This window comes from Peromyscus eremicus, chromosome 8a, assembly GCF_949786415.1.
Source record: "Peromyscus eremicus chromosome 8a, PerEre_H2_v1, whole genome shotgun sequence".
NCBI classification, from domain to species: domain Eukaryota; kingdom Metazoa; phylum Chordata; class Mammalia; order Rodentia; family Cricetidae; genus Peromyscus; species Peromyscus eremicus.
In genome coordinates this window covers 69,842,795-69,986,388 of record NC_081423.1, presented here as the reverse complement: position 1 = coordinate 69,986,388, position 143,594 = coordinate 69,842,795, and the positions used below count along the sequence as shown (strand labels likewise).

Below are 143,594 nucleotides of genomic sequence, written 5' to 3'. Positions count from 1 at the left end.
TGACATTTGAATCCCCATTACATCAAATCCAATGGCCAGAAAGCTCAAAGATAAATTCTGAGCTCTCGAGGCCGCAATAGTAATAGTGGAGCTGTAACCAAGATGCACAGAACACAGTAAACTCATACACTGAGGACCAGTCAGACGCAAACATGCAGTGGACACATTCACACATTCAAAACAGACAGACAAAACTTTCATTACTTCCTCCAGTTGTAATTTCAAGAGCGTGGTGGGGGGCCATGCCAGATTATCCCACCAGAGGGAACCAGACATCCTGCTATTCTATCAGCTGGGCCCAAGAGGCAGCTGAGGCATTATCCCTGGGAAGACCATATCTCACAATGTAGAAAACTTTTCTTTGAAAATCTTTGAAGCCCTGTAGGGTAAGATCTAGGGTGTAAGAGAAGTTGAGGTAGTTTGCCCCATAATCTCAAAGTACAAAACAAGACAGAGACCAGCACAGAAAAGCAACATCAAAAAACAAAGCTGACAGTTATAAGAACAACGAGAAAGAGAAACCAGAAGTAGTGTCGGGAAAACAACAAAGCGGATGGATATCCAAACAACCAACCAAGATAATGCTAAAACAGACAAAATAAGACAACGGACAAGACAGACAAATAAGATGGACGAGGCTTCAGCTGACAAGGACACCATCCCCTGTCTCATGACCTGGGATTCTGGGTCCTAGCCCGGGAAGCCGCTGGATCCTGCCCCACTTGGGACACCGATCTCATCTCATATAACCGGAAACATTTGGGTCCACCAAACTGGGAACCCCCTGTGTAAGAGAGGAGCATCTCTCCTCCTTCCTGGACTCAAGGAGTTCTGCCATGTCCGGCCTCCTTATTGAGTCCAAACCTTTGGCACTAAAACCTTACTAGCCTCTGGAGGACTCATGGATTCCCCCTATGGGGTATCTGGATCTGGTTCCTCAATGGGGCACTTCGGGGGAACCTCCAAATGTTACACCCAGTCCATTGTGTACCAAGAGGAAGAAGAGAGATAATACCATGGATTCTGAAGACCACATAAGCCAGGTCACTGATTGATCAGGCCTGCAGGACAAGAACTTGGGAGCCTTGACTTTCCTGACAGCCCCAGACAGGGGCAGAAGCCAGGTTTATAAGCACAAAAATCACAAACATCTGTTGCCAAGTTATAGTTACAATTTTCACCAATCAGAAGTTAAAGATTAAGGACTTTCCTTGTGTGTTCCATTGTAGACAGAATTTTCTCCAGTCCTGCCTTGCCCAACAATCAGGATGAATCTCTCCCACCTGTGGTCTCATAGCCACTTATAAAATAATTACTCAGAGACTTATATTAATTACAAACTGTATGGCCTATGGCTTCAGCTTCTTGCTATCTAGCTCTTTTATCTTAAATTAACCCATTTCTTTTAATCTATATGTTGCCACGCGTGGCTGTGGCATTACCGGTCTGCTGGCATCTTGTTGCTCCTTGGGCAGCAGCCGGCGTCTCCCTCAATTCTGCCCTTCTTGTCTCTGTATCCCTGCTTGGATTTCCCACCTGGCTGTAAGCTTTCTTGCCATAGGCCAAACCAGCTTTATTTATTATCCAGTGGGAGCCACACATATTCACAGCATACAGAAAGAAATCCCGCAGCATTCCATCATTGTCAACTGAACCCAAAATGGGAGCTTTTCGGGCCAACCAATCAGATTCATTTGTTCTTTCTGTTGTTAGGAACAGCCATAATGTTATAGAGAACTGAGGGGCGTAGCAGAATATTTCCATTGTCTAAGGAGGAGGTTGGTCAGACATTGGAAAGTTCTCCCCTGGGGCTTGGGAACATCAACTTTATTTCACCGTACAGGTAAAACGGAGTCTGAAGTCAAAATGGCAGTACTCAGGACAAGGTGGTTTTGCCTGGTCTCTTCAATAGCTCCCCTACCTGAAGCCCCACCTACGCAACCAGGAAATGTGCTGATGCATAACCTTTTGTTCTGTGACCATAAAGTTAATGTGATCTTTCCTACAGGGAAACACATCACTCGAGGGAATGAAGCAGCATCCCTGGGTCACACTCAGAATAAACTGTTCACTTGTTTCTTTCAAAACAGCGTGATGCTTTCACAGCAATCATATTTAGATTTTATTCACTTTTACATGTATTCTCATGTGTTTTGTAAAATCACCTGGCAGAATAGTTGACCTTGTCACATTCCTATTTGTTTTTAACATAGTAATTGAATGTTAGATGAAACTTTAAAAGGTGATTTACAAGGTCACCTTGCTCGAAGTGGTGGCTTCGTCGAGGTCCTCCTCCTCTTCTTAGATTTTCATTTACTTTTTTATGTGTATAAATGTTTGCATGCATGTGTGTATGTGCACCACATGCATGCCTGGTGCTTGAGAAGGCCAGAAGAGGGCATTGGAGCTCTTGAAATTGGAGTTACAGGCCTTGTAGGTGTTGGGAACTCAGGTCCTCTGCAAGAGCAGCAAGTGCTCTGAAAGACCAAGTCATTTCTCCAGCCTCGTGCTTGGATCTTCTTAAACTTTTTATCTACTGTGATTTTTTCTGATTTATCTTCAGTTAACTCTTCAAAGATGACAGGTAGAGAACATGGTTTCAATATGGGTTTTTGGGGGGCTGGGTGGTGGTGGCACATGCCTTTAATCCCAGTACTCAGGAGGCAGAGGCAGGAGCGTCTCTGTGAGTTTGAGGCCAGCCTGGTCTACAAAGCAAGCTCCAGGACAGCTAGAACTGTTACACAGAGAAACCCTGTCTTGAAAGACGAAAACCAAAACCAAAAATGGTTCTTTTGTTCTGTTATTGTTGTTTGTTTTGGTGAGGGGGGGGGGGGAAGAGGCGGGGTCTCACTCTGTAGCTCTGGCTGGCCGGCACTTACTCTGTAGCCTAGGCTATCCTTGAATTTGAAGCATTGGTGGGATTATAGGTGTATGCTACCACATCTAACTTGAATACTGTCTTATAACAAGTGAACGTTCCCAATATGAGTTACAAAAGGGAACCACCACTGCCTGGCTCTCTGACCCTTCTTAAAGAATGTTGACAACCCTGGAGTGAGAGAAAGCCGGTCAATATTCCCTCAGTGACCAAAAATATTATTTGTGAGGAAAGACAGTAAATTGAAACAACATTGTTTTCCAAATAAAGAGATTAAGAGCCGGGCGGTGGCGGCACATGCCTTTAATCCCAGCACTCGGGAGGCAGAGGCAGGTGGATCTCTATGAGTTTGAGGCCAGCCTGGACTACAGAGTGAGTTCCAGGACAGCCAGGGCTACACAGAGAAACTCTTAAGGAATGTCTGTGGGGCTGGAGAGATGGCTCAGTGGTTAAGAGCACTTGCTGTTCTTCCAGCGAACCCACGTCAGGTGATTCACAACCACCTCTAACTCCAGCCCCTTCCTCTGGCCTCTGCAGGCACCCTCATATACATGACACACATATACAGATCCATATTCACACATGCACATAAATAAAAATAAATCTTGAAAAGAAAAAGGAAAGACATGAAGGGCTAGTGAGACCGAGAGGGTAAAGGCTCCCGCTACCCAGTCCGATGCCCTGAATTCAATCTCTAGGACCCACAGGGTGGAAAGAGAAAAATGACGTTCACAAGTTGTCCTACACAAGGTGACATTCCCATACTGCACACACAAACACTGCAGTTGTGGACAATTGCGAGCCATCTTGTGGGTGTGGGAACTGAACCCAGATCCTCTGCAAGAACAAGTGCTCCTCACCCCCCAGGCCATCTCTCCAGCCCCATTTTGGTTCTTTGAGACAGGCTTACTCTATGGCTCAAGTTGGCCTCCATCTTGAGATCTTTCTGTCCCTACCCTTCTGGTGCTGGGCGTGCACATCTACAACCCACACCTGGCTGCCTGAGTTAGTCTAGGCTTCTCTCTCATTCCTCTTGTTCTTCATAGAGGAGCCACAGTGATCTCTTCCAAGGATAGACCAGGGGCTGGAGAGGTGGCTCAGTGGTTAGGACTATTCTTTGCTCTTCCAGAGGACCTGAGTGCCTGTAGCTGCTCCCAGGGAGATCCAACATCCCCATCTGGCTTCTGAGGGACACCGACACACATGGCATCCATACACACACACACACACACACACACACACACACACACACACACACATGCTCACGCGCTCGAGTGCTTCATCAAGCTTGTCCGGTCTGCAATCCCAGCACTCTAAAAGCTGAAGCAGGAAGACTGCCATGAGATCAAGGCTAACCTGAGCTATCTAGTGAGTTCTAGGCTAGCCTGGGCTACAAAGTGAGACCCTGTCCCTCATCCCCACCCTAGAAAGAGCAATCTTAAGATAAAAAAATAGGGGCAGGTGGATCTCTGTGAGTTCGAGGCCAGCTTGGGCTACAGAGTGAGTTCCAGGAAAGGCTCCAAAGCTACATGGAGAAACCCTGTCTCGAAAAACAAAACAAACGAACAAAACAAAAACAAAAACAAACAAACAAAAAAAACCCCCAAAGATCAAAAAACAAAGCCAGGAATGTTGGCTCACACCCACAATCCCAATATTGGGACACTGGGGCAGAAGAATTACCAGGGGTTTAAAGGCAGCCTGGGCTACACAGTGAGTATCAGACTAGCCATGGCTACATAATAAGATCCTCTGTGTGCTTATGTGTAAAACCCAAAACATTAAACATCTGTGCACCTAACACCTATGTGTATGAGTGTTTTGCCTGTATGTGCCTGGTGCCCTCGGAGTCAGCAGAGAGCACCAGATCCTCTGGAACTAGTGTTACAGACAGTTATGAGCCACCATGGGTGCTGGCAATGGAAACTGGGTCCTCTGCAAGAGCAGATAGTGCTCTAACCACTGAACCACCTCTCCAGCCCCATCCTAGTTTTTTTCTATTGAAACACCTTTATAGATGGAGACAAAGGGCACTTTGAGTCATATCCCACCATTTGGAACCCTACAATGAGACCTGAGACAGGGAGGTTAAAGTTTATTCTCTCAGGTCTCTCTCGGATCACCTTGGGCTAAAATCCCGTGGCGGGAGGACAAGCCTATTGGGAGGCTGCTTCATCCCTGGGAAGCTTTCCCCTTGGTTTGAGTGACAAGCAACCTTTCTCCAGTCTGCACTGTGTGAGAGCTGCCCTTCCGGCCTTACTCTCCCGGAGGTTCCTCCACACCCCTGTAATCGACCTCCTGTTAAACAACAGCAGTTACTTCCATTTGCCTGGGCCTTTACTTCCTGCTTGTCCTCTGGCCAATTCTTCTGGGAAGTTAGCCACGAGAAATTTCCCTGGACAGTTTCTTCCTCTTTCCCTCCCCTCCTCCTCCCCTCCCCTCTCTCCTCCCCTCTCCCCTCCCCTCCTCCCTCCCCCTCTCTTTCTTCTCTCTTTCTTTCTTTCTTGAACACATCTCTTGTACCCAAGCCTGGCCTTCAACTCCAGATCCTCTGCTTCTGTTTCCCAAGAAATAGGCTTACAGGCGTGCTCTGCCATGCCTGATGTTTATAAGGAGCTGGGAATCCAACACAGGGCACGGTGTGGTTCAGAGGTAGAATGCCAGTCCAGCATGTGGGAGGCCCGGAATTCAATCCCCAGCACTGCAGAACAATAAGATGGGTGCCAGGCTTGACGAATCCCCGAGCAGGTAAAACCAGTTAGTCTTCAGGCCTCACAAGTGACCTCATCCATTTTCAATGTGCAAACACAGGCATCTCTTATTAATGCTTTACTAAAGGAAGGTAGAAGTTGCCAGATGTGGTGGCACACACCTTTAGTCCCAGCATTCAGGAGGAGGCAGAGGCAGGCAGATCTTGTCTACAAAGGGCAGCTAAGGCTACACAGAGAAACCTTGTCTCAAAAAAACAAAAAATGAAACAAAACAAAAACAAAAAAAAGAGGGGCAGAAACTGAGAGTGTGGCTCACACACATAACCCTGGCATTCCGGAAGTCTGAAGCAGGAAGATTGCTATGAGTTTGAGACCAGTCTGGGTTAGACGGTGAGTCTGAAACCACCACGGTCAACATAGCAAGTTCCAGGTCAATCTGAGATACACAGTGATATTCTTTCTTGAACAAACAAATAAATAAATAAAATAAGATGGGTGTAAGTATATTTTAAATAAAAATTATAATTAAAAATAATAAAATAGCCGGGCGGTGGTGGCGCACGCCTTTAATCCCAGCACTTGGGAGGCTGAGCCAGGCGAATCTCTGTGAGTTCGAGGCCAGCCTGGTCTCCAAAGCGAGTTCCAGGAAAGGCGCAAAGCTACACAGAGAAACCCTGTCTCGAAACCCCCCCAAAAAACAAATAAATAAATAAAATAAAATAATAATAATAATAATAATAATAATAATAATAATATAAAGTTTACCAGTAATGGAGCTATAATTCTTAGTGCTAACACATGATGTTCTCGGGTGTACTGCAAATGTTCTTCCCAACCCTCCTCCTCCCTAGTGGATCCACTTCCCTTTTAGTTGGGTGCATGACGATTATCATTTTTTTTTTTAGGTCTTACGATTCTGAAATAAACATTTAGAAACTGTACTTGGTGGTACACCCTTGTAATGCCAGTACTTGGGAAAATGAGGCAGGATAATGACGAATTCAAAGCCAGCTTTAGAAGTATAGCTAATTCAAAGTCACACTGGGCTATTTGAGACCCTGCTCCCAAAAAGGCCAAAACAGGAGCTTGGGAGACAGTTCAATCAGTAGTGTATTTGACAATCATGAGGATCTGAGTTCAATCCCCAGAACCCGTGTGAAAAAGTCAGGAATGTTGGTTCACCCGTATAGCCCTAGTATCTGGGAGGTTGAGATGGGAGGATCCTGTTACTAGCTGGCCAGTCAGTCTAGCCTAATTGGTGAGCTCCAGGCCAATGAGAGATTGTCTCAAAAAACAAGGTGGGGCTGGGGAGAAAGCTCAACAGTTATTTATCCATTCTTCTGTGTGTGTGTGTGTGTGTGTGTGTGTGTGTGTGTGTGTGTGTGCCTAAATATAGCTTCCAAGCCTAGAACACTTCTGAATCTTTCAGGGTCTCATATACCCCATGCTGGTCTCTGAACTCCTATGGTGTTTTTTTTTTTTCTTTTTTTCTTTCTTTTTTTTTTCTGGAGCTGAGGACCAAACCCAGGGCCTTGCACCTGCTAGGCAAGCGCTCTACCACTGAGCTAAATCCCCAACCCCTGGTGATATTTTATTTGTGCTGAAATGTGATTTTATTTGTATGTTAATAAATAAAGTTGACTGGGGGTCAGAGCTAATAGCGAGTCATTTAGCAGAAGTCTGGCAGTGATAGCACATGCCCTTAACCCGATCACTTGGCAGGCAAAGTCTCTGTGTGTTCATGCCAGCATGGAGACACATGCCTTTAATCCCAGAACCAACCACAGAGACCTGGAGGTTTGCATAGACAGGCAGTGATGAGGAAGTCATGTGGTTGGGTTTAGAACCAATGAGAAGGGGGGGGTCACACAGGAGAAGGTCTCTTGCTCAGGGGAAGGATGACAGCGGCAGCGGGTGGTAAGAAGGTGGTCTCAGCTCTTGACTACTGCTCTCTGGTCTCTGGGCTTTAACTCTGCATTTGGCTCTGTGTTTCTTATTTAATAAACTGTTTAGAATCTCCAAACTCCTGACCCTCCTGCCGGGACCACCCTGTAAAGTGACAGGACAACAGGAGTGTGCCACCGTGCCCACTGATCTGAATTTCTGCTTTCTTCTTTTCTTCTCCAGGGCCTCTAACCCAACCTGAAACATTAGCCTGTTAGTGTTCTAGTTGCCTGATATCTTTGCCATTTTGTAGTCTTGTCAGTGTGATTAACTAATTGGAACCCAGAGTTAAGGAGGTGCCACTATGATTCTGAGTTCGTCGCTGAACCTTGGCCATCTTCCCTGACATGTGTGATATAGTCACATATTGTACTGCTTTTAACAATTTTAAATGCATCAGCATTGAGCACATGCTTGTAGTTCCAGTGTTTAGGAGGCAGGTGCAGGAAGGTTGCAAGTTCAAGGCCAGCATGAGCTCTATAGAGAAATCACACACACACACACACACACATACACACACACACACACTTTTTTTTTTTAAATTTAGAAATAACTGTGCTGGTTACTTTCTGTAGCAAAAACCAACACAACAAAACAAAACCTGATAGGGGCCTGTCTGGTGGCTCAGCAATTAAAGGCACCTGCCTGTCGCCAAGCTGACAATATGAGTTCAATCTTGGAGACCTACAAGGTGGGAGGAGAAACCAAATCCCCCGGGTTGTGCTCTGACCTCCATGCACAGACAAAATTAATAAATGTAATAAAATGTTCTTAAAAGTATCTGGTAAAAGTAACAGGAAAGAAGGGCTTGTGTGGGCTCTCAGTTTGAGGGAACGTTGCTAGGGGTGTCATGGCAGCTGGAGTGGAGGTCACATTACGTCACAGTCAGCAAACAGTCTGGGGAATTCTTGTGCCTGACTCACTTGCTGCGTTTTATTCAGTCCAGGACACCAGCTCATGGACTGGACCACCACGTTTAAGGTGAATTTTCCCGCCCCAGTAATCGGAATCTAGGTAACCCCCACGCATACCCGGCAGCTAATCTCTTGAGGATCCTGTCAAGACACCAGCTTTACCCATCACACCAGCCAAAGCAGCAGCTTTCAGGACCCGATTCTCTTCTTCCACTGTGGTTCAGAGGTCACCTCAGGTTATCTGGCTTGGCATCAAGCACCTTTATCTGCCGAGCCACCTTGCCACCCCAAGGTTCCTACATTGTGGACTTTCCTGTACCTGCAGGAGGAAGTCTGTATTGTCTTGACCCAAACCTGGCAGAGGTCTCCTTCTAGAGAAATACAGACAGACGTGATCTGGGTACCTTTGGAGCAGAAGTTTGAGAGGGACTGCTCATGGGATTCTCTCTCCTTTCTAGCTGTTTTTTCTGTGCCAAGAAACTAGATAGACCAGGTAGGGGCTGTTCTGCCACGTCAGAGCCAATGCCCCATAAAGTTGGAGGCTACAAAGGCACACTGTCTGAGGCCGAGAGAGCATAGTACACTCATAACCGGGAGGATCTGAAATGCTGGTATCTGTGGTTTGTGGGTGTAGCAGTGCAAAGGACACAGATCTGGAGATAGGTGGAGAGAGGCCCATGGGAAGGAAGGAGGAACTTGCTTACCTTCTTCCAGAGGAATGCCCCTGGAGCCTGCACCAGCTCAGTCATCTGAAAACTCTCAGACACTTTAATCTTTGTTTAAAAACATTTAAAAAATGTTATAAACTATAAATAACTTAATTTTTAAAGGTTCCTTCAGTAGGAACTTCTTTTAGGGACCCACTAGTCTGGTGGTAAGACAAAATTTCACACACACACACACACACACACACACACACACACACACACGCACCACTTTTATTATACTGATCTTTTGAGGAAGCTGATCTTACCAAGTCTACATTTCTTTTTTCCCTCAACTAAATGCATATCAAATATGTGATAGATGCTCCTTAAAATTTCAGTGGGAGGAGGGTCAAGCGGTGGTGGTGGTGCACGCCTTTGATCCCAGCACTCGGGAGGCAGAGGCCGGCAGATCTCCGTGAGTTCGAGGCCAGCCTGGGCCACAGAGTGAGTTCCAGGACAGCCAGGACTGTTACACAGAGAAAAATCATGTGCCTGGTGCTGGGATTATTAGCATGTGCTACAATGCCAGGCAGTCACTAGGTTCTCATCCTTAGACGAAACAGAGACATCAAATATGGCTGCTTCAGCCTTCCTAAAGTAGAGACCAAGAACAAAACGGTCCTGTGTCACCACACATTGAAGAAAATGTGAAGATCGTTGAAATGGCTCAATGGGAAAAGATACTCACTGAACAAATTTGGCAACCCCTGCTTGATTCCTGAAACTCACATAAAGGTAGAAGGAGAGAAGTAACTCCATAAAATCGTTTTCTAATCTACACACACACACACTCACCAGACATACACACAAATGATGATTTTAAGAAATGAGAACACAGCAATTTTCTTCAAAAGTGCTTGCAGAGCCCATTATCATTGAATTTGGTCCCTAGTTTCCCATTTACAATGTATCATGTTCTAGGGACACAGAGGTGAAAATGCAAGCAAGGCCCCTCTTCCGAACGTCCACGATGAATAGTTGTCAGTCAAGCCCATGCAGTTTAGCTGAACTAAGATTGTGTGTGTTGTTGGACCTAGCTGTAAGTGCCTCCCTCTCCTTGGCTGAGTCCCATGACACGGACAGTCTGCAAGCAGAAGGCCCAAGTGCAGACCCTGCCTGGCTGGTCCTTTGGGGAAAGCAGTCCTTTCCTCTCTTGCCCCCGGAGACTGAGTGCCAAGTGCTTCAGGTAAAGCTGCCTGTGCACAGCACTAACCAGTTCTGCGTCTGTGTTTTGTCCCATTGTTAGGCTCTGTCCTCACATTTTTGAAATATGAGATATTTCTGTCTTTATTTATTTATTTATTTATTTATTTATTTATTTATTTATTTTGAGATAGATCTCATGAAGCCCAGGACCTATTAGGCACAGTAGGCCAGTTCTCTACCAGTGAATTATATCTACAACACCTGATACCTCTACCCCAACCCTCCAGACACAGGGTTTCTTCTCTCTGTGTAGCCCTGGCTGTCCTGGAACTCACTTTGTAGACCAGGCTGGCCTCGAACTCATAGAAATCTACCTGCCTCTGCCTCCTGAGTGCTGGGATTAACGGGATGCACCACCACTGCCTGGCTACCTCTACTTTTAAAAAGAAGAGGTATTATTATTATTATTATTATTATTATTATTATTTTAGTGTGTGTGTGTGTGTGTGTGTGTGTGTGTGTGTGTGTGTGTGTATGCCTGAGGAGGTCAGAAGAAGATATCAGATTCAGATCCTTTGCAGCTGGAGTTACAGTGTGCTGGGAACTGAACTCGGGTCCTCTGGAAAAGCAGGAAGTGGTTGTAACCACTGAGCCATCCCTCTAGCCCTGAGACAGGTCCTGATAGACAGGGTCTTGATATGTAGTCACCTAATGTTTTTAGGAGTTTCCTGCCTCTGCCTCCTGAGCACCAGGATTACAGTCCTGGGACCACAGCCTGTGTTGAGTACTGCTCTCATTTCCATATGAAGACAATCAAGGTAGAAGGGCAAGGGGTTTTGTTGTTGTTGTTGTTGCTGTTTTTTTTTTTTTTTTTAGGACCTCTGTTGGTCTTTTCTGTGTCGAACACACAGATTGCAAGCCCAGTGCCACTTTGAGATCTTTGGCAGCAGTTAACTCTGCAGCTCACACACGATTGAGCCTGTATGATAATGAGTATTCAGAGATGGGTAATGCCTGGGGGGCACTCACCAACCTAAGACAGAGCACCTGTGTGGCCTGGGCAGGCGTCTCCATGATGGGTAAGGTGACCTGCTGACGTCCCACGTAACCCAAGTCAGAAGCTCATTTTTTAGTAAAAGGGGGACCTGTAGGGCCCTGGCCCACGTTTTGGGTAACTATTGCCTTGCTTGCTGACCTTGATCTTGATATCCTCCCTATGCTAATTCCCTGCCGGGTTCCACTCTCCTGAATGCTTAAGGGAAGTTCCTTGTCTGTGTATCCTGCATAATGGGTATTAACAGCTTAGATGCAAGATTGTAAAACATCTGTAGCGAACTTCTGCCCTCCGGGGCTCTCCCATTGTGCTGTAAACCTGTATTTAAGACCTCTTCCCTCCTTCAATGAACAGCATTCGACATTAAAAAAAAAAAAAAAAGAGTCTCAAACTGAGTGTGGTGACACATGTCTTTTAATTCCAGCACCTGAGAGGCAGAGGCAGGCAGATCTCTGATTTCGAGGCCAGCCTGGTCTACCAACCAGTTCAAAAAAACAAACAAAAAAAGCTCTCACTGGAACTGGCTATGCAGACCAGCCTGACCTTAAACTCACAGAGATCCACCTGCTTCTTTCTGTCTCCAGAGTGCTGGGACAAAAGGTATGCACCATCACACCTGGCTGAAAAGCATGGGTTATGCTAGCTGTGATCTAGGAAGCTGACTCAGACATGGCAGAGAATTCTCTAAGTAAAGCATCTGTGTTGTACATACTTGGTTTTAATCTTGAACTCTTTGTTGACCAGGGCATTTCATTTTGTGAATGCCCTAAGCAATTCCAGATGGTCTGTCCTTGCGTTTCTCAGCACTCAGAGCACTCGGCTGGCCTCACTAAGCATTGCAGGTAGCTTTGAGCTCTTTCTGTATGGAAGGCTTTAGCTTTCCTGACCCAGATTCTTGACCTCTTTCACACTTCTTCATTCTCTGCTTCTGAAACGGCTTTGTTATAAGGATGACGCAATTCTCCGGGTGGATTTGTGACTTGTGCAGAACCGCTGGGTAAGACTGGTAAAGAAGCGATTATTGTAAAATGGCATTCATCCAGTTTAAATGACTGTGTGTGTGTACGTGCACATACACATGTGTGTGTATGTTCTTCAGTGTGTGTGTGTAGAGGTCAGAAGATGACCTCACATGCCTTCCATCTGGTTTGAGACAAAGTCTCCTCCTTATTCACCACTACGTACCTCAGACTCGCTGGCTGGTGATCTTGGGGGATTCTCCAGACACGGTGTCTTATCTGACTCTCGGAGCACCGGGGTCACCACTGTGTGCTACTGCCCTGACTTCACAAACACAAGTTTTCACACTCGTACAACAAACGCTTTACCCACTGAACTGTTTCCCCAGTCCCACCCAACTCCATTTCTTTGGAAACTGGGTCTCACTGAGTTGTGCTCACTGGCCTGGCACTTCCTATGCTGATCAGCTGCCCTTGAATTGGACGGCAATCCTGGCCCCGCCTCGTCAATTCTCTGATTACAGGCAAATCCCAGCATATATGGCTTAAATGACTTTTATGGGAGGCAGTAGTGAGGATTAAATCTACAGCCTATCACATGCTAGGCAAGGACTCCACCACTGACCCAGAATGCCAGTTGTTCTTTTTTTAAAAAAGTAAAACGCAGGTGGAGGGATGTCTTAGTTGTTGAGAGCACCTTTTGCTCTTGCGGAGGACCCAGCTTCCATTCCCAGCACCCACATGATGGCTCACAACCATCAGCAACTCCAGCTAGCCAAATACTCATCTATACAAAATAAAATAAATAAATCTAAAAAAAAAAATTAAACAAACAAAACTAACTTCTTACCCAGCCAGGGCTTTGCTAAATTGTACAGGTTGGCCTTGAACTTATGAACCTTTTGCCTCAGACATCCATGTGGCTGGAATTACAGGCCTAAACCGCCAGGCCCAGCAAATCAGATCATTCATTTCCTTCGATGTCATAGCCTTACCGTCACCCCAAACCATTTCCTTCCTGTATTACTGCAGAATCACCCCAGCTTGTCCCCCTCTGCAGTCTGTTATTAAGGCAGCCACCAAAGCAGTCCAGTCCAGTTGGCTTAGTGGCTTAGGAGCTCTTGTCTTCTCTTGCAGTGGACCTGGGTCCAGCACCCACACGGCAGCTCACAATCACCACTGAGGGAGTGAAGGCATCAGCCGCTCATGTACACACAGACATACATGTGGACAAAACACTCACACACACAAATGAACAAATCTAAAAACAATATTTTTTAAAAATCCAGAAACAAGCCGGGCGGTGGTGGTGCACACCTTCAATCCCAGCACTTGGGAGACAGAGGCAGGCGGATCTTTGTGAGTTTGAGGCCAGCCTGGTCTACAGAGTTCTAGGACAGCCAGGGCTACACAGAGAAACCCTGTCTCAATAATAATAATAATAATAATAATAATAATAATAATAATAATAATAAAATCCAAAAGTGTAAGTTGGGATTGGTGAGATGGCTCAGTGGGTAAGGCACTAGAACCATGCCAGACTTTAATCCCCAGAGCCCGCCTGGTGGAAGTGACTGCTTGGGATGATCCTCTGACCGCCACATGAGTGGTACCTCACACACCTACAAATACTCCTACAAACAAACAAACAGTTAAAGAAAAACAAAAAAGAATGGCCAAGGGGCTGGAGAGAGGGCTCAGCAGCTAAGAACACTTGGTGCTCTTCTAGAGGACCAGGCTTAGTTCTGAGCACCTACATGGAAGCTCACAAACAAGCATCTGTAACTCAAGTTCCTCGGCATCCAGTGCCCTCTTCTGGCCTCTGTAGATATTGCATGCACTTGGTGCACATGGAGGCAAATGCTCAAACACAGAAAAACAAATAAATCTTTAAAAAAAAATCAACAAGGAAGAGCTAGGTTGGCAGTGCACAACCTCAGCACTTTAGATGGAGTGGTTAGTGGTTCTCTGTGAGTTCAAGGCCAGTCTGGTCTTTTTTTTTTTTTCTTTTCTTTTTTTTTTTTTCTTTTTTTTTCGAGACAGGGTTTCTCTGTGTAGCTTTGTGCCTGTCCTGGAACTCACTCTGTAGACCAGGCTGGCCTCGAGCTCACAGAGATCCGCCTGGCTCTTGCCTCCCGAGTGCTGGGATTAAAGGCATGTGCCACCACTGCCTGGCCAGCCTGGTCTTTGTAGAGACTCTAAGAGAAAAGAAACAAAGGAAGAAGGGAGTCATCTGGATGTGCCCATAATCCCAGCACTGGGAGACTAAGGCAGAAGGATTGTGAGTTCCAGACCAGTCTGGGCTATATAATGAGACCTGTCTCACAAAAACAAAATGGAGAGAGACACACATACAAACACAAACACACACACACACACACACACACACACACACACACACACACAAAGAAGCAATATCAAATCAAAACCGAGCAATATCAACAAAGTCATACCTTGTGTCTTCTCTAACCAAAATCTAACCAAAATCCTCCAAGAGGTGGCTGAGGACAACCTTTATCTCCAGCTTCAGGGAATCCAGTGCCTTCTTCTGGCCCATCCGGGTCCCTCAATACATATTTATTTTTTAGTTTTTTGAGACAGGGACTACCCATGTAGCCCTGGCTGTCCTGGAACTCACTTTGTAAACCAGGCTGGCCTCAAATCCACAGAGATCCACCTGCCTCTCCTTCTGGGTGCTGGAACTAAAGGCATGCGCCACCACCATCTGGCATAAATAAAATTTTTAAATATAGTAATCCCTCCTTTGATTTCCTCTTTTTTCAACAGAAAGCCAAGGGCCTTCTGGAGTGGCGTCTCTTCCTTTCCCTTGGCTTTCACCGCTCCGCCCCATCTCTCACTCTTTCCACTACTCAGTGAGTTCTCACCACACGGGCTCCTCGATCCTTCTCCACACACTCTGTCCACACTTTAGACATCTCTCCCATGGATAAAATGTCCTGGAAGTTCCTTCCTTCCTTCCTTCTTTCCTTTCTTCCTTCCTTTCTCTCTCCCCGATTCCCTGCCTCTGAGACAAGGTTTCTCTGTTGCCTTGGCTGTCCTGGTATTCATTCTATAGACCAGGCTGGCCTTGAACTCAGATCCAACTGCGTCTGCCTCCCAAGTGTTAGGATTAAAGGCATGTACCACCAACACTCAGCTAGGAAATCTTTTTCTTTTTTAAGACGGTGTCTTCATTGGTAGCGAACTTCTGCCCTCCGGGGTTCTCCCATTGTGCTGTAAGCCTGTACTTAAGACCTCCTCCCTCCTTCAATAAATGGTATTCGGCAAAAAAAAAAAAAAAGCCAAGTTACAACACAGTAACCAGACGTCATGGTAGAATCCATGACAGCCACCCAGACCTCCTCCAAGAATATAGAAAGCATTCAACAGTATGTAAAACCCTGTAACAATGCAGGATTTTTTCTTTTTGTTTTGTTCTTTCTCTGTTGTAGAATATTATTTTAAGGTGTGTTACTTTTGTTTATATTGCATTTGTTTAACTCTGTAAAGCTGTGATACTGTGTTTGTGTAAAACACCTCATGGTCTAATAAAGAACTGAATGGTGAAAAAAATTAACTTAAAAAAAAATGTCCTGGAAGAACACGATCATCAGTCCCCTGCTTGAAAGTTATCTTGTGGGGCTGGAGAGATGGCTCAGTTGATATGGTGCTTGGGAGGCAAGTATGAGAACCTGGGTCTGAACTCCAGCACCCAAATTAATTAGAAGGCCTGAGGAATGGTCCCCAGCACCCACATTAAAAAAAAAAAAAAAAAAAAAAAAAAAAAGCTTCAGGGGTAGATAATGCTGCTCCCACAAGCGACAGGTTATTAAACAAACATTCCCATTCCAGGTGTTTTTTCATGGAGGCACCAGAGGCCTAATACAGACTATTGCCCATGCTCCCTTGCTGGGGACTGGACCTAGGGCCTCATGTATGCTAGGCAGCTGCAGTCACAGTCCATGGAGGCCCACCAAGGTTTCCTAGTGAGATCTGAGCTTTCTTTACCCAGCAGAGCTGCATTAGAGGATTGCTTGACCATGTGTGTGGTTTCTAGGTAACTGAAAGGTCTACACTTGGCTGAGTTAGGGGGAGATCTTTTGCTCCACCCCTTGGCATTTCTATAAATAGCCCTTTAGAAGAGGCAGAAGGGGCCAGTGGATAAAGATCCGGCCCTCCCAAGGCTCTCCTGTGTTTCTATCTGTTTCTCTCCCCTCTATCCCTCTATCTAAATCTCTTATCCCTCTCTCCTCAAGAGTGCCCTGGGGTAAAATGTGGGAGCGGATCTCCCAGCTGGTCTCTCACAAGGGTCTCAGAACTGTTTCCAGTTTTCTCTCCGTGTCTTACAGAGAAAGTGCTCTCAAGGTGATGCTTTGCCTACAGCTTTGCCCTTTTAGGAGTATCTTTCATCCGTGAAAGCAGCATAAGCTAATAAAAACCTAACCCTAATAATTAGATGAATGTTAAAACATTTTATGAGGTTGCAGTAAAAAGTGGCCAGGCTTTGCGTAGCCTGTGGCATTGAATATTGGTGTAATCTTTCAGAAGAGCGAAGGCTTGACTCTTGAGGAAAAGATAAAGGAGGACTGAAGGCGTAGCTTGGTCTGTGTTGTGCTCGTCTCACATGTACAAGATTCTGGGTGCTCTACCCTGTGTGTGTGTGCACTCGCTCGCTCGCTTGCTCGCACACACACACACACACACACACACACACACACACACGTTAAATAAAACAAGAAAAATAAAAGGAGCCGAGGATGTGGTCCGTGGTTCAGTACTTACTCAGCTTGGAGGAATCCCTGGGTTTGACATTCAGAACTCACACACACACACACACACACACACACACACACACACAAAGACAACTCAGTGTGTTGGTTAGTTTGTGCTTGACACAAACTAGGGTCATTTGGGAAGAGGGAAACATAATGAAAATATATTGCATGAAAAAAATTTGTTGGGTGGTGAATGTTGTGGCAGCGGTGGCTGTGGGGGGGGCACGCCTATAATCCCAGCACTCAGGAACTCAGGAGGCAGACCCCTGTGAGTTTGAGACCAGTCTGGTACACAGTTAAGTCCCTATCCAACCAGAGCTACATAGTGAGACCTTGTCTCACAAACAAGACAAAATAAGCAAAACCTGTTTTTAAAATCCTAAATAAAGCTGGGTGGATCTCTGTGAATTCGAGGCCAGCCTGGTCTACAGAGTGAGATTCAGGACAGGCACCAAAACTACACAGAGAAACCCTGTCTCAAAAAACAAAAAGAAAACAAAAAAAATCTAAATAAAACAATGTATCTCCCAGCTCCCCAAACCAGAATTTCTTTGTCCTCCCCATTATATTCTTTGTTTAACTATAACCTTTTCACAGTTCTTGGCCTCAGATTTTTAAACCTCAGCGATATTGATAGTCGGGGATCTCTCGTTGTTCTAAACATGGCAAGAAGCTCTGCAGTGTCTCTGCCCTCTATTACTAGATGACAGTAGTGGTACTCCCAGAAGGTCTTTAGACTTTGACAAAGTTTCCTGAGGACTTATGGGTGAGAGAGAACTCATGGACTAATTAGGAATGACCTGGCTTCGAGAGGGGGGCGCTGGCTGGCTATACCCAAATTCCACCACAAGAGGTCTCCCTAGACCCCATAATGATTTGAATTAGTCCTACATTGGACTGTGGGAACCACCAAATACTTTATCATTTGGTGGCAAGTGACGAAAGGTTTAACTAAAGTATCTGATTAATTGCTGGTTCAAACAAATTCCAATAAATAATGCACATATTCTAAAGAAGTACGACAACTATTTTTTTTCTTTTTAAAGGCTGTGTGTGTGTGTGTGTGTGTGTGTGTGTGTGTGCTGTAAACAAACTGTGGAGAAAGCTGACTGACAAACTATATAGCCTGATCTCTTGGGTGGGATGCCAGTCAAGAACAGAGAAAAAAGTGTAAAAATCTCAGGAAATAGGAAGAGGAGGATTTAAAATGTACTTACTGGTGTCCTCACTATAACAAATGTTAATAAAACTGGGAAATTGGGGAGCGGGAGGATGGTGCCTGCCTTTAATCCCGGCAGAGGTAGGTGGGTTTCTGTGTAGTGAGTCTTTCTCTGTTCTGCCAGCTCCCAAATAACGACATGGAGACTTCTTATTAATTATGAAAGCTTGGACTTATCTTAGGCTTATTTCTAGCTAGCTTTATAGCTTAAATTAACCCGTTTCTGTGAATCTATGTTTGTCTCGTGGCCTCATCTCTCTTCCATCTTGTACCTCCTGTTTCCTCTCTGTCCTCTGGTGTCTCTCCCCCTTCTAAGCTGATCTCTTTTCTCTCTGCCTGGAAGTTCTGCCTAACCTCTTCCTGCCTATCTAGTGACCATTCAGCTCTTTACTAAACCAATCAGAAGACACCTTGGCAAAGACACATCTTCACAGGGTACAAAAAGTTTATTGCACAACATTGCTGAGAATTGGAGGTCAGCTTGGTCTACATACTGAGTTCCAGGCTAGCCAGGGCTACATAGTGAGACCTAGTTTCCAAATTAAAACAAACAAACAAACAAACAAAAAAACCCAAAGCTGGAAACATGGATCCTCACTGGGCTCAAGAGGTTAATTTCCTCACTAGAGATTTCCTTACTGTGGCTAATAGTCCATGTCACATGTCACACTAACCCTACTGGGTTATTCTGAGGGTCAGATGAAAGTGTATGAGATGTCCTGTGACCCACGAAGGGCACCATTGCCTGGGACATGCAGTTTGTTCTTGCAGCTCCTTGCAAATCTTCCTGTGAATTGTCGCATGGAGTGTATGGAGACAGATGGGGAAGGTTCAGACCAGAGATCTGAAGAGAGTCTTGCTGGCTTCTGATTCCTCTGCTGAACAGAAGGTCTTGGGTTAATGTTGTAGAATATTAATTTCAGGTGTGTTACTTTTGTTCATGTTGCATTTGTTGAACTCTGTGAAGCTGTTACTGTGCTGTGTAAAATACCTGATGATCTAATAAAGAACTGAACAGTCGATAATAAGGCAAAAGAAAGGAAAAGTGGGGCTGGCAGGCAGAAAGAGGAGAAAACTGGGAGGAGAAAAGAAGTAGCCAGAGAAGGAGGAGACTCCAGGGGCCAGCCACCCAGCTACACAGCAAGCCATGGAGTAAGAGAACGGGAAAGCCCAGAGGCCAAAGTAGGTTAATTTAAGTTAAGGAAAACTAGCAAGAAACAAGCCAAGGCCGGGCATTTATAATTAAGACTAAGCCTCTGTGTGTGATTTACTTGGGAGCTGGGTGGCAGGACCCCCAAAAGGACAAACAACAACAGGTTAAGCTGGGCATAGTGGCTCATGTCTCTAACCCCAGTGTCTTAGTGTTTCTATGTGAGGAGACATCATGACCACAACAACTCTTGTAAAGGAAAATATCTAACTGGGGCTGGCTTACAGTTCAGAGGTTCAGTCCATTATCGTGGTGTGACATGGTGGCATGCAGGCAGACATGGTGCTGAAGGAGCTGAGAGACCTACATCTTGATCCTTAGGCAGCAGAAGGAGTCTGTGGGGCATGGCTTGAGCATATATGAGACCTCAAAGCCCACCTCCACAGTGACACGCTTCCTCCAACAAGTCCACACCTTCTAATAGTGCTACTCCCTGGGGGTCAATCATTCAAACACATGAGTCTATGTGGGCCGATCCTATTCAAACTACCACACACAGTATTTGGAAAGCCAAGTTAGAGGAAATTACCTCAAGTTTGAGGCCTGCCTGAGCTGTATATAGTAGGTTCTAAGCCAGCATGGGTGTCTTAGGATTTCTATTGCTGCTACAAAACACCATGTCCAAAGAGCAAGTTGGGGAGGAAAGGGTTTATTTGGCTTACACAGCATTGCTGTTCATCACTGAAGGAAGTCAGGACAGGAACTCAAAACAAGGCAGGATCCCGGAAGCAGGAGCTGATGCACAGGTCATGGAGGGGAGCTGCTTACTGGCTTGTCTCCCCTGGCTTGCTCAGCCCACCTTCTTATAAAACCCAGGACCAGCAGCCTAGGGATGGCACCACCCACCATGGGCTGGACCCTCCCCCATTGATCACTAAATGAAAAAAATGCTTTACAGCTGGATCTCATAGAGGCATTTCCTCAGCTGAGGCTCCTTCCTCTGATGACTCTAGCTTGTGTCAAGTTGACACACACAACCAGCCAGGACACTGGGATATAGTGTGAGACCCTATATCAAAACAACAACCAAACTGGCCGGAGGGCCCAAGCTGGAATCCCTAGCACAGTGTCAAGCTGGGCCTCCAGCTTCAGCACTGGGGGAGGGGATGAGGAGAGGGAGAGGGGGATTGCTGGAGCTCATTAGCCAGCCACTCCAACTGCATCAGTGAGCTCTGGGTTAGTGAGAGACCCTGTCTGAAAAAATAAAACGGAAAGGAAAGACATCAAACATTGACCTCTGGCCTCTACATGCATGCACACATCCATGCACCTGTACCCAAACACACACACAACAGCAAATTGAGATCTTCAGGCTGGAATATAGATAGCTTAGGGACAGTGTGAGTGTACACAAGGCTCTCGGTTTAATCTCCAGCACTGGCCAGGGTTGAGGGGGAGAGAGAGAGAGAGAGAGAGAGAGAGAGAGAGAGAGAGAGAGGGTGGGGGTGGGGGAGCACTCTGTGGTATACTACTTGCCTAGCACATCAGAGAGCCTAGGTTCAGTTCTCAATATGAGGGTCTGGTAAAGGAGTTAAATGCAGAGACGATCCCAAGTCCATAGCCACACCAGTGGCTGCACCTGACACCTATGTAGCTTTCTTTGTTATTATTTAAAACATTTTTATATTGTATTTGTTGTATTTTAAGAATGGCAGGAAGGAGTCACACCATATAACAGGGCCCACGTGGGAGGTTTATTGAGGGAAGGGGAGAAAGGGGGGCAGAGAAGTGGGCAGAGACCGGTCCCTGGGGACTAGAGTGAAGGAAGAGAAAGAAAGAGATGGGATGTGGGCCAAGTGGCTGCAGTGCAGGATGTATCCTGTCAGGACTCTAAGGGCAGGCCAGAACAGGTGCCTAGATGCTAACAGTATCTATCTATCCATCCATCTATCCATCTATCCATCTATCCATCTATCTATCTATCTATCTATCTATCTATCCATCTATCTATCTATCTACCTACCTACCTATCTAATTAATTAATTTAGTGTATATAGATGTGTGCATTCAAGGACCATGGCCTACATGTGGAGGTCAGAGGACAACTTGTGGGAGTGGGTTCTTTCCTTCTACCATGTGGGTCGTGGGATCGAACTCGGGTTGTTAGGCTTGATAGCAAGCACCCTGCCCCACTGATCCATCTTGATGCCCCATCACTTGGGGAGCTTTTAAAGCCATCTATGCCTTGGCTCCATCTCAAACCAATTAAATCAGAATTTATATATTTCAAAACATCTCCAGGTGATTCTACTCTATAAGCAAATCTGAATTCTGGTCCTAATTTATCTAAAGTCAGCTGGGCCAGGCTTGGTGATAAATGCCCGAAACTCCAGCACTCTGTGAGTTCCGGGTCAGTGAGGCCCATATAGAGTCTCTGTTTCAAAGAACAAACAATATTCCAGGTCTGCTGACACACACCTTTAATCCGGAGGCAGAGGCAGACAGGACTCTGTGAGTTCGAGACCAGCCTGCACTACATGATACATTCTAGCTATCGAGAACTACATAGTGAGACCCTATCTCAATAAATATTAAATTAAAAAGTCAGCCCAATTTCATATAGGAAGGCTGACCTTGAACTCACAGGGATTCACCTGCATGTGCCTTCAGAGTGTTGCGATTAAAGGCATGTGTTCCCATCCCTGGCCAATGTAGGTTGTCCTTTAACCCCAAGAAATTGCTGGAATTGGAATACTGCCATCAGCTGAGATTAAAATAGAAGTCTGGCTAGTCAAGTTGCTAGGCACCAGATGATATTGTCTTTTGACGAATGGAAATGGATCCATTTCAGTGTTATTTGAAGAACTACCCATAAAGGATGGGTAGTTGGCTACAGAATTGTTTACCACTCTATGCTCTGGTAGTGTTCCAGCATGTTGGAAGCTCCTCTGGCCTTTGTAAGCTCAGCTCAGTGTATCAGTTCACCTCGGCTGTCATATTCTTTAGTGAGCCTTTATTGGGAAGCTAGACTTCGGCGTCTAGATAACCAAATCATCAGTTAACATATATGTTAATGAATTAACACTGTTCAAAAAATGACATTGCTTGCATTGGTAGCACACCTCTGCAATTCCAGCAGTTGGAAGGTGGAGGCAGGAGGATCAGAATTTAAAGTTAGCCAGCCACGGTGGTGCACACCTTTAATCCTGGAACTCTGTGAGTTCGAGGCCAGCCTAGTCTACATAATGAGTTCCAGGACAGCCAGGCTACACAAAGAGACCTTATCTCAAAAACAATAACAATAACAATAACAACAACAAAACCAACCAAACAAACAACAAAAACTTTAAGGTTGGAACTGGGGAGATGGCTTAGTATTTGCCACGAAAGAGAGAAGACTGGAGTCCAGATCCCCAGCACCCATGTGACAGGTAGGCAAGACTGCCTGTCTATATTCCCAGTGCTTGGGAAGCAGAAACAGGGGATCCCCAAAACAAGCTGGATAGCTACACAATCCAAATCAGTGAGCTCTGGGGTCAAGCGAAAGATCCTGCCTAAACTTTTAAGGCAGAGAGCGTCAGAAGACATCCAGGGTCTAACTCTGACCCCCACAGGCATGTACACACACACACACACACACACACACACAAGCAAAATAACACTTACATTCACACACACCCAGGACAAGAACAAAGTGCAAGGTCATGCTCACATACATAGTAAGTTTGAGTCCAGCCTGGGTTACAAGAAACCTTATCTTAAAAGACACACCCAAACCAGGTGGTGGTGGCACACACCTTTAATCCCAGCACTTGGGAGGCAGAGCCAGGCGGATCTCTGTGAGTTCGAGGCCAGCCTGGGCTACCGAGTGAGTTCCAGGAAAAGGTGCAAAGCTACACAGAGAAACCCTGTCTAGAAAAACCAAAAAAAAAAAAGACACACCCAAGCCCCGGGCGGTGGTGGCACACGCCTTTAATCCCAGCACTCGGGAGGCAGAGGCAGATGGATCTCTATGAGTTTGAGGCCAGCCTGGGCTACAGAGTGAGTTCCAGGACAGGCTCCAAAGCTACACAGAGAAACCCTGTCTCGAAAAACCAAAGGGGGAGACAAACCCAGCAGACCAGGTGAGGTCACAAGCCTTTAATCCCAATTGGGAGGGAGAGGCAGGTAGATCTCCTGAGTTCCAGGCTAGCCTGGTATCTACTTAGGGAGTTCCAGGCCAGCCAGGGCTACTTTTAAGACTGTCTCAAAACAAACAAAACAAGACTAGAAGCCTAGTGGTGGTGTTGGAGGTGTTGGTGCACACCTTTTTAGCCTTTAATCCCAGCACTCGGGAGGCAGAGGCAGGCAGATCTCTGTGAGTTCGAAGCCAGCCTGGTCTACAGTGAGTTCCAGGACAGCCAGGGCTACACAGAGAAACCCTGTCTCAAAAAAATAAACAAACAAACAAAAATTAAAAACCAGGACTAGATAGATGGCCCCGTAGTTAAAACTGTGTATTGCTCCTGTAGAGGACCAGAGGAGATTAGTTCCCAGAAGCAACATCAGGCTTCCAATGACACATGCACTTATAGGTACATATTCACACACACACACACACACACACACACACACACACACACACACACGTACTTTTTAAAAATAGCAGTCTTGTTAAATCGTTGTCTATTTTGTGAGGTTTAAATGGTGGCTACAGTGCAGGGCTGTCGATTCGGTTTAGTGAGTGTAGACCCATGCCACAAAACCTGATGTCCTGAGTTCCATCCCCGGGACCCACGTGGTGGAAGAGGAAAACTAACTCCCTAAAGTTGTCCTCTGACCTCCACATGAGTGCCCCCCTAAAATAAATACATGTATGGTAGGGAGTAGTTTTTAAAATGTTATTACAGGACGAAGTAAAATGTAAAGGGCCACACACTGAAAAGGAAACAGGAAGTGTTTGTATCAACCTCTCCAGGGTGGAATTTGCATTTTCCCCTGACACGCCTCAGTGAAAATGGGGCTATACATCATAAATCGATCAACGCAATGGATTCACTCAGAAAATATCACACTTGACAGCTTTGGATACAGTAGGATTACGCAATTGTTCTTTTTCTGAAAACGAAGCCCCAAGCACTAATTGGTCGCGTGTGGTCTCGAGTTTCCAGCTGCCATTTGCTGATGGGCTGAGAGTTTTGCAGATGTCTAGCTGTCTTCCATCCCATTTTGGTTCTATTTATTATGACTGAAGGGATCTTTACCTGAAGTTTGGGGAGCACCTAGCGATGACACTGTCTACACAGGACCACAGAGTGACGTCCGAGGGAGCTAGAGTTAGCACCGGCTTCTATTATTACAAGAAACATCTTAGAGCCAGGCAGTCCCAGGGCTTGGGAACCTGAGGAAAGAGGACCAGGCATTCAAAGTTATTCTCAGCTACATAGTCCAGCCTGGGCTACATGAGGCCCTGACTCACAAAAACAAGAAAGACAACGAGCAAACAACCTCATAAGGCAACCGTGTTGAAACAGCTGTTCTGGTTGAAGTGGTCAGGACAAATTAAGTTACTCTGGCCTGTGTGGCTTCACCTGTGGGCTACCCAGGACTGGGGAAACTTCCAGGGAGTTTGAACTGTACTGAACTGGGGGCAGGACTCAGTGGTAGAGCATTTGTCTTACATGTTAGAGGCCCCAGGTTTGATTGCCAGCATTAATAATAAAGTAAATAAAAAAATTACAAAGTGCCGTTTAAAACATTTGAAAACTCACGAATGAGCCGGGCAGTGGTGGCACACACCTTTAATCCCAGCACTCGGGAGGCAGAGGCAGGCAGATCTCTGTGAGTTCGAGGCCAGCCTGGGCTACCAAGTGAGTTCCAGGAAAGGCTCCAAAGCTACACAGAGAAACCTTGTCTCAAAAACAAACAAACAAACAAACAAACAAACAAAAAACTCACTAACATGAAACTACTGATGTGTTGTGTTCTGAGAGACTCTGGAGTGAGTCCCTGCACAACTACTATAAGAACAAAAGGGACAGTCACCTGACCAGCAGCTGCCACCAGCCTTTTTTTTTTTTTTTTTTTTTGTTTTTGTTTTGTTTTGTTTTGTTTTTCGAGACAGGGTTTCTCTATGTAGCTTTGCGCCTTTCCTGGGACTCACTTGGTAGCCCAGGCTGGCCTCGAACTCACAGAGATCCGCCTGGCTCTGCCTCCCGAGTGCTGGGATTAAAGGCGTGCGCCACCACCGCCCGGCTCAGCCTTTTTTTTTAAAGATTTGTTTTTGTTATTTTTATTTACGTGTATGTATGTATATAATGCCACCCACATATGTGCATGCTCCTGAAGGTCAGAAGAGGGCATTGGGTTCCCCGAGAGCTGGAGTTACAGGTAGTTGTGAGCTGCCTTGTGGGTGGGTGCTGGGACCTAACAGAGGTCCTCTGGAAGAGCAGCAAGTGCTCTGAACCACTGAGACGTCTCTCCAGCCACCACCACCCTTTTTTAGGAAGAAAATATCTATCTTGCCAGGCGGTGGTGGCACATGCCTTTAATCCCAGCACTTGGGAGGCAGAAGCAGGTGGATCTCTGTGAGTTCGAGGCCAGCCTGATCTACGGAGTGAGATCCAAGACAGGCTCCAAAGCTGCAGAGAAACCTTGTTTCAAAAAGCCAAAATAAATAAATAAATAAAATAAAATAAAAATTTAAAAAAATCTATTTTGCAGGTTGCCTTAAGAATGGATCAGGGGGCTGGAGAGATGGCTCAGAGGTTAAGAGCACTGACTGCTCTTCCAGAGGTCCTGAGTTCAATTCCCAGCAACCACATGGTGGCTCACAACCATCTGTAATGAGATCTGGTGCCCTCTTCTGGCCGGCAGTCACATATGCTGTACATATAATAAATAAATAAATCTTTAAAAAAAAAAAAAAAAAGAATGGATCAGATGCCTATCAGTGGTTGTGCCTGCTTTTAATCCCAGCACTCAGGAGGCAGAGGCAGCAAATCTCTGAGTTTGAGGCCAGCCTGGTCTACAAAGTAAGTTTTAGGACAGCCAGGGCTACTCTAGGAAACTCTGTCTTGAAAAACCATAAACAAACAAACAAACAAACAAACAAAAGAATGAATCAGACACCACTCTGTATGTGAGGTACTCTGGATCAATGGAAACAGCTATTTTATTAAAACAAGTGTATGCCCAGAAAGGTCCAAGGTACTTAGCAACAGTCTGCAAGGCACATCTTCAGCTACATTCATGCCTGAAAACAGTGACATGGCCAGAGCTGAAAGCAGCTATTGTACATAAAGAAACAAAGCACAGTTACAGTGTCTGTCCACACAGAACGATGGCACCAGGCCCTCCTCTGTGATGTAATGCCACGGGACTTTACTGATGGGTGTGGGGGGCAGAGCATTCAGTCAGCTTGTGAAGGGCCCTTCCCCCTCCCAACAGAGCCAGAGTTGGAAGTTTTCCCAGGTGGGATGGCAGTGTGAGAGCGTGGAGCCTTTACCCTTCAGGAAGTTTCCATTGTACTGTGATTTTTTTTTTTTTTTTTAATGCAGCCTGCCCCTTTTATTACAGAACATCCTGAAGTTTCAGGTTCAGCGTGTTCATACTTGAAAGCAGGACTGCTACCCTCACATCAGCACACTGAGAACAGACCCCAGCCATCCCTGCCTGATTCCCACTGGGTGCAACTCAGCCGGGAACCAGTCAGGAGGAGTGACCAGGTGCCAGGTGCTGAAAATGCACTGTTGATCTGATAAGTTCTCGACAGCGGGGCCTGGCAGAGGAGACAGATATCTGATAATTCTTCCTAGGGAGTGTGGAGGGCTGGGTGATGTAATGGAGCTATGAATAAAGTGCTATTCAGGGCACTGGGGAGAGAAACATTAATTTCGTTAGGGAGAGTAAAGGAAGATCCTTTAAAGAGACATTTGATCTGCTCTTTGGACTGAGTCACCAGGCAAATAGCTTTTTTCTTTTCCAGTACCAGAGATCAAACCCAGAACCTTGAACATTCTAGGTGAGCACTGTACCACTGAGCTGTTCCTACTTATTTACTGGTAGTATCAATATTCTTGATTTGTTTTAAATATTAAAGATTCTTTCCAGGTTTGGTGGATAGATGTGCTGAGACAGATTTCAGGTGACTGGGTCCTTTTTTTTTTTTTTTTGGAGCTGAGGATCGAACCCAGGGCCTTGCGCTTGCTAGGCAAGTGCTCTACCACTGAGCTAAATCCCCAACCCCGATTGGGTCCTTTAAAAACACTGGCCACCCCCAGCTGGGGAAGCTGGGATATGGTGGTGATCCAGTAGCAACTGACATTACAAAGGAAATTCTCTAGGTTTATAAACAGACTTTATAAAGGGTAGGGGGTCTCTGAGCTTAAAGTGGATGGATTTCTGAGATCAGCAGGTCAGTGGAGACCATTAGAAAGGATAATAGGAAGCTGATCCGACTGTCCCCACCTACCTTGAGGCCGTTACATGTTAGGAACGTCAAAGCCTAGGAAAGGTATAGATGGGACGTAATGTATGACTGATCTCCTCTACAATACCAGACTGACCTGAAGCTTACGCTGTAACCCAAGCTGGCTTTGAACTCACAGAGATGTTCCTACCTCAGCCTCCCAAGCGCTGGGATTACAGGTGTAACCCACCATACTCTGCTTGTTTTAATTTTTTTTTTAAATATGGGATTTTTTTGTTTGTCTGAGATAGGTTTTTCTATATAGTCTTAGCTGTCCTGGAACTCATTATGCACCCCAGGCTGGCCTTGAACTCAAAGAGATCTGCCTGCCTCAGATACTTCACTCCCACCCCTAAAGGTGGGATTAAAGACATGCAACACTACTCCAGGCTTATTTTGATTTTTGAGACAGGATCTCACTCTCTAGACCAGGCCAGCCTTGAAAGTGCAGCCACCCTAATGCCTCAGACTTCTAGGTTGCTAGGATAGAAGGTGGGTGCCATGTCTCAGATTCTTGACATTAAAGAATAAGGGAAGCTGGGTGTGGTGGTGTACACCTTTAATCCAGCACCCAGGAGGCAGAGGCAGGCAGATATCTAAATTCAAAGCCAGCCTGATCTACAGAGCGAGTTCCAGGACAGTCAGGGCTACATAGAGAACCCTGTCTTGAAAAATCAAAACCAAACAAAAAGAAAACAGTAAGCGGTTGGGGTTAGGACTGCGTTGGCAGAGTATTTGCCCAGCATACACAAAGCCCGAGGTTCGCCAGTGCCATATAAACCTGGGCATGATGGCATTACCTGTCGAAATTGGGAGGTAGAGGCAGGAGGATCAGGAGTTCAAGAACAGTCTGGGCTACATGAGGTCCTGTCGAAGGAAGGAGGGAGGGAGGAAGAGGACAGCACTGTCATGGAATTTATACTTTAGAGCTAGATGGGACAGAAAACAAACCAAATAAGAGAACGAGATGACTTCAGGGAATCTTTTGGTATAAAGCAAATAAGTTGGGTATGGCAGTGCTTGACGGTCAGGAGAGGAGTAAGACAGAGTGGTCATGGAGAGCCCTCTTGAGGAAGCATTTGACCTGAGATCCAAATGTTAAGGAGGCAAAGTGTTCTGGGAAGAGGAACAAATATACTGATTTAACAGACTACAGTCTGAATATATCTCAGAAAAAGAATCGTGACCTTGCAGGCGGTGGTGGCTCAAGCCTTTAATCCCAGCACTTGGAGGCAGAGCCAGGCAGATCTCTGTGAGTTCAAGGCCAGCCTGGACTACAAAGTGAGTTCCAGGAAAGTCGCAAAGCTACACAGAGAAACCCTGTCTCGAAAAACCAAAAAAAAAACAAAAAAGAATCGTGACCTCTAGTAAACAGCTAAAGACTTTTTCTTTTCACTCATTCTCTAAACAATAGTCCGGCAACCGTTTACATATGGTTGGATGTGAACTAGACATATTTAAAGTACGTGAGAGGATGTGCCCAGGGATGTGAGCATCTGCATCTACAGGGCTTGGAACCAACACGAGGGGCGCTGGAGCCAGTCTCCAGTGGGTTTCAAGGAACGACCTCCTCAATGTCGTACAACAACACCAGGCCTGGGGTACTGGAGAATGGGAAGGCGGCCAGCCTGACTTGATCAGTGTGAGGAGAGGACAGATCCTGGAGAGCCAGAGGGTTTGGCAAGCCTAGTGAGTGGGCCCTAGACTGCCAGAAGGACTTTGTTTTGAAGAAGTACCATCTGGCTAAATAGAGAATGAATTAGAAGCAGGGAGAGGTACTGGAGGGCTGTAACTTCCTCAAAGCAAGAGGCTCAGATCATGGCGGCCTCAGTAAAGACAGGCATACTGAGAACAAACTTTTTTTTTTTTTTTAGTTTTTTTCGAGCCAGGGTTTCTCTATGTAGCCCTGGGATTATTTCAAATGCTAGGCAAGGTCAAAAAGGGCCAGCTGTGCTGCTCATGGCCTGTAATCCTAGCACTCAGGAGGCAGAAGCAGGAGGATCATCCACAGTTCAAGGTCATCCTCAGCTATATAGAGAGTTTTGGCTTACAAGAGACCCTGTATCAAAAAAGCAAATCCAAACAAAACCCAAATGGGGCCTGGTGGGGAGTGGACAGATGAGAACAAAACATAATGACACATTTGTATAAAAAAACCATGGGGGTGGGGATTCAGTTCAGTGGTAAAGCGCTTGCCTAGCAAGTGCAAGGCCCTGGGTTCAGTCCTCAGCTCCAGAAAAAAAAAAAATACCATAATGTAGCCGGGATGCAGTGGAGCAAGCCTTTAATCCCAGCACTCAGGAGGCAGAGGCATGAAGATCTCTGTGAGTTCGAGACCAGCCTGGTCTACAGAGTGAGTTCCAGGACAGCCAGAGCTGTTACACAAAGAAACCCTGTCTCGAAAAACAAAAACAAAAACCAACCAAACAAACAAACAAACAAAAAGCCCCACAATGTAACCCACTGCTTTATATGATAATTTTGGAGTTAATAAAAATAAAAAAGAGGGTTTGGGATGTGACTTACTTTGTAGAATTCTTGCCTAGTATACACCAAATCCTGGATTTGATGCCCAGCACTACATAAAACAAGGTATGGTGGGTAAATGCTTAGAATCTCAGCACTTCAAAGTAGGGGGAATCTTTGGCTACATAGGGAGTTCAAAGCCAGTCTGAGCTACAGATGGTCTCAACACAGATGCGTTGAGAGCATACACACACACACACACACACACACACACACACACACAGAGAGAGAGAGAGAGAGAGAGAGAGAGAAAGAGAGAGAGAGAGAGAAAAACAGAGAGAGACACACACATAGAGAGACAGAGATACACAGACAGACACACAGAACTTGGTAGTACACACCTATAATCCCAGCATTTAGGAGGTTAAGGCAGAAGGATTGCTGTGACTGTGAGGCCAGCCTGGGCTATAGATTTTGCCTTTGTCTTAAACAATAAAACAAAATGAGGGCAGATAAAAGTAGTCTTGAGGCTGGAACTATTGCTCCGAAGGTAAATGGGCTTGTGCAAACCTAAGTATTAGGTTTTCTGCCCCCATAATAGGTTTCTCCACCAATGCAGTAAGCTAGATCAAGCTGAATTGAAAAAGTATAAACAACAGGTTTATGTGAGCAAAGCAACTCCCTGGTGGGTTCTTCAGTCCCAGAGATGGAGGCGGGAGAAGCCACACGCCCGAACTAAAGCAGGGAGATTATATAGGTTGTAGATGAGGGGTGATGATGTGTCTGCCACAAGCTGGGTTTGTGCCCAAATATGGTCAAAAGTTGAATGCTTTAGGAGGGGACTTTGGAGGTTAGTAACTGCAGGGGAGTCTGTAGTAGCCACCAAGAGTGTGGAACTGGGCTTTTTGTGCCTTCCCTTTGGAGACTCTGAGGGGGTAGGGTTTGGAGAGAGAGAGAGGAGGTGGAGGGAGGAGAAGGTAGAGAGGACTGGGGCTTCCCTGATCATGTAGGGGTAAGCTGGAGGTTCCAACTGAAGACTAAGGACCTGAGTTTGACCCCTGGAGTTTAGGGGGCAACTTAGCCGGAAGTTCTCAGGACAGGTAGCCTGAAATATGCAGTGAAAAGAAATAAGAAGAGTGACCCTACTCAGCAAGGTGGCAGTTGGTCCGTGAGGCTTCTCCTTTAGCTGTCAAGTTTACAGTGCCCTCTCTAACCTGTAATCTCCCTTTGCTCTGAATGAAGTTATCTTGAAGGGCTGAAAGGGTGGCTGAATAACTAAGAGTACTTGCTGTTCTTCCAGAGGATCAGGGTTCCACTCCCTGCATCCACATCAGGTGGCTCACAAACTGCCTGTAGCTCCAACTACAGGGAATGGAACACAATCTTTTGACCTCCGTAAGCACCACATGCACGTGGTACATATGCACACAGATACACACATTAAAAAAATATTTTATAGACGCTTCATCATCAACCATGTGGACAAATGATTTGTCTGCAGAAGTCATCGATTTTACACAATCACGGAGGGCTCTGTCTGACTTGGACAGCTGGCTAAGACCGATCATTCCCCTCCTACGCAACTTTTTGAATTGCCACTCTATTATATTATTTTCCTTATTATTTTGTTCAGTATCTTTGCAGATTAAGTGTATATTATACACTTAATTATAGATTATAGATTATAGACAGCAAACAAAACAACAAAAAATAAGGAAGAAAGAAAAGCAAGTAAAGTTAGTTCTCCAACTCCCTCCCCATTTCTCTTTCTACCTTTGTAAAACAAACACCAAAAACAAAGTGGAAGCAGAGAACTGACCCCACAAGTTGTTCTTTCCTGACTTCCACATGTACACAAAGACACACGCAAAATAAATATACTTTAAAAATCGACCTTGAAAAATGAAAGGAGAAGCCAGTCACGGTGGCGCAGGCCTTTAATCCCAGCACTTTGGAGGCAGAGGCAGGCGGATCTCTGTGAGTTCAAGGCTAGTCTGATCTACATACTAAGTTCTGGGACAGCCGGGCTACATAATAGAGACTCTGTCTCCAAAAACAAAATAAACCAACTAATATAAATAAATATAGAAAGAGAAAACAAAAACAAGAAGCCAAATGTAACTTTGTTCACAGCAATGGTAGGACTTACGTGGCCAAAGTTGGGAACACCGAACACGGGACTGATAATCTAAGCTAATGGAAAAGCATGATTGTGAAGGCTTTGGGAATGAATAGACTCGGCTTGGCATCACAGAGGAGTAAAACTTCCTGAGACAGCCGGGCTGATAATGCGCCTGTGAGACCAGGAACTTTTATTGCCACAGTTCTTCTTTTTTTTTTTAACTGGGTCTTTTGACTCTGAGTACATTTGTCGCTGTCTTCCTACACACTACTTCATTTCTGTTGTTGTCCTCGGCATAAATATCTGTCTATCCTCAACTGTCCGTTGGCCGGCGCTTATTTCCTCTCAATAGGCTCTCAGAGTAAGACCTAGTCAAGCAGGAAATGGCGCTCAAGATGGGCACTGACTAAAAGTGTGCTGAGGGCCAGTGAAGGTGTTTGGGTTTAGAGAGAAAGAGAGCAGGTTCTAGCACTTAAGTCCCTCGTCCTCCCGCCTCCCCCACCTCCACACACACACACACACACACACACACACACACACACACACACACTTCTTTGTCTCAGTTCTCCTTTCTTCCCTGTCAACTCACAGAGCTTGGCTCCTTTGCCTGGGAGGATGCATGATCTGGCTTAATCTTTTTTTTTTTTTTTTTTTTTGCTGGCGGGCTGATTCTATTGTTTTCCAGCCCCGTGGTTCTGTGGCCTCTTCCAATCGCCTGCAATCACACGGCAGGCCTGCAGGGGTCCTCAGAGCACCCCACACCAGGCAAGCTTCTTCAGCTAATGTTATCTTTTATTTAAAGAGAAAACAGTAGCCTCCAATCTTGTTACATAACATACCAGTCTCCTAGGGTGAACAGAATCTACTGATAGGGAGCACGGAACCTGTAGATACAAATATACTCAGGAACACAATATTGCAGAAATGTAACAAGTTTGATTTTTCTGGCTTATTTGAAACTTTAGAGATGGCAGGGACTTCATTCAGGAACCATCTTAGTTCAGCTCTCCTTCCTTGTGTTTGCAGTAATAGGAATTGAATCCAGAGCCCCAAGCACAAGGTCTCTACTGGGAGCTCCATCTCCAGCCCCTAGCCCTTCCTTATTTTAAGTTGTGGGAATTAAGGCCTAAGGCCACAAAGGAACTTACCCAGGAGGCAGCCCTGGGCTGGTAATCAAATCTAAAGAATTTAATATATATTCTCTTGTTTTGTTTTTCGAGACAGAGTTTCTGTATAGCTTTGGTGCCTGTCCTGGAACTCGCTCTGTAGACCAGGCTGGCCTCGAACTCACAGAGATCGGCCTGCCTCTGCCTCCCAAGTGCTGGGATTGAAGGCGTGCACCACGACTGCCTGGCCAATGTATATTCTTAAAGATTAAACCTTAAACCTTTCAAGTTTGTGATTAATTAGCGGAAGGCTTTTTGCCCTCAGGATTTAGACTCTCAAAGTAGTCAATTGTAAACCATGACAGCGCCCTTCCACTGAAACTGATACCTTCTATAGACTAGGAGGCGGTTTTTACTAATTGAATTCATACCTAACCATGTGATGTACATTAACTGAAGACAACTTGGTTGATTGCATGTACATTAAAAACAGCTGGGTGGAGTTATAGATGACGTTTTGAGTTACCCGGGGATCTACCCAAACACCACACTGGGTTTATGTGTAAATTACTGAGTAGGAGGCAGAAGTTACCTGGACCTCCTGCAGCACCTCACATCCAGAAACTTTTTTTTTTTTTTTTTTGGTTTTTCGAGACAGGGTTTCTCTGTGTAGCTTTGCGCCTTTCCTGGAACTCACTTGGTAGCCCAGGCTGGCCTTGAACTCACAGAGATCCGCCTGCCTCTGCCTCCCAAGTGCTGGGATTAAAGGCGTGTGCCGCCACCGCCCCCGGCTTCTTTTCTTTTTTTTTACATAACCGAGGCTGGCTTGGAACTGGCTATGCAGTTGAGGATGGCCTTGAACTTCTGATCTTCTGGTTCCACTTCCCAAGCCCTTGGGTTGTAAGGCATGAACCACCCTGCCCAACTACCACGCGTTTTCTTTTTATTTTCTCCTTTCTAAACTGTCAATGAAAACATGTTTTTGCCCCCACGTCATGCAGAACCCCAGTGGTTCAGTGAAAAGGCTGGACTTGCTCTGTCCTCTGGCAGGAATTCTTTATCAAATTGACCTGCTTTCCTTCTGGAAGACTCTGCCCCACTCCACCCACCTGGTACCTCCCTGGATTTCCCGACTGTCATGAGTTTATTTTTTAACCTTCTCTTCCTTGAAAAGCACCACCCCACTGACCCAGAATGCCGGCTCCTCCTCTTCGGTCATGTTGACCATCCCTAGTCTACTTTCTGGACCTAAGCGACCTCATTAACTTCTGAAGACCCTGGAAAACCATCAACAACAGGGCACCCTAATTCCTCTTAAAGTCCTTCATGCATGCTCTCCCACCCACCCCCACTACTGGGGACTGAACCCAGGGCCTCTCACACACCAGGCAACCCTTTTCTAGTTTTAACTGGTCGAAATTACTATCAGGCAAGAGAGAAGAGAGAATTGTCTCTGTTTCGGAGCAGGACATGGGCGGGCCTGGTGAGACTGGTACTTTCTTATTAAATCCACCTGCCTTGAAGTCTGGGGGCCACTTCTGGTAACTTAGGCTCTGGGGTCAGGAATCACAAGCGAAGGGAGGAATTACTCTCTAGATTCTCCAAGCAGAAGCACTATAAACCCCACTTCCCAACATAGCCCCGGGTCCTGGGAATCCCAGTAAACCCAAACAAACAGCCTCCTATCTCAGAGAGCTCACCCATCCCAATCATCTCTCCTCCTAGCCCCGCCCGCTAGCTGCCCGGACTGGCGGGACCCGGACCTCGCCACACTCCTCGCACGCGCGCCCCGCCAGGGCGGAGGGGCGGGTGGGGGTGGGGGGCGGGAGGCAGGGGAAGCAGGGGCGGAGTTCCGTCCTCCGTTGATTGGCTCCTCGCTGATGGGCTGCGGCCGTGCCGGACCAACCAGTGGCGTGTTGCTATGTGCTGAGCCGATGGGATAGGCGCGGGGGCGCGTCTATCACCCGGCAAGCCCCCGGCCCGGACTCCGGAGGGATGCGGAGCGGCAGTGGCGGCGGCGGTAGCGGAGACTGTGGCTTTAAGAGCGCGCAGGGAGCGCTGGAGTCAGCCGTGCAGTCCTTCGTCGCCAGGCACTCCGGAGCAGCCGAGCCTGGCGCTGGCGGGACCGGGCAGCCTGCCGCCAGGTAAGGGGATCGCTGGCCGGTCGCGCGTGGGCGTGGGGCGCTGTCCGCGCGGGTTCGGGCTGTGTGCCCTGGAGGCGGTCGGGCTCCCGTACAGCCTGCAGTCCAGCTCGGCTGGGGCGATGCTGGCGAGGTCCCGCGGGGGCTCCCCGAGGGTTCCCGGGGCGCCAGGGGCGGGGAGCAGGCTGCCGCGGCCACGTGACCGGTTTGTTTACAAACACTAGCGCGCGCTCCGAGTTCGGGGCTCGGGGACGACGGCGAGCGGATGGGCGATGGTGGGGACCCGCAGATGTGGGCGCTGCCGCTTCCCTTGTTTGGCGTGGTGCCCCCGCGGATGGCAAACGGTGACACCGGGCTGTGTGGTCTGTGTCTCCACCGAGACACTTGGGTCTGGGGCACACCGCCCTCAAAAGTCCCCAGAGTGCTTCGCCAGCCCCAGGCCGAGGGAACTGCAACGAGTTCCTGCCTGGACGCTTCCCGGCGCCTCCCCAGCGGCCTTGCCAAGGGGTGGGCGCGAACTCTGCTGCCAGACCCGCTGCGGGGGCCTCTGCGGAGGGTCCCTCCCCGGAGCTGGCTCCAGTCTCTCCTTGCTTCAAGTTTCACCTACCTGGTTGCTGACTCCCTTCGGGTGATTTTCCTGAAACAGTGGGGGCATTACTCGCGTCTCGCGGCTGGCACTTAGGAGGGGGAGCACGCCTGCTCCTTTGGACCCCTTGTGCAAAGAACTGCCTGCCACCTCTGACTTCACTTTTACCCACCGCTTTTTAAAAAGCTGAGTGGACATCCTCCGGTTTATCCAGCCTTCCGCAGCCCGACCTCTGGAAGTGGCAAATGGGTCTGCCCAGGAGCTCTGCCTGGGGTTTTTGTTTTTGGCCTCCTGGTTGATTTGTTTTTGCCACGTTGGAGGCTTTGAGCTACTGACTTGGAGAGTCTAGGGCTAACAAGGGCCCTCTCTACCAGTCTTTTGTCCTCTTCGTTATAGCAAGGTGGGCTGTGTCCAGAGCACTGGGCAAGACTAGGGATGATTGCTTTTTCTGTACCTCATTTACAGAAACATTAGGGGCACAAGGGAATTACAGCAAATCTCATACTTGTAGCTTTGCGATAGTCTGGTGTGGGGGTTCACAGAATCTGATCAGTAAGATGGGGCTCACACTTCTCCACCTCTTTTGCCACACACTGCCATAGGCTTTACCTGAATTCAGCCTACCAGTCTTCCGCTTTCTTAGCATTTAATGCATAGAGTCTTACTTTCGAGGAAGTTTCATTCTTTATAAATAATTTTTTTAAAATCCTGTAGCTTACAAAATAATGGCTTTATTATGACTTTTCCATGCGTATGTATCACTGTGCCCGGTTCGTACTCGACTATGACTGTCCGCCCCGTTTTTGTCCTGATCTGTGATATGAGTGGATGTGAATTCTTTACACTGATAACAAGGCCAGCCTGAGGAGAGCTGGGTAAACTTCCCTTTGGCACTATGATTTGCTCCCTACTTCATGACAGGGTCAAATGGGGTGGAGTGGGGTGCCTGGGCTCATGCCCTGCCTCAGTTGGACTCTGCCTTAGCAGTTTAGAATCCAATAACACCTTTTCTCGGATCTCTCTGCTTGAATTGAGGTAGGGGTGGAAAATGAGAAATAACATAAGAATACAGTTTTCCTGGCTCGGAGTAGTGGTATATGACCAACCAGGCAGGGGGATTACTGTAAGTTTGAGGCCAGCCTGGTCAGTATAAAGGGATTCCAGGTGGAGGTTGGAGAGATGGCTCAATGGTTAAGAGCATGGGCTGCTCTTCCAGAGGACCTTGGTTCGATTCTCCCAGCACCCACATGGCAGCTCACAACTGTATATAACTCTAGTTCCAGGGGATCCAACATCCTCACACAGATGTACATACAGGCAAAACACCAATGCACATAAAAATTAAAATAAATAAACCACACACACACACACACACACACACACACACACACAAAGCTACTTGTGTGGACTTAATCAGTAGAGCATGGGACTCTTAATCTCAGGGTCATGGATTCTAGCCCCACGTTGGGCACCAGTAAAGAAATTAAAAAAAAAAAAAAAGATTCCAGGCTAGATAGGGCTATGTAGGGAGACACTTTTTTTTTTTCCCCCCTTCGGTTTTTTGAAACAGGGTTTCTCTGTGTGTAGCCCTAGCTGTCCTGGAACCCAATCTGTAGACCATGCTGGCCTTGAACTCACAGAGAATGTGAGATACTTGTCTAAGAAAATAAACAAAAACCTTTCAGTTCTTTAGAACCATGATTTTCAAGCTTTTGTGGGATCCACAGTAAGGAATACATTATAGCAATGTGCACTGGCCTGCCTGCCACTGAAAGAAGTTCTGGGAAGCAATAACTATTACCCGTAATACCTGCAGTATTCTGTTTTTTTTTTTTTTTTCCTGCTTCATTAGAAAAAAAATCAGCTGGTGGTCATGACTCATTAATTTGATTTCCTAACCAAATGGGTCATGACCTTCAGTTTGAGAAACATTGGTTTAGGGCGGAGGTCCTCAAGCCTGACTGCATGCTGGCCAGAGCAGTGTTTAGAAGTACAGTGGTTAAAAGAAATAGATATGTGTTTTACGTACACATTAAACATATATATGCATATGTACAGTGTGTTAATTACTCCAGAGATAGTTACTTTCACTCTGTCTCATTCTGAGATAGGGTCTCGTACGACAGCCCAGGCTGGCCTGGAACACACTATGTAGCTCCAGGCTGGCTTTGAACATTTCTACAATACTCCAGCCTCAGCCTCCATAGTGTAGAGATTGCAGGCATTAGGCACCACACACCTGTTTAGAGTTGCTAGTTGGGGCTGCAACTTTTGTAGTCGGTGACCCCTTAGATGACGGTGCAGGTAGCTGGTTAGAAACACGGGTCTACTGGGAGTTGATGGCAGTGAACAGGGAGAACAGATGTGAAGTGTCAAGGCAGGTAGCTGTCCCACACTCGGGTGCAAGCTTTCAGATCACTCAGCTACTAGCCAGTCACCCTTTGGGGCCTGGCATGGTGGTGGACACCTTTGGTCCCACCCCTCAGGAGGCAGAGGCAGTCAGATCTCGTTCTGCCTAGTAACAGGTGGGGCTGCCGAGTGGGAGCCTAGCTCAGAAGCTTAGGCAAAGAGGCAGCTCTTGCACCCGCCTTCACTCCAGCTCATGTGAGGCTGCTGCTCACTGCTGTAGCCCTGGATGCTTCTGAGTGCGTGGGGGGTTGGAGATGTGAGCAGTGCTGACGAGCTGCTGTGCTGTTCACAGATTATGTGCATTTTCATTGTCCTAATGATGTTAATGGTTCTGAGGCAGTCACTGTGCCTAGGGGATTAACAATTGGCCAGCAGAAGAAAGGATTGATTTTGTTTAATGTCTGGCTGGTATTCCAGACTGTGTAGCCTGAGGGAAAGGCAGGCTGTGACTTTATTTTGATTTGGGGGTTGGGGGTGGGAATCAGGGGCTTGTCTATCATCTGATGTTAATAAGAGACTCAAGTTCCCACATCTCTTGCCTAGTCAGCTGGTTCTTTCCACTGCATGGGCACAGTGTGTGCAGGTGGGTCTTCTTAGTCATCCAGTTCCTGATGCTTTTACCTCTGCCTTCAAGCACAGATATACATAAACACACCGGTGGTGGAGCTGCACATTCAATTTCCCCTCTCTTATTTTGTCCAAACAGGTTGGTGGAAGAGATTTCTTTGAATTAAAGCTGCAGTTGAGCCTTACAAAGGATACTTAATTATCCAAATTCAGATTCTACTATGGTCCTTCTTGGCAAAGAAGTGCCTTGTAGGAGAGCATTCACTGTGAGATTGTTTAAATTAACTTTAATAACGCTCCATTTGATCTAGCTGCTCACATTCAGTGTATCCAGTTTTGAGCACATAGGAAAAAAATGGAAGCAACCAGAGTGGCAAGGGACAAGAAGTCTTAGGAAAAGAGGGGAAAGGTTTGGAAAGGAGATCAGGCACTGTTCCCTTTGTAAACAATCTCAGCATTTCTCTGGGTCTATCAACCAAACCACTGGGAACTTTTGACAGGCACAAAGCATCATTTTGAATTCTAGCCCACAGTGACAGAGAGCTAGCCAGCACCCTCCTGCCTGCCTGCCTGCCTGCCAGCTAAAGGTATTTTGTTAGGGCTGACAAGTTTTGGGTGATGTTATCCATAACAAAAGGTGCTGTCTGCTTGGGTCTGTAAAAGATTGATTGCATCTGCCTGATTTCCCGTGGGCTGTGGCGGGCTCTTCCTCGTGTACTTCAGTCTGGTGCAACTTCATTCTCTGTGCCCTCCCTGGTTGGCCCCACCTTCTCACCTGCCTTTCTGCTGTTGTTTCTGCTGCAACCTGGGCCTTTGGGAAGTTTCTGTTTTTGAGAGTCTCTTAACGGCGCTCACAGGCTGTCTTCAGGCTCGCTGTGTGCCCAGGCTGGCTTTGACCTACTGGTCCTCTTGACTCTACCGCATGACTGCTGGGATTACAGGTGTGCATCACCACACCCAATTTAAGCCTTTTTCCCCCCCTTCTGGGTCACAGCTTTATCTTTTTAAAGATTTATTTTACATGTGTGAGCATGTATTTATGGTGCCAGATTAGAAGAGAGTATCAGGATCCCGTAGAACTGGAGTTCTGGTGGTTATGAACCAGCATAGAGTCCTCTACAGGAGCAGCGAGAGACGTAATCTCTAATCCGGCTTGTTTTTGTTTGTTTGCTACTGTTCCTTTCCTTTTCCAGATGAAAGCCAGCCCCTCCCAGACTAGGTATCAACAGCTCCTCACCTCTTTGTCCACAGACTTTTTTAACCCCTTAACTTTGTTTTGACAGTGTCTCTGGTATCAGAGGCTGGTCTTGAGATTTATTATGTCCAGCCTCTATCTCCCTAATGGTGGGTTTAATTACAGGCTGAGTTCTGTGTCTGGCTGGTCTTTCAACGTCATGCATGATAAACAAGCAATCTATCAACAGCTACATCCCCAGCCCCCAACTTTATTGTTATTTTGTAAATTCTGTTTACGATCATCTGGAAATATATTGTCTACTTGTTTGTTGGAATGGAGTATTGAGAGCATCCTTTCCATTCTGACACTTGGCATTTAGCAGGTGCTAGAGAAATACCTGTTGGTTAAAAGTGTAAATGACCAAAGGAGCCAAGCTTTAGTCTCTAGAGGAGGAAGCCTTTTGTTTTTTTTTCTTCCACCTTTGGCTTTTTTGAGGCAGGTTTTTTTTCTTCTTTGTTGACTTCCTTGGCCTCCAACTTACAGAGATCCACCAGCCTTTGCTTCCTGAGTGCTGGGATTAAAGGTATGAAACAATTTTTTCTTTCTCTGAGACAGAGTTTCTCTGTGTAACAGCCCTGGCTGTCCTGGAACTGTTTTGTATACCAGGCTGGCTTTGAACTCACGGAGAACATCCTGCCTCTGCCTCCCAAGCACTGGGATTAAAGGCATGTGCCAGCACACCTGTCTATGCATCAATATTTTTTTTTTTTTTTGGTTTTTCGAGACAGGGTTTCTCTGTGTAGCTTTGCGCCTTTTCCTGGAACTCACTTGGTAGCCCAGGCTGGCCTCGAACTCACAGAGATCCGCCTGGCTCTGCCTCCGAGTGCTGGGATTAAAGGCGTGCGCCACCACTGCCCAGCAATATTTTTAAGAGGATACAAGAATAAGAGAATTTTTCTCTTTCTTGGAATGAAGATAGTATTTTCACAATTTCTTCTGCAGCTTGCATTTTTCAGTTTTTATTCCTTTAGTCCATTTATAGGTTGCCAGTCTCCAAAAGCTCCATGGTCGCTTATTGTTAATAAACATCTCTTGGCCCTTCCACTGACCTCACTCTGGGCCTCACTGTTGGTTTTTTTTTTTTTTCTTGACATGCATTAGCATTTCTATCAGTAATCACACATTTTATTAATACCAGCAGGCCCTACAGTGGAGCTGAGGGCCTGGCTTTGGAATCAGAAAGAACCAATAATTAGCTCTGTGACCTTGGGCAATCTACAATTCTCTAAATCTTTGGTCCTTATTTGTAAAATGGGACTAATAATAGTTGCTATCACTCAGGATTTATGAGAGGATTAAGTGAGAGAATGCAGGGGAAACCAGGCCTAGAGCTTGGCACCTAGGAAGCACTCAGTGCCTGCTGTTAATAACAGCATTAATGGTATGAGGTGGATTCTAATTCCTAGCTGGCAGGAGTCCATTCCCAATCAATTGATTTGGCAGTGAGTGGTGGGCAACTACCAAGTCTTAATTTATTTATATTAAGTAAACAAAGATCAGAAACACATTCAAATCTGACAGAACTGGAATGGAAATTATTTTAGTGCTTTCTCTTTTTTTTTTTTTTTTTTTTTTTTTTTTGGTTTTTTGAGACAAGGTTTCTCTGTGTAGCTTTGAAGCCTTTCCTGGAACTCACTCGTAGACCGACCAGGCTGGCCTCGAACTCACAGAGATCCGCCTGGCTCTGCCTCCTGAGTGCTGGGATTAAAGGCGTGTGCCACCACCGCCCAGAAATTATTTTAGAGATAAGGTCTCACTGTGTAGCACTGGCCTCAAGCTCACAGACATCCACCTGCCTCTGCCTTCTGAGTGCTGAGATTAAAGGTGTGTGTACCACCACGCCTGGCTGGAATGGAATTTAGAGATCATCAAATTGCTTACAGACTGTTGTCCAACTCTTTTTTTCTTTTGAATCTTAAGATGGGGTCTCCCTGCAGCTCAGGCTGTTCCAGAGCTCACTAGCTCCAGCTGGCTCCTCTTATATTAGTTTCCTATTTAAGACTTAGTGTCTTTGGAAGAAGTAATATTTGTGGAAGTTTTAGAAAAGGCATGCTGTTAACTAAGTGGTGGTGGGAGGTGGGAATAAGTGGATCCCTGAGTTTGAGACCAGCCTGGTCTACAGAGTGAGTTCCAGGACAGCCAGGGCTACACAGAGAAACCCTGTCTTCAAACAAACAAACATGCTGTTTTAGCCTTGATTAATCAGGCTGGACTGCCTGGAAGCTGCCTGCTGAGGCCCTCTTTTCTCACCTCCAGAATGCTTTCACCGAGTGTCCCTGCTTTAACTGGGAACCCCGGAGAAGGAGCTTTATATAACTCATTCTGCAGTTCTCAGGATTTAGGTTGTTGAAGACAACTACAGCCTTCTATGTCTTCTTTAAGGAGTTCGAGGGAGAAATTCTTTTAGAGCATAGTGCCAGGAAAAGCTTTGGCCCTCTAAGGAACTGGGTTTGTTTGTTTGTTTGTTTGTTTGTTTGTTTGTTTTCTGAGAATTGGAAATTTATAACTGCACATTTCTCTTCGCTTTGGCTGTCAGGAAGTACAGAGCCAAAACTGGGCTTGATTTAACTAACTCCATAGGGGCCTGCACCCTAATATTTTTTCAGTGTTAACCTTATAATTTTTGTTTTTGTTTTTGTTTTTTTCTCTAATTTCACATGAATGACTTGTAGCTTTAGATACAAACTAGATATATGCTTTGGGAATTGAATCTAGTTAGATGATTTTGTTTTAGAAACCTAAACACGGAGGCTTACGCAGACAAAAAGGACTTGCTTAAGACACAGCTCTAACTAGGTAAAGCACAGCTCATGGGTGCCAGGGAGGTGGAGGCAGAAGCCCCGGAAACTTGAGATAGCTAGAACTACATGAAACAGGGCTTCTATTGTTAGCACTGTATAAACTAGGCAGGGTGGTGCACATCTGTAATTCCAGTCTTGGGAAGTGGAAGCGGGTAGATCCGCAAGTTCACCGTCAGCCTAGGATGTGAGAAACAAAAGCTCCAAGTATAGATCATACATTCTGTGTCTCAGGTCCGAGGTTCTTTCTGTTCCTGCATATGTTAGAGGAGTACCCACTTCTCACCTAACCCTACATTGCTTATCAATTTCAATCCTAAGCAAAACATGCTTCCTCCAAGATGGGTAAAGGAGCCTTTTTCCATGCTGGCGCATCTCTCCAATGTGGTGCAATGTTGCTGTTTGCATTTTGTTTTTTTGGAGACAGGGTTTCTCTGTGTAGCTTTGGAGCCTGTCCAGGAACTCACTCTGTAGACCAGGCTGGCCTCGAACTCACAGAGCTCCACCTGTCTCTGCTTCCTGAATGCCAGGATTAAAGACATGCACCACCACTGCCCAGCTTGCTACCTGCATTTCTGCTGCATGGCTGCTCTGTCTCCCCAGCTGTAGGGCAGCCCTTCCTTGTGGTCTTGAGAATGGGGCATGTCCAGACAAGATTGCCAGCTCAGAAAGAAACAGGCCTAGAGTTCTCTTGCATGTTTCTCACTGGGGAAAAAAAAGGTTGATGGGAAATGGGTACCACTGGGCTCAGACAGGGTCTCTGGCTGAATGGTAGCTGGACTTTGTTCTGTCAAGTTGGCTTTATTTTGTTTTGGTTGATGGAAATTTAACCCTGGGGGACAATGACCTTCCCAATCATTTGCAGTGTTTTGTTTTTCCAGTTCCTTTTGGGAATATAATAGCTGGGGTCTGGGAGCTTAAGAGTGGCCACAACTGCCAGTGGAGAATAACTGGGACCAGTAGAAGAACTTCTAACTTAGGGCTAAAATTCATCTTGTTTTTTTGTAATGGTAATAACCGTCCCTCAGATAGTAAGACCTTTGGGGGATAAAGATGAGTTAAGACATAGATCTGCCCCCTACAAGCACACTCTCCAACCAGTGATGAAGGCACATGTATAAGTAACCAGGGTGCAAACCAGAAGGAGCTCAGTCTGGAGACAGGGAAAGAAGGGTGAGGCTTGGAGGTGGGCCGGAATAAAGAGGGTCTACGTTGGGGGCCAGTGTATACTCCAGGGTGCAGAGTGGAGAGGACGGGGGTGCTGCTTGGGTGCCAGTGCTGTAGCAAGGGGCAGCTTGGTGGGAGTGAACCATGAATGAAGTGGAAAAGCTTGGAGCAGTGGCTCACTGGCCCCATTTCAATGTCCTTGGTGGAAAACTTCCTAGAGATTCTTTCTCATTTTCTCATCCCTACCCCTACCTCGTGTGAACTCCTGAATCTCCTGCCTTCACCTCCAAAGGCTGGGATTTGAACATTTGTGCTTTCTTCAGGATTTGAGGAAATGGTTATCCCCATGCTAATTAAAGCCTCAGACTGAAGACTCCATTAATAAGAACCAAAGCTAGATTAAGCTAGTGTCAAATCTCTCATCTTCTCTTTTGGTTCAGACTGTCTCCTCCCCCCGCCCCAGTCCCTTCCCTCCTGTTTTTCCTCAATTTTGCAATTATTATTTTATGTATGTGGATGTTCTGCCTGTGTGTGTGTCCGTGTTCCATGTGTGCACCTGGTGCCTGAAGAGGCCGGAAGAGGGCGTTGGATCCCCTGAGACTGCAGTTACAGATGGTTGTGAAGCTACCATGTGGGTGCTGGGAATTGAACCCTGGTCTTTGGAAGAGCAGCCAGTGCTCTTAACTGCGGAGCCATCTCTCCATTTCTGCTATTTATTGTTGAAGTATTGAATCTAATAGTATTCCAGTGACATCTCAGATACACATTATTTTATATGTATTATAGATAATGTGGTACATACCTATAATCCAAGCATTTGGAGGTCAGAAGATTGTTTTGATTCTGAACAGGCCAGCCTCAGCTATGTGATTGTCTTGGTCACATGTACACACCCTACCCCAACAAAACCAGTAATTTGTGTGTGTATATAAATTTTATTTTTGTGGTGCTGGGAATTGAACCCAAGGCCTTATGCCTGGCAGTCAAGCAGCATCCTGCCACTGAGCTATACTTCTCAGTCCAAGAAATAGACTCTGAAAGCTTCCCTTTGCATTTGGAGCATTCCACCATCCCTGTATCTGTATTATTCTGTATCTATACATCTCTAACCCTATATTTTGTTTTTGTATTTTGAGACAGCGTCTTAGCAAGCCTCCCAGACTGTCCTTGGCCATGCTGTCCTACTGCATAACATATAGATTCTTCCACTTAGCATAAGCTCTGGAGGACACAGGGACCAAGAATACATTTCCCCAGACCTCTTCCTGTTTGTCTTGGTAGAAAGGATCCATTCTAGTACTAGGGAAGTAGGAGCAGAAGGTGCATGAAGTCAAGGTCAGCTTTAGTTACTTCACCCGTTTAAGCCCTCTGCTCAGGCTGGCCTTGACCTCTCAGCCTCTTGCTTCGGCCTCCCAAACACTAGGGTTTCAGGCGTGCACCCCCACACCCAGCCCAGCCGAACTTCCCAGGGCTGGACTTCAGGTCCAGCTTTTGGGACGCCCCATAAACCAGCTCTGCCGAAGCTTCTTAAATGGAAAGGCTGACTTGGCAAAGTGCGTGTAAATCTATCCTCCATGCGCTAGGCCTGAAAGGAACAAGGCTTTATTTGTGAATAAGGTCTATCTGCTGCTCCCAGGTAGAGAAGCCCAGAAAGTCACCATGGAGACAGTCAGTCTTCCCTGGCAGGGGAGCGCATCGTTGACTTTATGCATCCTTTCAATGCTGTTTCTCTCTCCCTTTTTCACTCACAGTTTAAAAAAATTTCATTTTCCAGATTTCAGTTGTTGAAAGGCAGGGAGCTCAGGCACAGACAGTCTGTATCTAGAACGTGGGATTTATGTGAACCCGGGATAAAAGCGAGAAAGCCAGAGGCGTGCTCATGGCTGAACAGTAGAACTGTATTGGAAGGTCTGGGATGGATAGCTTGTAGTTAATTGGAGCCCCGGCTGTGCCCTGGAGACCCATCAGTGAGAGAAATCAAGGTCATGGCGGTGCCCAAAGTCCAAAAGACATTCATTAATTCAGCAGATAGTTGAGTTTGGGAGCACAGACGCAACAACTATTCACTTCTGGAACGGCAAAGATGGAGCTGGATAGACGGAGCGGATGAGTTTTGAGGGGAGGGGACCAGACTGGAGCTTGAAGGCAAGGGGGGATTTCTGGGTGACATGGGCTTGGAGAAGCCGTATTATTTCCTTTGGGGAGTGAGTGAGTAAGTTCGGGGTCACACTGGGTCTCCCTATTTAGCTAAGGCTGGCCTGGAACTCACTTGCCTTGACTAGCCTCAAGTGTACATACAGCAGAATTCTTGCCTCCACCTCCCAAGTTCTGGGATTCCAGACAAGACCACTCCTAGCTCAAGTCTCTTATTTTCTAAAGCTGTGTTCTCAATAGAGCTTCTAAGTGGCTGTTTTTCATGATATAGTTCAAGTATAGCCCTGTCTAGGGACAGAAGAATGGAATAGCACTCCGGGTCACAGACCATAGACTGCCAGGATTGTCATCTGTGAGCATGATCAAATACAAAAGGCTGGGACTAAAGGGTGGCAGAATTGGCCTGGAAGAAAAAAGGGTGGATTGGGCCCTCTCCTGCATTCAGCAGAGGCAAAGTTGAGAGGTCCTATGCTTGGCCTGACCCAACTCCAAGATCTATAGTTTAGACGGTGTGTTTTGTAGGGCACCCTGGGAGAGGATGCCTAGGTTGGGAGTCTGAGAGCTTCTCTAGGGTCCAGAAGGCACATACAGCCTGGGTAGGGTCACGTGGGAAGCTCTCCTGGGGTATAGTGGAATATGAAGGTTCAGGAAGGCAGAACAGAGAGTATCATCACAGCAGCCAGGTCTAAACCAGGTTCATGCCGCGTGGCTCATCGGGGCTATGACCTCACAGTGCGGAGTCTCAGATACCATCTACCAGCCCTGGTGACTTGGCCCCTCAAGAGTTAATTGCCTTTGTGGGGTGTTAATGGTGAGTGCCATTAATGGAGGAATGCCCAGAATCAGGTATGAGACTTGAGCGGGTGTGTGCGTACAGGAGAGAGCAGGTAAGCAGAGAATAAGGTTTAAACCACCAGTGTGGTCCCACTCACTGCTCATCTTCCCCGGTTAACCAGTTTTCAGGGCTCCCTAGTGGGCTGAGTGTAGAGTCCTGTGAAGCCACTGTGAAGGATGCGTCAGAAAACTGGACCTTTTCAGGCACTTCCTTGTTTTGGATAAATTCTATCTTCGAGAAAGATACTCATTGTGTGCTGGGACGAGGGGCCACCCGCTCTGCTCAGGGTTTGGTTTGTGCTAGGTAGTAAGGGATGAGCAGCCATTTACGGGGCACGGGAGGTAGATTAAAATACGGCAGGTCACTGGAATAATTTGAAACAGCATAGTAACTAACCTGGTCTGTTAGACAGGTTTGGAGTGGAGTGCGGAGGCTGGCCTCAGGCTCTTGGTACCCCAGAGGGGTTTGGACTGTGCCCTGTAGTCTGGTAGGGAACTATAGGTTTTGAAACATGAGAGAGATGTGCTCAAATTGTCTTTTAGAAATAGAGTTCTAGAATGAGCTGGAGAAAGAAGAGCTGAGTCAGCGAGTCAGGAAGCTGGGGCAGTGCAGTAGCCCATGGTGAAAGGGCTGGGCTTGTGAGGGGCTGCTGCTGAGGACTGCCATGGATGATAGAGTTAGGCACCACTCGGCCTGGGGTGTAGCTCAGTGGTAGAGTGCTTGCCAGGCATGTCTGTGGCTCTGGGTTTGACCCCAGCTTTATAAAAAAAATCCAGTCAATTAGCCAAACCATACAAAAAGCAAAAAACAAAAAAACCTAGAGTCAACTGATTAGGGGACCTGAACTATAAAAAGGAAGGGAAAGGAGTTGCCTGCTTGGTCAGTGGGGTCTTTCAGGATGGAGTGGAACTGAGGCTCTAGTGACCGAGCACCTGCCCCACGGCTAAGGTTCTGGATTCAGTCCTCAGCACCTACCCGGTGGTTCACGATCATCTGTAACTCCAGTTCTAGGGGATCCAGTGTCCTCGGAGCTCCAGGCACCAGGAAACACTCAATACACATAAACAAATCTAAACAAACGACTTACAAGGACTGGTGAGATGACTCTGTGGGTGTAAGCCTGGAGAACTGGGTTCAAGTCACCGCTGAAGGTTGTCCCGATACCCACCCAGGTGCCGGAGTAAGCGTGTACAAGCATACATACACACATCCACGTATACATACACATTCACACCATATGAAAGTTATACTTTAAAGATGCAGTACCTGCAGGGAGTTGAACCCAGGGCCTCATGGGTAAGTAGGTAAGTGCTTGTGGTAGTTTGAAAGAAAATGGTGCCCAGAGAGAGTGGCACTATTAGAACACGTGGCCTTGTTGGAGGAAGTGTGTCACTGTGGGGGCGGACTTTGAGGTCTTTTGCTCAAGTTTCCCTCAGTGTGACTTTCAATTGACTTCCTGTTGCCTGCAGGATATAGCACTCTCAGCTCCAGAATCAGGTCTGCCTGCACGCCGCCGTGCCCCCTGACGTGATGCTAATGGACTGAACCTCTGAAACTGTAAGTGAGTCGCCCCATAAAATATTCTCCTTTATAAGAGTTGCCCTGGTCATGGTGGCTCTTCACAGCAATAGAGACCTAAGTAAGAGAGTGCTCTACCACTGATGTCGCCCATGATGTCCACTTTGGTAAGCCTAGTTTGATGTGTCTTCTTTTTTTTTTTTTTTTGGTTTTTCGAGACAGGGTTTCTCTGTGTAGCTTTGCGCCTTTCCTAGAACTCACTTGGTAGCCCAGGCTGGCCTCGAACTCAGAGAGATCCGCCTGCCTCTGCCTCCCGAGTGCTGGGATTAAAGGCGTGTGCCACCACCGCCCGGCTGATGTGTCTTCTTAGGAGTTTACTAGAAGTGCCCTTTAGGAAGGGGTCAAAGGTGCAGAAGCAGCATGCACAAGCTGAGTGTTTGTAGAGGAGCAGGCATTCGAGGGAGAAGACCGGGAGAACATCATGGAGGAAGTGAAGCCTATGGATCTTTGTTTTCAAGATACAGGGTCTTGCTACGTAGCTCAGGCTGTTCTTACACTAGCAGTCCTCCTGAGTGCTAAGATTATAGGCATGCACCACCTTGCCCAACTCTCCTCCATACAGCTTAGAGAGAGGAGCTGAATGCCTCACCAAGGCTGAACAGTGTGAGCAGTAAATAATAAATAACTTATTAGTGCTTGCACCTCGCCTCTTCCACCGAGGCCCATATTTTTGCTACTCAATCTTGATTGTGATTGATGGTAATCGTGAAGCCTTGCCAGGAGCTTCTGTAGCTCTTCATTTTTCTTGAGTCAGCATCAAGCATATGATCCAGCAAGACCATCGGTAATCCATATTCTTGGCCTGCTCTCTCCCTTGACCCCCTCCTCTTGAGCTGTAGTTCGGGGTTTGTTGGAGGGATGCGCCAAGCAACGTGCAAGGTGGTCACATGATATAAACTCTTGTGATAGTCTTGTTTCTGAGACAGGGTCTCACTGTAGCCCAGGGTGGCCTAGAACTCACTGTGTAGGTTAGGCTAGCCCTGAACTATGGCAGTCAGTCCTCTTGTCTCAGCCTGAGTGTTGACACTACAGGTATGAGCCACCATGCCTGGTTTTTTCTGGGGTTTTGTATATTAGATTTCTCATTGTCTTCCCTGTCCTCAACAGGAAAATTCCAAAAATCTGTATACTCAATTCCAGGATGCTTTTATAAACCTTGCAGGTCAGAAACTTTGCAGGGGAAACTTTGCTTCCCCTGATTATGAGTTCAAAGCCAAATTTGCATTTGAACTCCAGTAGTATTTTAGCAGTTTTAAGAGCATTCATTTCAAGCTGGACTTGACCTCCTTAAAATACATGTACACATGTGGTGTGTATACACTCATACATATTTTAAGATTGTATGTGTGTGAGTAAGTGTGCATGTGTACGCACCAAGTAATGTGTGTGCCCTTGAACACCAGAAGAGGTTTTTGGAATCCCTGGAGCTGGAGTTAGAGGCAGTTGAGATCCTTCTTCCATGGGTTCTGGAAACATAGATCCTCTGCAAAGAGCAACAGGGCTCTTACTGAGCCATTTGTCCGGCCTGTCTCAGTCACTGTTGTATTGCTGGGAAGAGACACCTTGACCAAGGCAACTCTTATAAAAGGAAGCATTTAATTAGGGGCTTGCTTACAGTTTCAGAGGTTAGTCCATTACCATCATGATGGGGAGCATGGTGGCATGCAAGCATAGTGATGGAGAAGTAGCTCAGAGTTCTACATCCTGATCCACCAGCAGAGAGTAGGACCCTGGGCGTGTCCTGGGCTTTTGGGACCTCAAGCAAGTCTACCTCCATTGATACACTTCCTCCAACAAGGCCACACCTCCTAATCCTTCTCAAATAATGCCACTCCTTGGTGACTTAAGCATTCAAATATAAGCCCATGGCAGCCATTCTTTTTCAAACTACCACAAAGCCCTAATTTTGCTATTTTGGAAAAAAAATAGATTTATTTTATGTGTATGAATGCTTTGCCTGTGTGTATGTCTGTGCACTATATGTATGCCTGGTGTGTGCCAGAGGTTACAAGGCATCAAATCCTCTGGACCAAGAGTTAGAGATGGTGTGAGTCACTATGTGGTTGCTGGGAATTGAATGAACCCAGGTCCTCTGTAAGGGCACCAAGTATTCTTCATCTCTAGTGCAGTTCATAGGGGTTTTGTTGTTGTTGTTGTTTTTAATATATTTAAAAGCTAGATTTCCTCCCATCACCCTTCTTCCCCCTCTTCCTTTCCTTTAGAATTCTCCCCTAGGCAGGCGCACGCCTTTAATCCCAGCACTTGGGAGGCAGAGGCAGGCCAGTCTCTGAGTTCGAGGCCAGCCTGGTCGACACAGTGAGTTCCAGGATAGCCAGAGCTACACAGAGAAACCCTGTCTCAGAAAAACAAAACAAAAGAAAGAACTCTTCCCCCCTTCTCAGTTCCTCTTTTACTTTCATGGTCTGTATATATTTTCAAATTTAATTCTAGATTCCACATATGAGAGAAGTAACTTTTTTTTTTTTCATAATTTTACTACCTGCTCCTAATTTTGTAATGGATTTTAAATCTTAATGCATAATAAATACATTTTTGTTTTCTGTTAGTTTTGTTGTGTTTTTGTTTCTGTTTTTGAGACACGATCTTGTTATGTAGACAAGGCTGTCCTGGAACTGCCTGCTCCTGCCCGAGTACAGGGACTAAAGGCATGCACCACCATAATTGGCCCTGTATACACATTCTGTAAGTTATCTGAAATCCATTGTGGAACTGGGATTTGAAAGGAAGCCATCAAAATTTCAGCCAAGTGGCCCTAAGTGTCTTCAGAAACTTTGTATTATTTTCTATTTTGCAGTTGTAGATGGAACTTGTAATATTTTGATCTTCTTGATAACCAGCTGCGGCTACTTCTGCCCAACACCTAGTATGCTGTGTGAGTTGGAGGGTGCTCAAGGGAACTGTTTCTTTTTCCACACAGATGTGCTAGCAGATGTGAGCTTCCCCAGGTAAAGTGCTGCGCTAAGAGCCATGCCGTACATTGCTCTGCTAACAGATGTGGCAGGGGCACCATTCAGCAGCCACTTCTGAATGGACTTTCTAAGACCAGCATGTTGTGTGACCTTGCTGAATTGAAGGCCTTAAGAAAATGAAGGTTGGTGGATAGAAGATGCTTCACTGTAGGACAAGATTCTACTTAAACATTAAAACATGGAATCAGAGGGCTGGAGAGATGGCTCAGTGGTTAAGGACACTTGGTCTCTTCAGAAGACCCAGATTTGATTCCCAGCACCCACATGGTGACTCACAGCCAGCTGTAACTCCTGCCCAAGGGCTCTCACACCCTCCTCTGGCCTCTGGGGGAACTGCACACACGTGTACCATAAAGACACATGCAGACAAAACACTCATGCATTAAAAAAAATTTTTTTTGAGACAGAGTTTCTTTGTGTAGCCCTGGCTGTCATGATGGAACTAACTGTAGACCAGATTGGCCTCAAACTCACAGAGATCCTCCTGCCTCTGCCTCCCAGTTGTATACCACCACTACCTGCAAAAAAATTTTTTTTACGTTCCCTCTCCCCCGCCCCCCCACATTTTTTCAAAATCAAAATCAGGCTGGGAATGGCCATGCAAGCCTTTAATCCCAGCATTCAAATACAACAACAAAGTATTGAGTCGGGATTTTAAGGAGAAAAGGAGCAGGGGTGGCACATGCCTTTAATCCCAGAGGCAGAAGCAGGTGGATCTCTGAGTTCAAGGCCACCCTGGTCTACAGTAGTTTCAGGATTACCAAGGCTAGACAGAGAAACCCTGTCTCAGAGAGAGATAAGGAGTCCCAGAGATCATGTAAGATTGTCATGAGACAGATACTTGCTCAAGTGAAGACTAGACCCTGTATTATTCAAGGTGGAGATGAGTACTGGCTTTGTTTCTGAAGGAGCATGGCTCCTTGCTGTCCAAGATGGATTTTGTTACCTGTGGTCCAGGGCTATTAAGAGATATTTGTAAAATGATAACAGATTTTTTTCCTGTTGAGATTTTTGGTTGGTTGGTTTTTTCGTTTGTTTTGTTTCGGGTTTTGAGATTTGAGGCAAGGACTCATTGTGTAGCCCTGGCTGGCCTGAGTTTGCAATATAGACCAACCTGACTCAAACTTGGAGCAACCTTCCTGGAGTGCTGGAGTTGTAGGCCTGCGCCATCATCACACTCAACTCATGACTCCTTTTGTTGTTGTTTTTGAGACAGGGTCTCACTCTGTAGCCCTGGCTGGCCTGGAACTCTGTATGAAACCTACTAACCACTATCAATCAGCCGGGGCACAAGAACACTGGTACCTTTGGTCTTGGGAGTGGGAACAATAATTCCTGTGCCCTTTCCCCCTTGTTGGTAAGAATGATTGCAGCTAATCAGGGCAGTAGAGAACCCAGTGCCAGGTGCTGTTAGAATATTTCACCCTTTATCATTTGATTCATCTCCCCTGGGATGAGGGCACTGTTATCTGTCTTCAGGCATTCTGCCCAGTGTTAATGCAACTGGTGAGAAGAAACCAGACTGAATCCAAGTTTACCTGGCCTCCAGGGCCTATGTTTTTTGCTATGTAGCCCAGGCTTTCCTCAAACTCATGGCATCTTCCTGCCTCAGTTTCCCAAATGCCAGCTTTACAGTACCGCCACTCGTACCAGAGTTGGCTGAAGTCTGAATGGACAGGTGAGGGTTTGGTGAAGGGAGAGGATAAAGTTGGACCAGACTGTAGCAACAGTAGGGATCACGTTGTCTCATCCAAAGCGGCGTCATTTTATTTTCACTGACCACTAAGAATGAGGGAGAGCTGGGTCATCTCATTTAGCACTTAGTTGGAGAGGGGACACCAGGGTCTGCAAGTTGAGGAACTTGCCAGCAGCTGTCACCCAGCTAGGAGGGAACAGAACTCACTTGTGAGATTCTAGAGCCCACCTCTGGTCACTTTCTGCCTGCTCTACTGAGACAGCGCAGGCACACGTTAGGGATAGCCCTGTCTTCCCTGCGGCAGGTCTGTTACTGGCCAGCTTCCGAGGCTGTTGTGGGATGCTGCTGCCTGGGTTCCAGGTCACCTCTCAGGTTCCTTACGGCGTAACTAAAGAAAGAGTGCATGCCACTCTTTCCTCCCAGTGACACCTGGGAGGTACAGCTCTGAATCTCAGTGGCTACTGTGACTCCCCGTGGGAATGGCCTGTCAGAAGCCCCTGACAGGCTCAGCGTGTGTTCCCTATGCCTTTGGCTCTGGAGATGGTATATCTGAGATCTTTGTTTTTAATCATAATATTTCACATTTTTCTTTCCATGGGGATCATCGTGAGCCAGCTGGTGGTGGTAGACAGTCTTTCTTTAATTTCCACTGTGGATTATTAGTTCGCCTTAAGTGCTGTTTAAATTGTACACAAGCCCTGAGGCTTTTGATTATGTTGGAAATCAATTGGACTTTGCAAAAATGCTCAACAAGTTGGACTTTTATATCCATGCACACTGTGGCACCATTAACAGGGGCCAAAGTTCAGAAATTAAAATGTGCCAAGTCCTGTGGCCCCGCATGCGTGATTCGTTTCTCTCCAGGAAAATCAATGCACTTCTTTATTGAGGATTAAATCAAGCAAAAATTTTTTAAAATCTCCTGTAAATGGTATGATGGCTATTCTTGGTTGTCAACTTGACTGCATTTGGAATTAACTAAAAACCTAAGTGCCTAGGTATACATGTGAGGGATTTTTCTTTCCTTTCCTTTTCCTTTCTTTTCTTTTATGGTTTTTCCAGACAGAATTTCTCTGTAACCTTGGGTATTCTGGAACTCCCTCTCCTCTGTAGACCAGGCTGGCCTTTAACTCACAGTTCTATATCCACACGTGCTCTCGCACATACATACATACATGCACACACGCATGCATACACAACACGCACACCTCCACCTACAGGTTTCCCCCATCATACACACACATGCTGGGATCAAAGGTGTGCACCACCACCACCCAGAGATATTTTTTTCCTTAATTCATTCGAAATAGGAAGACCCACTTTAATCAGTATCTTTGAGTAGAGAGAGTCACCTTTAATCTGGGCCACACCTTCTGCTGGAAGCCCATGTAAGGACATGGAAAAAGGAAGCTTTTATTCTTTGCCTTCTTGTTCTCACTGGCAAATCCACTGGTGCTAGAGACTCCTTCAGGATTCAGGCATATGCGGGAGACCAGCAGAGACATCCAGCCAATGAACAACTCCTGGGTTCTTAGACTTTCTGCTGGTAGACAGCCATTAGACTAGCTGGACCACAGCCTGTACCACTATTTGAACCAATGTAATAAATTGCGTGCGTGCGTGAGAGAGAGAGAGAGAGAGAGAGAGAGAGAGAGAGAGAGAGAGTTCTGTTCCTTTAGAACCCTGACTCCAAGTGGGAAGAACACTAGGTGATTAGGTGGGTTTTTTGTTTGGTTGGTTTCTTTGTTGTTGTTTTAGGGCCTGGTGTTCATCTTTGTTTTCCTACTTGGCCTGTGTTCTTTCTTACTCGATATAGAATGCCTCCTGCCACTGCTTCACCATTTCTTTATTCCAGGATTTTGTATTTTAAAGAGAGTGTGTGGGTGCTGGTGCCTGTGAGTACAGGTGTGGCACCGGGGTCAGAGGCATTGGATCCTCCCAGGCTGGCTTACAGGCTGCTGTGAGTTATCTGATGTGGGCGCTGGAAACTGACGTGCTCTTAACCGCCCAGCCATCATCTCTCCAGCCCTCTTGTTTCACTACTACCATTCTCTGCCCCTTCTTCCTTCTAGGTCTTTCTAGCTTGTCCTGGACCAATTGAACATGGTAACATTTCTAATACTTTCTGTCCGTCTGCCTTGCCCTATCTGCAACCCCCCCCTCCACCCTGGAGAAAGTCCCTTCTTTAGGATACTTCTGAAATTACTAAAGAGCAATAACGCAGGACATGGTGGTACACATCTTTAATGCCAGTGCTCTGGAGGCAGAGGCTTTTGGATCTCTGAGTTCAAGGCCAACCTGATTTACATGGCAAGTCCCAGGACAGCCAAGGTTACATAGTGAGACCCTGTCTCAATAACCCCCACCCAGAGGACAATGAGTCTGCCATAGACAAGGCAAATGACCATGGCCCAGTCTTTCCACGGTTTTCCAGCACCATACAGCCTAGGCCAGTGCATGGTAGCATTTTTTGTGAGTCATGGTGAGGTATATTGCATGGGTCCATGTTTGTGACCTACTCAACATTTAATACGTGCTGCAAATGCTTATTCTGTGGAAGAAGCTGTGAATGTGTTTTTGGATTCAGGGCATAACAAGGAACCTCTGCCTGTGTACTTTTTTTAGGCTTCCTACAGAGGAGAAGTGAGAAAAGAAATAATTCTACTCCAGGGAAGTGCATAATTGAGACTCTGTCTGCGTGCATAAGGAAACACTCTGTGGCCCCTGTAAAGCTCTCCGCCCGCCAGGCCATTGTTTTCCTTTCTTTCCTTGGTGTTTGTGGAAGACCCGGGGGTTCATGCTGCCCGTGGCCCTGGGCAGCCACGGCTGTGGACTTGAACTTAGACAGCTGGGCACGGTGGTGCACACTTCTAGGGACAGTTCTAGGGAGGAGCTGAGGCAAGAGGTTCCAGGCCTTCCTAGGCTGTGAGAAAAACAAAAACATAACCCAGACCCAACAAAAAGAACCCCTATGCTCCCACCCTGCTAATACAACAGAGGCACTCAGCATGGACTGGGACTGGGTACTGCCTCCTGCCTCCGTTTTCCTCTGCCTCTTCTGGAATTTTTATCCTTGCTAACATAACAGCAGAACAGGAATATTGGAAATATTGAGGATAGGTCAGGAAACCCAGTGGAAGGGGTGGGGAAAGAGTAACCTAGCCCTGTTAGCCTTTAGTCCTCACAGGCTAGCATGGGATCCCAGGCATCTGTGTATCTGTTGTGGCTAAGCCTGAGGCGCGGTCTAGGGTATCATTTACACCTCTGTCTACCGCCATTATTTCTGTGTTACAGACGTGTAACCCAGTTCTTCATCTTGAACCTGTGGGAGACTGAGCGGGGAAGACAGGCCCTGGCCCCTGTGGGTCTGGATCTGAATCAGACAGGTCACACAAGGGATGTGTGTTGGGCATGGAGCCCACGTGGCTCAAGGACGCTGTGAAGAGAATTGTTCACACTGTCTTCATTGTAGTGCTGGGCAGTGGTATTGTCCACTGAGAAAGGTGTAGCCCAGATGTGACAGCTGTGGTGGGGAGAATTAAAGGCAGGTAGGATGGATGGGAGCAGCCTCCTAATGAGAGACTTGGTTCTACTAGTTAGTGGATTTCGAGGAAAAAGAACACTATGATTTGCAGGTTTCCTCCTAAGTCCAGATGGATCCCATACAGTCCAGAGAGGGAGAGCTTATTTTATTTGTCTCCCTCCCCCATTTCTCTAAATAATTTAATCTTCAAAGCATGTTGCAGGTGTTAATTAACACTCATGGCTCTCCTGGGAAGGTAGGCAAGGGGGAACACCTCCCCCATTAGTGAAGTCCAGGGAATAGACAGGTGCAGAGCCTCAGGTAAGCAAAGGTTTAGAGTCCTTCATTCATGTTGATCCAGTGGGAGCTCCGTTCCTCTCCCCCATTCTTAGTGTCCTATGTTCCCAGGACAGTGAGAAAGCTGAGGCTAGGTAGTGGAGTCTTCTACAGGAAGTAAAGGGAGAACTGGGAAGCATTGTACAATTCACGGTCATTACGATTTTTCAAATGTTATGCCTTTGATTTAATTCATTTATTTGCCTTTTAAAATACACATATAAATACATACACTGGGCATCTTGTCGGAGCAAGGTGTTGCAAAGGGAATCACTTCTCACAGACAGGCTAGCTACCACCCTTCGGGGGCATCACTAAATGAGAACTTGGTCTTTTGAGTCCCACACTTAATCCAGCAGAAGCTGTCGTGTGGTTTGCTCCCCTGTAGGTGGTGGCTTCCAGGGTTGGCATGCTCCTGGTGTCTGAAAATGGATGAGATACAAACAGGACTATTGGATTATTGGATGTTGTGAGTAGCTGAAGAGCTACCGAGTCCCGGGGTGAGGATTTCCAGGAGGTCCACCCTGGGGGCTACGAATAGCCCATCTGCAGTCCTGGTCTGTGTCCAGGGATGGTGATGATGCCAGTTTGTTGTAACTCTTGTCAGTACGGTGTTAGTACTGAATAATCTCCAACTATCTAACAAAGCCAGCGAGACTGGAGTGGGTGCAGTGTGAGGGAACAGAGAAGAGGATCTTTTATGTGGCCAGTGTCCTCTGCTCCCTCTGAGGGCGGCACTTGGGCTCATCTTGTAAAAGCTTTGCTCCAGCTGCTGATGGTGTTTCCCTTTTGCTGCCGCAGGCTCTGAGAAGCAGCTGTAGACCTCTACCAGAGAGTCCTTCCTCTGAAGACGTCACCAGTGTGTGGAGCCTGCCGCACACCCACCCCCCGCCAAACCACGGCCTTTACCTGTGTCTTTCGGTGTTTCCCGTGCGACCCGTCCTGTGGGAGTGCCTCGTGGGCTGCCCCAGAGTTCGCCCCACGCTCAGCCGCCCCAATGGTGAAGATGACAAGATCCAAGACTTTTCAGGCATACCTGCCCTCATGCCACCGGACCTACAGCTGCATTCACTGCAGGGCTCACTTGGCCAATCACGATGAACTCATTTCCAAGGTACTGGTTTCCCAGAAGGCCTTTCTTGCCTCCCAGTCAGGGGGCATTTCCTGTTCCTGGGGTCACAGACTTCTAAACTCTCTCGCGTACAGTCTGGAATATTTGCATGCTGTCTTTTATAAGGGGAGGGCTGACCCACAGGCTGTCCTTTCTTTGTTATTTTGTCTTTTTTTTTTTCCTGGAGCTGAAGACCGAACCCAGGGCCTTGTGCTTGCTAGGCAAGCGCTCTACCACTGAGTAAATCCCCAGCCGAGGCTGTCCTTTCCGTGGAGAATTAACTCTGAATTGCAGGGACAGAGTAGCGGATCAGTTTATTTTAGAACTTAGATGTCAACCCTGTTGGTGGCTTGGGGGCCTGGCGGCTCACACAGTTTTGGAGTCCATCAGGCCTCTGCATGTTAGGCTAGAACTCTGCCACAGAGCCACCCTCCATCTCCACTGTAGCAGCTTCATTGGCTGAGATGGGGGAGCCTCTAGCAAGTCCCCGGGGGAAGGTGCGAGGCTTTATGAAAACTTGTCCTTTGGAGAGGAACAAAAGTGGCCTGTTAAAGCTGAGCCACTGGCCTGTAGGGACCTTTATACACGAAGTCATACAGGGTGACATTTGATCATACCTGAAAAATGAGTCCCTGTTTTCCCAGAGGTGCCTTGACAGCTGCTTCTGAAGTTGGGGCTGGGGGTTACTAATGAGTAAACCCAGGTTCTCGATTGTGTAATACAGGAACTGAATTCTTCAGGCAGTATTCTCAGGGGAGCCGTCTCCCTCCCAGTCCTGGATTCCCAGGGGAGGAGAAACAGGTTTTACTAGGCTAGATGACAAAGAAAAATCGTGGGAGAATTTCCCCCTTAATAGTATCTTTCCTGAGAAGCTAGCCTCCACACAACTAAGGGACAAACAAATACTTACGCAGACCCAGACTAAGAATACATTAGCGATCCCGAACTGTTTATAAGAACTGGCGAAGGCACTCTTGCTTGCTTGCTTCTCCCTGGGTTTGGTAGTCTCAGCCCAACATGGGTGACAGCTCCAGCCAGCAGTTACAGAACATTCCTCTTCAGCTGGCTGGCCTGACTGGCACATGAAGGCTGCCCAGACATCCAAGTCTGTGGTCACAGATTCTGAAATGAGGCCCCAGAACAGAATCTGTTGTTGTGGGTCTATTCCAGGCTGCTTAGTAACTTACAAGCTCCATACCTCCAGCCCCCAGGGCCCTGGCTGAACAGTCACCCATTCTACCCTCTTCTGTATTCCTGAACTGTGCTATTTACACTTAAGCCAGCCTTTAGCTATCTACTATGTCATCTTGTTGCAGATTTCTTGAGTTTTAGGGTAAACCCTTGACTGGAAATTTGGATGTGGGAGGCCATGTCCATGGGAGAACTAGCCAGTCTCCTGGCACGGAATGTGAGCCAAAAACCTTGTATTTGAGTTGGCGCTGTCTCCTTTCCACAACCTTTTTCTGTAGTCGTTTCCAAAATAAGTGTTTCTATCTAGAGAAGCATCTATGGCATCCTTTTAACACAAGGAAGAAGTGTTTGTGGTGTAAGAAGCCAGGGCTTCCATGCACTTGAGTGTCCTGTGTACTGCAACCTGACACTAAAAATGCTATTCCACCAACCCTGGGACTCTTTCTGGTGAGTGGATAGTCATGTTGTTCCAGTGGGGAAGCTATTTCTGTCTGGGGGTACTCAGTAGGATTTCTTGACGAGGAGGTCTTTATTGGAGCTGGGCCTAAAAAGATGGATGGAAGTTGGACATGCAGAGAGATGGTAATGGTTTTCGAGGTTACGTCTGCTGTATTGAGTCAAGTGTTCGGGGCCTTTGATGGCCTGCCACATCCTTGTTTTTTTTAGTTAGCTGCAGGACACATGCAGCCGTCCATGGATATGAAGGTGGGGGTCTCTCAAGCCTCTGCCGAGAACAGCCCCCCTTTACCCCCTCTCATGTACCCTTCTGCTTCCTTCTGTTGTGTCCCTAGATCAGAATTTGACCCATGGCAAAAACTCAGTGAATGATCAAATAAATGGACAGATGGGCCTTTGGGAGAAGATGAGGTGGGGGGGCGGGGGGGGGGAAGCTTCGTTGGCTTCATGTCCTCCTTCCTACCCACCCCTTCTGGGGCAGGAAGGCTCACAAGTCCAGGCCAAAGTCAGCACAGGCTTGATTTCATTGGCTCCAGCCAGTGCACAGATGGGGTGCATTAGGGCTGGATGATTCAAAGAGTTGGGTGAAATGCCTGGCTGGGGAAAGAGTGAAGAAACTGTGCTGGGACTGTACAAAAGACTCCTTTATTTCCCTCTGCAGCCGCCCCAGCATTAAATAATCTATACATTCTTATGCACGTCTGCCTAATGGAAAGATCATTGCCTCGGCCCCCTCCTTGGAAAAATGAGCCTTTTCTTTTCATGCCCCCCCTCCTCCATTTAAGAAAGTTCAAGGAGATAATGTGGCTCCTGTTCTCCCTCTTGACTTAATCTCCTGTACGGTTTTAGAGTGCCCAGTAGGAGTTGAGAGCTGGGCAGCAGATAGCAGGCGTGGGGGGTGGGGGGTGCAGTGGAGCAATTAAATGAGGCTTTGTACTTGAAATGGGGTCTTTAGTCAGAGATCTGGACCTTTGGGGGGGGGGCATGAAAATAAAGTGAGTCTGCCTTTGTTGTGGCTCAAGAGATGCAAAGGTCTAGAGAATGGAGTGTGTGCCTAAGAAGAACAGGGACTTCAGGCACCCTTCCTGTCGGCGTGGCTAAGCCGTCAGGGACATGCAGCATTGTAAAGTTTAAATAGCTAGAGTGCATTGATTCTGGTGGTGGAAAGCTCTTCCTTCCCAGATCACTTTCCATATACAGGAGGTAAGTCGCCAGCAACCAGCTGTCCAACCTCTGAGTCTCCTTTCTTACTCACAAAACGGGCAAAGGGATATTCGCCGTGTTAGTGGAGTCTGAAGTCTGTGAAGGATGGTATAACAATGGACCGTCCACAGAAGTGGCTCCTGAATAAACAAATTTACTTCTCACACTTCTGGAGGCCGGAAAACCCCAGATTTGGAAATTTGGCAAACTCAAGTGTCACAAGGTTTACTTTTCAGTTCACAGATGGCTTTCTTGTTGCTGTGTGGCCTTCCATAGTGGGAGGGGCAAAGGATCTTTCTCCGGCCTGTTTCTTCGTTCTCGTATTTTGTATATGTGTTTGGAGGAAGTCTTACTGAGCCATTGCCCGGCATGGTCTTTTAACTGCTGGGCTGAAGAAGTCTTGCTTTGGCCTCCCGGGTATACAGGGCATGAGCCACCGTGCTTGGCTTGTTCTGGCCCCTTTATACTGACAATAATCTTTATACTGACAATAATATTTATACTGACAATAATCTCACTCATGAGGGTTCCGCCCTCGTGGCCTAGTGATTTCCTAAAGGCCATATATCCCAATACATGTATTTCAGTATGATGGGGTGGGGAGTGGACATTCAGACCATACCAAGGGGCAGGTAACCAGCACTTAGTGCCTCCGTGCACCGACTCCAGAGCAAAGCCTACCTCACTGGGTTGCCACACAGCTCAGATGAGATCAGGGATGCATGGGTGGATTGTAAATGACAAAGATCTTTGCAGTATAAAGTTGCTTCATTTCTTCTCTTGGCCTTACCATCCTAAATGTAAAGCGGGGAGTAGGTTGGAGGGGTATTCTGCTTCATAGCCATGAGTTTTCCATTGAGACTTGGTGCATAGGCCTTGGATGGATGGAAGGGACAGTTGATAGCCTAATGTGTCTATAGGAAGTCACACAGCCCTTGGTCTGTGGGAGGGGAGAACTTTGAATTGATAATAGAACTATCTAGGGAATGTGCTGAGGCGTCCTACAGTCTTCTCCTTAGAGGGTGTTGTGGTCTGCATGCTGGGGTGTTTGTCTGCAGAGGTATTTTGAGTTGGCATCAGGAATTGCTCGCACTGTTGGTTCTTAATGTTGTCAGCCCTAGCATAAAAATACTTTGGTTCTCAAATAACAATGGCTTCCACCAGATCAGTGAGTCCGTCTGCCTTAACTTCCCAAGCAGTCGAGATCTACAGGCCCCTGCCACCAAGTCCAGCTTCACAAAGCTTTTGTGCAGAGGCCTTCCCTTGCTCTCTTCTTCCTGCCAACCCTCAAATGAACAGTAGGGCGTTTGAGAACTTGGGACTTCATTCCAAGACTTGATCCTTATCGGAAGGGCATTGTGGGAGGCTGTTGGGTGGGTGTCCTGGGCAGGTGGGCGGAAGAAGTATTTTGCTCACCACCCAACCTGCTTGTTACTATTTGGTCAGATCTGTGGGTCTGGTTATTTTCTGGAGACAGGTGCTCCAGGACTGCAGAGTGTCTAGTCTTGGTGAGGAAACAATTCAGGGTGTGGCAGCGGCCAGCCTTAGGTCACAGCGCTCTGAACCAGCGATCTCTGTCTGAGCCTGGACCATGTTCTGTGCAAGGAGCCCTGAGCTGACTGGTCTTCTGGCTCCTGACAATCCTGAGGCTGAGAACTCAGGAGGCAGGTTTTGTTCCTTGTGGGGTTCCTTGGGCTGGCTCTGGTGGCATTTGGACACTCTGTTCCTGCTAGGAGATTAGAGGTAGTACTGCTTTGAGAAGAGCAGGGGGGCCATATGTGCAGAAGCTGTATTGATCTGGTGGGCTCTAAAGGGCTAAGCTGGCCTTAGTGTCCCACCTGTGCCTTTGAGGCCTAGGATTCTACACCTGGGGTTCCCAGCAAGACTTCTTTACCTCTCACTCCAATGCAGTGGCTTAAAGGTTGCGGACATGGTGGGGTGCTGATGTGGTGGTACAAAGATCTCTCTCATCCTGCTGACAGTCCTGTCAGGCAGAACTTTTTTCTCCTAGTTTCTGCTGCCCACCATCTTGTGCTTGTGCTGGTAGTGGTGGGGGCGCCACGGGCCCGCACGCCTTTAATCCCAGCACTTGGAAAGCAGAGGCAGGCGGAGTCCAAGGCCAGCCTGGTCTATGGAGCGAGTTCTAGGACAGCCAGGGCTACACAGAGAAACCCTGTCTCGAAAAAAAAAAAAAAACAAAAAAACAAATACCCCGAAACAGTGGTTCTCAACCTCCCTAATGCTGTGACCCTTTAATACAGTTCCTCATGTTGTGGTGACCCCAACCATAAAATTATTTCATTGCTACTTCATAACTAATTTTGCCACTGTTATGAATCATAAATATCTATTTGATATCTGACCCCCATGAAAGGGTTGTTTGACCCCACAAAGGGGTAAAGTATTAATTAGGTCCTGGGCTGAGGATGCAGCTCAGTTGGTAGAGCGCTTGCCTAGCATATAGCAAGCCCTAAGTTGGATCCCCAGAACCACAGAAATATGGCAGTCTGTGCATGTAATTCCAGCATTGGGGGTTGGGGACAGAAGGGTCAGCAAGTTCAGGAATCATCTTTGGCTACATCGCAGGTTGAAACCAGCCTGAACTACATGAAATCCTGTCTCAAAAGGGGGGAAAAAATCACACAAAGAATATAGGAGTAGACAAAATGCCTGCATTTCCTTTTCTTTAGGTAAAGAAGCAAAGTAAACACTGGGGTGTGAGAGCAGCACTCATGCATGCTTTCCCGTGAGACTCAGGAACTCACAAGGAACAGGTCCATATGTCAGGGCTCTCACTAACCAGCCCATGAGCTTCTCTGGCTTGCAAATTGTGTTGAACTCTCAATTTGAGGGTGTGTGTTTGCCTGAATGTATGTGCATCACGTGTGTCTGGTGCTCGAGGAAGGTGCTTGGAACTGGGCTCTGGTCCTTTGCGAGGCTAACCAATGCTCTTAACGGCTAAGCCAGCACTCTTGCCTCTTGCAATTTTTTTTTAATCCAATGGATGTATGCTCTTGTTTTTTTTAATTGAAATAAAATTAGTATTTTCTATTTTGACAATGGGGAGAAAACAGGATTGAAGCTTAATCTATAAATATCTATCATAGAAGTTTTTAGCATACTGGGGCTCTGGTTCTACCTGGTAATTAGAGGGCTCTTAGAATCAGGAGGTTGAACCATCACTGTGCAGCCTAGTTGGGAGTCTTGTGCCTGAGTCTTTTTCTTTTTAAGTTCTCTCTCCCTTCCTCCCTTCCTCTCCCCCTCCCTCCCTTTCCTTCTCTCTCTGTATGTGTGTATGTGTCTGTCTGTATGTATATATATATAATCTGTGCATCTGTGCCTGTGATTTTGTGTGGGGCCAGCAGTCAGCCAGTCTCCATTGTTGCCCCTCAGCTGCTGCCCACCTTGTCTCTTTACTGGCCTTGATCTCAATAATTAGGCTTGGCTGGCTGGCTGACTGACTGGCTGGTTGGCTGGCTGACCAACCGACCCAGGAACCCCAGGAATCTCCCTGTCTCTGTCTCCCAGTGCTGGAATTACAAGTGCGTACCACCACACCTAGCTTTTTTTTCTCTCTCACACCCAGCTTTTTACATGTATTGTGAGATTTAAACTCAGGTCCCCATGCTTAGGCTATCTAGGTCCATATCTCCTTAGCAGCAACATTTGTGAGCTATACACAAAGCTTATTCCAAAGTAGTTTTAACCAGTTGTAATGGGAATTACATTTCCAACCTGAAATTATTTCCTTCATCATTTCAAGTGTTTGCTCTGCAAAAGCCCTGTCTCCTCCGAATGAAGTATTAGCTCATTCATACTTCTCCAGAGCTGTCTGCTGACCACCTAAGAAGATGTGTGTGTGTGTGTGTGTGTGTGTGTGTGTGTGTGTGTCTGTGTGTGTGTGTGTGTGAGAGAGAGAGAGAGAGGTAAAAGTGAGCTGAGTAGGAAAATCTCTGAACCAAGTGACTTGGTTGGATTTCAGCATTTGGTAGAAGCTAGTTTGTACTTTATGGTGAGTTCAGGGTGAGATGAGCCCACGGAAGAGGCTGATCCTGTCATGACAGTGGGGACTGAGACAGTTATCACCAGTATTGTGACACCTGTGTCCCATTAGCCCATGTGTTACTTGAGATGATTATGATGTCATGTTATCTCTAGCATAGTTCTTCAAGATGACAGATTTCCTATTAGTAAAATATTAGCACCATAAGGCAGGCTTTCACTAGGGAGTCCCAATCTAGGGTCTGTGGACTGACTAAAAGAATCCCTGAAGGGCTGGAGAGATGGCTCAGTGGTTAAGAGCACTGGCTGCTCTTCCAGAGGACCCAGGTCAATTCCCAGCAACCATATGGCAGCTCACAACTGTGTGTAACTCCAGTTCCAGGGGATCCAACACCCTCACACAGATATATATGCAGGCAAAACACCAATTCACATAAAATAAATATTAAAAAAACAGAATCCCTGAAATTATGTGTGTAATCATATACATGTGGGTATTTCTAAGGTAGATAAAACTTCCATCAGGTATTTGAAGTTGTTGATTGAACAAGAAACTGGCTAAACCCCTACCTGCATAGAGAGTGAGGTTCTGTGCATACTTGAAAGACGTGCCCGTGAACCAGGTTTAGTGGCACTAGCCTGGCAATCCCCAGCACTTAGGAAACCAAGGCAGGAGAATGCCACACACTGTGCTTAGAAGCATGTGGAAATGGGCAGGAGGGGCAGCATGAACAAGGGCCGTGGAGAGAGCATGCAGGGAGAAGCCATTCTTCTGGGTTAGTAAGTGTGTGAAAACAGATTGAAGGAATAGGTTGAAGCCAGATTGTTGGACGTTCAGGCTTCATGCTGTTGGCAGTGTGATGTTCCTGAAGACTAGCTATGTCATGCTGTGGCCAGCTTTGGTGATGCCTGTTGCTGTCATGTGGAAGATGAGCTGCTGAGGCGTGTGGGGGGCTGAAGTGGCCACTTGATTATGTCCTCTGCTGCACTGCTGTGGTCTGAATGTTCTGGAAACTGCTTGGTAATTGAGGACCCACTATGGACTGTTGCTTGGCCGAAAATGTACAGTCAGTGGTTGAAACAATGAACCCCTGCACTTTTTGGCATGAACAGGGGAATCAGTTCCAGTTCTTAAGTCTTCAGCTGAGCGTCATGGTTGCTCCCTGGGAAAGTGTGAATGGCCTGGCATGTGTCCTGCTGCTCACTGGTCTGTTATCCAGGGAGTTTCTGGGGACCAGGACTGATAATCGTCTTTGTGTGTCTCGCTGCAGACTACAGGGAGCTGGAACACAAATCTGCTCAAATGGGATCCTTTCTGTGCGGGTATTTTAAATAAACACCAAAAAGAGATGTTGACTTGACCGAATGAGGCATGTCCTGCAAGCCTGCTTGCTCTGTGAATTACAAATAAATGCCTGCCAGATTTTACCCCAAAGACATTTGGACACTTAGTGAGGTCTCAGGTACTTATAAGCTAGTGTCTTCACTCAAAATACACAGGGATGTGTGTGTGTGTGTGTGTGTGTGTGTGTGTGTGTGTGTGTGTGTGTGTGTGTATGTATATTTTTTGAGACAGGGTCTTGCTCTGTAGCCCAGGCTAGCTTAGAAATCCCTATATAGTGTAGAAACCAGCATGATTCCTGTAGTGAGAGCCAGAGATCTTAGTAGGTGAGATGTGGAATGTAAGAATCTCTGCAGAGGGCAGAAGAATGTTGCAGAGGAGACTGGTTTGGGCACCATTTTTTAAAAAAGGACTGAAAATCCCCATCGCCGCCACCACTTACTCTCTGTTGTGTGTGTCAGACTCTCCAGATATGTCGTCCCTCCCTTAATTTACGACACCTCTTCTAGGTCGGCACCCCTCCTAGGTGTAGGCATGGAGTGGCTTTTCCAAGGCCAAGGTTACAGAGAAGTCAGATAGGCCAATCTGGATCTGCCCAGTTCTTTTCACCACAGCCTGTCTCTGTGGCCTGGGCTGCTCCTCTGGCATTGGCTGACCTATGATTGTATAGAAGTATTGGTGGTAGATACTTCCTCTGCTGCTGACATAGCCCATGCCTGGGGAGTCTCTCTTGTTTCTCCACTTAATTGCCACACATTGGAGTGGTGGGGGTGGACCCTGGAATGGAACCGTGGGCCTCACCCATGCTAGGCAGGCATCTTGCTACTACTTGGAATCTCTGGGACTCTACCCATTCTAAGCACCTAAGGAGCTTTCCTAGGAGCTGTGCCCTGCCTGTAAGATTCTGTCCCTACTTTGTCCCTGCTTTGAATTGTTATAGACCTGCCTGGGTTTTACATCACACCCCAACCTCAGATTCTCACTATGGCCCCGGCAGGCTGGATCCTCCCGTCTCAGCCTCAGTTGCTGGGATAAAGGGTCCGCACCACCACACCCAGCAGGTACGCCTTTTATTTTATATAGAATTACCTTGTTTCCTAATGAGTTCTAAACGCCCTCAGAATTTTAGAACCAAATGCCTCTGAACCTGAGCCTTCTCATTTTATGGATTGAGAAGCCAAGACCCAGAGAGAAATGGAGGACCTTTGGATTTTATTCCCTGCCCACCACTTACTGCCTTGCACATAAGGAGTGCTTATAAGTGCTGGGTGTAGCCCCTGCAGCCAGGAAATGAAGGTGTCAGCCTGTGATCTTCCAAGACTGCTCCGCTCCGGCCCTCCTTTTTCTACATGTGTCTAAACAAGTGCAGTTACGTTTCCTCCGACCTCCCCCACCAAGGCTGCAGTGGGGTGTGAACCGGTCCACCAGCGTTCAGATCTTGGCTGTTCACTTGGTAGTTGTGCAAATTAGGTGACTTTGGTGTAAGCGACAGAAGAAGAGGAATATGACTGGAGATGTGTGGTTGAAGTTTTAGGGAAATTAAATGGGGTAGCTGGTGGAAAGTAGTGTTTATTTACAGTGTGTGAGATAAAGTCCGTGCTCAATAGAAGGCAGCTTCTGCTGTCCCGTCAAGATTTGCTGAGTAAAATCAGATGGAATGGGACATTCGGATATAACCAGGGGCTGGTACTCTGTATTTTCTTTCTTTTCTGCCGGGAGGCTTAGCCACTGCATGGTCTGCCGAGGTCTTTGCAGTCAAGGGCTCTTTCTTTTTACAGCTCTAAGGTAATTAGATGCTAGCAGCACCCAGCATCCGGGCTCCTCTGAGGCCTTGCCTCTAGGCAGCAGAGAGGCTCCCACCTGCCCTGCTAATCTATCTGTCCAGTGAGTTCGGGTCTTTGTTTTTGTTTTGACCCACTTTTCAACCAGTTGCAGAGACTCCAATCCGCTGTGACAACCGCTGCTCCAGCATCTGGAAGAGGGTTTCCAGGCTGCTGTTCCTCCCGAGCTGTGAATTGCTTGTCAGTTTGCCTCATTCTGTGAGACTGCAGGGTGGGGGTTCTTTGGAAAAGAGGCGCTTTTTTTATCTTAAAAAAACAAAGCAAAACAAAAACTGCTATCTTTGTTCTCAAAGTTCAGCAAAACTCCGGAGGGAGGGTCTGACCTGGTGATCCTAAGTATTATCTTTGAGGTCAGGGCTGCCAAACCCTTTCTCTGCCCTCCCTGGCCTATGGCTGGTGTCTGGGCACTGAGTCAGAGGAGGAGGGGGAGGGGGGTGGAGATAGCTCCACCAGCTGCTGCTAAAAACAGCAGCATCCACTCGTCCACAAACACCCTCTCTAGACCACAGGAGTGTCAGGGGCCATGTAGCAGATGGTGTTGGTCTGACTTTCCCTATGGCTCCTCTCCCTTTGGATCTTTTTTTGGGGGGGTGGGGGGTGGGAGGGTAACCTATAACCATCAGAAGGAAAATTGCCTAACTTTGAGAAGTTAGGATCCCCTTTTCCTTCCTTTTACAGTTGGCCCCATTAAGAGCACTTTTCATTTTCCTTTTTCTTTCTCTTTTTTTTAGCATCAGTTTCTCAACAGATGGATGGAGAGAGATGTATGTGAGACAGGAGCAGCAGGAGACCTGCTGCTTGCTGTGAGCTCTGTCCCTTAGCTGTTAGACTCTGGGCATGCGCAGCAGACAGAGAGAAAAGCCTTAGCCTCACTGAGTGGTCCACAGGACCCTTTGGCAGCCAGAGTGGGAGTCTTCACCCTGGGCTTGATCCCAGACTTGATCTGGGGTACCGAGAAGCCAATGTTTCCATACTGTTTTCAGTTCGGATTGTCTTTACACGACATGTCCCAGTGCGTTCAGCTCCCTCCCGACTGTCCTGTACTGCCAGCCTCAATCTGTGCTAGCTCAGTCTAGCGAAAGTGCCTGCCTGCTGTTGCTTCAGTTAGGGTAGACTGTCCGTGCTCAGGGCCAGGCCTCTCCCTGTTGGCTAGTGGCTGCTTTGTGTATAACTCTGGACCTTCTCAAACTTGCCCACGTTTACTCCTCATGGTCGCCTCTTCCCTCTCCATACTGAAAGCTCCAAATGACAGGTAGGGCACTGAGGAGGTTTATTTATTCCAGACAGATTCACCCAGGAACCCTAAGGGGAGGAAGCAAATGAAATCCTATTTCTCCATCCTCCCCTTAGCAGGAGAAAGAAGCACCTCAGACTGTATCTGTGGGCGAGGAAAGCTCCTCCCTGCCTGTCTGCTTCTCCGTGAAAACAACAGGCCGACCTGCCCTGGGCACTCAGAGGAGGGGTGCTGGGGAAGTACACGAGGAAGAAGGAAAGCCGATAAGATAAGCCCTGGCACATCTAGGTCACCAGGCTGCTGCCAGCCACCTGTGTGATTGGTCACCTTGAAACTGACAGGGGGGTGGACTTTGGCTCAGGGCTAGACTGGCTGCCTTCCATGCCTCGGTTTTTTTCAATAAACATTTATTGAGCGCCATTAGGTGCCAGGTCATGTGCTAGGCATTTCAGGCTCCCGTGTGTCTCCAACAGGCTTGTGTGGATCCCAGACTTGCAACCAGTGCTAAAAAAAGAAATGACTTCATTCAAAAACAAAAAAAAACAAAACAAAAAAAAAAACAACACAGCCTGTGAAGGGGAGTTGGGGGTGAGAGTGAGGAGCCTGTCCCCAGGAGTTGGGGGGGGGGGCTTTCTCTGGAGTCTTGATCCTTTCTTCTTTGGGTTAAAGCCAAGGGTCTGCAAGACTTTATAGAGAGACCAGATAGTAAACATTAGGCTTTGCTGAGCCCCTAGTCTTAATGGCCAACCTCGGTGGTACTGGAGAAAACATCAACAAAGAGGCAGAGGTCCACTGAAACTTTCTTTACAAACAGCAGGGGTGGCCCTGGGCTTCCAGGCCTTGCTAATGCCTGGGGTAGATGTTTGAAATGACTATGGTGAAGTGAATGTTGGGGCAAGTGGCCCCAAGGGACTTGCATCTCCGGTTGACGCTGCATGGCTTGTGCAGAAATTGAGGCAACTATGGAAATTCCCACTCCACTGGCTCTACTTCATTTTTAGCCATTCAGCACCCACAAGTTCCCGCCATAGGTTAAGTTGGTAACTAAGCCGGAGAGTGTACCTAGTCTCCTCATTCTAACTGGAAAACAACATCATGTAGTCCTATTGGGTCAAGAGTCAGTGGTACCGTTTTCAAACTCCTGAATGGAAGGGTCAAGTCACTTCTGCTTGAGGCCTAGACTAAATTTCAGTGTTGTATCGGACAAACGTCTTAACCTCCGTGATGGTTGAACGCACAGTGAACACTGCTGTGTGAAGCTCTGGGCTATAGAGGTGGCCAGGATATAATTAATGCCTGGGAACAGCTTAGGTTCTAGTGCAAAAGACAAGCAACTAAGCTGTTACAGAGTGGGTTGAAACACAGGCTTTTTGGAGTACCTGATTGTTCTGTTTACTGTTCTTTGTACGTTATAGCTGCACGCATATGACGAGATGCCGTTCTGAGCTGAGATAGTGTCTCAGAGGAAATCAAGCCCGGAGAACCACAGGGAAGCCAGAAGGGCAGAGCGTGTTTCAGGGGAGCAAGAGGTCAACAGGTGGGGGTCTCAGGGTGCACAAGGCCGTGCTGCGGAGTTTAGACTCAACTCCGTGTGCTGTAGGGAACCACTAAAGGGCCTGAAGGGAGGGAGCAATGGGATTTGATGAGAACCGGAGAATATGACAGCATGGCCTGAAGGTCAGCTTCCCTTCAGCTTCTGTAAACTTGGAGCCTAGAGCAGCGAGTGACTAGTGTTGTTGATAGTGTATAGCAGTTGGTAAAGCATTGATAATGTGCCGTGGCTGCGTATAATTAATAATAATCAGGCCCCACCCCTCTCTGATGATGCCTCCAGCTAAGCAGCAGTCAGGAAAATCCTTTGCAAACTACAGGAAGCCAAGGACTGAGTGGCAGCCTTGTAGTGACCCAGAGGCTCACAGGCCTGGGCACTGTTGTCTAGCATGATGTCCCTAACTTCTTGAGTGAGGGCGCCTGAATGATGAAAAGCTGGCAATTGTAGCCCCAAAGTTGGAAGCCTTTTTTTTTTTTTAAACATAAAGATTTTCAAGACAGGGTTTCTCTGTGTAGCTTCGTGCCTCTCCTGGATCTCTCTCTGTAGACCAGGCTGTCCTCGAACTCACAGAGATCAACCTGCCTCTGCCTCCTAAGTGCTAGGATTAAAGGCGTGCGCCGCGCACCGCACCCCACCCCACCCTACTCCACCCCACCCCTGGGCTGGAAGCTTTTTCTATTAAATTATATCACGTTTGTGTGTGTGCATGCAGTGAATTTGCCTGTGTGAGAATATGTAGAAAGGCCAGAGGCCTGGAGCTCGGTAATTTGGCTAGGCTGGCCAGCTGTGAGTCCCCTGAATCTGCCTGTCTCCCAGCCATATCCTCCCTTCCCCCCCCCCCCCCCCCATCATTCTTTGACTCCTCGTCACCGCTGGGGCAGGGGTGCGTGCTGCCATACCTGGCTGTTCTGTGGATGCTGCCCCTTCCTGCTTGCACAGCAATCACTTTACCACAGAACCAGCTCCTTAGCCCATATTTGGCTTTTTAAAGAGGAGGACTTACCATACAGCCTAGACAGGCCTTGAACTCAAGATCATTCTGTCTCTACCTCCAGGTGTGGACCAGCAGGCCTGGCTCTGTTTATTTCTCTTATAACCTTTATTTTTCTGCGTGTGTGAGGGCTGAAGCATATATTTGAGTGTATCCGCTGCATCTCATGTGTGGACAGCTCGAAGGTGTCAGTTCTCTCCTATCTACCGTGTGGGTTTTGGAAGTCAGGATGTCAGACTTCATGGTGAGCGCCTTTCTCACCAGCCCCTATTTTTTTTTTTTTTTTAAATAGTGTTTTCTGGCTCATTTCCACGGCACAGGAGAGGACGGAGAGGGAGCACGTGGTCCTCAGCAGGGGTAGAGAGTAACCTTTCTTAAGTTGTTTGGTGATTAACTCTCTTCTTTCCTGAAACTAGATGAGAAGAGGAAACCGGGAGTCAGCAGGGCTTGGGAGCCTTAATTAACTGTGGTCCAACTAGGTCAGAGGAGTGTGACCTTTGGAGTGCTCCCCCCACCCCCCAGACATGTATGCCCCAGCTCACTGGAGCAGAGTTCCCGCACCACTGGGGGGTTGGGATTCCAGCACCCAGCCAAGGGCATCATCTGTGCTTCTGTGAAGCGCGGCCCTGCCTGTTCATTCCCTTCCTCCCTGGCACTCTGGCCCTGCTGGAGCTGGTGTCGAGTTGCCCCGATACCCAGTCTCCTGTTTCACATCCTTAGGCTGAGATCCTGCAGCCGAGTGCTCTTCCAGCTTCCCTTTCTACTTGCCTCTCACTGATAGATAAGCTCCTTTGGGGAGGGGTGAAGCGTGGAGAGGTAGTACCCCCCCCCCCCCCATAGGCCCCTTCGTCAGTGGGCACAGTGCCCTGAAGTCCCCAGTGCTGTGTTGGGTAGGGTGGCCGTGACTCGCTGCCTAGCTCCAGGCCTTTGCTGGCAGATGGAGTCCGGCTTGGCTGCCACTCAGTTGTGCATGTGCTGAGGCTTTACCTTTGGGTGGAAACGGGAGGCTGAAGTTGGAGTCAAGAGACAAGGGAACTCTGTTTGAGGTGTGAGCCTCGAACACAAGGGCTCCCTGAACCAGGCTCTTTCTGCATAATGTACCCTGGTCATGCCAGATCCCCTGTCCTGTCCCCTGGGCTGGGCTGAACTGAGACCCAAGTGTGGCTGAAACAAGGGGGAGAAGAAGCCAGTGGACAGAGTGTTCCTGCTTTTGGAGGCCTGGGTCCTTGGGGACCGAGATGAAGCATCTCCCCTTTCCATAGACTGAGTAAGGAATGAGGTTTCTACCCAGCTGCACTGGTTTCATTTCACCCCATGAGACAAATGGGAGTGAAGAAAGATGGCAGCAGGGAGGAAGTCCGCACACCCCCTCCAGGCCTGCTTTGGAGAATACCCACATACTCCCAGGCCAAGATTTCCTCCCGCTACCCAGTACCTGGAAGCCGGCTGTAGAGATCACCAAGTTACCTAATTCGTAATGACCTAGTCAGTCTCAAGCTACTTTCCCATGGCTATCAAAGATGACTTGTGGGTCTGGTCCAGAATGACAGAAGCCAACAGCCGGGCCTCCATGTCTACACTGGTCTTGAGTATCCAGTGTTTTCACATGGGTATAGAAAGGTGGCAATTAGATGTTTGTCTCGGAATAACCCCAGCTTCTGCGTCCTCCCAGGAGCCCTATCCCAGGGAAGATGATTAAAAATAGATCTGAGTAGTAAGTACTTCCTGCCTGGCAGATGCTGACAGCAAATGCTAGGCCTTGTGGCTGACCTTTCTTCTGAAATCTGCTCTGTTTCCATGATGCTAATTGAGTCCCTTGCTAGACCTCATCAGAGACTGACTGACTGCAGAACACCAGGGCTTGCTGTCCTGGCCCCACTCAGGGAGCATTGTGAAAGCAAGCGCTGTAGTGTATGAATCACCCACTCCTTGGTCCAACTGGCTGGTCCTTGTTGAAAAACTAACAGGTTCTGCTTTCAGGGGTACCGCCCTTCTGTTAGCTATGGCATACCTCCACCCTCGTCAGTGATGTTGAGGGGTAAGGGAGCCATAAGAATGCCCAGTGTTTGGAAGTATACACAGTAGACAAAATGTGGATGGCTGAAAGGGGTCAGGGCTTCTCTTTGGGGTCTAAGAGTGGCCCAGACCCCATCCACTACTGCCTTTCCTCATCCGTGACGCGCAGATAACACTACCTAAGTAGTCTCTGGGTTATATCTCTGGCCATTTAGACATCCTTAGTTCTTTACTTTCATAGACTACTTTAGATTGGCACCTTTTCTTTTGACTAGGAAATGATTTTTCAGTGCCTGATCATTCACAGTGAGCCCTATACTTTTTCTTTCTTTCTTTCTTTCTTTCTTTCTTTCTTTCTTTCTTTCTTTCTTTCTTTCTTTCCTTCTTTCTGTCTGTCTGTCTTTCCTTCCTCTTCTTTTTTTTTTTTCCCCTGAGACAGATCTTTTCTGTGTAACTTTGGAGCCTGTCCTGGAACTCACTCTGTTGACCAGGCTGGCCTTGAACTCACAGAGATCCACCTGCCTCTGCCTCCCGAGTACTGGGATTAAAAGCGTGCACCACCACCACCTGGCGCGCCCAATACTTTCATGTTGGCCCAAGAAGAAAGATGAACACCAGATTATATGGCAGGAGTTTCAATTTCTTCACCTGAATTTGAGCCCTAAGCCAGGGGATCATCAGAGAGGCCAGCCAGTGGGCAACAAAGACACATAAAGAGGAGGTTTACCAACATGAGCAAAGAGGTCTAACTCTGAGTCAGAACTGTTCAGTGTGGCAGGTTGCTGATTGTTCTCTAGAGAATATAGACCCAGGGGGATTGCTCTTTAAGAGACCTTGCTCAGCTCCCTCAGTTCACAGATGAGCATTAGGCACACCATCCTCGGGAGAGGCAGGCTGTGGAGTTTTTCCTGGCTGTAGGAGCCAACAGGCTGGTTATTCCGATCCGGTTATGTTCTATTTCTGGGGAGCCAGAAATACCAGGAGTCATCATTGTGTGTAGCTTTGGCCTTTCAGCAGCGCCTTCTGCGTTCTACCCGATTTCTGCGGTACACACTGGGACTTTTACACCCCCGCCATGTCCTTCCCCTGCTCCTGAAACAGGGTCTCTCTATGTAGCTCTGGCTGCCCTTGCTCACTGTGTAGACAACATCTGAGCTCACAGAGATCGGCCCGTCTCTGCTCCCTCAGTGCCCCGCTACATCTGGCTCCTTTTTGAGCTCAGGCTCCCCCCCTACCCCCCTGGAGTTCACGCTGGTCTGGAGTTCACTGCATTGCCAAGTTAGTCTCAATTTGTGGTATTGCTTCTGCTTCTGCTTCCCCTCTCCAATGCTGATCATGACTTTTTAAATAATGTATCTGACTTCATAAGTGCATCATACAACTCTGCTGTGTCCTCGAAGGCATGGGAACGGAGAGGCTGGAGATGGGAATATGCTAACATGGTAGAAGCTGGACAGCTGCCAGGGCAGGAAAGAACACATTCATCAGCCTCCTTTAGTTCATACAACCAACCTGAAGCACAGTTAATTGTTGTAAGTCCTTGTACGTGGATTAGCATTTCCGGGGGGAGGAGGTATTTAGCGTTTAGGGCTGAAAATGAGGTACAGAAGCATAGAGCACAGGCAGGGAGATGTAGAGCCAAGCTGGGCAGAGAAAATGGAAAGGGGATTGAAGGAAAGTGATGCTGTCGTTCCATTGCACAGAGGAGGAACTTGGGACCAGAGACGTGAAGCCAGGGCCACGTGCTCAAACCAGGAATTAAGTCTCGCTTACCCAAGCACGGTCATGGGTCAGCAGAGTATTTCCGAGAAATTTGTCCCTAGGTTTCAGCCTTGTACAGACATCACAGGGCTCTTACACAAACCTAGATGCCTGTTAGCTCACCAGGCATTCCACTCTTAGGGGACTGCTATTTACACACACACACACACACACACACACACACACACACACACTCACACTAGCCATGGATGGCCTGGAAGTAACCATGTAGACCACAGTAGCCTAGAACTCAGATCTAGCTGTGTCTGTCTTCCAGGTGCTGGGATTAAAGGTATGTGCCAGCCGGCCTAGCTATACTTCTTTTATTACACCAAACTGCTGAATGTTTAGTCCATAGGTGCTTGATGTATGCACGAAGAACTTCAGATAGACAACCCAAAGGATGTAAGGCCAGAAAATAAATCTAGGCAGCTCCGAGGTGAAAGGGCTCCCCTAGCTCATTGAAGGAATTTGGCGGTGTAGGACCAGTTGGCTGTAGAAGGGGCTTACTCAGAAGGTGGAGAGTTTGCTCTAAACCATATTGTTTGGGAGATTTGGTTGCAATGAGGGCAAGAGCCATGTGGGTCTAGGAAATAAACACGAAGAAGTTCTGTGTGTTTGGAGGACTTCCAGTACCCTCAAAGCACAGCCCACTATGGGGGCTTTCAAGGGACTGTGGTTACTGGAGCATTTGCTGTACAAGTCCCAAGCAGCCTTCTAATCCTTCTTTGCCAGAGAAAGGATTTTTACGGAGCTAAGAAGCTAAAAACTAACTTCTTAGCTTTGAATTATTTATTTCAAGTGTTGTGAAATAATCTTTCAGTAGTGAGCTGGAAAAGCTGTTTTTAGTCTAGGGCGGAGAACATTCCCTGGGTGGTCCTCAGTCAGCCTTACACATGGTAGGTCCATAAATCAAGTTTTTTTTGTTTTCTTTTTTTCATTTACTCGAGAGTGATCAAACCCAGAAGCGGTTTGCCGTAAGCAACTCATAGGGAGCTGACTGGTAAGCCAGAATTCGAATTCATTAATTTTCAGTGCTTAATCCTGAAAGCTTGAACTGTGTGTTATCTTCCTGGAAGGTAAACCCACTTGAGCGAGAGAATTAAATTTAGACCATTAAGTAAATATGGCATCAGAGCAGAGGCATTTGAATAGCCTATGAGATTTCATCGGTTCTGACAGATTGACCCACCCTTCTCTCGTTAAAGAAGAGACAGCTTTCCCCAGTGAACACCTGCTAGGGAGATCTTGGGACACAAACTCAGAAGCCTTCCATAATGACCTTGACTTAAGGAGTGAGTGAGGCTGGGAGGTTCCTAAAGTGGCTCTGGGCGTTCCTTGTTCTTCTTTGGAGGTGAAATTCATCATGTGCACCAACCACCCTGGTACCCAGTATACATTTGAGACTAATTCCCTTCTTGGTAGGAGGCTATGTGTACCATACCCTTGTCACCCACTCCTTGTGCTCCCCCAGATTTTTAGAGCCGATGGCCTGAGTCCCTGGTGGTGGTGTTTGACCCTAGACATATTTCTTAAGCACTCTGTGTTTTCTACATCTGTAAAGTGGGGGTGATTTAACCTTTCCTCATTGTATTGCTTAGAGGACTGTGTTTGGATCACAGTTTGAATCATGCCTGGCACATGGTAAGTGCCATGTCAGTGTGATCCATAACTGTTATTTCTAACCTTTTTTTTTTTTTTCTTCAGGATTTTACTACATTTTAACTTACTATGTGTGGTTCTCTCCACCACGTGTTGGTCCTAGGGAATGAACTCAAGGTCATCAGACTTAGCAAGTCCCTTAACCTGGTGAGCCATCTGGCTGCTCCTTCAGTCCTTGTCATGAACCACTTCAATATCATGTATTATTGACTTGATTGTTAGAAATATTTAGAAAGCAGTTCCTTCTGTATAGTGTGTGGCTTGATTTAGCCTGTGATTTAACGCTGTGAGCTTACAGCGTTAGTCTGTGGGTTTAACCACTGACTCACTGTCATCCTTAGTATTATAAGGACATTTCATTTGCAAATGCCTCATTGACTTTGGGAGTAGGAGTGCTGATTGAAATATAAGTCAGCAGATATTTTGATTTTTGCATTTTGATTAGTATATTTAAAATATATTGATTATTTATACTTTGATCATAATAATAGCATTATCTTTCCTTAAATAATAGCAACTCTGAATTGTTTTCAAAGGCCGGATGGATTTGAGAGGAATTTAGGCTCCAATATGAATACTCTGTTAGACGTTTTTCGTTTTGAATTGCACAAAATTCAAATTTGATTTGCATTTGATGCCAGTGGCTGCCCGCTATGACATCATTCCACCGGCCCCAGGGGCCAGTTCAGAAAACACCCATCTTCCTTCGCAGGCCTTGTGAGGGAGACTGGCCAGCCTTTGTCCTGGGGGACAGGGTGTGTGAGCTTAGCATCCTCTGTTCTCTGAAGAGTGGGCATTTGCCAGGCCTTACTTCTCCAAGGGAGAAGGAAGGGAGGGAGGATACTGCAAGCTGGCAACACCTTTCTCACTGGCTGGCTGTTTACATTGACATCTACCACTCAAACCCACTGCCACAACACCCAGAAGCTTACCCTGCTTTAGTTCAGCAGAGACCAGCCACAGTCGCCAACTCCATCTGAGGCCCTGGGACAGCTGAGGGATGAACCTGTGGGGTCTGTAACTCAAGGGTGATTTGGAAGGGAGCCTGTGAGGCCTGTTGGCACAAACACTGTAGACCAGTTGTGATCTCCGTAAAAGTTCTAGTTGTGTAAAGGGAACAGACTTATTAAGGCCTTTTTATGAGGCAGGCTGCATGCCTATATGCACACATGCCCTTACTATCACAACATCCCTCTTGCCTAGTATATTGTGGAGTAGGTACTGTTTATGAAATCCTTCTGCATATGGATGCCAGAGGCTCAGAAATGACTTGTCCAGGGACATGCAGCTAGAGAGAGCTGTTCCAGGGCTTCCCAAGCACCAAAGTCGCCTGCATCCTCTTTACCAGCATCAAGCAGACATGAGTGGGTGAGCTGGGGTACCACCTGTCCTTAGGCCCAACCTTGAAACTGCAGGGCAGCTGGGTCATCAGGAGCAGGAGTATGAAAGGTCTCATCGGGAGGTGTAGATCCCAGACTGCCTTTCAGCAGTGGATCCAGACATCCAAGGCTCTTTCTGCAAATACAGTGATCATGAATTCTCCCATGCACTGCAGATATTTCTCCCTTTAGAACAAGTCCCTTCTCCCCCTCTCTCTGTGTGCTTCAAGAATGTGAGGGTAGATGAGACTCATGGGCCAAAGGCATGGAGGTGGGACCTCAGGGAAGCCATTCTGTAGAAGTCCCTTTCCTGGAGTTTATTTGACATGGGGTCTTCCTGTGTAACTGTGGGTCACATGGTACTCACCACATAGAGCTGTGGGAAGTTCTTCCAGGTGCTGGGATTATAGTATGCCACAACAGGCTTTATGTCACAACTGAGATTGCTAGATCCCTGTGTGAAGTTTTTTGGTAAACCATGAAGATACACAAATGGCTTTGTTTTATCCCAGTCTTCCTGGTGACCTGTGTCCCGGTGTGGAAATCACAGCCAGGAAATACCTTCATAATTACCCGTCTCCCCCATGTCCATGTGAGTCCATTTCCCTCAGTTCTTATTGTAGAGAAGATGGAGGGAGTCCCCTGTAGTCATCTTTTCCTCTTAACTAAAATTCAGTTACCATAAACTGCACTTGTGTGTTCTAGTTCTGGAAGTTTCTAGCATTGTCCGTTATTACCAGTCTTCTCACTTGTCCATATGCTTCATCAAGGGTGAAGTCCTGGAGGATTTAGTGCCGTTTTGCTCGGGTTCTAGCCCTTTGCAGTGGCTCCTACGGTTTATTGTGACCCTAGAAAACTCCATGAACATTCACGATAGACAGAGAAGAGGATAAGAATGAATAATAGGAAAATGGCTGACCTGACCCTTTCTCATAACATGCCACATCTGTTTCCTGCTGGTTAAGGGGTGACGCCAGCCAAAATTCCAAGGGAAAAGGTCTTACTGATCCTCCTTTGTACCTATACCTAAACTACTTGGCTACCATCCCAATGAAACTTTGAAAAGCATTCCAAAGGTCAATTTTAACCACCTCTTAAGTACAGTGCCTCATGCAGCTCTGTAGGGTGGAGAGGGGGCCTGCTGCCGGGGCTGAGGCAAGAGAAAGGGTGCTGGGAGATTATTTCTGGGGTGTAAGAATCTTCTGGAATTAATGATATAATTAATAACAACTGTACAACCTTGCAACTCTACCAAGATCCACTTGATATTATATTTAGAGACACATTTCCATCTTCCTTGTTATGTCTCAAAAGTATTTTTGAGTCAGAATCTTATATTCTAGCCCAGGCTAGTCTGGAACTCACTAGCCTCATTCTCCCTTTTATGATGATGCTTGAGTTGCAAAGAGGAGAATCTTCGTTGTAAGAGAGAGGCCCAAGATCTGGATCGGCTGCTAAAAGCACTTGGTGTCTTGGGGTGGGCCTGGATTTGGTTCCCAGCATCCACATGGTGACCTACAGCCATCCATAATTCCAGTTCCCGGGCATCTGATGCCCTCTTCTGACCTCTCTGGGCACCAGGCACACATGTGATGCATATGTTCACACACATACAAAACACCCAGACACATAAACTGTTTTATTTTTTAAGACAGAAAGATGAAAGTCACCAAAGGAAAGAGCCTTGAAGAGTTAAAGGCCAGCTTTTCCATCTCTTCCCTGGGCTCCTGAAAAGAAAGCCTTGAGTGGAAATAGAATTTGTCTACTCTGGACTTCATTCACCTTGTGAGGCTCACTGGGTTTATTTATTTTGTTTCGTTTTAGAAACAGGGTTTCTCTGTAACAGCTCTGGTTGCCCTGGAACTCTCTGTAGACCAGGCTGGCCTCGAACTCAAAGAGATCCACCTGCCTCTGTCTCTTAAGTACTGGAATTAAAGGTGCACGCCACCACCTGGCTGCTTACTGTTCTTAACTCCCCTTTGAAATAGACGTGATTTCCATTTACAGTTGAAAAAGGAGAGCCAAGAAAGGTTCAAATCACGCCGCTAGGAAGTGGGGGTTTCACAGTCAGAACTGGAACCCCAGTCTTCTGGGGTGACTAGCTCCTCACCCCTTACACAGATAAGCAAGGGCTTAGTCTGTTCCCAGAGGTTACACCCACTCCCCACACCTCTACATTCTGCCACCTCCTAATGCCCCAGTTTACTCTCTTTGAGACAGGGTCTCGCTGTGTAACCCGGGCTGGCCTCGAACTTGCATTCCTCCTCCCTCTGCCTCCCACGTGTTTGGGTTACAGGCCTGCACCACCACACCCAGCTGCAGCAGTTCTCCTGCTTTACAAAGGAGTTGCCTGCCTTCCAGACTTCCAGCAGGGCCAGAAGTGAGTGGTTTTGGCTACTAAACAGGAAACTCAAAGCCCTTTCTGTTTCTTTGAGCCGGCTGGAAGGGCTGGGCCCGCGACTGGTACTGTACTTTATAGGACAGAAGAAAAGTTTTGTATGGCTTGAAGACAGAATGAAACCAAACAAAGCCCTTGGTGGAGGCCTGCACACCAGCCTTGGTTGATACACAACACGGAAAAGAACTGCCTTGTTGCCTGGCAGTAATGATAGCAAACAAATGTGTTTGACAGTCTGGCATCTCCTGCTCTCGGCTCTCTCTGCCTCATTTTAATTGCTTCCTTAGCTCCCCTTCAGCTTCCCCACCTTCAGAACCACCCTCACCCAAGGGAACACCAGGCTGTGCCAGGTTGTGCTGGGCTGGGCTGGCCTGGGCCGGGCCCCACAGAATACAGTGACCCAGCCGGGCTATTCTTGTCTGTGTCTATTTGCAAGAAGCCTGTTGTTCTCACTGTCTGTTTTTCTCATCATAAATGTTGAGTTGGCAGGGTCCCCGGGGTGGTGGAAGCCACGGTAGAAGAGCGTCCAGACTTCTGCCTCAGAAAATGCAGCTAGCTGTGAGTGCCAGGCTGAGGAAACAGACGGGCGTACCTGAAGTCATATTCCCACCAGGACAGCCCTGCTTGGGTCCAGCACCCCTTGGTAGGGCCTGGACTTCGCCAGCATACTCTCACCACACATGTCTGGAGGATCTGTCCTAGCATACCTGTGAGCCACCTTTGAGCCTAAGGAGATTATTTTCTTTGCCAGGCATCCTACCCCACAGCCCCTGCTCTCTAGGAATTTTAATCTGTGTCAGGCTCAAAGTAGTTACTCCCAGGCAGTGCCCTGAAGCAGATGGGCATTCCTAGTGCGGTGCCCTTTTAGAAATGCTCAAGCATAAGTTTACTATACATATTCATGGTGTGCATGAATGTACTGCTATAAAGTGTAAATGTTGTGAACTTTAAGAACTTCATGTGCGGCCTGGAGAGATGGCTCAGTGGTTAAAAGCACTGGCTGCTCTTCCAGAGGTTCTGAGTTCAATTCTCAGCAGCCACACGGCAGTGCATGATCCAGTGTCCTCTTCTGGTGTGCAGACATGCAGACAAAACACTTGGATACATAAAATACACAAGTAGAGCTTTTAAAAAAATTTTATATGGGCTGGGCAGTGGTGGCGCATACCTTTAATCCCAGCACTCAGGAGGCAGAGGCAGGCAGATCTCTGTGAGTTCAAGGCCAGCCTGGGCTACAGAGTGAGTTTCAGGAAAGGTGCAAAGCTACACAAAGAAACCCTGACTCCAAAACAACAACAACAAAAGGAATCTGTTGCTTTTAATGTTATTTTATTGGTGATTTTATTGTTTGACTGTTTCATACGTTTACATGAAGACTACTAGTTGTTTTGCCCTATTACCCTCTCTGATCTTTTTGTCTGGTTGCTTGAGACAGGGTCTTGCTTTGTAGCTCAGGCTGGCCTCAGACCCCCCTAGACACCCACCTGCCGGGTTAAAGCATGTACCACCATGCCTGGCTTCTCTGAGCATGCTCAAAACACAAAAGCATGGGGAGAGTGCAGGCCTGCTGCAGTCTCAGCCCCTGAGAGCTGGAGGCAGGAGGAAGGATAGACAGCTGCTGTGCAGTGAGTTTGTGGCAAGCCTGGGTTTTTATACAGAACTCCAGCACAATGGAAAGAAAAGGAATCAGCTGGTTGTAAAACAACCTGGGCAATTCCTAAAGTGAACCATGCTAGAGGCTGGAGGGTGGCTCCGTGACTGAGAGCATTTGCTGCTCTGACCGAGGATCTGGGTTCAGTTCCCACATCAGATGGCTCACAACCATCTATAACTCTAGCTCCTGGAGATCAGCACCCTCTCCTGACCTCCGGGCGTCAACTTAGATACATACTCATAAATAAAATGCATCTTAAGATTTTTAAAATAATTCTGAGTAAAAGAAGCCAAACAAAAAATACTGCGTAGTGTATGAGTGACAGCACTGATTACCCCTGGAGCCATTATTGAGAAAGGGGTACAGAGGAGAGGGAAGGGAGACTCGGAGACCCAAGGAAATCCTGAGGGATGATGGATAGTCAGGGATCTCTGTTCTTTGTTTTTGTCTCACTGGCTAGCCTGGATCACTCTTAGGTAGACCAGGTTGGCCTCAACTAACAGATGTGAGTGAGGTATAGTGGCAGGTGTCTTTAATCCTAGCATTCTACTTTCCCTAAAGAAAATGCACATCTGCCCATAATCAGACTGTTTTTACAGATAGATGCTGAACGATGTTCTGACATCATAGAGTAAGTCTGCATTTGATAACTGGCTATTTGGTAAGGGGGTATTGTATTTCTAGAATATGTGAAGAAAGGCACGTGATACGGTGGAGAAACAGCAATGAGTTTCATATAAAAATTTATGTGAATTATGTGGTGGTTCATGACTTTAGTCCCAGGTAGAGATGGGCCAGCCTGGTATACATAGTGAGTTCTCGGCCAGCCAGGGATAAATATATATATATAGTGAGATCCTGCCTAAAAACAAAAACTGGTTTTCTGAAATGCTATATATAAATTAGTGCCACCAGGTCTGGTGATTATCCTTAATCTTGATTGTGGTGATGGCTTCATGGGCATACAGATATCAGAACTCATGAACTAGTGCACCCCAATAGTATTTAAAGAAATAAATACAGAGGCGGTACACTGGAGTAGTATTTAATATATGCTGATGAACTAGATGTAATGGCTCATACCCATGATCCCATCAGCTCTGGCGGCTGAAGTAGGATTACTGGGAGTTCAAGGCCAGGCTGGCCTACATAGTGAGACTCTGCAAAAAAATAAAATGAGCAATCATTATGTGCCAGATTCACATGCTGTGTTCTGGGGGTTCAGAGAGACGTAAAGATGTGAGTCATGTCTTCTAAGACTCAGAGCATAGTTGAAGGAGTTTGATTTTAAAAAATTAAATCCAGATGCCAAGAAGGGGCTAAGCGTCCAGATCACAGGTGTTGGTGGTAAGTCTTCCTGGGAAGGTCAGAGAACAGGGTGGGCAAAGCTGGAGACATTAACTATGGAGTGTGGTTGGGCGTGGACTGGAGTCCAGGGCACAGTGTCGAAGTAGCAAGAGAAGAGGCCACTGACTGAGTAGGCAGCTTTTGTTCCCTGGGCAGTTTGTGGAAAGTCTAGGCTGTGTCACTGGTACCTCCGTGTTCAGTGTTGAGGCCATGATACTCAGAGCAGCTTCGTTGTGCCTGGGAGGTCTTATGCTCCCTGGGATGAGCAGCAGCTGGGGAACATCTGCTTGCTCCTTGAGCTGCACCTGGGCAGGAAGGCATCCAACTATCCAGCTGTTCCAGTAGCAGCTTCTCCACAGGAACTCTGCCTTTCTCTGTGGCCAACGGCACCAACTTCCAAAGACCTGTACTTCTGACGAAATGGCCGTGTTCGGCACAGTGATCCGTGCGGTTGGGTCCTCTTCTAGTCATCTGTCAAGTAGATGCCCCAGATTTCTTCAGAGTTCCTTGTTTCCTTGTCTGTTTTTATACTCCCTCCCCCTCCCAGAGCTGACTAGGAAGTTAAATTCGGATACAGTTGTCATACCACATTAAAAATGTAAGCAGCAATACAGAACATGACAGGCTCATGTCAGCCAGACAGCTCAGTGAAACTGGAGAGGGGAACCACAGGCAAGGCCTGTGCAGATGGAAGTAGACGCCAGAGTGCATGGCAAGCTCTGGCTCCTTTCTGTCCCATCCCCGGTCACTCTGCCACTCATCAGAAGGCAGACCTAGCTAGAGGTTGAAACGAGACTTCTGCTGGACTGCTGGGTAAGCGTCTCTTGAGACCTAGAGACCAAGCCACTTACACACCAGGAGTGGAGCCCTAGAGTCCCCCTCAGGGCCCGAACTGCTGTGGCAGGTAGAATTGACCAGAGCCAGGTGAGACATGAGTGCAAGTTCTGGTGCTGGGATCTGAGTAGTAAGGAGAGGACAAATGTGTTCCCACTGGCTTCCCGTGCCTAGCCACTGTGTGAAGCCATGGCTAGCACAGGTGGCTGACATCAGGTTGAACCAGGAAACCTGGTGTGGATTAATCCTCTCAGTGAATTCACTGTCAGGCAATGTCAAGAACGGAGTGGTATCTAGTTACCTGGAGTTGTGTCTTTGTTAAATAAAGATCGTGTTTCTCGGTGTACCCCATGTTAGTGCTGGTACTCCAGGCTGCACCAGCACACCAGCCTGGCTGCTTTCTTGGAACCTGGACCCCTGTCCCTCATCTCACCTGAGCTGGTAAAAATAGCCCACGTGTGGGCTGGCTTGATTTCTGTTGAACGTTTGTTCTGCCCTCCCCTCCCCCCACATGCCTCCTGCCGGCTAGACTCCTTGCCTTCTGCATGGAAGGTCGGGCTTGTCGGGATTTGGGGTCTGTCTCCCGAACAGCCATAGGAGACCCGGATGTCTAACGATTGATTTGTTTTCTTGTATTTCAGTCGTTCCAGGGAAGTCAAGGACGAGCATACCTCTTTAACTCAGTGTGAGTGTCTCTGAATGGAGCATCTTATTTATTGGGTGAAATTCTTGAGGGGCAGGGAACGTACTTCTCAGCGATTCGGCGGTGACCTCTGCCTTAGTAATATTGAGGGGCATTCCCTAACCGTCAGTGTCAGTTAACTTAGGGGAAATTTTGTTGGCAGCTCCTCCAACCAAAAACATGTACCCAGTACTGTGCTCCAGCACTGGGTCATCCCACAAAGAAGACAGACAGATGTTGAGGGGCTTCTGCCAGACCTTCAGCATAGAAATCAGCCAGACCTGAGATTTATGATTAGGGGTAGAAAGCAGGGGTGAAAAGAACCCATGGTGAGGGGAAGAGAGAGCCTCATCCCTCCTCCAGAGGATGTCTACACAGCCCATTGTCAACCATGGACACGTTCATAGCCCCTGCCTGGAACAGGAAGGCAAAGCTCACAGACACTTGATGAACATAGGAAATCTAGCACAGCTCAAAACAGGTGAAGGAGAATAGCATGCTTGATACTCAAGGCTCACTCACCTTTACGATAACGACTAAAACACGTGGTCTTGTTCGACATCTTAGGCACCATCCAGTGCTCTGTGACCTTTAAGGATGTCTCAAGGCTGTGAACTTCACTGTGTAGTTAGCAGACGAGGGCAGGAGAGATGAGTGAGTGAGCAGTTGAAGGATGTTGGATCCCTGGAAGTCCTTGTAGGAGAGAACCCACTCACAAAGTTGTCCTCGCTTGCACACATGCACATGCCCCATAGCATACATGTGTACCCCCAGCAAGTAAATGCAATACCTTTTTTTTTTTTTTTTTTTTTTTTTTTTTTAGTTACAAGATTAAAAACTTGTGCCAGAAAATTTAAATCCTTAGCAAACTGTCATCCAGGGCTATTTTGGTAAACCTACAGAATTTAATCGTGCAGATCAAGAATTCATTCCCACTGAGGTATTTCCATGTGGCTACCTTTGAGGGGATGGATGTTTTTCCGTTTTAGACCAGCTACTTCCAAATGCTGGCTTCCCTGGGAGCAGCCTTGTCCAGTCAGTTTTGCCAACTGGAGTGACTAATGGTTGTTTATGACTAACTATCCGCTCTCTTTCTGTCTTTGGCGTAGAGTTAACGTGGGCTGTGGGCCTGCAGAAGAGCGGGTGTTGCTAACAGGACTCCATGCAGTTGCAGACATTTACTGTGAAAACTGCAAAACCACTTTGGGCTGGAAATATGTAAGTACAGAAGAGCCTGGGAGGGGCCTGGGAGCCATAGCAAAGGAAGGGCCTCCTGTCTGAGGGATGCTCTCTTCCAAACCCCCCGCTTCCCTCAGCCCTGGGCTCTTCTTGCCTTTGACCATGACAAGAGACTGACTCCTCCATGCTCACCCATTCACCTGTCCTGGAAACACTCCTGTGGGTGCGTGCGTGTGTGTGCGTGTGTGTGTGTGTGTGTGTGTGTGTGTGTGTGTGTGTATTTTCTCCCCCCTTGAGCTGAGGAACGAACCCAGGGCCTTGCACTTGCTAGGCAAGCGCTCTACCACTGAGCTAAATCCCCAACCCACACGTATACTTTTATAAAAACAGGACTTTGTAACATCTTCTGACAGCTTACTGTGTGGTAGGGGCATGTTGTGTAACAACACCGGAAGATGGCTCAGTCACCAGAGTGCTTGCATGAGGACCTGAGTTCTGATCCCCGGCACCCGTGGAAAAAGCTGGGTGCGGTGACCCATTTGTAATCCCATAGCTCGGTAGCGATGTATAAACCAGGAGAATACTTGGGATCAGTGAGCTTTGGGGTCAATGGGAGACTGTCAAAAAACAACTGAGAAAGACACCTGACGTTAACCTGTGGCTAACACACATCCTGCCTCCCTCCCACCCCCTCTCCTTCCCTCTCCCCCACCTCCACCCCCCAACCCCACCCCTCCACCCCCCCACCCCACCCCCCGCCGCCACACAAACAGATGCACATATACACAAAAATAATTAAAAACACTGGCTATCTAAACCTGGTCCTGCACAATTGTAATCCCTGCACTTAAGAGCTTGAAGCAGGTAGATTGTTGTGTTAGAGATCCAGATGGACCACATGAGACCCTGTCTCAGCAAACAAAAAGTAAACAGCCAGTCAGCCACCGAACAAAATACACCGGTGGCTGGCGTTCCCCCTTGTTTGGGTCTCTACAAAAGCATAGGTAGTGCTTCCACAGCCCCCAGCTAGTGTTTAAATAGCATCGAAGCGTTGGAATGAGGTCCAGACTGGGCTGTCTCTTAGCTTTGCCGTATGTCTTCATGCTCAGCTTTTTGAGGGCTTACGAATACAGTAGCACCTGGGCATGGTAGTGCACCCTGGAATTGCAGTATTTGGGAGGTGGTGGCAGAAGGATCTTGGCCACCCAACTTTGCTGTGGAACTAATAAAAGCTCTGAAAAGTATTAAAGCTTATTGTGGGGAAATAAATTACGAGCAGCGGACTGTGGGGTGGTGGGATGGTGGGATTAAGTCTTGCTAAGGACCAGCTTGGCCTGCAACTCCGGCCCTTTCTCTTCAGCCTGCCCTGAGCTGGACTTACAAGTGCGGACCGCTGTGTGGTCACAGTTCTGATGCTGATCATCTGCTCCTCCTGTTTCGTGACTGTTTGGCTGCTTTGTTCGTTGATAGAGTTTTAGAGGCGAGAGATAAACTCCGAGTTGGCTGATTTCATTTGTTGCTTGAGGTTCAGGTTCAGTGCTCTGACAAAATTTTACAAAAAGCTGTTGACTAGAAACTTAAGGCTAATGAGAGCTGTAGAGTACTTTCCTAGCAGCCCTGAGTTTGGTCCCCAGAGTCAGGGGAAGGGGAAGAGAATGTGGTCCAGTCCCTGTTGATGATGGGAAGGGTAGGACGTTGGGGAAGCATCCGCTGACTCATAGTGATCACCCTATGCAGTGTTTCTATGGACTTTCAGAGCACTCCTATAGACCGGTGGTTCCCAACCCTCCGAATGCAGCAACCCTTTAATACAGTTCCTCATGCTGTGGTGACCCCGCCTGACCTGAAAATTATTTTTGTTGCTACCTTCGTAACTGGAATAACTGTTATGAATCATAATATAAATACCTTTGGAGATAGAGGTGTGCTAAAGGGGTCACAGCTCACAAGTTGAGAACTGTTGCTGTAGACAGTTTGTAATTGAGTGGCAAGTCAGTTGGTTAGAGGGCAGTTCCAGAGACTGACCCAGACCACCGGCTCTTCCGCTGGAGTCTAGTGCCGCCGCCACCACAGATGCCTGTGGGCAGGTGGATTTGCTTTGCTTTTCTTCTACTTAGAAGCCACCTGTTTGCCCTTGGTCACTTAGTGTCCTTTCTCTTCCTCTGTTTCACAGGAACACGCTTTTGAAAGCAGTCAGAAATATAAAGAAGGCAAATACATCATTGAACTAGCGCACATGATCAAGGACAATGGCTGGGACTGACCTGACAGCATCCATCCGGTCCAGCATCCACATGAATGCCATCCAACTGAACATTCTACCCAAGCGTGAGAGAGTGACTGAACAATTGGTTCCATCCATTTAGGGGCCTTGCCATCAGGGGGCATCCTCCCACCCTGACGCCATCTTTTTGGGTGACTGGCCTCTAAATCGCTGTCTCTCTGTCTCTTTGCTTTGTATCTGTTTGTGAGTTGATCTTGGCTTCTCTGTTCTAGTGTTGGCTGAAAACAAAAATACAGAACAGAACAGATCCTTGGCCGCGCGGTGGCAGTCCACCTTGGAAAGGGGCTCCCAGCCCATAGGAGAGCTGCCTAATGGCCTCTTGTCAGAGTAGTGGTACATGGGCATGAGGAAGAGCAAAGACCAACCTGAGAGTCCTGGGGTTGGGGAAGGGGTAGAACAAGGCTGTCCTACCCTTGGGGACCTGGCTTGAAATAATTGACTTTTTCAAAAAGACAAAAAAAAAAAAAAAAAAAATACCTCATGACTGTGTTCTCTCTGACAACAAACTTCTGTCCTAACATCAAATGTGCCAGGATAGCAGATTAGCACAAGAAGTGGCCCTGATTCTATCTGACAGCGCAAGCCCCCAGCCGGCATGCTGGGCCTGAGTTGGAGAATGTCCTGCTAGGGTGAGGGGGGGCATAGGTAAAGCCCCAATGGGTTTAGTGACTCCGATGCCCCTCCACCCCCACCCCACCTCTGGGCAATCACCTTCTGGTCTCGGCTGTTGTAGGTGAAGGGAGATAGGCAAACGTCCCATTTAACCAGCACCACACTGAAATCGGTGATGGAGGGAAGCCAGGGAGCATGGATTGCCGCCTGGGAGCTCCTGATAGCCAGCAGGAAAAGTAAAAACTGGGAACTAGTCAGCAATTCTGTGGGAGTGAAGCAGCAGAGGAACAGCTGAGATTTGAGCCAGCTCTGGCTCGGCACATCTGCCCTCACCGCTGGGCATGGGGTTAGCCGTTCTCCATGCATAGTGTTTCTGGTTTGGTTCTTGTTTTTTTTTTTTTTGTTTTTTTTTTTGTTTTTTTTTCTCCCTCCAGTTCCATCATAAACTGGGAAACAAAGATCCAAGATTCCATCCGTCATGCCTCTCTTGTTAGATCTCCATGTCTTAGGAGGATACCTTTTGACAGTGTGGTCCAGCAGTGGGAGGAATTATAGATTCAGTAATGCCCCCTCACCCCACCCACCCCAGCCTCCTTGCTTTAAGGATGGGGAGGAAAATCCCTGTAAGTCTCCTGAGATGAAAAGGAACTCAATGCTTTGAATCAGCACTGAACGTTTTACGGCAGTTCAGCTATTATGTGGCTCATGGCCGAACCTCGTTTGCATTAATTTCATTTCTTAGGCAGAAAATGATGTTAAAATACTCGCGTATGAGGTAATTCTCAACATCATTCTTTAGGCTGCTCCTACAGGAAAATTCACCTCTTTTAAAAAGAGCCAAATAAAAGAGAATTCACGGGGATAAGAATCTGTAAAATTGATTAACCCAGATTACAGCAGCTGGCACAGGACGTTTTCCAAATCTCATCTTCAGCAGAATCAAATTCCCAGCAGGAGAGAGCTCTGGTGGACGTGGCTTTGTCCCCATGTCCTGATCTGGAAATGGAAGAACTGAGGCTTTACCCTGTCCTGCTAGTGCGATGGCGGGGTGGCAGGAAGCAGGCCAACTCTGCTTAACAGCGGAGTGCTCCTCTTCTGGGACACAAGAATTCCTAAAAAAACGGGATTTTGTTCTCAGGTCTCCTTGTCCAGAGCCTTGGAACACTAGCTCAAGCTCCCACCCCACCCCTCTGGACTGCAGGACCGACTGAGCCTCAGAAGGACTGAGTTTTGCTTCCTGAAAAACCACCCCGTGGTTCCCAGGCTCAAGTTCCCAGTGACACACATTTTTCCACTTTGACATTCCTAAACTGGCTTGCAGGCTCTGAAGTCATGCCGCCCCCACCCCCCACCCCAATCCTGCCCCAGGGAAGTAGCCTTCATTTGAGGATTTGATTATATACACCCTTTGCTCAGGGAATATCCCAGCTAATCTACAAATCCATTTCTTTTTTCTTTTTTTTAATAGAGGGTGAGGGTTAAACCTAGGTAGATGTTTTTTCTTTAAAAACTAAAATTAGTGACACATAGAACCTGGGTATGTGATGCCCTGCCGTTCTCAAGGGTCAGAGAAGGAGACAGTGTGCCACTGTTTTTCCTTGGGGTGGGGTCCTTGATCATCCCGGGTCAGCACGAGCTGCAGTAGGACCCTGGTTCTGGGTTTTTCTTGAACCGCTATCTGTTGAGACCCAGTGGGTGTCCGGCACCACACCATGCTTGGTGCAGAAGATGAGTAACGTGTCAGTTTTCCCATAACTAATTTGGGGGTGGGACCAAAACTAATTAGGCTTCCCTCTGTGACAGACACCAAAAGTGCTTCTTATGACCTTAACCCCATCGGTGGCTTGTCTGCCTAACACTTAGCAGTATTAGAGAGTCCACAGCTGAGCAGTGGAGACACAGGCACTCAAGGCCTCGGTCGGTCGGTCTGTTCTTTCTTTTCCTCACCAAATGATTGACTCAGCATAACCAAAGACCTCATCCATTCACCCCACATGGGTTCAGGGAATTAGAGTAGATGGGGTGAGCTTGGGCAGGGGTGGGTGAGTAGGGAAGGGCCTGAAGTTCTGTACCTCAGCCACCAGCTGCCTTCGTTTGAACTGAAGACTAGCTGACCAACTCATCCCATCTCTCCTGTGCCGCTGTAGGTGATAGAGCCGTGGCCCCCCCCCCAGTACATCCACACCCCCCGCCCCCGTATTTCCCTAGGCTGCTGATGGGTGAATCCGCATGAGTCAAGTATAGCCAAGCTTGATGCCCACAAGCTCACAGCTGGGCCTGGCTGAGTACCACCCCAGCACCTGTGACGACAGTCAGATCATGTAGATAAAGTAAATCTTTGCTGGTAGGTCAGTGTGTACAAAGGCAGTGTCCCCTTTATAATAGATTTCCAAGTATGTATACAGTCTCTTGTGAAGTATACTTTTGTAAATAATATTTAATTTTTTAAATAATATATTTGGTGCTGTATTCTCAGATCCCTGAGAGCACTTTTCAATTCTATGGCTTCCTCTGTGTTTCTTGAAGTACATTTTAAGGGAAAAGTAATCAAGATTTTTTTTTAAAGATCTGTCACTTTAAAATGGATTGAGGCTTTAAAACTTTTTTTTTTCCATTTTTTTCTGTTTGCATTTTTCCCCAGTAGAACAGACTGTAGTAAATTACCAGGTTGTGAACTGATACTTTCTGGCCCAGTCTTGGCTAGAAAAGAAACAACAAGTTTTAGTAGTAACAACTTAGGAGTAATTGCTGTAGTTGGGAGAACTTCTAAGAAATTGGAATCATGTGTGAGTGAGTACTTGTGTGTAGTCTGGATTTCTGTTTCCTTCTCTGCTGAGGACACACTATGAACTACAGTTTACACCTTGGGCACATAGCATTTTCCCTCTCTGGTTTCCATGTCTGAGTGGACCAACAGCACGAAACAGGATTTTCCTTCCCTGAGGTGGAGCTATGTGGCCAGTTCCTCTTCCTCTGTGCGCTGCTGCTTCTAGAACTGGCGAAGCAAACCTGTGAAGAGGAAGCCGGAGTCAAGTCTGTGCTTCTGAGATGTGAGCAGATCAGTCACACATCCGGCCTCTGGTGGTTCTAGAAGCCGTGTCTTATTAAATGTTAACTGGTTCAGGTTAAAAGGACGTTGATAAAACAATAGCTTTTTTTTTTTTTTAAGGTCAGATTGCTTTGGGTTCAGGCAGAGGCTGGCAAATCAAATTTTGAACACAACTTGTATTTCAAAAACTAAACAAAAAACCCTGCCTCAATGGAACATTCTAGTTTTGTGTGTGGAAAAGAATGATTTTAAAATCGTGATTGATTTTTAAAATTATCATGCAGTCATGAAATGTACCAGAATAAAAGATAAAGCCAAGAAAGAGATTGTCTCTGCAGGGGTAGATCTGCCCAGTGTTTTACAGTGTTCTGGTGAAGGTGGGAGTCAGTTCCCTTTCACCAGCCTGCAGACTTGTATACCACAGGTTTGTCTGTCAGTCTGTCTGTGTTTACAAACTGTATCATTGGGTTTGGAATTGTTTTTGCGTGTTTGGTTTTCTTCAGTGGCATCTCCCCCACCCCCACCCCCACTTTGCTTCGACAACAAAGGTAATTGTTTTTGAGAAAATGGTCTTCACCTCTGTCTGGTAACTGTACATAATGATTCAGTGTTAGTGAGAAGCATTGTTTGTCATTTCCGATCTGTGTTGGTGCTCATTTGAGAAAATAAAGTTTTCAAATATTACCTCTTGGGAGAACGCATCTGTTTTCATTGATGCAATGTATATTACCTTGACATTTAACATTTATACTGCAGGGAGGCCTGCGCAGGGTCATCTGTCTAACCCTGGTCATAGGCCTGTTAGCTGAGTCCATATAGGGCATTTCTCTTAAGGACAGCAAGACAGTTAATGAGTGAATCTCAGGTCTCCTGTTCATCTCCTTTCTCCTCCTGGCTTTAGCTATCAGAAATGCAAAATGACCTTCATCCGTTATCTATGCCATGGCCCACCTTCTGAAAGCTTTCCCAGTGACAACATTGTCTTCAGACATAAGATTGCATTAAGGGGTAAGCTGACAATAGGAGATAAATATCCACGTGAAAAAAAAAATCAAATCTTGTCCAAGTATTAAATTGAGATTACAAGCTTGACAATTCTGTCACTATGATAAATCAGTTGGTTATGTTTTAACAAGCACACAATCTTGAATAACCAGTCACTTGTAAGTCCAGTTACATGTACTTATATGTACTGGTGCCTTCCTTTTTAAAAATCATTTTACTCTGTATTTGAATCCAAGGCTTAGTGCATGCTAGGCAAGGCAGGGACTCTGCTGAGCTAGATCCCTAACTCATGCTCTGTATTTTAAACGACTTCTTCAGAGGGATGGGCCTGGTGGTGCAGTCCTTTAATCCCAGCACTCAGGAGGCAGAGTTGAGCTAGCCTGGTCTACACAGTGAGTTCCAAGACAGAGAAACGTGTGTGTGTGTGTGTGTGTGTGTGTGTGTGTGTGTGTGTGTGTGTGTGTGTGTAGAAAACAACCCCCGCCCCCCGCCCCAACCCGGTGGCTTCCCACAGATTTTCAGCTATCTTTTCTGGGCCCGGCTGCAGCTGTCCCTTTTTGTCATTGAGCACATTATCTCCTTCCTGTGACCTGTTTTGCTTCAGTAGACCTTGTTATCATCTCATTCCTGTTTGCCCATACTCTAATCTCATTGCCCACAGTGACCAGGGAGGGGAGAGCACGGAGAGCCTAGGTCTCTGCCTGACCTGTGACTCCTGGTGCTTTGCTTGTGGAGCCTGGAGCAGGGTCCTTAAGCGAAGGCACTTTCTCACATCACCCCAGGAGATCTCACCATCCTATGGAAAGCAGTAACAAATGCTGAGTGGCCTCATTTCATCAGAGTGACCATCAGGAAGCAACACATCCGACTTTATGACTCTTGGGTTCTGCCCTAGACTGTTTCAAGCTGGGTTTTGGTGGGTTTTGTTCTTATGTTCATTTTACTTTCTGTGAGTAAATGTTTGGCTGGCATGCATGTATTTATGCCTTTTGGACCCTTGGACCCGGGGTTAAGGATAGTTGTGAGCTACCATGTGGATCCTGGGAATTGAACCCGGGTCCTCAACAAGAACAAGTGCTCTGTACCACTGAGCCATCTCTCTAGCCCCTGTTCTATTTTTAGACAGGGTCTCACACTATGTAAGCTTGGATGACCTAGAACTCAGGTACTGGGACCAAAGGTCCAGCTCAGGTTCAAATTGTAGCCTCTTACTCTCCAGCCTGAACTTGGCTGTGGCTTCTCCATGGCACAATCCAGTCCATCCACCTTGGCTGCTCTTTGCTCTCCGCACCATTTTGTTTTCACAATAATTCTTCCATTTAAAGGAAACCAAGGCTCTGAGACCATAAAATGAAACCCCAAGGCAAAGCTGGGATTTTTGTGGGCCTGATGGCTGATGCCATAACCTTGGCACTGGGGAGACTAGGATGGGAGGATTTCACTAAGATCTGCCTAGACAACTGTGTAAGACACTGAACATACAAAAAGCTTATGACCAGGCAGTGGTGGTGGTGCATGCCTTTAATCCCAGCATATGGGAGGCAGATGCAGGTGGATCTCTGAGTTTCAGGCCAGCCTGGGCTACAGAGAGAGTTCCAGGACAGCCAGGGCTATATGGAGAGAGACCTTGTGTCAAAGCAAAAATTACAGATTAGCTTCTGAAAAGAACCCATTTGTAGCACCAGCCTACCCTGACATTTCTGTATAGGACCCTTTTAGACATGTTTAAACACACACCAAAATGTCATGGGTTTTTTCTCTCTCCCTTTCTCTTCCCCCTTAATCTCTGACAAATACAAAAGTTTATCATTTAAAAAAAAGATATTTAACATTTTAACATAAAAAATTTCTAAGTCTAGGAGCTAGGAATGCAGCTCAGCAAAGATGTACAACCAGGGAGTATGGTCCAGGGTCTGATCCCCAGCACCACATACCACACTGGACAAGGACATGTCCAGGTCGTCCTCAGAGACAAGTTGAGTTTGAGGCCTGCCTGGGATGCATATGATTCTGTCAACAAAAAGGGCCAGCTTTTGGCCAGTCAGTGTATCTAGATTGGCCAGGACCGGGTTCAGTGATGAGTCCTGTTCTAAAAAAAATATGGTGGAGAGGAGCCAGCAAGACGGCATTTCCCGCTTATCCTGAGGACCTGAGAGAAATCCCAGCATTTTGACCATTGGAAGCACAGAGCTTAGAACTGAGAACTAAGAGAGTCTACCTTTTTTTTTTTTTCAGGACTGTTAATTGGTTTGTTTTGGAGGGAGAAAAATTGTTGCTTTCCATTAAGAATAATTCAAAGAAAAAAAAATAACCCAACGCCTGCCCATATGAATGTGAGCAAGATATTTCAATACTGACACCTGTGTGCCAGTGAACTGTTAAGAACAAGCCAAGGGACCAACTTTGAGCATAACAGCGTGTCCATCAAAGCAGCTGTGACTGCTTGCAGGTGCCCTTGTAATTGGGCCCATTGGACGCCCTCCCAGAAGGCAGTGAGGAAGCTCATTAGACCCACACCTGAGATCCCAGCCAGGCCTTCCTTCCTACACTTCCCTTCCTGCAGTCTGTAATTCCATCCACCCTACACGTGGCCTCAGCCAGGACCGTGAGATGTGTGCAAGGTTATGTAGATGAATGATGTCATCTATGCAGCAATTGGGGGGGAGACTTTTCAATGATGTGGCTATTTGGGGGGTCACCCACAGGGCTGGAAGTACCCCCTCACCCATGCTTCTGTTAGAAAGCCCTGCAAAGTCATTGGTTCCCAAAGTTGAATCTTGGCGGAATGGTCTACTTTGGTCTATCTCTGGAACTGTATGGGGGGGGAGGAGGTCTATTTTGTGTCTGCCCAGGAAAAGTTGACCAAACAGCAGACTTAGTGGTACACCCCTGTAATCCCAGAGGCAAGAGGACCAAACATTCAAGAGCAGTATGGGCTATATACTGAGATTTTTTTGTTTTTTAATTAAATGTCATATGTCACATGAAGAGATTTCTAATTTCCAAGTGATATGAGAATCATTTTAATAGAACAGCCAGAATATCCTGAGGGCACTTAGCAAATTATTTGAAATCCATGACAGAGCAATTAAGTGTTTGGCAGGGGTGGGGGGTGATTAAAATAGTGTTAATGATTGATCTCAAGTTCATGAACTCAGAGTCAGACTGGAGATAGTGGTGGCAGCCTGTAATCCCAGCGCCTGGAAAGTGGAGGCTAGATCAGAGTAAAGGCCACTCTGGGTGACATGGCAACTTTGTGGCCAGCCTAGACTACATTAAAAGCAAAAACACAACACAATAAAACAAAGCATACACACACATCATCAAGAGTCAATTAAGAACACTGGCCCTTGAGTTCCAGGGAGGATGTGCAGCCCATGTCAGGTACAGCCCGACATCACATGACTTCATGCATAGACATTCATCTCAAGAAGGTACTGCATATGGGAACTGATTTCTATCTGGGACTCAGAGATGCCAGCAGCAACCCAAGTTATGAAGAAGTCAAATACAGTAACATCATGGACTATCCAGCACAAATAGGCTTTGGTGCTTGTATACTTTGTGTGGCATGATTACAGCTCACTGATACACACTGCTAGCAGGTAGGTACAGCATTTGCTTATCTAACCTAAGTTCTTCAAGGAGATAACACCCACAGGTTACATAATCCAGGGTTCTGGGTCTGCTAGAGTAGTAGCACGAGACACAGACCCTACCTGGGCAGTCAGGCTTTTTGTTTGTTTTGTTTTTCGAGACAGAGTTTCTCTGTAGCTTTGGAGCTTGTCCTGGAACTCACTCTGTAGACCAGGCTAGCCTTGAACTCACAGAGATCCACCTGCCTCTGCTTCCCAAGTGCTGGGATTAAAGGCGTGCGCCGCCACCACTCCCGGCACAGTTAGGCTTTTAATTTTAGAAGAGAGTGTGTACAAAAGGAGGGAAGCTGGGGGACATGGCTAAGGCCCTAGGTTCAATCCCGATCACCATCAAAACAGAACAAATGACTTTAAAGAAGACGGAGGAGAGGTCAGAAAGTCCATCCTTGATTTTGATGGGCGCTACCTTTCGTGGTCTTCAGTAAACCATCACTGGCAAGTGTACCACACAAGAAAAGACAGAACACCGTCATACTCTCCCAGCTTCCCCTGATCCCACCACCCGGGCCACTTCTCCAGCGTGCAGCCATACAAAGCAGGCCATGCTGAAGAGAGGAAATTTTGGTTTCTCATTCGCAGAAGCAAAAATGATTCTACAGAAAGTTTTTGAAGTCTTCCTCTCATCCCCCACCCTTTTGTTCTTTTTTGATCCTTAGTAGAGTTTAAAACATACATTTGCAGACGTGGAATGTTTGGCTGGTATGTTCTGTACCTACCCAGCCAGCCCTCTACAGACACTGAAACTATAGTCTGGATTATGCTTCCGCTGGCGGCACAGCTCTGTGTTGAACATGATGTGTGTATGCCCCAAACTGCTGCTAATCTAATAGGAAACCTGTTTAGCCTTGTCCAGTGCCCAATCCTTCACTGCCCCCAGCACTTGGGAAGAAGGCTCCCAGCACCCACATCTCCTGGAGGCTCTCAGGCTTGACGTCGTTTCCATGGCGACAAGACATCGCCAATGTTCCGATTTCATTTCGTTTTAGATGTCAATGATATTATAAAAGAAATTGTTTACCAAGGAGAATGCCATCTGAGAGCGAAGACCGCAGGGGAGGAGGCGCCACTGACCTTCTGGAGACTTCTTCATAGGAAGGACCTGTTTAACAACGGGGTTGGGCAGCCGTCCCGGAACGAGCTGCCTCCCGGATGACTGGCATAGGCCGGTTGTGTCCAGAGCATTGAACACTTCCTCTTGCATTGGTGAAATCCATGTTCAGCTTTTGAGGGAGGCTTGCCTTAAAAGGGGTACATCAAGACTGACAGACCTATGCTGTGTTGAATCTCCCTCCTGCCCGTGGAGTTGGAGACCTTGGGGCTAATGCCAGGAGTTAGGGCTCCAGGTTCTGGGCATGGAAGGGTCCGTTACCCCCTGAGGTTCAATTGACAGCTTAAGAGTTGTGAAGACAAGTCAAGGGAAGCAGACAGATGCCTAGGCAGATCTGGGACCCCAAACCTGAAGTCCCACTGCTTAGGCAGTGCTGAGGGCAACGCTGGATGTGTGTTCATTCAAGTGGAAAAACAACCGTGCAGCTGCTCAGAGGGAAGCATTAGTGATGTAATGGAGGCTCGCTCTCTCTCTCTCTCTCTCTCTCTCTCTCTCTCTCTCTCTCTCTCTCTCTCTCTCTCTCTCTTTTCCTTTTTGGTATCACTTCCTAAACAAGCTCGATGATTTAATATCTTTTCCTGTTTTGGTGGTGCCAGTGGGTCCAGAGTGGGAACTGAGAAAAATCGTGTTGGGATGAACATGTGACAGAAGCCAGTCTTCTGGGGACGAGAAGCCCATCCTGGCGTCATCTAAGGAAAAGAACGTGGTGGGGAAACAGTGACACAGGCCCATCCAAGAGGTTGGCCACTACAAAAGACTAAAGCCCTGGCTGGATGCTTTGGGCTCCACCCTAAGCCCGCTGGAGGGTTTTACCCTTTCTTAATAAATATCTCGATTTCTATTCCATGTGTAACTTAAAAGGCATCACTTTTCCCATCTCTCTCCATGGTAGTTACTGGGAATTTTCATATAACCCATTCTAGATTTTTCTCTTAAACTCCGTTAAAATTGTCCTTGAGCTTCCTCCTGGGGCCAGAGAGATGGCTCGGAGATGAAGAACACTTCCTACTCTTGCAGAGGACCCAGGTTCCCTTCCAAGCGTCAAACTGGCGTGGCGGCTCACAACCACAAAACCCATGCGGGCAAATACACATACACACAAATAAATTATTCTATCAAAATAGTGTGTTCCATTTCCTTAGAAGAGACGGAGAACCTCAGTTTCCCCAATAACATCGGGTGTAGAACTCAGGGCCTTGTACATACTAGGCAAGTGCTCCTATCACAGAGACACATCCCTGTTCTAACCTGTCTTTTGTTTTGAGACACTGTCATGTAGCCCAGGTTGGCCTGTCCATGTGTTGTCAAGGCTGGGATTGCCGGTTTATCGCCACCAGAAACCAAGGATCATGGGTCAAAGCCCCTGCACTCCGGAGGTTTCCTCAGTTCCCTGTGGAAATGTTTCTTTAACAAGGGGAGTGCCGCCTTCACTTGCCCAGTGAGGAAAAGGTCAGAGTTGCCACAGCAGCTAATGTTTGGACTAGAAAGCATCTGTTGTAAGCTGAGGCTATAACTCAGTGCGAGAGCATTTGCCTGAGCGCAGACCTTGGCTTCTACCTGCCCTCAACCACTCCCCGCAAAGTAAGAATAGTTGTGGAATAGCTTCCTGGGGACCTTGCTCTGCAGGCCCTCTTCACTGGGTCCCTGAAACTCTTATCTGGGGTCTCTGGTATGGCCCTTATGAAGTAAGTGGTATTTGCCTGTCCCCTTCTAGAATTCCTAAGGGATCAGGGGCAGAGACTTTCCCTCCCCCAGGGGTTTAGTCCCCAGAACTGCCTAAATTGGACATGCTTTTGCATACTTAATAATTCCAGCTTTAGGGAAATCCACAATCCTCCACGGCAGAATCGTCAGAAGGTCATTGTTATCCTTAGCTACTTAGAATTTGAGGCCAGCCTGGGCTACATGAGATCCCGTTTCACACAAACTACAAAAAAAGTTCTCTTGAGGCTAGGGTGAGGCTCAGTGGCTTGCAATGTAAACCTGAATTTGATTCCTGGCACCCCACATTAAAAAAAAAAACGGGAGTTCGAGGCCAGCCTGGGCTACCAAGTGAGTTCCAGGAAAGGCGCAAAGCTACACAGAGAAACCCTGTCTCGAGAAAAAAACAAAACAAAAAAAAAAAACAAAAAAAAACGGGGGGCTGGGACACACACATATAATCCTAGTGTGGGGGAGAGGTAGAGTTAGGTGGATTCCTGGGTATCTCTGACCAATCAGGTTAGCTGAATCATGGAGCACCAGACCACTGAGAGAACTTGCCTCAAAAATAATTTTAAAAAACCAACAAGAGCAACGTCGCCCACAAACATAGCAACTTGTGTGGAATGACCTGCTGCGGTCCACTCCGCTCACATGTCCAACCGCTGACAACACCATTTTTTGTTCTTACTGTTTGCTTTTTTGGGAATTCCATACCCTCTGTACCACCCCACCCCTAATGCTGGAGTTTGAACCTAGGGCTTTGAGCACACTAGACCAGAGCTCTCCCACGGAGCCATACTTACAGCCACAAATGTAGCCATCTTTGTTTGTTTCGTTTTAGAGACAGGGTTTCACACTATAGCTCAGGCTAGCCTGGAACTCACTGCGTAGCCCAACCTGACCTTGGACTCAGGGTAATCTCCTGCTTCAGCCCCCAGAATGTTGAGATTATAGGCATGAGCCACTATGCCTGGTTCCACATGTAGACTTCAACTGGCTTTCCTTCACCTAGCATAATGCTTGATAGATTTATGGACCAATAAGTTGTTCCTTTTTATTGCTGAATAGCATTCCATCGTATGGATATACCACCGTGTACCCACTGTCAGTGGACATTTGTGTGGTTTCCAATTTCCAACTGGACGAAAAAGCTGTATAAACATTTGTGGATTGGTTTTGTGTAAATGTGTGTACGTGTATATGTGTGTGTGTGTGTGTGTGTGTGTGTGTGTGTGTGTGTGTGTTCTCTTTGGTGAATTCCTACGAATGAGATTGCAGGATCTTGTGGTAAGGGAAATTTACATTTATAAGGAACTAGCAAGCTTTTTTCCGAACAGTGTGTCATTTTGCACTCAGCAGCATATTAGAGTTCTTGGTTGTACATCGTTGTCAGCATTAGGACACCCGTTCACTCATTTGTCAGGGTAGTCATTGTGACAGATGTGCATGCTCCCCACCTCTGGTTTTTACCGACACTTTTCTTCCTTGGGATAAATGTATAGAAAATCTTATTTGACAAAATGAAGTAAAAATCCAAGAAGAAATTCAAGGGTGAGTTTCCATATTCATTAAAAATAGGGAGTTCAGCCGGGCGGTGATGGTGCATGACTTTAATTCCAGCACCTGGGAGGCAGAAGCAGGTGGATCTCTGTGAGTTCGAGGCCAGCCTGGTCTACAAATCAAGTTCTAGGATAGCCAGGATTGCTACACAGAGAAACTCTTTCTCAAAAACACACCCCCTGCCAAAAATCCTTGCTGTAGAAGCCTGATGACATGAATTCAACCCCAGAATTCACAGTACTGACTCCCAAAAACGATATCTGGATGGGCTTCACAGAGAGAGAGGAGAAGCCCGGGGGTGGCAGATACCTTTAATCCCAGCAGATCTCTGGGAGTTGGAGGCCAACCTGGTCTACATAGTTCCAGGACAGCCAGAGCTACATAATAGAGACTGTCTCAAAAACAAAAGAGAGAGAGGAAGGGAGGAGAGAAGGCAGGGAGAACTGGAAAAAGAAGAAGAGGAAGAGAGAGAGCTGAAGATTTCTTCTAGCTGAGTATAGGATGGTGCAGGAACGTATATAACAAAACAGGGCCGGGGGATAGTGCATTGGTAGAGCACTTGCCTAGCACACTCAAGACCCTGCATTCAGTACCCAGCACCCCCCCACCCCCACCTGCCCCCTCACACACAGGAACAAAACACCCCAGGACCACTCTGAGATAAGTGTCTGTCACATTTCCTTCCTTCAAGCCCAAAGTGCTTGTTGCTTTCTGAACTGGCCACGCCAATGATCTCTTTCAAACCAAGCAAAATGGATGACAAGGGACAGCAGGGGCCTGAGGGTGGAAATGTTGGAGAATCCAGGTGGTCTGTTGGCAGAGCATACATTTGGTTTCTGGGCAATAAATAAATCAAAACATAGGAGCAAGAGTCTCCTGGTTTTAGATTCTGTTTGGGTCCATTTCCCCCAGGGCCCCAGGGTGACACAGCATGAAGGCGAATGTGAAGCTGATGAGTTAAAGCACCCACATTTGAGTGCTAGACTCCAAACATTGGGTTCCAAAAATAATGGTGACACAATGGGGTCAAATGAAGGGAAACAGCCGGTAGCAATAGTTCGGAGGTATGGGCACAGCTCTGTGCCCATCACCACACACCAGAAGAACCTGTCGTATTAATCTTCACGTTAGCCCTTAAGGTAGGCCTATTGCTAACTCAGTTTCCTTCCCTCCTTCCTTTCTCTGTCCCTTTGATTTTATTTTCAGACAGAGTCTCACATAGCCCAGGTTTGCCTGAAAGCCATCATGTAGCTGAGGCTGAGGTTATGGGCGAGCGCCACCATGGCTGGTCTTAACTCTGTGTGTATGTGTGTGTGTGTGTGTGTGTGTGTGTGTGTGTGTGTGTGTATAGGCCAAAACTTCATATGCTGGAATTTCATTGCCCTGTCGAGGCCAGCCTGTCTTTGCTTCCCAGGCACCACGAGGTGAGTCTCTCTGGTCTGTAACACCCTCCTCACCATGATGCAATCAATGTCTTACTCCAGGCCCAAAGACAACTGCCTCAGTGATATTTTGTTGGAGCCACACAACGGGCGGTGGTGGCGCACGCCTTTAATCCCAGCGCTCGGGAGGCAGCGCAGGCAGATCTTTGAGTTCGAGGCCAGCCTGGTCTGCAGAGTGAGTTCCAGGACAGCCAGGGCTACACAGAGAAACTCTGTCTCAAAAAACCAAGAAAAAAAAAAAAAAAAAAGAATTGATGTGTCTGAATGCTCCAAGTTATCCAGGGAGGAGACAGATGTGAACAAATGATGTCTCCCAACATCTCCATCTCATTAAAGGTACCCCATAGCTCCTCCCCCAAACTCCCCAGCTCCTCCCTCAGCACCCCCTCAGGTCCTCCCCCTAGCTCCCCCAGACCCTCCCCCCAACTTCCCCCAGCTCCTTCCCCAGCACCCCCCAGCTTCCCCCCAGTTCCTCCCCCCAGGTGCCCCCCAGCTCCCCTCCAGCTTACCCCCAGCTTCCCCCAGCTCCCCCCAGCTCTTCCCCCAGCTCCCCCCTAGTTCCTCCCCCAGCTCCTCCCCAAGCTCCACCCCCAGCTCCACCCCCAGCTCCTCCCCCAGCTCCCCCCCAGCTCCCCCCAGCTCTCCCCCCCTCAGTTTTACTAGGTTTCACGTCTAGTTTAGTTTAGCATCTTTGATTTCTGTCTTTCAACCCTCACATCTGACTCATTTACAAGACCCCCAATTTATACAGTGTGGCAGTTCTCACCATCTCCAATCAACCGAGCGTCATCCCTAGTCCTCCTGTTTAGGATATTGGTGTTTTTATTTCTTTGCAGTGCTGCCGGGGGACGGAACTCAAGGTCCTGCGCATGCTAGATAGGCACCCTACCACCTTTTGTAGCCTGAACCGCAGTAGTCTCCTTAACCAGCCTGTTTCCCCACTTCCTGTCATGCTCCTTCCGGTACATTCCCGGCAGTCCTGAAGTGATCTTTTCAGAGTATAAACAAGAGCTTGTCACTCCTGGAGGGCCTACTATTCTGAATCAAAGCGTGGCAACATCGGGCTGCGGAGGCAGTGCCTTCAACACACCCGGCTGCCTGGGGACTTGGCACAGAGGTCTTTAACACAGAGGATGGCCCTTCACAACTGCACTCTTTGGAAGTCAAGTACTTCAAGAGACATTGTGTGGCTCCTCCATCTCACCCCTTTGTCTTCCGGTCACTCATTAATCCCAGTCACCTGGTTTTATGTTCCTCATATCACCTGTCTCTAGTTCCCCTTCCCCTTTCCCTCCCCTCCTCCCCACTTCCTTCTCGTCTCCCTTTTCACTCCCTCTTCTCTCTCTACTTACAGGATGACAACACCGCGCTTTGCCGCCTCTACGCCCCTCATGCCTTGCACATAGTAGGTGGTCATAATTTGATTGACTGACTCAGTGCAACTCTTCCAATGAGCATGACTCCACTAGGACAGTGTTGCCCATGGCTGCCTGCCTTCTACCATGGAAAGGACCCCATCCTCCAGTATCCAAATTCAGTCTGACCAATAGCAAGAACATGAAGCCTCACCAGCTGGAATTGTGGGAGCCTTATCATGTCTTGGGTCCTGAAGTATTTGCCTTTCATCTTTTTTATTTGTTTGTTTTTGAGACAGAGTGTGCAGCCTGGCCGAGAACTCTGCAAATCAGGCAGAACTCGAATTCACAGACATCTGCCTACCTCTACCTCGTGAGTGCTGGGACTAAAGGTATGTGTCGCCGGGCGGTGGTGGCGCATGCCTTTAATCCCAGCACTCGGGAGGCAGAGCCAGGCGGATCTCTGTGAGTTCGAGGCCAGCCTGGTCTACAAAGCGAGTTCCAGGAAAGGCGCAAAGCTACACAGAGAAACTCTGTCTCGAAAAACCAAAATAAATAAATAAATAAATAAATAAATAAATAATAAAGGTATGTGTCACCAGGCCAGGCCTTAGTTTTTAACAATATACAGATTTTATTTTTTTTTTATTTTTTTTATTTTTTTTATTTTTTTTGGTTTTTCGAGACAGGGTTTCTCTGTGTAGCTTTGCGCCTTTCCTGGAACTCACTTGGTAGCCCAGGCTGGCCTTGAACTCACAGAGATCCGCCTGTCTCTGCCTCCCGAGTGCTGGGATTAAAGGCGTGCGCCACCACTGCCCGGCATAATATACAGATTTTAAAAGCTACTGCAGCCAAATGGCTCTAGAAATTGATGCTTGGCAAGTATCCTTTTGTTACTGTTTTTATTTTTTATTACTATTATTTAAAGTGATTTTATTGCTGGTGTACAGGAGATAAATTTATGCCCCCAAGGCAGAGGCCAAATGACTCCTAACTGAGGTTCAGGGGAGAATACATGATACAGAGAGGGAGAGTCTTTGGTTGTTACTGTTTTGTTTTGTTTTTCAGACAAGGTTTCTCTGTGTAGCCATGGCTGTCCTGGAACTCGCCCTGTGGACTAGGCTGTCTTTGAACTCATAGAGATCTGACTGCCTCTGCCTCCCAAGTGCTAGGATTAAAGGCGTGTGCCACCACCACCTCTGGGCTTGGGGGAGAGTCTTATAGTGAAGGAGCCAATCTGAGTTCCCCTTTCTGTTCCTCTCAAGATGCTTGCAGAAGGCAACTGCTTTCCCAGTTAAGGGGCAGAGCCCTCCAGGAGGTTCAGAAGCAAGTCCGAGGACTTTGAAACTCTCAAGATTTTATTGCTAGTCACAAATGTACTTGCACAACACCGTGTGAACTCTTCTAGGGCCATACCAGTCTCTGAGGGAGTCTGGCTTTACTCTGTGTTGTCAGAGGTCAACTTCAACCTCATGGGGGATGATTCAGCCTTATGGCAGAGCCCATTTGGACAGGCTTTTCCCTTGGGGGTGCATGTAACCCATGATGGCTATCTGGCAGTAAAAACCTACTGTTCTGTTGTTGAGACGGGGTCTCACTGTGCAGCCAAGGCTGATCTAGAACATCTATGTAGTCCAGGCTGTCCTTAAACTCACAATCCTGTTATGGAATATTACTTAAAAGATGTTGTAGGGAGAAGGGGCTGGCTGAAGAAACCCACCCTGACCCTGGAGCCCAGAATCAGGGAAAGATGGCCCAGATAAGGCCAATGAAAGAAACACAGTTTGGCTCAGATCAGAGCCATCTCTGTCCCTGTCCAACTGACTTGTGAAACCAACCAATCACAGAGCAGGACAGTAGAACCCTGGCCCTAGGGTCCAGGACCGGGGAAAGAAACACAGCCTGTGTTCGGGACCTGAGCCAGAGAAATGAACACTTTATCCCCAAACCCAGAACCAAGGAAATATGCCCTGACTCTGAAACTAGTACCAAAATAACACTCTCGGTCCCTAGAATCAGAGTCAGTGAAAGAAATGTGCCCTGACCTTAGACGTATTGTCAAAAAGCCAAGAAAGGCCAGTGAAAGAAACACAGTTTGGCCCTGAAATCAGGGCTATCTCTGCCCCTTGCCCACAAAACTGACCAATTCCTGGGCAGAAAAAAACTAACCAATCACGGTTGACTCCACCCCTAGGACATCCTATATAAACCGCCCTGCCTCATCAGTTGTGAGCTGTTCTCTCCACCCTGGTAGAGGCAGCTACTCTCCTGGACTCCTCCTTCACAAATAAATCTCTTTCTCAAAAGAGTTTTGGGTGTGAAGACCTTCATTCACTGGTGCACAGAAGAACCTTGCTGGGACGTCCCATAGTGAATTGAGCAAGGGGGAGCTGAACAGAAGAGCCTTTCTAAGACATCCCATAGTGGATTGAGCAAGGGAGAGCTGAACAGAAGATCCTTGCTGAGATGTCCCTCAGTGGACAGAGCAAGAGAGAGCTGGTAACACTAAGCGGGAGGAGATTGCTGCATTTTTGCAGTTTCTTAGGCTGGAGGAGCAGAACTCTACTAGGAAGCCCCCTTAAGTGGGGACTGAGGAGAGGAGCAGGATTGCTATATCCTGCAGGGAGACCATCCCCCATCACACCAGATATAGCCTGACTTTCCTGAACAGTCAGGATACTGAAGCACTTCCCAGCCTGACTCTCCCGAGAAGTCAGAAAAATTTCTCTTTCAGGGTTGGGCTGCTTCTTTGCAATTCCAGCTGTCAGAGCTGTGCTAAACAGCTCCAGGTGTCTGGGACACCTTCAGGGCAGAGCTGTTCTGAGCAGCTCCAGGTGTCCGGGATACCTCACTCTCCAGGGCTGAACTGTCTCCTTGAAATTCCAGCTGTCAGAGCTGTGGTCAACAGCTCTAGGTATCTGGGACACCTTTAGGGCAGAGCTGTTGCTTTGAGCAGCTCCAGGTGTCCAGGATACCTCACCCTCCAGGGTTGAACTGTCTCCTTGCAGTTCAGCCATCAGAGCTGTCCTAAGCAGCTCAAGGTGTTGCCTGACTCCCCAGGTAGTCAGGACACCAAACCCACAGAGTTGCAAAACTCACCTTTTGCAACCAATTGACCTACAGATGTAAAGGTGTGCTGCATTTGTTCATGCTGCATTTGTTTAGATGTAAAGATGTGTTGCTGTTTTATCTTGTCTGCCTAAGGCACCTGATTGGTCTAATAAAAAGCCGAATGGAGCAGTGGTGGTGTATGCCTTTTATCCAACACTTGGGAGGCAGAGGCAGGCAGATCTCCATGAGTTAAAGGCCAGCCTGCTGGTCTACAGAGTGAGTTCCAGGACAGCCGGAGCTACACAAAGAGACCCTGTCTCAAAAAAAAAAAAAAAAAAAAAAGCTGATGGGACAATAGCCAGACAGTAGAGGCACAGGTGGGGCTGGCTGGCAGAGAGAATAAGTAGAAGGAATCTAGACTCAAGAGAGAAGGAGAGGAGAGAACAAGAGGGAAGAGAGGGAGACACCTGAGGTCAGACACGGAGTAGGATGTACAGAATGAAAGAAGGGTAAAAAACCTCGAAGTAAAAGATCGTTGAAGAGAAACAGGTTAAATTAAGTTAAAAAAAAAATAAGAGCCAGGCGATGGTGGCGCATGCCTTTAATCCCAGCACTCGGGAGGCAGAGGCAGGCGGATCTCTGTGAGTTCGAGGCCAGCCTGGTCTACAAAGCGAGTTCCAGGAAAGGCACAAAACTGCACAGAGAAACCCTGTCTCAAACAAACAAACAAACAAAACCCCAAAAATAAATAAATAAATAATGTTTTTAAAAAAAAAGAGCTAGTGGGTCAAACATAAGCGAAGGTCCAGCATTCATAACTAATAAGAAGTCTCCATGTCATGATTTGGGAGCTGGTTGGTGGCCCAAAAGAAAAAGCCTGCTACATCCTCCTGCTCTGGTTTCCCAAGTGCTGTGATTATGAACACGAGGCACTTTTGCACAGATTATTTTTACATTGATAGAATGACCAAGCCTCCCATTGCTAGTCTACCTTTTCCATCCCAGCCACCTTCCAAACCTCTCGGCCATTTCCTACAAGATTCTGCAGAGCAGGTAAAACCATCCTCATCTTGCATGTAAAAAACCTGAAGCCCAAAGAAGATGCGTGATGTGAAAAACTGATAGAGAGGAGATGAAGTTCAGACTTAGTTCTGTTTGGCCCTGATGTTCTGAGCTGGTTTTATGGCAGACTGAATATCCAAATCCTTAACTCAGGGGGTAGATAGCCTGCTGTCCGTCAGCTGGCTAATGCTAATGTAGGAAAACAACCCCAAGATAAGGAGTTAGAGAAAAGTGACTCTAGTTAGCTCGCCCAGCAGGAATGGGGAGTTTTCTCCACTGAAGTGCAGAGCTATTCAGCTTCTAGAGATTCCAGGGCAGGACTGTGGGGTCCCTGAGGGAAAGAGTGTTGAAAGATGGTGAGACCATGAAGAGCTCTCTGGGGTATGCCAGGGAAGGCAGCGTCCCTACAGAGGAAAGAAAATACTGGGGGTCAGAACCAAGGAAACTGGTGAAGGACACAAGCGTAGGACAAGACAGGCCCTGGCGCTGAGGACGCAGGATGCTGGGGACCGTGGAGAGAAAGGGAAATGCTTCCCAGCAGAGGTAAGGAAGAAAGGTTTTTCAGCCCCCTTTCTTCTCCCAGAATGCATTTCTAAGCACCCCTGACTGAGGTACCCTTATGTTGTTCTTGGGGCTTTTGTTTTGAGAAGCCACCACCATCAATTCCAGGCTTGGGGACTTTCAACTGAATAGAGAGAAGAGACTTTCGTGTGCAATTGCTACTGAAGTTCCTTAGGTTTTTGTTTTGTTTTGTTTTGTTTTGAGACAGGGTTTCTCTGTGTAGTGTTGGCGTCTATCCTGGATCTCACTCTGTAGCCCAGGCTGGCCTCGAACTCACAGAGATCCGCCTGCCTCTTCCTCCCGAGTGCTGGGATTAAAGGCGTGTGCGCCACCACCGCCCGGCAAGTCCCTTAGTCCTTAAGCGCCACACTTCGGGCCTTCCCTTTGCTTCTCTTCTAAATCAGACAGCGAGTCCCCACCATCACTTCATGTTGCCGGAATCTCTCTCTAGCGTTTCTCATGGATTTCATTATATACACTTGATAATTCTCATGCTCGGTGTCTGGGCCACAGACCTTTTTTTTTTTTTTTTTTTTTTTTAGTTTATCATCTTGTGTTAAGAACCTGGAACAGAGCCCGGAGGTCACCTTTAATCCTAGCACTCCAGAGGCAGAGGCAAGTGGATCTCTATGAGTTCGAGGCCAGCCTGGTCTACAGCACTAGTTCCAGGGCAGACAGCTGTTACACAGAGAAACCCTGTCTCAAACAACAACAACAACAAAAGAACCTGCAAGAGGTGTTTATCATAGTGACTCATGCCTTTAATCGCAGCACTGGGGAGACAGAGGCAGGTGAATCTCTTTGAGTTTGAAGCCAGCCTAATCTACCTAGAGAGGAGCATTCCAGGCCAGCCAGGGCTACATCAGGAGATCCTGCCTCAAAACCAAACAAAAATATGATTTGTTAGAGTGATTGGACAAGTGTTTGAGTGGCTGGTCCTTCCACAGGGCAGTCTTTGTGACATGCGAGTGAATTCCAATGTGTGCTTCCCGTCAACAAGTGCTTGTAGGTGAATCCAGGCTAGGGATTTCACAAAGGACAGGCATGGGAAGGAAATATGGGCCATTCTCTCAGAGGTGTTGAGTGTGCCTGTGACAGAGAGGGGAATTCCGAGCTGTCCTTTTAGACAGTCTTGCTGTGTAGCCCTGGCTGGCCTGGAACTTGCTCTGTAGCCCAGGCTGGCCTCCCACTCATAGAGCTCCGCCTGCCTCTGCCTTGTGAGTCCTTGGTTTGAAGGTGTGGCCCACCATACCCAGCCTGGGCTGCTGTTAGGGAGAGGAGCCTGAGTCAAGTTAAAACCAGTCCTCTCCTCTCCCTCCCTTGCCCCAGTCTGTGCCAGACTGGAGGCCGCACACAGGGGTGAGGGGCAGGTCATGCTGGGGCTTGCCCCACTTTGTGCTGCCAAGACCTCTGGCCCTCAAGCATAAGCCGGCTTTTGGCAAGCAAGAAGGAAGTGAGCTGAGGCGGAGCAAGCTCGGTCTCCCCGCCCCTCCCCGACAGGTGAAGGAGTTGAGAAGAGCCACCTGGCACAGGATGCAAGGACCATTATTTACCGTCTAATAATCAGGTTTCTAATCATCTCTTCTCTGATGGTTGAAATTATCATTGTGATATTTTGTTTCTCCTTCGGCCTTCCTGATAGGAGTGTTTCCCCGAGGCCTGGTTGACCTGTTCCTTCTAATGAAAACTTTGAAAACAGGGGAGCACTTCATGGTGGAATCAGTGGAAGCCCTTTGCTTACCGTGTGTGTGTGTGTGTGTGTGTGTGTGTGTGTGTGTGTGTGTGTGTGTGTGTGTGTAAACTCAGATCCTTTACAAAAGCAAGAAGCAATCTTAAACACTGGGTCTTATCTCTACCTCTCAGCATGTCTGGTTTTACTAGGAAGAAACTGGATGTGGGTTAGGCATGAAAAAAATGTTTTGAGGGGGTAGAGTTCAGTGTGCTCGAAGTACCCCATCCCATCCAGCTAATCAGAGCTCCTGTAAGTAGGTCGCCGTATTACGGCAGAGGCTGAGAAAGGAATGACCTTGGTAGAAACTAACTCCAGTTTGGCACAAAACTGGACATCCAAGGTAGCTGAGGGATCTGCATGGTAGAGATGCCAGCAGCCACACTATTTCCATGGTGCCCAGGAATACCTGAGGGTAAGATGACAGTCAGGCTGCATGCCTATCTCCTGCTCCAAATCAGGGTCAGATTCACAGGATGGAAACCCCACAGCAGCTGGCTTATCTCTTTAGTCTCCCAACCTCTGTACCAAACCGCCTGAGCTGAGAAAAACCAGCCTCCCTCTGTAGTCCCGGCTAGGGCATGTGCTCTCCGCAGGGCCCTGGCAACCCAGCTCAGGAAGGGCGCTGCTTCCTTGCTTGAGATGTATTATTAAACTGTAATCATACTGTGAGTGGAGTCAGCCAAAGCAGTGGCTATTAATAGGGAGGTGAAGAAAGCTGACTCAGAAGGAAGCTGACTTAGGCTGGCGAGCAGAGCTGGGCCACCTTGGCCTACAATCCTGTGCAAGAGGTCAGTGGATGGGACAGGACCTGAGCTCATTTCCCTCCTGGGCTGTCAGCAGCATTATCTGGATTTCTCAATTTGGGAAATAGAAAACCTGAGGCAGTCCTGAGCGAAGGGCCGTTTTGTTTTCTCTCCTGGTCCTTGGGGAGTTGCAGAGCTCTGTACACAAATAGCTGGAGTAGCTGTGACTCAGCGGCCACTCTTCTCTCCTTGTCATGGGTCGATGGCACTTGGAAAGGGCCACTCGGACTCCATTTCTGTGGCCTCTTTTGGCTGGGCAGCCAGTGCTGACCCAGCCCCTTTAGCTGGTCAGAGCTCCCCAGAGGCTGAGACATCTGAGCAGGGTGATTCCATTTTTGGCTTGGTGGCAAGGCTTGGGGATGTGGCCGTTAGAGACAGGTGAAAGTGGAAAGGTCAGGGGCCACAGGGGACCTTAACGTGTGGTGACAAGATATCCTTTGTAGCTTGTGTAATGTATTGCACCTCCTTGGGTCTTGGTCATGTCAACATCATCTGGCACCTGGAAACAGGACAGATCCCCAAATCATGCCCAGAGGATGTCATGGGAGACGTGAAATGGCTTCTAGAGCTTTCTAGTCTCTGTCGGCCATAACTTGCTGTCTGAGTACTGTCTCTGGGTGAACGTTTCTACCAGACACAGTAAGTGGTATGAACCCCGCCCACCCAAGAGCGGTAAATCGTGGAGTGACTTGGTGCAGAGTTAAAAATGAAAACTTGAGCCTGTGTGACAAGGAGGGAGGGAAGCCAGGCTGCAGTGAGCAGCATCCCCAGTTGAGGCACATCCCTGCCCTTTGGAAATCTCCCACCCAGCCGATTATTTGTTGTTATTGTATACTCACCCTGAGACCACGGATGATGCGGGTGCGAGCGAGCATGCATTAGTGTGTGAGTGTGTGTGTGTGTGTGTGTGTGTGTGTGTGTGTGTGTGTTAGGAGAACTTCTGAAGATGACTAGAAGAAATTCTTTTCATTGGTTAGGTATGTTTCCCCAAACTGAAAGACCCATTTTGGTTCCTGGGTCACTGAAGGAGAATGGAAATGGGACATGGAAGATGTCTTCTCCTGCTCCCAAACTGCTGATTAAATATTCACTGGAGTCCAGCTCTGGGTAACCTGGGGACTTGCAGATTATGGAACACCTTAATGACACCTTTGGTCTGTCTGGGGTTGCTTGTTTGCAGTATCTGTGTGCATGCTCAGTGTAGGCCTGTACCTACAGCCCAGGTTCATCTGAGCCAGAGTGGGTTTTTTTTTTTTTTCAGCTTTCTAACACATGTTAGCATGATTTCCTATGATAAGAATGATCAACAGATTACCGGGCATGGTAGCACCAGCCTATGAGCCCTGTACTTGAAGCAGGAAGGTTAGAAGTTCAAGGTCATCTACAGGTACATAGTGAGTTGAAATACATGAGACTATCTTAAGCAAACAGATATCCATGTGGACCTGCCTCTTTAGAGTTACCAGGGTGTCCTTACTGTGTGCTTAGATGTGTCTGGAGAATAGCTTGTTTCCTTTAAAACCTGAGTTAAATTCCCAGCACAGGGACCTGGAGGAATGGCTCAGTGGTTAAGAACACTGGCTGCTTTTCCAGAGGGCCAGGGTTCAATTCCAGGGTTCAATTCCCAGCACCCATATGGTTGCTAGGAGTCATTGGTAAATGCAGTTCTTGGGGAATCTGATGCCCTCTTCTGGTCTCAGTGGATACCAAGCACACCCATGGTACACAGATAAGCATGCAGGTAAGCACTCATACATATAAAATAATACAATTATTATTATTATTTTATCTTTTTTTTCCCCCGGAGCTGAGAATCAAACCCAGGGCCTAGCACTCTACCACTGAGCTAAATCCCCAACCCCATAAAATCATTTTTAAAAATTCCCAGTAAAGGGGGAAAAAAGACATCTTAAGGTGTGGCTTTCCTTCCATTGACTGTCATGTAGGTCAATTCCTGAGCCTGAAAGAGATTCCCATGACCTTGGACACAGGCCTTGGGCTCTAGCAATACCCAAGGGTTTTCAGCCCACAGCTCTCACATGATACCAGACCCGGCTTGTGGGAACATGTTCATCTCTTTATAGTCATATCATGCTTGCAAAGAGCCTGAGAGAAATGGAAAGCAGATTCCCCTCCCTGGTTTGAAAGGCAAATGGCCTCAGTACAGTGCCAATCAACGGAGCAGAGGCATCCAGGCCCACACGGCTGGCTTCTCTCACTGTGCTCCAAGTGAATTCATTTCCACTGTACCTTGAACTAGGTCACCTACAGGTCTGTGCTGGGGGTGGACCTGGCTATGAGAGGAGGACATTGCCAGACTGGTTCTTGGGGTGATCTCCTAGGGAGGCCTACAAAGGGGTACGTTTCACCTTTGTGTGGGATTGTCTCTCTTCTTCCGGAGAAGTGACCATTTTCGGATCTGTGGGTGGAAAGGAAAATCTTCCCAAAATAACCTCTTTCTGTAGTGGGTTTGAAGCTGGACACGGCTGCTAGCACTATTTTTACCCAGCTCACAGTTCGGGGTGTAAATAGCAACTCTGGCTGTGTTTTCTCCCTGCAGCTGACAACAGGGTCAAGCTCTTTGAAGCGGAGGCGTCCTGGTATTTTGCGCAGATAAAAACTGGACAGAGTTTACCCTAGGTACAGGTGATGATTCCTGGGCCATGAGGTCAGTATATAAACACAGAGACATTGCCATGGCTCCGTTATCTCCTTTATCTCCGCTATAAACACCAGGCCTCATGACAGCCACTGTGCAGAGGCCGAATTAAAGATGCGCAAGCAGAATCATGGAAGAAAAGACAGGCCCACCCAGCCGCCCTGTGCACTCTAAGGTTCCCGGAAGCCCAGTCCATGGCCCTCACTCCCTCTTGCCTCACAGCCACAGGATCGGAGCTGAGGAAAGCAAGCATTTACTCCGAATGTAGAAGGTCTCTAAAACCACTTAGTTCTCCGGAGAATAGAGGTCCACAGCCTCCTGCTCTTGAGTTACTTTGAGACCATAGAGACAGGACCAGCTCCCTCCATGTCCCCAGTTGACAGAGACCACCCGTGGAGCTAAGCAAAAATCCTTGTCTTCTGTCTGTCATGGGAGTGGGGGAGAGGCAAGTTCGGCTTCCTAGGGGGCATCTTGTTCATGGAAGAAAGAAACCAGCAGAGATGAGGATGGGCCCACCACCGTGGCAATTCTCTGCTGCTTCTCTGCAGAGGCACGACTGGGTCTCGGTTGCTTTTCCCTGCAGCCATGTTTGTTACCCCATGCTTTCCCTCTAAATAGGGACAGTTATGAGTCAGCAGGAAAGCCTGCTCTTGTTCATTATGAATAACACAACTTCTTCATTTAAAAAAATTAGTTTTGTGTTTATTATTATTATTTATTATTACAACATATACCTCAGCTCACACTGAAACTCTGGAAGCTGTCCTCAATCTCCAGATCCTCCTGCCTCCACCTCCCACATGCTGAGATTGCTGGTCTGCACCACCATACTTGGCTTCCAGCAGCATCTCGGTAAAACGGTTCCAGTTTCAGATCCTTCTGGTAGACGCTTTTGCAGGAGGCAAGAGAAAGAATTTGAGGACAGGTAGGAGGCTGAGTAATCCCTCAGTCAGCTCTTTTGGAGGAAATGGTTTCGATTGATTCTGGGCAGCTGTTGACTGCAAAACTCACTGCCAGCTATTGATAGCTAAAGTGGCACCGGAGACCTTCGGATGGTGCCAGTGGGCCAGGGGATAGACGAGAAGATGGCTTTCCATTTGAGAAGCGAGGGTGGGAACAGATTGTCTCAAACTGCTGTGGCCTAGATTTCCACTGTTAGCCTGGGCTTTTCCCAGCACTGGGCGCAGAATCCGAATAGAGATCTCCAGCCTGGACTAGAGTGAGACTGTCTCAAAAGCCAAAGCCAGGGGCTGGAGAAGTGTCTCTGTAGTTAAAATCCTTTGCTGCTCTTCAAGAGGACCCGAGTTTGGTTCCCAGCACCCATGTTAGGCGGCTCCCGACAGCCTGAAACTCCAGTTCCAGAGGATCTGACTCCCACTTCTGGCCTCACAGGCACCCCCATACATATGTGTGGCATAGACACACACAGACACACATACATGCATGTAAATAAAGATTTAAAAACCAGGTCAGGCATGGTGGCATACACCTTTATTTCCAGCACTCAGGAGGCAGAGACAAGTGGAGCTCTGTGAGTTCAAAGCCAGCCTGGTCTAAGTAGCAAGCTCCAGGCCAGCCAGGGCTACATAGTATCTCCAAACCAAACCAAAGGGAAAACAGCAACAGCTAAACAAAAGGCAGGCATATGGGGATGTAACTCAGCAGAAAAGCAAGTGGCCTGTGTTCAGTCCCTGAGTTAGGGCAGGAGGTGGTGGTGGCACACGCCTTTAAAGCCAGCGCTCAGGAGGCAGAGGTAGGCCGATCTCTGAGTTCAAGGCCAGCCTGGTCTACAGAACAAGTTCCAGGACAGCCAGCCAGGTTTACACAGAGAAGCCCTGTGTTGGAAAAAAGAAAAAAAAAACTTCGAAGAAAAAAGGGAGCAGTGATGAGTGTTAGCTGAGGATGTGGCTTAGTCTGTCTGCCCAGCATGCTCAGGTGCATGCTCAGGTGCATGCTTGGGTACATGCTCAGGTGCTATGTTTGATCTCAGTATGGCATAAACCAGGTGCAATATCACATGCCTGCTATCCCAGCACTCAGGAGGTGGAGGCAGGAGGGTCAGGAATTCAAAGTCATCCTCAGCTGCATTGTGAGTCTGAGACTAGCCTGAACTCCATAAATTCCTGTTTCAAAACCAAACCAAACCAGCACATAAACCCCTAGAAGACAGGAGCAGAGCCGGGTGGCGGTGGCGCACGCCTTTAATCCCAGCACTCAGGAGGCAGAGGCAGGCGGATCTCTGTGAGTTCGAGGCCAGCCTGGGCTACCAAGTGAGTTCCAGGAAAGGTGCAAAAGCTACACAGAGAAACCCTGTCTCGAAAAACAAAAACAAAACAAAACAAAACAAAAAGACAGGAGCAGAGAAAAGTGTCCATGAGAGACACCAAAAGCACGTGGCAGGCAGACGTGCTGCCAGGCTGACCGTTTGCTCTGAGCGATGCCCATGCCAAGTGTTGGCAGTGTGGGAAGTGGGAAGCTACAGCTGACTGCTGTGCCTGCATTTCCCAGAATCCACCCCGTCGCACCCTCTCCTGCCAGCAGGGGTTACGCTTTGGTCTGCTCTCAGGGTGACTCACATTCACTTGGGCTGCTCTGAGATCATCCAGAGAGACAGTGACAGTTGGCGTGGGAAGTGTATGAGGCTTCCGTGCTCTTGGGATGCCTTTGATGGGCATGGCGAGTGGGCACAAAGGACTATTACCACCTAGTGCCCCTGGTTATGTAATGTCTTCTTCTTCTTTTTTTTTTTTTTCATGAATTCTAGTTCCTTCTTCCGAATTTTGCTTTAATTTTTTTTTTTTTCCCCAAACACAATCTGACTATGTAGCCCTAGCTGGCCTGGAACTTACAGAAATCCACCTGCCTCTGCCTCCTTTGAGCTGGGATTAAAGTCGTGCGCCACCACCGGGCCTGCCCCCCCCCCCCATTTTTTTAATGTGTGTGTGTGTGTGTGTGTGTGTGTGTGTGTGTGTGTGTGTGTGTGCTTGAATGCATATGCTTATGTCTTCATCCATGCCAAGGCATGTATACAGCATGCTTCTACCATGAGATCTCAGAGAATGAATTCAGGTCATCAGGTTCAGCCACAGTACTCTTCCACTCAGCTATCTCCCCAACTGAGTGTATTTTTTTTTTTTTTTAATATATGATTTCTAGGCTAAGAGCTCTAATTCCTGTGGAAGGTGGGTATTGCCATGTATGAGCTATTTCTGGAGATAGATAATTTAGATTCAAACTCCACAGCTTTGAAGAAGAATCCATTTTGGCTGAAAGCAAAGCAGAACTATCGACTGAATCTCACCCAATACGTAACAGGACAATACAGTCTTCCCACTTTTTACTTCCTCCCGGCTCCTCCCTTACCCTCCTGACTCTCCGCTCCTCTCCTTCTCTCTTTCCAAACAGGGTCTCATTCATTTTGCCTAGGCTGAACTCACTCTGTAGCCCAGCTGGCCTTAAACTTGTAATCCTCCTGCCTCAGGCTCTGGGGTAGTTGAGACTGTGTCTTTGTACCACCAGGCCCTGCCCAGCTAACAGGTTTTTTTTTTTTTTTTTTTTTCCTATTTTGTTTTCTTTGTTTTCCTTTAAGACAAGGTCTCTTGTAGCCCAGGCTGGCCTTAAACTCACTTTGTAGCCAAAGGCAGTCTTAAACTCCTGGTCCTCTTGACTCAGCTTCCCAAGTAGCTTGGCTTACAGGTGTGTGGCCCAGAGCCGTTCCTGGATGATGTTTTCTTTCTTCTGAAAGAAACTCAGTGAGCAGAGAGGCTTCACCTCCTCACTCCTCCCTGAGAAGGAGGAGGAGTTTAGCATGACTGATGGGTAGGAAGGAGGAAGCAGGCCTCACAGCATCCCCTTTTCCTGTCTTTCAGGGTGCAAGCTTTTCTCCTGCAGGGTGGGAAACAGGAGCCCATTGTGGCCCAGCGTCCTCTCCCTAAGTGGCCAAGGTGGTCTGATCCTAAGATTGAGTCCTAGGAAGCTCAGTCTTTTGACAGCATGAGCCACATTCTCTGTCAGTTTATGAACTGAAGATTATTTTGGGATCTCATTGAACTTACTACTGCCTTCTGATTCCATTTGCAACTTTCAGGGAAGGGAAGTGGGCTGCTATTTTTAGTCCTCCACAGAGACCCCAACAGATTTACTGGGAAACTTCCTGCTAAGTCAGACAAGCCACCTTCTAGTGCCTCATTACTTGTCTATAGAATGCCAGGTTCCTTAGCTGTCAAATGAGCAGATGGAGTGGGAAGGTGTTTTCCCATCTGAAATGCATCAACGGTGACATAACGAATGCCCGGGAATGCATGGATGATGGAGAGAGACACTCCGTGCCATCATGCTTTATAGTCTAACTCGGGTGTATCAATTACGATGTTTAATGTTGCAAACGAAATAAAGTGATTTCAAACATTTGTTGGCTCATTGGAGATCTGGGAACAATTGGATCCAGAACTCAGACAACACACATCCTTCCTTGGCTCTGCTCTCCCTGGGTTGAATTCATTCTTTAGCCACCCATGACGTAACTCCTCTGTCTCTCCTGGCAGCTTAGTGCTTCCCACTCTGGCTGCAGCAGATTGTAGATGTACCATTTCCCAGGCAGTGCAGGCCCTGAGTCCTAGTTGTCCCTTCAGACTCCTGATATCTGCTGTGATTGGACCGGCTTAGGATATCTTGGGTCACCCACTCAGAGGACAGTCCACACTGACCAGCTCACACCCAGAGGGTCCCACCCTGCTGTAGTCTCTCTCTGCCTTTCCCTCTCCCTCTTTAAATGGGGCTGATTTTTTATTTTATTATCTTGTATGTGGGTGGAAATGCATGTGTCACAGAATGCAAACGGAGACCACAGGGCAATTTTGTGGAATCCATTCTCTCCCTTTATGTGGTTCCAGGAATCAAATTCAGGTTTTGGATCTTGGTAACCTTTACCAGCTGAGTCATCTCACTATCACTCTGTCTTTGTTTCTTTCTCTGTTGCTGTGAGAAAGTGCTCTGGAGAGGTAGCTCAGTGGTTAGCACTGGTGTGGCTGTCCTTCCAGAGGGCCTGAGTTCAGTTACCAATACCCATATGGTGGCTCACAACCACCCAGAGCTCCAGTTCCAAGGAATCCAACACCCTCTCTGGCCTCTGGAGGCTCCAGGCACACAGGTGGAGCACAGACAAACACACAAGCAAAACTCCCATATACATGAAGCTTTTCATAAAAAAAAAAAATCTGAAAAAAAGCAGCTTAAGGGAGAAAGGTTTTATTTTGGCTCACAGTTCAGAGGTATAGTCCATCCTGGGGGTCGGGAGGGGGGCGTCAAGGCAGCAGGAGCCTGAATCAGCTAGTCACATGACATCCACAATCGGAAACCAGATGGGTGAATGCATGACTGTGCTCAGCTCACGCTCTCCATTCTGTATAATTCTGGGACCCCTGACCAGGGAATGGCCCCACTCACAATTAATGCAGGGCTTATTGCTATAAGTTATGCCCCCCTCCATATTCAGAGGCCCATCTCTCGGGTGATTCTAGAGTCTATCGGGTTGACAATGAATTCTAACTATAACATGGGGCCTTTCACAAGGCTCAGCAATTTGGACATCTCTTTGGAAGTGAGAAGGGACCACAACTCAACTGGTGGGTTTGTTTTGTTGGTGGTGGTGGTGATTTTTTGTTTGTTTGTTTGTTTTTTGTCAACCTGACACAAACCTAGACATATTGGGGAAGAGGGAATCTCAATCAAGAAAATGCCTCCATCAGATTGGCCTGTAAGCAAGTACCTGGGTACTGTCTTGATTTTTGCTTGATGGGGGAGGGCCCAGGTCACTGTGAGTGATCTGTCCCTGGCCTGGTAGTCCTGAGTCTATAAGAAAGCAGGCTGAGCAAGCCATGAGCAAACCAGTAAGCAGCGTTCCGCCAAGACCTCTACTTTCCAGTCTGCAGGTTCCTGTACTGAGTTTTGGCCTGACTTGCCTCAGTGATGGAGTGTGATCTGGATGGATGAGATAAACCCTTTCTTCCCCAAGTTGCTTTTGGTCGTGGTGTTTTATCATAGAGTAGAAGAGGAAGTAATACATCATACAATAGCAGCCTATGACAGAAGACAAAGTCATAAACTACTCATAAAAATGAGAATCCTCTGAAGAAACGTTTCGGAGACTTGTTGATTAGCAAGCACACTCTCCCTACCCTGGGTACGGGCCTGGTCATGCAGGCTGTAGTTCTAGGCTGAGACAGGAAGCTGACTGCTTCCAAGCCTACCTGGGTTAAAGAGTGGGTTTAAGGCCAGCCCAGGTAACAGTGAGACCCTGACTCAAAATTAAAAGTGAAAAGAGAGGGCTGGGACACAACTGGGCAGCAGAACACTTGTTTAGAATGTGGGGGGCCCTGTTCAAACATCCAGTACTCCCTCCCCCAAAACTCAGAAAATAAAACAGAGGCATCATGCTACTCACCTGTGTGTCAGGTGCCGGCCTGGGAAGCCAGACATTTACATTGCAAATTCTATGCAGGTGTTATTCAAAGCAGACATGGCTGGGGTTAATAGACTCCGCTTTGTTTTTTTGTTTTTTACACATGGGCATATGTATATGTGTGTTTGCACATGAATGCACAGATCACAGAACCACCTCGGATGTCATCCTCAGAAATTCAGCCTACCTCCTCTGAGACAGGGCCTCTCACTGACCTGGATCTCACTTTTTAGGCTACTCTGGCTGGCCAGCAAGCCCCAAGGCTCCTCTTGTGTCCACCTCTCCAGCACTGGGCTTCCAAATGTGTAGCACCACACTCAACATTTTTACGTGGATTCTGGGGACTGAGTAAAGGGCTCTCTCCATCCCTAGGCATTGCTTCTTGATCTGGTCCCCTTGGGAGTTGTCCTTGGGTTAGATTTTCCTGTTCTGTGATCCTCTCCTCCCCTCCCTTCCCCTTTTGATTAAGAAAATATATTTATATATTATGTATAATATCAGCATTATATAATTATTATATTAATTTATTATATGTTAATAAATTAAATATAATCATATATTTATATATTTATATTATATAAGCAATTATACATAATTATATATTATATAATAATATATTATATTAATAAATTAATATAATATATACTAATATATTAATATGCATCCTGGCTGTGGTGACACACGCCTTTAATTCCAGCATCTTCCAGATTGAAGCCAGTCTGGTCTATATAGAGAGTTCTAAGCCAGCATAAAGATATGTAGAGAGAGCTGGTTTTAAAAAACAAAAGAAGCCCGGTGGTGGTGGTGGTGGTGGCGGCGGCGGCGGTGGCGGCGGCGCACGCCTTTAATCCCAGCACTCGGGAGGCAGAGCCAGGCGGAGCTCTGTGAGTTTGAGGCCAGCCTGGGCTACCAAGTGAGTCCCAGGAAAGGTGCAAAGCTACACAGAGAAACCCTGTCTCAAAAAACAAAAACCAAAACAAAAAAACAAAAAAACAAAAAAAACAAAAAAAAATTTTTTTGTATCAAGTCTCGTGTAGAACAGGCCAGCCTCAAATGTACTATGAAGTTGAAGATGGTCTTGAACTTCTGTCCCTCTGTCCTGCTCCGCCTGAGTACACCACCATTACAGGTTTATACAGGGAATCCAGGGCCTTGTGCAGGCTAGGCAAACAGTCTACCAACTGAACTACCTCCTCAACCCCTTGGGATTTTGAAACAGGTTCTCATGTAGCCCAGGCTAGCCTCAAACTTGTTCTGTAACCAGGAATCATCTTAACCTAGAAACCCTCCTGCCTCCACCTCCCGAGAGTAGAGATCACAGGTGCGCCACCAGGGCCAACATTCTGGTTTAAAAAGACGATAGCGCGTGTCTGAGAGAGGCTTGTAGGCTAACTGAGGCGATATCCATAAAGGAAAATGTGCAAGTCACTTCACGCAAGCCACCTATTAATGTGGGTTGTTATTTTTTTAATCAGAGGTAAGGGCTAACCATTAACCACACCAAGGTAGATCAGCACTGTGTGAGCTATGAGCCATGAAGATCCACTGGCCCTCCGTGTTCTAAGTTCACACGATCTCTGAACAAGATAAAACCGAGCGAACTGAAACCCCACAGAGCCTGCTAATCACTGCTGGTTCACAGGAGCTGTGAGAACCCACCAAGCAACTCAAACTGTCTATGGTGCCGGTGTGATCCCTATCTTCCCAGCGGCCCACCTGGCGCTCCTTTGCCTCTGCCTCCCCAGTGCTGGGTCAATTAACACTTTTAGGGACCTTTTATGTAAGCAGCTACAGCAGGGAACTGAGGGTATAGCTCAGTGATAGTCTTTTCTCAATAGATGAAAGAGTTAGTTTAGTACACACCATCCCACCCTCCCTCCACCCCCCACAAAACCAGCTACAGCAGGGACACACAGTCTGGTTATCCAGCAAGCTCTTGAATCCTTTTTAAGAAGTCAGGTGGTAGTGGAGCATGCCTTTAATGCTAGCACTTGGGAGGCAGAGGCAGGTGGATCTCTATGAGTTTGAGGTCAGTCTGGTCTACAAAGTGAGTTTTAGGACAGCCAGAGCTATAACACAGAGAAACCCTGTCTTGAAAAAAAAAAAAAAAAAAAAAAAAAAGGAAGAACTCATGTAGCACAGGCTAACCTCAAGCTTGCTCTGTCTCTGAGGATGACCTTGAATTTGGGATTCTTCTGACTCCATGGCCTGAGTGCCTGGATTACAGATGGGTGCTGCCATGCCTGATGAGTGCAGTTTTGGACATGGAACCCAGGCCTTCAGAGTTGCCAGACAGACTGTTACTAAGTCCACATGCCCCAACCCTCCTTTTAAAAATGGTCACTCCTTTAACCCCAGCACTTGGGAGGCAGAAGCAGGCAGATCTCTGTGAATTGGAGGCCAGTCTGGTCTACAGAGTGAATTCCAGGCCAGCAGGGCTATGCAGAGTCCCTCTCTCAAAAACAAAACAAAAAAACAAAACAAAACACCAAACCAAAACAAAACAAAACAAAACCCAAAAAACAAAACAAAACAAAAAATAGGTACATTGAAACAGAGAGATGCCTCCCAACCTAAGAGCAATTACTGTTCTTCCAGAAGACCTGAGTTCAGTTCTCAGCACACACACCAAGTGGCTGGCTGTCAGCTTCCTTTAACTCTAGCTCCAAGGGATCTGACTCCTCTGGCCTCCAAGGGTAGGTACCCCCTCAACAGACACATATACAGAATTAAACATTTTAAATAAATAAATACTTACCAATGGATAAATTGTTATCAGAAACCACAAGCAAGCTATCTGGAGTGACACAAGCGTGTCATGCCAGTATTTGGGGGCTAAGGGGGTGCACCTGGAGTTCGAGGCCCACCTGGGATACATAGTATAGTCAGGCAAGCCTGGACTCCAGGGCTAGAGAAGGCAAAACTGGTTTCATTTCTAGAGAGGAAGTTGGAGAAAGGGTGAGCTGGGCCCGAGAACTGACCTTGAACTAAGCCATAAGCAAGTTGGTTAGCTCAAGAGAATCCAATCAGTCATCGCAAGTCTTTTGCATAAGTGTGACTCAGCCCTCTGGACGCGACAGCAGTAGCCTATCTGTACTTTTTCTACTGCTCTTCGACTGACTTGTGGCACGGTTGATGATTTAGTCATTTACTTATTTGGTCATTCACTCACTGAAGCATGATAGAAGGCTCACTTGACCTGGAGTCACGCCAAAGGTGACAGGCAGGGTGAATGAGGTTTCGTACGCTAGGAGCTCAGACCAAGCAGGACACACACACACACACACACACACACACACACACGCACACACTCATGACAAGCGCTCTAACAGAAGCACACCCGAGTGCGTGGAGGTGAAGTCTTCATAAAGGAAGTGACCTGAAAGAATTTTCTCGAACTGAATTCCCAGGGGGAACTGGAAAACCCTGAAAGAGGAGCTAAAGTTGCTGTAAGTAGTTTGGTATGCAAGGATCCCAGGTGTACAGGAAAAGGGACCTGTAAAGGTAAGTGGGTTTTAAGTCATGTGGAATGCTATTTCAGTAACCAAGATGAGAGCTGATAATGTCTTCAAAATTGAAATTGAAAAAAGAATGAACTCAGTGAGTTCAAGGAAGACTAGAGGGATCCAGTCAGCAAGACTTGATCCACTGGGGGGTAATGACGTGAGAAAAGAGTTAATAATGCAAAAACTGGGCTGGAGAGATGGCTCAGAGGTTAAGAGCACAGGCTGCTCTTCCAGAGGTCCAGAGTTCAATTCCCAGCAACCACATGATGGCTCACAACCATCTATAATGAGATCTGGTGCCCTCTTCTGGCATGCAGGCATACATGCAAGCAGAACACTCTATATATAATAAATAAATCTTTAAAAAAAAAAAAATAATAATGCAAAAACTAGACGTGATGGCCCCTGCCCCTAGTCCCAGCACTATAGAGGCCGAGGCAGGGGAATTATGCAAGTTCAAGGCCAGTCTGAACTGCATTTAAAAAAAAAAAAGATTTGGGAAATACCTGTGCAGCTGAGGAAGTGGGAGTTCCCATCTCCACAACAGGTAGTAGACAGATGGTAACATGCTATGTTTAAGATGTCCACATAACATCCAGTGGACACGCCTCATTTGTAGTTAATAAATTCCTGCTTATGAGACTGGAGAGGTTAAAAGTGCATACCACTCTTGCAGAGGACCAGAATTCCGTTCCCAGCACCCACATCAGGCAATTCACAACTGCTTGTAACCCCAGCTCCAGGGGAATCTGATGCCCTCTTCAGGCCTCTGCAGGTACTGCATGAAAGCACATAACCCCCTACCCCCAGCCCCATAAACACCTAAATAATTTTAAAATAAAAATAAAATATTGGGGGCTGGAGAGATGGCTCAATGGTTAAGAGCACTGGCTGCTCTTCCAGAGGACCTGGGTTTAATTCCCAGTACCCAATGGCAGCTCACAACTGTCTGTAAATTCAGTTCCCAAGGATCTGACACCTTCACACCAATGCACATAAAATAAAGTTAAAAATTAAACTAAAAAAAAGTTTTATTTTTGGTTGAGACAGGGCCGTGCTGTAGCTGGCCTGGATATACTACAGTAGATCAGGCTGGCCTGGAACTCACAGAGATCTGTTTGCCTCTGCCTTCCAAGAGCTGAGATTAAAGGTGTGTGCCACCACACTGGGCCAAAATATTTTAAAAAATACTGGCTTTAGAGCTGAGAAAGGTGGAAGCTAGAGGTTGTCTTTGGCATGGGTAGGTGCCATGTCTGTGGACTCACAGCCCAGACCAGGGAGAGCTGAAGAACTGTGGACTTGAGGCACTAGAGATCTGAGGGGACTCTCGCACATCGGCCTGGTCACAGAAGGTGGCTGGAGGGGCAGGGGGTGCGGGTAAAAGAGAGGACTCCAGAGAAGAGCTGGGAGAATCAGGAGACAGCAAGAAACCACAGCAGACAAGAAGAGGCAGCCATCAGGTCGGAGCTGCTGAGAAAGACTCCCTGAATAGCATTTGTGACATGTCCCCACTAAAGAGAGAATATCGTTAGTAGATGCTTGCCTGGCAGGCATGAAGTCCTGGGTTCCAGGCCCTGTGCTACAATAAACCAGGCACGGGAGCCTATACCTGTAACCCCAGTATTCAGAAGGTGGAGCTGGGGGAATGAGAAATTCACTTCTGCCTAGAGAGTTCTAGGCTAGCTTGAGTTAAATGAAACCCAGTCTCAGAGAGAGAGAGAGGGGGGAGGAGGAGAAGGAAAGGGAGAGGGAGGGGGAGAGGGAGAGGGAGGGGTGGGGGAGAGAGAGACAGAGAGAGAGAGAAGGGGATGGTATGTGCATGGATTTTAATCTTCTTCAAATTCTACTGAAAACCTGGTGCACCATCCTGTGTATTTCTTTGCTTGTGGTCTTTGGGAGGACATACATGTTAAATACTACCTAGTGTGCATACTGTGGAAATTTGCTGAAATTGGAGAGCTCAATAGAAGTTGCTGGAGCACAGGAATTGATGTAATTTGTTTGACATTTAGAACAGTCGTTCGGAGGCCACCTTCATAGTGTTCTAGGAACTAAGCGGTGTCTTCAAGTGTCACATGGCATTTCGGTCCTTTGCATTTGCTAGTCTTCCAGCCTTGTTTGAGTGTCCGAGAGAGCCTAGAGAGTGCTGGGGACAAAAGGCACCTTTTCATCTCTCAAGGAGCTCATTGTCCAACAAATCTAAACAAGGGACTGTCACTGAGGTGGACCCAATCTGCAGCTGAAGACGGAGGACATCCCAGTGCAGAGGCAGAAAACATGGCTGCAAGCATGGTCAGAGAAGTCTTTCTACCTTGTTGCTCTCTCTTACTTCGTTCTGTTCTTTGTTCCTTTCTGTTTGTCCTTTCAAATCCTAGCTGGTCTGGCCTATCCCTAGAGAGGACAAAGGCAGGGGTGTGGTTATTTATGGTTTGTCCATGCTTCTGTGTGGAGAAAAGTTAAGAGCTACAGATCTCTCCCCCGACACCCAATTCCTACCCATGCTGGGGCTCAGACAGAGGACCCTGGGCATGCTAGGCAAGTGCTCTACCACTCACTCACATCTCCAGCCTTAGTTTTTAAGACAGGGTCTCATTATGTAGCTCAGGCTGGCCTGAAACAGTGTTCCCAAATACTGAGAACACAGGGGTGCACACCATGTCAGCTTGCAACCTGACTTTTGGTTAAAGTCAGAAGCAAGGGCTGGAGAGATGGCTCAGAGGTTAAGAGCACCCACTGCTCTTCCAGAGGTCCTGAGTTCAATTCCCAGCACCCACATGGTGGCTCACAACCATCTGTAATGAGATCTGGTGCCCTCTATATACATAATAAATAAATAAATCTTAAATAAAAAAATAAAATAAAGTCAGAAGCAAAGTGAGAGGGTCCCAGGAAAAATTCATAACATCCAGAGACCCTCCTCCCAAGATAAGATGTAGATAAAGAGAAACAGGTTAAGTTATAAGAGCTATCGGGACATGCATAAGATAATGCATAAGATAAGGCTGAGCTTTCATAACTAATAAGAAATCCCTTGTCGTGACTTGGGAGCTGGTTGGTGGCCCAAAAGAAAGCCTGCTACACTTTGGTGTTTGTTTGTTTTTGTGATTTATTTCTTTTGTAATTGTGTCTATGTGTGTGTGTGTGTCAGGGAGGTGGGGGATATGTGCTTGCTTTTGTGGGTGCCAGAGGAGTCCAGAAGAGGGTTTAAATCCCCGAAGCTTGAGTTACAAGTGGTTGTGACCAACCTGATGTGGGTGCTGGGATCCAAATTGAGGTCCCCCGCAAGGGTAGTACATGCTCTTAGCCATTCAGCTGTTTCTCCACCACCACCACCACCACCACCACCACCACCACCACCACCACCACCACCCCCACCACCACCACCCTTTTCTGCCTTCATTTGTTTTTGGCAGGATCTTCTACAACTGAGGCTACCCTCAAGCTCACTCTGCAGCCAAAGCTGGCCTTGATTTCCTGATAGGCTTGCCTCTACCTCCTGAGTACTGTGATTATGGGCGTGCAGCACCATGCCCAACTCCAGGGTGTTTTCATCTTCCTAAACTGGAATACAGTGACACTCTGACTGCCTGTCAGCCCGTCCCTGACCACCACCATCCTTTCAGTTCCTATGAACTGGGCTACTCCAGGTACCGTGACCCCTGTGACACTTGTCTTCCTATAGCTGGCTTATTTTACTCACTTATGTCATTACGATTCATCCCTGTTGCAGCGTTTCCCCCTTTCCCTACATTCATTTCTTCTCACTCGTGTTGAAGCAGAATTTCTCCCCTTTCTAAGGCTGAATGATCCTCTCCATTGTGCATCCAGAGTACTTTAGCATTCATCCAGGGCAGACATTTGGCTTGCTATTGCGGATAATGCTGCCACTGCATGGGTGTGAAAAGATTCCCCCTTACCTTCTTTTCCTGAGACAAGTCCTAATGCGTGGTCCAGCCTAGTCCCAAAGACACGCAGACAAAGTAACCTTCCCACCTGGATCTCCTGAGTAGCTGGGACTACTGTAAGTGAACACCACCATACCCGCGGAGGGATGGGGGCGGGGGGGGGGGGGGGGGGGGGACAGGGTCTCCCTCGACATCTACAGCCCAGGATGGCTTTGAACTCACAGCCTCTTGAGAGCTGGGGATATTGACATGTTGTCACCACTCGGAGTTTTTTAAGAATGACTACTTGCTGAGCATGGTGGTCGACACATGAAACTCAGGAGATGAAGGGTGGGAGACTGAGACTTCTAGGCCAGCCTGGCCTACATACTAAGACCTTGTCTCAGGAGAGAGAAAGACAGATCCTCTCACACCAGCATTACTGAGAGCCACGCAGGCCTCCCAGCTAAGCACATTATTGTCTAGAATGCTAAACAAACGCAAAATCCCCAGCTAGGGGACATCACCGTGGATTTTTTTTTTTTAATCTATCAAGTCTCTAGATGACTCTCATTAAAAAAAAAAAATGAATTTTCTGTTGTTGGGAGCAAACTGTCCGTTTCGTTTAGTGTCTCTGTCCTGAAAACAGAGCTAGAGCCAAAACATTCACTTGTGAAGTTCAGGAGTTGATGCGGTGATACCGCTTTCTTCCCCTGACGCCATTCCTGGGCACCCAAATTATTTGTGTGCATATGGGAACTTTTTTTTTTTTTCTTTTTTCTCGCAGTGTGCCAGGCAGCCGGTGACAAGCAGCTTGCTGATACGCTCTGACAGAGATGCACAGTTGGCTGCCCTGGGCCAGGGAGGCCTTCCCCCCTGTCACTGTTGCTGGGCAGAGACATCTGTAACCCCAAAGCCCAGGGCAGACATGGCCCAGGCAATCTCCATGCTCCATCCTGACTTCATCCATCTCCCAGCAGGGCTCGTCCAAAGGAAGCAGCAGCTGAGCTTACGTGTGACCTAGAGAATTAGGGGGACTAGAGAGAGCTCGGGCAGTAAAGTGCATCCTATGCAAGTCTGAGCCCCCGAATTAGGCTCTTCCAGGACCCACGTAAAACCCAGGTGCAATGGGGTGCCTGTAACCACAGTGCTGGGAGGTAGAGGCCAGAGAGGAGAGTCCCTGCGGCTTGCTGAGGCTTGCTGGCCAGTCTAACCGAATCAGTCAGCACTTGGTTCCTTGAGAGACCTTGACTCAGAAAATAAGGTAGAGAGGAAGACATCTATCCAACTAACATCAATACCTGGCCATCACATGTGTGTATGCACACATGGACTGCACTACATGTGTGTGTGGGAGAGACAGAGAATTATGAATTATATAAGGGTATTATCTTCCCCAAATGTTGATAGCTCTCTCTAAACCCTGGCTTCTGGCATATCCTTTCTTTTTTCTTTTTCTTTTCTTTTGTTTGTTTGTTTGTTTTTCAAGACAGGGTTTCTCTGTGTAGCTTTGCGCCTTTCCTGGAACTCACTCAGTAGCCCAGGCTGGCCTCGAACTCACAGAGATCCGCCTGGCTCTGCCTCTGGTCTTGCATGCTTTCCCTCAGGCATCCAGTGGGGGCGCTCTGGCACTCTCTAGTTCATCCCTGTTATTCCACTTCTAAGAGAATTTAGGGTTGCCAGATCCCCCGGGAAGAGCGGGTGCCAATCACACCAGCTCATTTGGAAGGCAGACCTTCAAACTCCGGATTTCACCTTTCACTCTGCAAAGTAAATCTAGCCCTAAAGATAGGGAAACAAGCCAACTTCCCCGTTCTCACCTTAAGTCCCCGTCTTCAAGGATGATCGCTTTTGGTCTAATCATTCGTGGGCTCTGATTAAGGGCTCGGGCAGAGAGGATGGACACCTTCTCTGAGAGAGGCTCTATCGATTTGGAAGAATGCACACAGAACGAGTTTCCATTTACCATGTTCCAAAAGAAATCACAAAACAGCTGCAGGACAGCCGACTGCACTGGGGAGAGGGGCTGGGCCCGTCTGTACCAAACTAAAGAAGCAACAGTTTGCATATTCATCACACACCTGATGAATCCCCAGGAGAACCAGTGACGAGCCAGAAGCTGTGATTCCTTGGGGAGGTTATACAGGTGGGCAGCAGGTGACATGTGTATGAGACAGAGAGGATTCATGAAGGCCTGGGAGCATGTGTGAGATACTAGCACACAGGGAGGCAATCGCCTGGCGTTTATAAAATTTGCCAGCTCTCAGGCTGATCCCACTGTTAGGATTCTGTACATGTGCAGCTCAGGGTCCTGGGTCTTAAGTCTTACGTCATCAGCGGGCACTGGGGACTATGTACCCACCGCGTGGTCATGCAATCCCTGCCTTAAAAAGCAGGATGCGGACCCTCACACTCTCTCTGTGTGTTCTCTCTCTGCTCCAGCCATCTTCCTTTCTGTCCAGGCCTGGCTCTCCTCCCTCCTATCCCCTCTTTCTTCCTAATAAAGCTCTTTATAACTCTGGTAGTCGTGGCCAGGGCCCGTGACTTTTCCGCCGGTGCCGTTTATCATAACCATCACCCACTCTGTCCACTGGCAATGCCTTCCTCCCCTGTGCTGTTCTGGTCTTATTCTAGAGCCCAGGAAAACTGCGCTGCCTGCAGAAGATTGCCCAGACTGATCTCCCTTAGCTGCGATCATTCTTTTTTTTTTTTTAAATTAAATCCTCGAAATTGGGCCTGGGGCCTCATGAATGAATCTAGGGAAGCTGTACACTGAATATACAAGAAGAAAAGCAATGGGCAGGGAAGGCTCGTATCCTCTTCACCCTGCGGTGAATAGCTACAGTACCGCACCAAAGATGGAAGGCTGATTTGGGAACAAGTCCCCAGCCCGACCACCTAGTACTGTTTTCTGAGCATTCTGTTTTGAAGCAGGGTCTGGCTAAGTTGCCCAGCCTGTGCTTGAGCCTGCTCTGCAGCCCAGGCAGCTCTTGAACTTGAGATCCTCTTGGGCAGCTGGGATTACAGGCTCAAAGACACCAGGTCCGGCTTCATCATCCTTTTGTATACATCCAACAGGGCAACCATCTGGCACTGGTGACCTTGATCTATCTCTCTCTCTCTCTCTCTCTCTCTCTCTCTCTCTCTCTCTCTCTCTCTCTCTCTGTGTGTGTGTGTGTGTGTGTGTGTGTTTTATTTTTTAAGTTTCACTATACAGCCTATGCTGACCTCAAAGTTGTAGCAATCCTCCTGCCTCAGCCTCTGGGGTGTAGGAGCCACCACCTCTGGCTCCAGTGATGTATCCCCCCCCTTTTTAATATAAAAAAAATTACACTTCAGGTCATGATGGTGCATGCCTTCCTTTAGTCCCAGCACTCCAGGGGCAGAGGCAGGTGGATATCTTTGAGTTTGAGGCCAGCCTGGTCTACATAGTAAGTTCCAGGACAGCCAGAGTTACATAGTGAGACCCTGTCTCGAAACAAAAACAAAAACAAAAAAATCCACTTTTTAATTTTTAATTGTGTGTGTGTGTGTGTGTGTGTGTGTGTGTGTGTGTGTGTGCGTTGGGGTATGTACCTGTGGAGACCTGAGGACAACTTGTAGGTGGCAGTTCTTCTTCTACCATGTGAGTCCCAGGTACTGATCTCAGTCATCAGGCTTGGCAGCAAGTGCCCTTAACAGCTGGGCCGCCTCACCAGCCCTAATGTGATATTTCTTTTTGTGTTTTTGTTCCTTTTCCCAATGTGGTATTTCTTTTTTCTTTTGTTTTTTCAAGACAGAGTTTCTCTGTGTAACTTTACGCCTTTTCTGGAACTTACTTTGTAGACCAGGCTGGCCTTGAACTCACAGAGATCCACCTGCCTCTGCCTCTGCCTCTGAGTGCTGGGATTAAAGGCATGTGCCACCACCACCTGGCCCAATGTGGTATTTCTTTTTTTTTTTTTTTTTTTTTTTTGGTTTTTTGAGACAGGGTTTCTCTGTGTAGCTTTGCGCCTTTCCTGGGACTCACTTGGTAGCCCAGGCTGGCCTCGAACTCACAGAGATCCGCCTGGCTCTGCCTCCCAAGTACTGGGATTAAAAGTGTGCGCCACCACCGCCTGGCCCCAATGTGGTATTTCTTAATGCCATTTTCATGTTTGGTTTGTGTTCCAGAATCTATACTCCATGAGGTAAGGACTATTTTAGCAAAGGAAGTATGGTGTCTGTTATTGGTGGTCTTTTCTCTTGGGTAGCCTAAAGCAGTGTGCTTTTTGTTTTCTAGAAAGAGTCATGTGTAGTCCAGACTGGCCTTAAACTAGATATATCGCCAAGGGTAGCCTTGAACTCCCGATCCTCCTGCCTGCACCCCACAAGGCCTTGTGATCCGCAGTGTCATGCTTCAGCATAAACCAGTGAAGACTTTATTTCATTCTTGGAGATAGACTCTTGCTATATAACCTAGGCTTGCATGAAAGTCTGTATGTAGCCTAGGCTGGTCCTCAAACTAATTACCCTCCTGCCTTGGCCTCCCAAATACTAGGATTACAAGTGTTTACCACCATGCTGAGGTTCTAGCTAGGTCCACTCTGCACCAAGGCTCCCTTGCTTCAAGGTTGGGGATATGCCTACACCTTGTTGTTTCAAGTGGCAGTTGAGGGTCAGCTGCCTCTGCTCTTGGGACTTGGTAGAGTCAAACTCTGCCTGCTGGGAGCTCCCAGGCTTTTTTTTTTTTTTTTTTTTTTAAATCAGTAAACTTTGAATGGGTAGTTGTTTCTAGGAAAATTTCCCCTCCGAGGCCAAGCCCTTTAAGCAAATGCTGCCTTATAATAAGGTCGTTTGTGGCTTTGATCACTGGCCTGTCCCCTAAATTAGTTGAAGCCTGAGAACACGGTTTTGTTACAGGCCAGTCGTTTGAGTCTGTGTTTAAATTCTAGGAATACATTTGGTTTTACTGATGAAACTTGAGAGGATTGGTGAGTTATTTTGGGTGTGCATGGCCCAGCCCTGTAATGCTAGGCCACTCTCGATAAGAGCCACAATTGTACCAGCTAGCTCCCTAAAAAGGCATGCATTCTATCCTGCACGGAGTGTTGAGATTGCGAACTCCACTATCTGACTATAGGCTCTCGCTTTTTTTTCAAGTGGATTAGGTAGCTGGAGGCAGAAAGAAAGCTTGATTTTCTTTACCTGTGTCCCATACACTTCCACTTCACCATGGATGAAGGATTCTGCCCTAGTTTCACACAAATTAATTCCCTTACCTCCTACCCCAGACATAGGGTATCAGGTAGCCCAGGCTGCCCTTGAACTTGCCATATAGCCAAGGATGCCTTATATTTGCTATGTAGATGATGCTGGTGTTGAACTTCTGAACCTCCCCCATGCTGAGATTCCAGACCTGTGCCACCATGCCTGGCTCAAGTCGGTAGTAATTCACTCACGCAAAGTAGACTTCCATAAACAATTTGAGACCAGAGGACAGGCAGACAGATACACACTGGAATGGATTCCTAGCACAGAACCAACTCGAGGTTGGGCCAATGTCAGGGCTTTGGAAGACAAGTCTGTAAGATCAAGGTGTTGGGCTGAGCACGGTGGCACTCACCTGTAATTTCAGCCCTTGGAGGTAGAAGCAAGGATCAGGAATTCGAGGTCATTCCTGGTCACACAGGGAATCTGAGGCCAGCCTGGGCTACATGAGATGCTATCTCAAAGAAACAAAAAACTAGGAGAAAGGTTAAAATAAGATCTAGGTGGAAATATTCTGCAGCGGAATCTTCTGCCAGGGAAAGCCGACCCACGAGTGCAGAGCTGGCTGCTGGACCGCACCGTGTCACGGGGAGTTTTGGCTGACTCACTGTTTCGCTGGTCTCAGCCCAACTGCCTGTCCTGATATGGTGCTAGGTTATCCCTTCCTAGAAAATTCGGTGCCTCACTTTGGCCCATCTGTTATGGAAAGACCTGGAAAGACGTGCCCTGTGCTGCCACCTAACGGCCGTTGTCTATCAAGGCCAAGCTCCCCTCGTCCCTTTCTCCCTTCAGCCCTCTCCACCCACCTCAGCTCACAGGGGAAGAGAGGAGAACTCCTCCAGGTACCTTCATCCACGGAGCCCAGGCCCCCACTAAGACTGGCAAGTCTTTTCAAACGTCGCAATGTCTTTGTTATTTCCTGACTGTTTCCCCTCCGTGGTTAACTCTGAAAGCAGAGAGGACCGGGAAGGGAGCGGGAAGCTGGGGAGAAGGGATCCCTGGGTTGAAGGATCAGCCTGGTGATGAGGTGGGTGGAGGAAGCTGAGGGGAGGAAGGGAGGCTGAGTCCTTAAGCTTGTTAAAGAAAAAAGGGCAGGTGCCATCTACCTGGAATGAAGATCCAGTCAGATGGCCTTGCCAGCCTTCCCAGTTTTATCTTTTTAAAGTAGGATTTGTTTATTTGAGACAGGGTCTCACACAGCTCAATCAAGTCTCTGTGTCTTGAACTCTTATTTTTTTGGAAACAGGTCTCTCTACTATGTAGATCAGGCTGGTCCTGGAACTCACAGAGATCCTCCTGCCTCATCTCCTAGCTGCCGAGTTTTCAGGAATGTGCCACCATACCTAAGTACACATCTGTGGTCAAGCAGGGAAATGAGGCAAACAGAGCGTTACCAGCTAGGGCTGCAGGTTGGGGACCTTGGTAGCAAATGACACTCCCTGACTGTACATGATCCTAAGTACACATGGCTACAGGAAGGCCAGGCGGAGGATACCTGCCTTGGGAACAGTAAGGATAAGGCTATAGGGAGTGGTGGAGACTGTGGTAAAGGAGAACCCATGCCTCAGCTGAGGAGGAAACAACTGCCGAACCACCGGCGGTTTTGAGTTTAGTAAAATGGTGTGCACCTGCACTGCCAGATCTTCCAGATTAAAAAAAGCTGGGAGCCTGGATTCTTCTGTGAAGTCTTTCTTTTGAAGTGTTGGCAGCCAATGTTATTTAAAAAAAAAAAAAAAAAAAAAAAAAAAGCAGCGTTCTGTGGGCCAAATAAAACATGTCAGTGAGGCATATTTAGCTCCCAGGCTGACTCCGAAAACTTGGATCAAGGGCTATTTGTGTTCTGGAATCGTGACACACTAACAGGACCCTTTCAAGGCATGTGGCCTCCATCAAGCAAATGCCAGATAAAGGGGTGGGGGGGAGCAGCGAACGTGTGAAGCGCTTTGGCTCAGACTTATTAGCGCTGCCAGTCATATCTAGAAGTTTACAGAGAGCTAGTTTGTTAATATTTCACACGCTACTAGAAAGCATTGCTTGTATCCATTCATGAACTTCAGAAGCAGTTATCGGCTAGACCCAGTGAGAGAAGCCCGTAATCCCAGCTCTTCAGAAGGCTGAGGCAGGAGGATGTCAAGTTTGAGGCCTGCCTGATCAGCATCATGACTGACACCTTGTCTCGAAATAAAAAGCAAAAAGAAGTCTGGGGATATAAGTCGGTGTTAGAACACATGCCTAGAACACATAAGGCCTTGGGTACAATCCTTAGTAATGAAGAAGAAAAAAAAAGAAACATTTATTGAGCACCAACTCTATGCTAAGTAAAGGCACGTCCGTCCTTTTCTGGGGGCCCAGGTTCAGACTCCATCACAGCTACTCAGGTCAGCCATGTAGTTTCAAGGCAGCTTTAGGCACCACACTAGCCAATGGGCATGGCTGGGGCCCTATAAAACCCTTTTATCGGCAGTCAGCCATCCAAATTTGGCGTCTGGGTCAGAGCCAAATCCTGACCGACAAGATTTAAGGAGCTTGCAGCCTAATGCAGCCATTTTCTTTCTTTGTTTTTTTTTTGTTTTTTTGAGACAGGGTTTCTCTGTGTAGCCCTGGCTGTCCTAGAACTCACTCTGTAGACCAGGCTGGCCACAAACTCAGAGATCCACCCGCCTCTGTCTCCTGAGTGCACAACTATTTTCTTTAAGGAAACCTACACATCACATTTTGCCTATCACGACAAGAATTTAAGATGGCATCCTCCCATGATCTTAAAGTTATGTTTATAAGTAGGATACTCAATGTAACAGTATAATTCTACCTCTATACGCCCCCTCTCCCCAGATGGGGAGTCACTATGTAGCCCTGGTGGGCCTGGGCTCATTATGTAACCCAAGATAGACTCAAACTCAGAGAATCTGCCCTTGCCTCCTGAGTGTGGGACTAATAGCCCGCACCCCCACCCTGGGTACCATAACCTTCTTGTTAGCTGCCATCATCTAGTTCAATAATTTATAGACCGCTGATGGAATCACTCAAATCACCAGAGGTGGCGCTGGTCTGATCTAGCCATCCAGGGTAGTTTGTCTAGGCTGTCTGAATTTGACTCTGAATCTGAATTTGATTTCAGATAATTTTCACAAAGGGAACTAGTTCCAGAGAATGTTGACTTTTTTTTTTTTTTTTAACAAAGATTGGATTATTTTAAAGGAGTGATTCAACTCTCTTTCTTTTTTTAAGCAAAACAAATGTAGATTTGTTAAGGTTTATTAAGGAAAAGTGAGGAAGAACTATGATGGGTAGGAGGTTCACCAAGGAAGGAGTAACCCCCTCTCTGTTTTGATGGGATTAAAAACTGCCACTGAAGCTGGGCGGTGGTGGCGCACGCCTTTAATGCCAGCACCTGGGAGGCAGAGGCAGGCAGATCTCTGTGAGTTTGAGGCCAGCCTGGGCTACAGAATGAGTTCCAGGAAAAGCTCCAAAGCTACCCAGAGAAACCCTGTCTCAAAAACAACAACAAAACAAAACAAAACCTGCCACTGAGAGGCGACAGGACCTGAGTACACCTGTGTATGTATCCTTGAGTCCCCCAGGACTTGCTACTTGGAACCTTCAAAACTATGATCTAAAGAAAGTAAAATAGAGTAGCATTTTGTTTTCTTGCTTTTAATTTCATTTTAAAAACATCAAACCTGTTGCTATAATTTTCTCTTTCCCTTTTAAAAAAGATTTTCTTAGTCCCTTATTATGTATGTATGCATATGTGCCTTGAGTGTATTTATGTGTACCAATTCATGCAGATGCTCATGGAGGCCAGAAGAGGGCATTGGATCCCCTGGAACTAGGGTTAGTCAGTTGTGAGCTACCTAAGGTAAGTACTGGGAACTGAACTCAGGTCCTCTGCAAGAGCAGCAAGTGCTCCTAACTGCTGAGCCGTCTCTCCAGCCCCTTTAGAAGGTACTTTTTTGAACTATCAACTAAAGATGCTTTGGTGTTCACGCAGCTGGGGAAGACTGGTTATTAGGTACCCACGAGCTACTTACGGTCATCTCTTTTTGTGTTCATCCACTGCCGACCCTTCTGCAGGCAAAAGACCACGTGTGCCAGTTTGGCTTAAAAGATGTGGCTGGAAGCACCTGCTTAGGGCCCTGGAGAAAGTTTTCCAACAAAGATGAGTCAGTTTGGCCTCTTGGCCCTTTCTTTTTTTTCTTGACTAGAACATGCATGTAGTCCCTAAGTAGTTCAGCGATTGTCTTGTGACCATGAAAACAACTACAATCTAAGCATAGTGGAGTGAGGGGTGGGGGGCTGACCACATCGATCTCCTGGCCCTGAGCGGAAGGCCTTTGTTTCTTTTACTTTCTTTGGTTTTTCTTTTGTTAACATACTTATTTTATTTAAATTTATTTATTTTTGGTTTTTTGAGACAGGGTTTCTCTGTGTAGCTTTGGTGCCTGTCCTGGATCTTGCTCCGTAGCCCAGGCTGGCCTCGAACTCAGAGATCTGCCTGGCTCTGCCTCTCGAGTGCTGGGACTAAAGGCACGTGTCACCACCACTCGTCTATTATTTATTTTAATGTGTACACGTATGTGTACACATATGTGCAGGTGCCTGTGGAATCCACAAGAGGGTATCTGACTCCTGAGCTATAGTTAGAGGTGATTGTGAGTTGCTTCACGTGGGAACTGAGATCCAAACTCAGGTCCTCTGTAAGAGCCATAATTGCTCCTTGTCACGGGAACCATCTCTCCAGACCCTCCTTTTTTAAATTTTATTTTTTCAAGATCCTGCTATGTAGACCAGGCTAGCCTCAAACTTGAACCATGGAACAATCTTTCCCCCTTTGCTTTCCAAGTACAGGGGTTAAAGGTTCACACCACCACACCTAGCTTCCTTGGGTTTCTTACTCTGAAGAAAGATATGGTATCTCTGGGGTAAAGCCTTTATCATCTAGTTTTTGTTGTTGTTGTTGTTGTTGTTTGTTTATTTGAGACAGGCTATTGATGCTGGCCTTGAACTCACTATGTAAATGTGAGTCCTGGAAATGGTCTGGAACTTCCTACTCCCCCACCTCCCCATGCCCCAGCATACTGGGCTCTATTTGAGCTTTTTAGAGTTTTCTCATGCTCTCACATTCCATCAAGCACTCTGGGTATGAAAATGTAGGGGAATCCGGCAGCCAGATCTGTATTAATATCCACCTCTTCCTCTGCCACCTTGAAAGGTTAGGGTTGTTTAAATCTCGAGCTAGGTTGTAATGCAGTAATAAAGGTCTGCCTTGCTCTTGCTCGAGGTCTTGGGTTCTATCCCCAGCACCAAGGAGAAATAAAGAAATAGGATCTTGTTCCAAACTAAATAACATATAAAGATCAAAGGCCCCTGGCACCCTCAGGAAGACAAGCTATCATAATACATCAACATGAGATTCTAAAGAAAACGTTCAACAAGGCAACCTCTCATGAAATCAAAGGGCCTGTCAACAGACTTCCCCGGAGTAGGCGGCAAACACATTATGCTGACAGATTGCCTGAAAGGTATTTAAAAATACCTGACTCCAGCCTGTATTTCAGAGGTTCGTGTCCTCATAGTCCATCATAGTTTGTGGCATATAGATTAAATTAAAGGCCTTCCAACTCTTCGAGCTCTGACTTGCCAAACTTAATACAATTTGAGTTTCACATAATAGTGCCGGTGCTGGATGACAACCTAAGAGGGACTGAGGGAAAACTGTGTAGGTTGGCAGTAGCTCAGGAGCATGCCCGCTATTAGTAACCTGTATGCCGGTGTTGGAATTACATGTTGTTGTGAGCTGTCCAAAGTGGGGCCCTGGGAACCAAACTCGGGTCCTCTGCAAGAGCAGCAAGCTCTCTTAACCGATGAGCCCTCTTTCCGGCCCTGCGGCTGTCTTCTGTTGTTGGTTGGTTGGTTTTGATTTTACTCAGCAACCTGGAGTTACAACGTAATCAATTAACTCCACTCTTGATAGAAGCCTAAGAAAAAAAGAAAGGGATAAGAAAACATGTGAACAGATGTCTACACAAAATTTGAACATCAAAGCCAGCACATACAATCCTGGCTCTCTGGAAGCTGAGGCATGAGGAGCCACACGAGTTCAAGGCCATCCTGGGCTTCATAGAGAGCTCAAGACTACACAGTGAGTGCCCTCCCAACATCTACAGTCTCCCTTTCCTGCCCACAATGTTTATCCCGGTAATCATTGCGTGTGCTTGCCTGTCCTTCCCACTGAACTGAGACCCCTCTGATGGCAGTAACTTTCTGTTTCTCTCAAGACCAGCCTCACTGGCATGCAACCTAGGCCGTCACACAAGATCCTTTGTCAAAAGTAGCTAAGGATGACCTTGAACTTCTGATCCTCCTGCCTCCACCTCCGGACTCCTGGAATTACATCATGCGCCACCAGGCCTGGTTTGTGCAGTATCTCAGATCCAGGGCCTTGTCCATGCTAGACAAGCACTCCCATCTGCTCAGCCCCATCTTTGAAATTCTTGATACTGTTTGCACACATACAGGTGTTCCCCCCACCCGTCCACCCACTTCCTGCTTCGTCCTATGCAGTAGCCCTTCTGAATCCATCTTTGTATCCCTAGTTCTTAGCTCAGTGATGATGCAGAGGGTATGCTCCACAAGATTCATTCCTTTTGCCAACCCCACTGCTCCAAGAAGAGAACCTTGACCTTCAGCATGGGTACAACTCCGGCTCCTTATGTACCAGGCACTGTATTAGCAGCTGGGGAGGCCTCAGGGAGCCAATGCAGGCAGGCAAGGCTGTCTTCTCCATCTCTGCAGGGAGCTGTTCCCCGGGAAGCTGCTAGGAAGACAGAAGGGCCTACCCCCAACTGCAGTGACAGCATCTGAGTCATTTGTACCCTCCGTTAGAGAAAAACACATCACCTTGGGATCCTGACTATGTCAGCCCAGCGGTTACAGGAAACAGGAGTCTCTGAGGAATCTGGATGGATCTAGTTCTTTGCTACAGTGTGAGTAAGAAGGGAGTCTACTTTGTCTCTTGAAATGTCTTTGTTACAATCACACTGACATCCATAATTAAAGAGACGTTGTCAGCACTCAGTGCACTCTGGTTTCTATGCACAAATCATAGCGATAGGCACTGTCATGGAAGATGGTCCCTGGATCTCTCCCTCTTTCCCTTTTGCTTTTTTGAGACAGGGATTCTCTGTGTAGCCTTGGCTGTCCTGGAACTCTCTCTGTAGACCAGGCTGGCCTCGAACTCACAGAGCTCTGCCTGCCTCTGCCTCCCGAGTGCTGGGATTGAAGGTGAGCGCCATCACTGCCAGCATTGCTAGGCCTCTTTAAGCCAGCACACGAGGCGCTGAAACTTCACCACAAGGCAAGAACAAGCTAGAACCCAAATTCTGATATCCTCATAGGCCTGGAATCGCTACATGTGCTTACCACACAGGGTCAATGAGTCCCTGGGCCAATTCCTTAATCTCTCTAAACTTAGAGGTTTTTAATCAGTTAACTAACCCTGAGGTCACAAAGCTTTTCTGTAAAAATAAACTAGATCCTACGGGCCAGGCTTGGTGGCTGTCTATCGTCTGTGCAACACAGTGAGCTCCCAGCCAGCCTGGAATACAAAGGGGACCCTGCCTAAAAATAAAATCAGAAAACTGACAAGCCAGGTGTGGTGGCTCATGCTTATCATCCTGCTGGCAGGAAGATTGCCAGAAGTTAGAGGCCAGACTCTTGGAGGTAATGAGTTCCAGGCCAGTCTAGGCTATGTGCAAGACTTTGTCACAAACAAACAAACTAGCTAGAACATGAATAATTCAAAGTACAATGTCTGCCCTTAGTTAGAATGCCATACTATGAACAGAACCTAAAAACAAAAACAAAAAAACAAAAACAAAAAACAAACAAAAAAACCCAGCATAAATAGCAAAGCAGAACCTAAAATATCCATCCTCACAGTTAATTGGACTGTTCCTGGCACTGAACCACACTTCTGTTTTTCCTAGGACCAGAGTTCTGATTCCAGCATATTCTCTCGGTGCCTTATGACCCACCTGTAACTGAAGTTCTAAGGGATCCAGTGCCCTCTTCTGGCCTCTGAGGGTATCTGTATACACGCGCACATACACACGCACACACACACACCCTAAATCTTAAAAATAAATAAAAGTACGTAGTCAGAAATGGTATGCTCTGTGCACCAGATTAAAGACATATTTACTGCTATGTCAGGAAGACACTGACGTGTTTATTGATTTATTTTTATTTTTCAGTCTTGGAGAGCAAACTCAGGGCTTCCTGCATGTTAGGCAAGCCCTCTACCCCTGAGCCACACCCCCACCTTTTTCTTTTTTTTTTTGCTTTTTATTTCCTTTCAGTTTTATTAAATTATTTTTGAGATTATAATATCATAACATCATTTTACCTTGCCTTTCTTGGCCTCCTTCAAATCCTTCTATACATTCTTCCTTGCTTTCTCTATGCCCCTGGCCCCCCACATCCCCCCTCCAGCCAACTCAACAAGCCACTGCTATATATATAGCCGAGGTTAGCCTCTACCTCATGAGTCTCCTGTCTCAGTCTCTCCAGTACTGGGATTGCAAAAGTGTTATCATACCCAGCTCCATTTAAGCTTTGTGAACATAAATTATTAGAAAATAAAAAACCAGGACGGCTTAGTAAGGGGAGACTGAAGATCCCTTGATATTCTTATTTTATTTTATTTTTTAAAGAGTCTCACTGCATAGATCTAGCTGGTCTGGAACTTGCTTATAGACCAGGCTGGCCTTGAACTCTTAAAAATCTGCCTGGCCGGGCGGTGGTGGCGTACGCCTTTAATCCCAGCACACGGGAGGCAGAGCCAGGTGGATCTCTGTGAGTTCCAGGCCAGCCTGGACTACCAAGTGAGTTCCAGGAAAGGCGCAAAGCTACACAGAGAAACCCTGTCTCGAAAAACCAAAAAAAAAAAAATAAAAAAAATCTGCCTGATGGGGCTGGAGAGATGGGTCAGAGGTTAAGAACACTGGCTACTCTTCCAGAGGTCTTGATTTTAATTCCCAGCAACCACATGGTGGCTCACAATCATCTGTAATTACATCTGATGCCCTCTTCTGGCATGTAGCCATACATGCAGGCAGAACACTATATATGTGATAAATCTTAAAAAAAAAAAAAAAAATCAGCCTGACATTTTGATTTTTAAGAAGTAGCCTTGGGGCTGGGGCTGTAGCTCAGCTGGTAACGTGTTTGCTTACCATAGATGAAGAACCTGATTCAGTCTCTGTGCTGTGTAAACTAGGGGTAGTGGTGCACACTCGTATTCCCAGCACTCCAGACGTGGAGGCAGGAGGATCAGAAATTTAAGGCCATTATCAGCTACATTGCAAGTTTGAGGCTAGCCAGGACTACTTGAGACTGTCTCAGAAAATAGAATTATTT

At 47.2% G+C, this 143,594-nt stretch overlaps 1 protein-coding gene and 1 non-coding gene across 3 annotated transcripts; both read left to right on the top strand.

Moving 5' to 3' along the window:
• The first annotated feature begins 31,826 nt into the window (after positions 1-31,826).
• LOC131918152 (small Cajal body-specific RNA 3) lies at positions 31,827-31,956 on the top strand. Its single transcript, XR_009380890.1, has one exon. It is a non-coding gene; the product is annotated as a small Cajal body-specific RNA 3 (non-coding RNA).
• Positions 31,957-35,555: 3,599 nt separating this feature from the next.
• Ypel2 (yippee like 2) lies at positions 35,556-89,983 on the top strand. Of its 2 annotated transcripts, none has more exons than XM_059271435.1 (5): positions 35,556-35,744; positions 58,419-58,731; positions 86,233-86,276; positions 87,383-87,491; positions 89,626-89,983. In XM_059271435.1, the coding sequence occupies exons 2-5, from the start codon at positions 58,615-58,617 to the stop codon at positions 89,713-89,715; spliced, it is 360 nt and encodes a 119-aa protein (XP_059127418.1). In that variant the 5' UTR covers positions 35,556-35,744; positions 58,419-58,614; the 3' UTR covers positions 89,716-89,983. The 2 variants fall into 2 exon arrangements, with proteins under 2 accessions (XP_059127418.1, XP_059127419.1); XM_059271436.1 differs by lacking the exon at positions 35,556-35,744 and adding an exon at positions 52,032-52,184.
• Positions 89,984-143,594: the final 53,611 nt, after the last annotated feature.

Bases quoted from the DNA above. Each gene is read 5' to 3' on its own strand.
- Ypel2 (XM_059271435.1), top strand. From the start codon at position 58,615: ATGGTGAAGATGACAAGATCCAAGACTTTTCAGGCATACCTGCCCTCA. The intron at 58,732-86,232 runs GTACTGGTTTCC...CTTGTATTTCAG, and splicing joins ACGATGAACTCATTTCCAAG to TCGTTCCAGGGAAGTCAAGG. The intron at 86,277-87,382 runs GTGAGTGTCTCT...TCTTTGGCGTAG, and splicing joins GCATACCTCTTTAACTCAGT to AGTTAACGTGGGCTGTGGGC.